The sequence below is a fragment of the Stenella coeruleoalba genome, assembly GCF_951394435.1.
Source record: "Stenella coeruleoalba genome assembly, chromosome: 3".
NCBI classification, from domain to species: domain Eukaryota; kingdom Metazoa; phylum Chordata; class Mammalia; order Artiodactyla; family Delphinidae; genus Stenella; species Stenella coeruleoalba.
In genome coordinates this window covers 167,467,370-167,580,669 of record NC_137148.1, presented here as the reverse complement: position 1 = coordinate 167,580,669, position 113,300 = coordinate 167,467,370, and the positions used below count along the sequence as shown (strand labels likewise).

The 113,300-nt window shown below is 50.1% G+C and overlaps 4 protein-coding genes across 8 annotated transcripts; 2 read left to right on the top strand and 2 right to left on the bottom strand.

Moving 5' to 3' along the window:
* Positions 1–13,104: 13,104 nt before the first annotated feature.
* FBXL12 (F-box and leucine rich repeat protein 12) lies at positions 13,105–25,135 on the bottom strand. 3 transcript variants are annotated; one of them, XM_079915609.1, is made up of 3 exons: positions 24,735–25,135; positions 19,699–19,847; positions 13,105–14,976 (listed from the first exon to the last, which is right to left on the bottom strand). In XM_079915609.1, exons 1-3 carry the CDS (start codon positions 24,778–24,780, stop codon positions 14,155–14,157), a joined length of 1,017 nt encoding a protein of 338 aa, XP_079771735.1. In that variant the 5' UTR covers positions 24,781–25,135; the 3' UTR covers positions 13,105–14,154. The 3 variants fall into 3 exon arrangements, with proteins under 3 accessions (XP_079771735.1, XP_079771736.1, XP_079771737.1); XM_079915610.1 differs by lacking the exons at positions 19,699–19,847; positions 24,735–25,135 and adding exons at positions 18,433–18,473; positions 19,513–19,577; XM_079915611.1 differs by lacking the exon at positions 24,735–25,135 and adding an exon at positions 19,513–19,585 and having other exon boundaries at positions 13,108–14,976; positions 19,699–19,843.
* Positions 25,136–25,302: 167 nt separating this feature from the next.
* UBL5 (ubiquitin like 5) lies at positions 25,303–26,960 on the top strand. 2 transcript variants are annotated; one of them, XM_079915647.1, is made up of 5 exons: positions 25,303–25,406; positions 25,778–25,844; positions 26,052–26,135; positions 26,297–26,334; positions 26,788–26,959. In XM_079915647.1, the coding sequence occupies exons 2-5, from the start codon at positions 25,789–25,791 to the stop codon at positions 26,829–26,831; spliced, it is 222 nt and encodes a 73-aa protein (XP_079771773.1). In that variant the 5' UTR covers positions 25,303–25,406; positions 25,778–25,788; the 3' UTR covers positions 26,832–26,959. The 2 variants fall into 2 exon arrangements, with proteins under 2 accessions (XP_079771773.1, XP_079771772.1); XM_079915646.1 differs by having other exon boundaries at positions 25,311–25,406; positions 25,729–25,844; positions 26,788–26,960.
* Positions 26,961–32,806: 5,846 nt separating this feature from the next.
* PIN1 (peptidylprolyl cis/trans isomerase, NIMA-interacting 1) lies at positions 32,807–45,286 on the top strand. The gene is made up of 4 exons (XM_079915649.1): positions 32,807–32,924; positions 34,908–35,120; positions 43,591–43,701; positions 44,634–45,286. The coding sequence occupies exons 1-4, from the start codon at positions 32,867–32,869 to the stop codon at positions 44,741–44,743; spliced, it is 492 nt and encodes a 163-aa protein (XP_079771775.1). The 5' UTR covers positions 32,807–32,866; the 3' UTR covers positions 44,744–45,286.
* A 3,493-nt stretch (positions 45,287–48,779) lies between these two features.
* Positions 48,780–111,790, bottom strand: OLFM2 (olfactomedin 2). 2 transcript variants are annotated; one of them, XM_079915585.1, is made up of 6 exons: positions 111,570–111,790; positions 54,233–54,382; positions 52,319–52,465; positions 51,847–52,066; positions 51,406–51,512; positions 48,780–49,904 (listed from the first exon to the last, which is right to left on the bottom strand). In XM_079915585.1, the coding sequence occupies exons 1-6, from the start codon at positions 111,654–111,656 to the stop codon at positions 49,227–49,229; spliced, it is 1,389 nt and encodes a 462-aa protein (XP_079771711.1). In that variant the 5' UTR covers positions 111,657–111,790; the 3' UTR covers positions 48,780–49,226. The 2 variants fall into 2 exon arrangements, with proteins under 2 accessions (XP_079771711.1, XP_079771710.1); XM_079915584.1 differs by lacking the exon at positions 111,570–111,790 and adding an exon at positions 96,393–96,699.
* Positions 111,791–113,300: the final 1,510 nt, after the last annotated feature.

The window sequence follows — 113,300 nt, the reverse complement described above, 5'->3', positions numbered from 1 at the left end:
TAAAGTTACTCAAGTTCAGTTAGAGCAACAAGCAAAATTTCAGCCAAGGAATAAAACCTCTCACTATTATGGTATGGATTTATGTGGTTAACACCAGGCTATGGTCATTGAAGTTTTAAGACCTTCCTTTATCTTGGGAACAATTAAATGATACTAAGGATAACCAGCCTAGTAACACCAGGAAGTTGGGCTGGGAGCCTTATGGACAGTGCCAACACATAATTTCCCTGAAAGATAAGGATTGGTACAGAACAGACTAAGTCAGATGACCTGGGAATATACTGGGCCGCACCTAATGGAAGTTCTTGGCTTAATTCTTACTTATGACTTTAATAATACTGCTAGCTATGTTATTTGTATTTTGCCTGTTTAACAGGATTATTGTTTCTTGTATTTCCAAATGTGTGACTGAGCCTCCAACAAAAATAATGATGACTAGGCAACTTGAAGCAGTTGATCAAGTATATAATTCTGTATGGGATCAATGATTGTAATAGTGTAACTCTAGATATGGGAAGATGCAATAAGAGGGATTTTTTTTCCCTTGGGACAGACTAGTAAGACAGGTGATCCAGAGACCTTTGGCTATTGTTAATAAGACCTAGTCCAGTAATAGCACATTGAGTGGCCTATCAGCAAAATCTTTGCCAAACTTAGGAATGAGCCTTCCTAGCACCGTGGGACAAAATGGTCATGAAATGCCTCCCAAAGCATGGTCGAATTTATGACCATGAGGGGGCCCTGTCAACTACAAATTGGCACTTGCCACCTACCTCTACAAGGATTAAATCATGAACTGCTGCAGCTGCTGACTTTCAACACCCCCTGAAATGAGGCACTCTATGCTCTGGGAAAAACTGGCAGAACAGGTCTTCAGATAGTTAGATATTTTCAGGAACCGATTTTATGAGCCCAGTTCTTATACCTCCTCATATCTAGAAAAGCACTAAAATCTTTCATAGTGACTCTGCTCCTCGTGACTAGCAGTAACCTTCACAAGATTAGCAGAAACCTTCTGCAAAAAAATATGTGCTTGATTGCATGTACTCCCCCTATACCAAAATCACATATATACTAACCTTCCCCCCCTACCTCTTTGGAGCAGTTACTCAGAGCTATCTGAGATGCTGTCTCTCGGGCCCCAAATAAAACTTAACTCACAACTCTCACGTTGTGCATTTTTTTTAAGTTGGCACATGTAAAATGCTAAAAATAAGTGAATCTACTACAAAGAACATTCCTTGTACTGGATGTTCACATTTTCTTGAGGTTTAAGATTTTACAAATATATATATATATGCGGAAAAAACACGCTTAGTACGAACACCCTGTCTATGGTTCCTCATTCTGGAACTAGTATCATAAAGCCTACGCCACATCTCCTGGAGGCTCGTTTTCACTCTGTGGGCATGTACAGCCCCAGGAAGCTCAGATGACGAGAAGACTAAGTACTCTTGCTTTTTATTAGAAGAAAGATCTGTGATCTACATACGTTTACATTTATATACAGAAATATGCCCACCCTTGACACCTGAGAAAGTATTTTATCTACCTCTATGTAATATTCAAAAATAAAGAACACGGGAAGACAAACCCAAATTCTCAGATGAAACATTCTTTTTCATACAAAAAGAACCGGCCTTTTAAACCAACTCTTCCCTAATACTCAGAACAACACGTTAGGATCGCCAGGTTCCTGACACCCGGAGGAGGTGGGAGCTGGAGCAACTGTTGACCAGAACAGCGGAAATTCTTTTCCTCGTGGAGGAAAGTCACAAAAAACAGAGTGGAGGCTTTAGAATAGGGAAACACAGTGAATGACAACACGCCGCAGAAGCGCCCTTACCGCAAGTCCCACCGGCTAAACGCAGTGGCTCAGGTCCCGGAGGACGCAAGCGGAGGGACCAGGTCTTTCTAAGGCAGCGCCGTGGTGGCCTAGTCCAAACCTGTCCTTTATCGCCCTCCTCGCATCCCAGAGCGCTCCCTTGACGCGAGCCTCACAAAGGACACGCTGAATCACACGACGACTACAACGACTTGCTGCACCAGGAACTCGGACACGGGGCAGAAGACTGACCGACCAGCGACGCTACTTCCGCTTCCTGCCTCGGCCGTAGGGGGCGGGGCCCCGGGACTCTGGCTGCCAATCAAGTTCAACCATTGCTGGCAGGGAATTGTAGTTGGTGCTGGAGGTCTTGAAGTTGGCTCAGCCTGGGTTCTGGAAGCAGAAACAGGCTCAACAAGCCAAACTTAGGCTAGAACTAGGCCTGTGGGCGGGGCTGTGAGGAGAGGGCGGTCCCATACCCAGAAGTGGTGCTGGTGCAGGAGGAGGCCCAGTGCTGGCTTAGGGATCAGAAAGGAGAGGTTGGGGTGGACACTCACCCACCAGGTCGCTCCTCAAAAGCTTATCTACCTGCCTGTCCTCAACATCCTGGAGCCTTTAGAATGAGTCTCCCATATTGATAAGGCTGCCAATCCATGAGATAGGCTATCTATGAAACTGAGCGGGAGGGCCTGGGTCATGGAGGTCTCTTTTTTGTCCCCCATTTCTTGTAGGCAAGACTCCAGACTCTATGACCTTCCCAAAAGCAGATTCAAACAGTTGCCAATCAAGGGAGGAGCAGCCAAGAAACCACCTGAGGCAAGATTAAAGGGACCAGAGAAGCTCATCAAGATTGGGAGACTACCTGAGCCCCTGCACACACCCTAATCTTGTCAGCAACCCCACCCTTGGGAAGTATTGTTATAAAACTCCTTATCAAATCCTCCTGGGAGGGGACACATAGTTTTTCAAGGCAGGAGCCCATTGTGTCCCCCTTTGCCTGGCAAAGCAATAAAACTATACTTTTCTATTGATACTTCACCCAAAACCCCTATCTCTGAGGTTTGATTCCGTACCTTTGTACAGAGAAGCTGAGCTTTCAGCATCATCTCCTCCATTCAATCAATCCTTTATTTAACCTTTATTTCTCCTTATTTTTTTAAAAATTTATATTGGTCACCGTACCAAACTCTTATCATTGATTTCTTTGTGTATTCAAAGTAGTGACATTTTTCTGTTACCTATGTGTTTTTCTTCCTTGAGTATTTATTCTGTTTTTTATTTTTCGCATGGCAGATACTCCAAGATGAAGAAAATAGCAGAAGTATAGGAGAGGCTGAACCCTGTGCAAATAAAAGATAAAGACCATGCTTGTGGGCAGCATACAGTTAACTTCTCCCATATTTCTCATTCTCAAGGTCAAGGAGACCTTCCCGACTGTACATGAGCAGAAAGTCTCCTTGGAGGTCAAAAAGGGAGTGATGTCAACCTATCCATAGGCCTCTTCACTGGAATCCATCTCAGCTAAGAGATGCCCTCGCACACATGGGAGGGCCCTAAGACAAACCAAATACGGACTCAGAACCAGGCAAAGCAAGATGATTGGCCAAAGGAAACTCAGAAGAAATGCCCCGTATACGTGATTCAAACTACCATGAGGGCACGACTCTCCGAGTCCGCCCGTGTGTCTATCCACACGTACTCTTTTTCCTCCTAATAAACACTTTATTTCTTTCACTACTCTTTGTCTCTTTGTGGAAATTTATTTCTACAAAGCTGATGGGCCAGGGCCTTATCACTGGCCATTGGTCTAGTGGCTAGGATTCAGTGCTCTCACTGCCACAGCCTGACTTCAATCTCTGGCCAGGGAACCAAAAATCCTGCTTCAAGCCGCTGCAGGCGGAGGCCATCTGAGATCAGGTAGTGAGGAGCTTTATAGTAATGGTTCAAAGAGGAGGGCGTGATCAGCTCGTGGACATTCTTCTGATTGGCTGGTGGTGAGGCAATCAATGCCGAAAGCTCTGCTTCTTTGTACACTGGTGCCGAATCGAACCTCAGAGACAGAGTTTTGGTGAAGTAGAAAAGGATAGCTTTACTGCTTTGCCAGGCAAAGGGGGACACAGCGGGTTCCTGCCTTGAAAAACTATGTGTCCCGACCCAGGAGGATTTGATGAGGAGTTTTTTTTTGTTGTTTTTTTGGTTTTGGGGGGTGTTTTTGATGAGGAGTTTTACAGCAATAGTTCAAGGGTGGGGTTGCTGACAAGATTAGGGTGTGTGCAGGTAGTTTGCCATCATCCATGCCCATGTCGTTTTGAAAGTTCTCATTTAAAGAAGCATTTTCTCATCCCACCATACCTTTGGGTTATAACATCTGCCTTGTGCTTGTGGACGGGAGGGTGGACAACAGTTTGAAAGATGAGAAAATAAAGGCCCAGCGTCACCTGAACGTAATTCCACTTCAGCTCTTCCTCCACCCAGTGGGTCGGGAAAAAAGCACTACTGGGGCAGGACTGAACCTACCCGGTGACCCTGACCCACCCTCCAACCCGGCAGTCCATACCTCTGCTGAGTGACCTTTACGCCCGCTGAGGCTGCAGGCGCTGATTCCCACTTCGCTTCCGGTTTTGTGAGCCGGAAAGGGGCGGGGCCCTAGGGAGGAGCCTAAAGAAGCCAGAGGGGCGGCCATGTTCCTGAAATCGCTCCAGCCTGGCGCCACTTACCGAGGTAAGTGGACGGAGCTAGAGAGGAGAAAGATTCTTGGAGGGCGTGGCCTGGGCAGAGATAAGGCCTGGGGGCGTGACCGGGGCTGAAGACCAATCCTAGAAGGCGAGGCTGGGCGTAAGTACAGGATCTGGTGGGCGGGGCTAAGCCGGGCTCCAGGCTCAGGGTCTGAGCTGGGGGAGGGTTTCAGGTGTGAGGGCGGGGCTTGGGCGGGGCCTCGCTTCTAGTTGGCCAGTCCTCAGGATATCCAATACAGGCTTTTCTTGCTCCTTTTCTCTACCATTCCGAGACCCTTATACAACAGAACACCAGGTTTAGGAAGGTATCTGTCCACAAAGGGATCATCCTCTGTTTACTCTGTTTCTTCTTTAGGGTGTTAAAGTTTAAATTTTTCTTCTTCAGTGGGTTGTATCTTTCTATTAGGTTAACTCCTAGACACTGTACATACATACATCTAAATTTTCGTTTCATTTCCCATTTGACTATTTTTGGGGAGTTCTGAGAGATGAGGGATGTGCTCTGGTTTAAATCATAGGTGTAAGTCAGAGTATCCTGCTGATAAAGTGGATATTCAACAAATACGAATTCCTTTCATTTTTCCCCTTATGAAGGGTGAAGAGGAATACAAATGTCAGCAGCTTCTCTTAATTCCTGTGTTACGAAGTTATAATATTTTTCAAATAAATTTATTTATTTTTGGCTGCGTTGGGTCTTCACTGCTGCTCACAGGCTTTCTCTAGTTGCGGAGAGCAGGGGCTACTCTTCTTTGCAGTGTGCAGGCTTCTCATTGCAGTGGCTTCTCGTTGCGGAGCATGGGCTCCAGGCACACGGGCTTCAATAGTTGTGGCACACAGGCTCAGTAGTTGTGGCTCACAGGCTCTAGAGCACAGGCTCAGTAGTTGTGGTGCGTGGGCTTAGTTGCTCCGCGGCATGTGGGATCTTTCCGGACCAGGACTGGAATCTGTGTCCCCTGCACTGGCAGGCGGATTCTTAACCAGTGTGCCACCAGGGAAGTCCCAAGAAGTTATAGTGAATAATTTACATGGCAAATTTGGTGATGTGCTGCCATCTGCTGGGAATCAAGGGTATTAGATTCTATCTCAACTGGCTACTTTTGAAATCAACCATAAAACTTCCCTTTCCGTATTGGAAAGTTCTCATTTTAAGAAAGCATTTTTCAAGACTGTACTTTCAGGGATCATTTCTATAGGTCGTTTCTAGAGAAGTTTCTCTGAATGTGTAGAGCACCTGAAACCACGAGGAGGAGGTGTGGTGTTCTGTCCTGAGCATGAAGCTGGTTATTGGTGTTGCTTCTGCAGCTGCCATTAGCCATTGATGATCGCTCTTCTCTTCCTTCGGGAGAGTGAGAGGGAGAGAATGCCATCTGAGTAAAAAAATAAATAAGAATAATAAAAATAATAAAAATTTTAAAATTAAAAAAAGAAAAGAAAAGAATAAACAAAAAGAGAAAAAAAACAAAAAAAGAGAAAAAAGATTTTTTTAAAAAAAGCATTTTTCCTTACCACTATACCTTTGGGTTCTAACAGTGTTTAGTGCTTGGGCTTGTAGCGGGGAAGAGCGACGGTTTGGCAAATGGGAAAACTAAGGCCCAGAGTTATCTAGACACAGTATTTCCACATTACCCCCAGCAATCAGGCTGAAGGAATTTGGGGACTGTGAGAATTTCTGGAGGAAGAATGAACAGCAAGTGCAAACGTCCTGAGGCAGGAAAAGTTTCGCCTCTTTGACCAACAACAGAAGCTCAATACCTAAAATGGTTGAAGTGAATTGTGAAGGTTGGAGACCAGCAGGAGATAAAAATCAGAGAAGTAACAGAGTCAGATCATATGAGGCCATCTGGGCAACTGTAAGAATTTTGGGTTTTACTCTGAGTGCGGTGGGGAGCCCCTGAAGGGTTTTGAGCTACATTATCTGATGTATATTTTTAAAAGATCTCTGTCTTGTGTGTGACTCCATGGAAGCAAATATAGAATTGGGGAGGACAATTAGAAAGTTAAGGAAATAATCCTGATGACAGATGAAGATGTCTGGACAAAGGTGGCAGGGGAGGATGGAAGGAGTGGGACAGTGCTCTGATGCTAGAAATAAGGCAGAGCCAATGACTGTCTGCTGATGGATTTGTTGTGTAGTTTGGGGGCAAGGAGTCAAGAATGACTCTGAGGGACTTCCCTGGTGGTGCAGTGGTTAAGACTCTGCAATCCCAATGCAGGGGGCCCAGGTTCAATCCCTGGTCAGAGAATTAGGTCCCACATGCATGCTGCAACTAAGAGTTCACATGCCACAACTAAGGAGCCCGCCTGCCACAACTAAGACCTAGCGCAACCAAATAATAAAAGAAATATATAGATACTTTTAAAAATGAGGATTTTTGTTTGTTTGTTCTGTATTGTCAAATAAAAATAATTCTGGACATTGGTAAGAGGAGACTTTATTCAAAATGGTTATTGCAAGAGAGAGAACACTCCGACGAGATCTGCAAGCATCTTAACGAGTTAGGCAGAAAAAGGCTCTTCTTTTGTTGGGGGAGTTTCTCCCCAAGAAGCTCAGGGATATCTTTGCATTTAAGGAGGTGCAGTGTACATGGCTGACATTAGCTTTTGATTGCTGAGGCATCTATTTCAAAGATATCCGTTTCAGATAAATCTATTACCAGTTGCATAACACAGTTACTAGCTAAACAACCAGATAGAAACAAGGCTGCCCCATCCACGAAGGTCCTCTTTTAGCGATCCCTGGGCAACCTAGATAACTGATTGTTTAAGTGATCGCATTTTTCTCTTCCTGCCCCCTAGTTCCTGCTCTTATGTTTTAAATTCACCAATACAGAATGAAACCTTAAAATACTTGTCACCCCACCCTCCACCCCAAGAAAGACAGAACCCAGGTCTGTGCTTCCTATCTCCTTCTATTTGAGACCTTAGGCATGCCCTCGTACCCTTTAGGACCTGTGACTAATAAACCTTGTTTTTTCAAGTTCCCTGTCGATTGTTGCTGAGGTGCTTCTTGAAATTCTCAGTGAAAAAAAAATTAGTAGCCAATCTAATAAAGAAATAGAGAATTTTATTCTAGCCAACCTGAGGATTATAACCTGGGAGACAGTCTTTCAGAAAGCTCTGAGGACTTTTCCACCAGCTACAGGTCAAAGCACAGTTATGTACATTTTTTTGAGAAAAAGGTTATACATCAAAGTGACATGCTGAGAGTTCACACAGTACAGATCTGCACGTACAAGGCGAATAGTTAGTCATTGTGACCTTTTACAAGATTAAGAAAGGAATGTTATCTCCCAAGGAGTTACCTTGCTGGTGCCAGGAGAAAATTGCTCTTTGCAATCGGGCAGGTATTCTTGTGTCTTCTGAGGAGGTCTGGTTAATGTATAATGCAGAAGCACGTTGTACACGAAGGAGAGGAGGTAGTGGCCCAAATGGGCAGAGAGAGAATCTATGTTTAATTTTTTCTTGTCCAGCCTTAAAATAAATTTATTTCATCACAATCATAATAAGAAACCATAGGGCCAGTCCAGCCACATAGCAGTGGCTCAGGTTGGGGAAATGTCTGTGGAGGCTCGCTGCATTTAGTCTGGGCCCAGGTGAGTGCTCCAGGCATCCCTAGCTGATAGCATCCTTGTCGATAGGCTGAGATAGACACAAAACAGGTATGGGGACTTCCCTGGTGGCGCAGTGGTTAAGAATCCACCTGCCAATGCAGGGGTCATGGGTTCGATCCCTGGTCCGGGAAGATTCCCCATGCCGTGGAGCAACTAAGCCCTCAAGCCACAACTACTGAGCCCATGTGCCACAACTACTGAAGCCCGCGCGCCTAGAGCCCGTGCTCCGCAACGACAGAAGCCACCGCAATGAGAAGCCCGCGCACCGCAACAAAGACTAGCCCCCGCTCGCCGCAACTAGAGAAAGCCAGCGTGCAAGCAACGAAGACCCAACACAGCCAAAAATATGTAAATAAATAAATTTATTTTTAAAAAATCAAAAACAAATTTTTAAACAGGTATGCATCACTTTAGTCTGAGTTAGGGCAGAAACTCCATTCCTCTGGCTCCCTGGGTCCGAGTGGGGGGAATTTCAGCTGAAGCAACAGTTCTGATCCCTCTCTGCACATACACGTGCACACACTTTATCTGAATAGTGGGTTTGGAAGAAGGAGCTGAGTCTGAATGGTTCACACCCTTTCTCTCTGCCTTTTGGAGTCTTCTGGGCCCCAGACAGAGGGTATTTTGATCAGGCTGGGGCCATGCAGTAAGCATCTACAGGAGCCTTGTGGTTGACCAGCTCTGCCATGCCCGAGTAGGTCTGGCAAATTTAGGGGTGAAATATCAGAAAACCCACCAGGCTGCATAGTGGAGCCACGTGTTTCAGTCCTGCTCTTATGGGCCATGAAGCTGATGTTTTCATTGCTGATTCCTGTGACTGGTCTCAAACTCAGGAGGGAAATGAAGAGATGCCCACGTTTTTTTTTTTGTCCAAAGTCACAATAATAGACTGCCAACTAAAAATTGTCACTTGCCTTCTGGTTCTACAGGAATGAAGTCACTAGCCACTGCAGTGGCTGACCTTCAACTCACCCTGCAAGGAGTTCAGGGTGGAGATCAGGAATGAGGCACTCTGTGCTCTGGGAAAAACTGGCAGAACAGGTCTTCCGATAGTTAGATTTTTCAGAAGATTTTATCAGTCTAGCTTCTTCCATCTTCTCATATTTAGAAAAGCACTAAAATTATTAACGGAGACATCTGCCCCTTGCGACTAGCAGCGACCTTCTACCAAATGTGTGCTTTGTTGCACGTATCCCCCTTCATTAAAGTCATACGTATACTGACCTCCTCCCCCACCTCTTGGGAGCAGTTCCTCAGAGCTATCTGAGAGGCTGTCTCCTGGGCTATAGTCCTCATTTTGTCCCTAATAAAACTTAACTCACAACTCTCACATGGTGCATTTTTTTTTCAGTCAACAAGACAAAGAAAATTTTAGAAGACGATAAGCCAAACTTACAATGATTCCCTGCGGGCCAGAGATTAGAAATAGATTCAATTTCTGTAATGTTAAAATTATTTACAAGCAGGTATTATTTTCAACATCAGGAAAATTTCTTGTTAACCAGAAATTATATGTTTTTTAAGGCTCTTTTTAAAAAAATTATTTATTTATTTGGCTGCACTGGGTCTTAGTTGCAGCATGCGGGATCTTTAGTTGTAGCATGTGAGATCTTTAGTTCCCTGACCAGGGATCGAATGCGGGCCCCCTGCATTGGGACTGCGGAGTCTTAACCACTGGACCACCAGGGAAGTCCCAAGGCTTATTTTATACTTTACTTTTTTAACTAAAGTATAGTTGATTTACAATGTTGTGTTCATTTCTTCTCAAGAATTATATGTTTAAACGCAAATAACCATCCATCAGTGAATGGATAACAAATTGTCTCTAGCCGTATGATGGAATACTGCTCAGGAACAAATTTTTTTTCTTAAGTTTTTTGGTTTTTATTTTTTTGGTCACGCTGCAGGGCATGCGGGATCTTAGTTCCCCCGACCACCAGGGATCAAACAGGGGCCCCCTACAGTGGAAGCATGGAGTCCTAACCACTAGACTGCCCGGGAATTCCTGGGAACAAATTTTTGATCCCTGCAACTGTCTGGATAAATCTCAAAATTATTACGCTGGGTGAAAGAAACAAGACCCCTCCCATACACACAGAGAAAATAACACACTATATGATTCCATTTATATAATATTCTAGGAAAAGCAAAATAATCTATAGTGACAGATCAGTGGTCCTGGGGACAAGAACGGAGGGAGGGTTATGAAGGGCCACAAGGAAACTTTTGGGGGTGATGGAAATGTTTGTTATTTTGATTGTAGTGGTGGTTTTATGAGTGCACACATGTCAAAAGTCATCAAATGACTTAAACATGTGGTTTGTTATACATTAATTATGCCTCAATAAACGAAAAAAATTTTTTTGTCTAATGGGGCACAGTTACTGGGCCATCCTTTCACATAATGTTCCATGTCAACAAAGCAAATTCACATAATGGTTAAGATCATGGAATAAGATTACTCAAGTTTTGCTACGTCATTAGCTGTGTGGCTTTGGGCAGCTTAACTTCTCTGTGCCTCAGTTTCCTCCTCTGTGCCTTTCTCACTGGGCTGCTGATAGGAGTCTGTACATGAAGGACTGAGCACAGTACCTGACATGCAATAAGCAAGCACTTGATAAATGATACCTTACCTTCATGGGATGGTGTATTTTTTGTTTGTTTTGTTTTGGGGGGTTATTTTTTGGTCACGCTGCGTGGCTTGTGGGATTTTAGTTCCCCGACCAGGGATTGAACCCCGGACCCTTGGCAGTGAGAGCTCGGATCCTAACCACTGGACAGCCAGGGAATTCCCATGGGAGGGTGTATTAATCATGTTTTTTATTTTCTACATTTTATGATGCTTTGACATCTTAGGTCTTGCAAACCTGGGGAAAGACCGCCCCTCCCAGGGTTAGCTAGTTCCTAGAGATAGCAAACCACATGCTTGGGAGCCCGCTTCTCATATGCAAACCAGCCAATCCGATCACCTCCTTTATCTAACCCTGGGACCCTACACCAATATTCCCTCTGCCCTAAATCATCCCAGGACCATGTAGCATGCAACTAGGGACCACCCCTAGAGCCTAGAACCCACTGAAATTATTTATTTATTTATTTAAATGCCTTTAAAAACATTTATTTATTTATATATATATTGATTTAATTGTTGGCTGCATTGGGTCTTAGTTGCAGCACGCAGGATCTTTCTTGCAGCATGCGGGATCTTTTGTTGTGGCACATGGTCTTCTCTCCCTAGTTTCAGCCTGCTGGCTCAGTTGTGATCCCACGGCATGTGGGATCTTAGTTCCCCGACCAGGGATCAAACCCACGTCCCCTGCATTGGAAGGCGGATTCTTAACCACTGGACCACCAGGGAAGTCCCCCACTGAAATTATTTAAACCATCCAATTCTTAGCTTGCTCTGCTGGCCTCCCCTGCCTCTCCCATTCCTTCCAGCAAAAACTATAACAGAGGCTCTGGCCCATGCTTTTCCCTCACTCCTGCTGACCCCGTGTGGCCGTGCTTGGCATGGCATGCCCCTGCTCTTGGGAATTGTAGTAATAAGCCCTTCTTTAAAGGACAGTTGGAGGATGGAGAGAATGAAGAGACCACCGAAATAAGAAATCATCTTGAGACCGAAAAACAAGGCAGGCAGCTCCATGTAATCAATGGATCAGTTTATTAGAGGGTAACTTGCTCACAGGGTGGGATCAATTGGACAGCGATCCGGAAGCATTCACAGCCTCACTCCACACCCCCGAGGGGCCATTTGGACAATTTATAGTTAACCTAGGGGATGGGGGAAGGTGCTTGGAAACAGGATGTGCGTTCCTAAGTCAAGATTTATAAATGGGTAACTAGTCTCATGGGTGCCGGGAATACATCAGCAGTGAAAGTTTTCATCATTGTTTGGGGCCTAACAGAGCATAGAGGCCACCTGAACCTAATGATTATGAAACAGTATTAACTACAAAGCCCTTGACGACAGAGAAGTCATTTACTGTACAGTACAGTCTTGCATAGGGTCAGTGGAAGGACAGGAGGAACAGGGCCCAAGATGGTGTCAGTTATGCTAATGGCCATACAACCGCTGTCTCCACATCTATCACCTTACTATACGTGATTAAAACAAGTTCCAGGTACATTCTGTCTTGTTTTATTTTTATTTTGGTGGGGGTGAATTAGAAAAAAAATAGCTTTTTTGCGTTGCCAGGCAAAGGGGGCCACAGCAGACTAATGTCCTCAAAACTGTATGTCCCGACCTGGAGTGGGGTAGTGAGGAGTTTTATAGTAATGGTTCAAAGAGGAGGGCGTGATCAGCTCGTGGACATTCTTCTGATTTGTTGGTTGTGAGGTAGGTGGGAGTCAGCATCATTAACCTTCTGGTTCTAACCGTTCTGGGGTCTAAATGCTTGTGGGCACCATACTGTTAGTTAACTTCTCCCACCTGGTGGAGGTTTCAGTATCTGCAAAACAGCTTGAAGATATTGTTATGTATATCCCTTGAGGGGGGGGGGGTACCAGGACCCTGCCCCAAGGCTGCACTATTGTCCAGGTACATTTTAAAACAGATGACAGGGACTTCCCTGGAGGTCCAGTGGTTGACACTCCACGCTTCCACTGCAGGGGACACGGGTTTGATCCCTGGCTGGGGAACTAAGATCCTGCATGCCGTGCGGCGTGGCCCAAAAAAAAAAAAAAAAAGTATATACATATGTATAACTGAGTCACGAGTCACTTTGCTGTACAGCAGAAATTAACACAACATTGTAAATCAACTATACTTCAAAAAAAAAATAACGCTCATTTCATGGGTGGGCACTTAGGATCACTGTCAGTCTGCCACCTGCATCTTTCAAGTGGTTCAGACTCAAAGGGCAGGAAAAGGAGTTGCTACCTTTTGAACCCCTAAAACCAAAGCCACCTGTGAGGCCCTTCTAACCTCTCCCCATCATCTCTGACTTCACTCTTGATTGCTCACCCCCTGTTCCCTCGGCCACTTGGACCTTCTTCCCATCCCTGGAAATTGCCAAGCTCACTCCCATCTCAAGTCTTTGCCTTTTCTGCCTTCCCCCGCGCTTCCCGGGGCTGGTTCCTCACCTCTCAGCTCTGGGCTCAGAGAGGCCCACCCTGCCCACTCAACCAAACACGTGTGCCCCCATCACGAGGCCCTGGTTTATTGTCTCAGAGTCTCTGAAACCGTTCCATGCGTGTGTTCACCTGTTTATCATCCTTCTTCCTTGTCTATTTTGTTCACTGCTGTGGTCCCAGTGCCTAGAACCATGCTTGCAAGAGAGCGGAGGCTGAAGGCACATTTGTTGAATGAATAAACCAAATGCTTTTTTGAAAAACGTGATTATCTTTCTTTAATAGCAAAATAATATATATTGCGCAAAACTTGGAAAATACAGAATACAAAATACTGAAAGGACAACTTAGAAACTTTATTAACATTTCGAACATCAAAGCATGAGCTGTATCCGCCCTTCTCTCCGTGTCTCCTGCGTGCATGTAGGACTATCAGTGGTGTGTCGGCGTGTCAGTGGTGTGTCGGCGTGTCAATGATGTGTCAGTGTGCTGGTGCACATGCGTTGACAGCCCTTCCAGGCTTCCTAAGGGGCCTTGACCCCTCAGGTCTCCCTAACTCCTAACCCACCCTTCCACATCTGTCCTGTTCCTGAGAATGGCTCTTCATCCAGGACCTTCTCGGGCCTCAGGGCTGGTAAAGAGTAAGGCTTTGCAACATAACCGAGAGGTAGCTATGGTCTTCCTCATTTCTGGAGGTGAGGACAGGGCCTCCGAGAGGCTGGCTGATGTCACAGAGGCCACACAGCTGGCAAACCATGATTCTAATGATCTGGAGGAGCCAAGGCTTAGGTTCTTTCTACCTGTGGCCTTCATAGCTCTCCAGCCGGATTACCTGCCCATGGTAAGGTGCTGCTCAGAGGGTCTGGGACTTATTAATAAAAGCTGAGAGGGGTCTCAGGCTCGGCTGGTGCAGTCACATCCACCAGTCCATGGACTCTTTGGGGCAGGCCCTGACAATGACCATACAGTGGGGTAGCCCCTTAGACAGGATCCTCTCTGCCTCCTGACCCTCCCAGCCCAGCCCCTGCAGCTCAAGGACCCTGAGCTTGGGCATGGTGAGGCAGGAGGAGAGGATTTCATGCGGGGAAGGCATTTCTGGGGTGATGAGCGGCCCCAGCAGGCACAGACTCTCCAGGGCCGGCATGCCCTCCAGGACCGACAGGCCAGGGGCCGAGAGGCCCCGCACGGTCAGCCGGATCTTCCGCACATCTCGGAGGTGGCGGCTGATGGCCAGGAGGGTGCTGTCGGCCGAGAGGGTGCAGCCCAGCACCTCCAGCCTCTGCAGGTAGCTCAGCTCCTGCAGGCCCATATCCAGCCCGGTCTCGGTCACCCGGTAGGTGCCGCCCAGCACCAGCGAGCGCAGCGCGCGGAAGCGCGTCAGGCCCTGCAGGTGCTCGTCGCGGAAGGCGGGGACACGGTCCAGCACGATGCACTCGAGCAGGGGCAGCACGGTGGGGTCCTGCTCCTTGAGGAGCCAGGCCATGGAGATCTCACAGCTGTGCAGCTCCAGGGTCCTCAGGGTGCAGGGGAGGCTGGTGATGGGCACCATGCTCAGGTTGGCCACGTGCAGGCAGAGGCGCTTGAGGTTGGGGCACTTCTGGCCCAGGGCCCTCATCAGGGCGGGGGACAGCTGGGGAGCCTGAGAGCCCGAGAACAGGTAGCCGCCCATCCGCAGGGAATGGAGCCGGGATGCCATGTACCGGCGAAGGAGGTGCCACATGACTTTAGGCCGCATCTGTAAGAACCAGAAACGGGGTGTCGGGGGGGGGCTGTGACTGGGGGAGAGATGTGGGGCATCTTCCAAGGCCCCCACCTGCCTGGAGACAGGCAGTCCCCAGCTGGGGCTCTGATGTTCCCTGGGAATTCTGTCCTTCCCTCACCAGCCTCACGCCACCAGATACCTCCCCAGGAGCAACAGGATGATTTAATCTGTGTTGACCTCTAGGTTGGAAAAAAAGCAATGGCGATAAGAGACCATAACAGATCTGTCTCTAGCAAGAGTTATCTTCTGCAGTAAGCAAGAAAGTAAATCCACCTGGCAATATTTTTATCCCTTTCTTAATGACTACCTCCTCATAGAAATAAGCAACATAAAATAAAACTGAAAAAGGCTAAAACTGCCCAGGGTAAATCAGATCTAGGTTAAAAGAAAAAAATAAAAATCACAGCTTGGTAATAGTGAAAGCTGCAAAAATTAACCCTGGGAAATTAGTAGAAAACAAACAAATGAACTATAACTAACTGGTACCCTGTGCATTTCATTATATGTACATTTTAGCTTCAAAAAAAAAAAGGACAGAAAAAAGAAATTGTAGGGACTTCCCTGGTGGCGCAGTGGTTAAGAATCCGCCTGCCAATGCAGGGGACAAGGGTTCGAGCCCTGGTCCGGGAAGATCCCACATGCCGCAGAGCAACTAAGCCCGTGCGCCACAACTACTGAGCCTACACTCTAGAGCCCACAAGCCACACTGAGCCTGCATGCCACAACTACTGAAGCCTGCGTGTCTAGAGCCCGTGCTCTGCAACAAGAGAAGCCACTGCAGTGAGAAGCCCGCACACTGCAACGAAGAGTAGCCCCCGCTCTCCACAACTACAACGAAGACCCAACGCAACCATAAATAAATAAAATTAAAAAGAAACTGTATACCATAAAATCTGTTGACGAGTTTTTTTTTTTTTTAAATATGACTTTTTTATTAGCAAAATCCACGACCAGGCAAGAGGATATTTTGCTGCCTCTCAGTTACACCTTTTCTGTTGGGTTCTTGGTATCCCTAATCCTTTTATTCCTAAATTCTTTTTTAAAATTTTTTATTGAAATATAGTTGATTTACTATCTTGGGTTAGTTTCAGTGTACAGCAAAGTGATTCAGAATATATATATATATATTCTTTTTTTACATTGTCTTCCATTTTAGGTTATTACAAGATTTTTAGTATAGTTCCCTGTGCTATACTGTAGGTCCTTGTTGGTTACCTATTTTATATACGGTAGTGTGTATATTTTAATCCCGAACTCCTAATTTATCCCTTCTCCCTGTTGACTACTCTTGACAGAGGAATCAAATCTTCCTGATAAAATCTGGACCTGCAAGTTTGGGCCGAGGGAAAGGGACTCACTAGAAATATTGCCCACTAAAAGGGAACTCACAAAAGTAGAAGCGACCGTTGGCAAAATTTTAAATGCCCACGAAGCCAGAGGTTGAATCCCTTTTACTTGTAAAAGGACAAAATTAGAAAATCCTTTAAGTTTCATAATATCAAACACTGGCCAGGATGTGGAGAAGCAGTTCTCAGGTCCTGCTGGTGGCATTTGGTCTGAATACTTTGGAATGCGATCTGGTGGGTTTTACTGAAATGTAAAATGTGGACACCCACTGGCATCTGTTTTGTTTTTAAGAATATGGGAGCAGGAATTCCCTGGCGGTCCAGTGGTTAGGACTCCGCACTTTCACTGCCGAGGGCCCGGGTTTGATCCCTGGTCAGGGAACTAAGATCCCACAAAAAAAAGGGGGTGGGGAGCATCTGCTGCTTCTCTGGGAAAGAACAAGATGACCTGGGTGACAGAAGTAGGGAGACCTTACTTTCCAATCTTTATTATTTTGTACCTTTTGAATCCTGTGTATATCTTTTTTTGCACCGCCCCCTTTATTATTTTTTTAAACTAATTTTTCAGTTTGTTTAAATGCACATACTGCCTGACCTAGTAAGACCTCTTTTGTGGAATTTACCCTACAGAAACATTAGTTTCTGACATCGTGGTTTTAACAGCAAAAACCAAATGTCCACTGATAAGATAACAGCCATGTAGGTAGTAACTAAGAACAAAGTAGATCCAGAGATATGAACCCTGGTAACTCCTCAAAATATGCAGGAAAGAGTGGCAAAATGATACTTTAAAGGTTAAAGAAAAAAGAAACAATACTATATATTTTATATGGGTACAATTATTCCAACCATAATGGCTAACCTGTATTGAGTACCTACTGTTTGCCAGGTGCAGTGATGAGCACTGAACTAGAAAGCTCACACAGTACCTGGTTGTGTAGCAGGTACCTCTGGAAAAATGCAGTGGCCAGAATCTTGTTGCAAGAGTACAGCTATGATTCAACACAGCCTGACTCCAAAGGCCAATCTTGCTCTTGTAATCACTTTCCTTTCCTTCCCTTATACAGGCCCAAGGATATAAAGGCACAGAAGATGGGATAGAAGGAAATATTCCACACTTATAATAGTGGTTACTCTGGGGAAGGGTTGAAGATACCAGGGGATGACTGTCAAAGGCTCTTAGCTTCATCTGTGGCAATACTTCAATGGTTTTTGTTTTTAGATATAATTGACATATTATATTAGTTTCAGGTGTACACACAATGGTTCGATATTTATATATCTTGTGAAATGATCACCACATAAGTCTAGTTAACATCCATCACCACACATAGTTATACTACTTCAACATTTTTACAAGAATTATTCATGACTTGTGTCATTTTTAAAAATTAAACCTCAAAAAGAGAAACGCAAAACAAATGTTCTAGTTACGTACGCTAAAGCATTTAGGGATGAAGTGGACTCTTGTCTGCAACTTATTTTGAAGTGTATTTAAAAAATAAAATGGATTGATGGATGGAAAGAGGGATGGATGGATCGGTCAACAGGGGATAAAACAAATGTAGTTAAATACTAATAGTGGGCAACTTCGTGCTCTCTGTACTATTCTTTCAACTTTTATATATGTTTGAAATTTCTCATAATAAAATGGCAGAAAAAATAACTAAGAACTACATTATTATGTAATGTGTTAGTTTTTTAGTACAGAAAAAATAACCATTTTTAAAGGTGATTTCAATAAAAATAATTTCTATACAAGGCCACAATTCCTTATCCAAAACTCCTGAAGACAGATGGGTTTCAGAATTCAGAATTAATGTGGTACAAATACCATATATAATACCATCAGAAGGGTCAAGGGCAGCACCTTGTTATCAGATTAATATTTTTCAGTATAACATGACTTTTATTCCAAGTGGGATAAGGAAAAGGACATTAATAGCCTCACACCAGTTCACATCAGGTGTTGCCACCAAATGAATTTGTGCCAAGCTTACAAAAAACCTTTTCACTTTTCTGGCTTTCTGATTTTGGAATTGCAGATGAAGAACTGAAAGTGAGAAAATATAAAGGATCCTACCTCTCAGAAATTGTACTTCTAGGTTTCAGAGTAACTGGTACCTGGATGCAAGAAGACAGACACAAGGACATTCTTGTGGAACAAGAAGCAACAGCATCAGTAACACCTTGAAAGTTGTCAGAAATTTGGAATCTGGGGCCCCCACTCCAGGCCACTGAATCAGAATCTGCATTTTAACAAGATCCCCATAGGTGATTCGTATGCACAGTAAAGTCTGAGACACTTATAAAGCTGTTCACAACAGTAGAAAGTTGGAAATAACCTAACCATCTGTCAACAGGAAAATAGATAAACAATTTGTGGTATATTCATTTAACAGCAGTTAAAAGGAATGAATTAGATTTACAAGTGCTGATTAGAATAAATCTCAAAAGCGATGTGTGAATAAAGCTGGTTATATAAGTAAAACAGCATTTAACGATCTAAAGAGTAGAGCAGCATTATCTAAATTTTAGAAATACGTTAACAATACTGTGTATTGCTTACGGGCACACACATAAGAAGTAAATAAAAACGCGAAGGGATACAAATCCACTTTATGATAGTGGTTACCTCTGAGGAGGGTTTCAAAAGTGCAAGAGATATACCTAAAACTGTTGTATGCAGATGTGTATATATAAACATTTGTATGTGTGTTTCACAAGATCAGCAGTAAATAAGGCCAAAGGTTAAAAAAGGTTAAATCTAGGTAGGGGGGGAAATAGTTTCAGATATTATCCTCTGTACATTTCTACATATATTTGAAATAGTTCATAATAAAAAGAAAAAAATAAAATGCAAATGGGAGAAAGTGGAAATGGTTTGCCTGCACCACTCAGGAGATTAATTCTGGAAATAAGTTGACTATGGAAAATGATTTCTCCATGAAAACTCATCAATAAGCCCTTTCCCTGCACGACTTTGGTAACACCCATTCTGGAGGTGGGGAAACTGAGGCCTGGACGTCACAGTGGAGCAAATAACTGACGCGGCTGGGATGCACCCGGAACAGCCTCGCTCGAAACACAGGGTTGGAGGCGTGGTCCTCGAGGTCGGGCCAGCCCGACCTTGGCCCAGACCTGCCCGGCCAGCCCCGCATACCGTGTAGAGCGTCAGGTCGACATGTCGCCACAGCCACCGGTCGTCCACTAGCCTCTTCCAGCGGTGACAGACCCTGGGGAAGGGGACCTGCCGTTAGAACGTCCCGGCCCCGCGGGGACCAGATGTCCATCTCCTGGTGCAACCCCCCCCCGCCCGGCCCTTCCCTCGCGCGGGGCGGGGCCGCACCTGGAGATGCGGATCCTGTCCCGAACCGGGAGGTAAGAGAAGATCTCCAACAGGACAGAGTCCGGCAAGTCCGCAAAAGTCGCCATGATCCCGCCGACACGCACTTCCGCTTCCGGCGAAAGGGACTCGTTGACTGGCCTTGGAAGCCCCTAAGAGACGGCAGGAAGTGAGGGTGCCGGCAGGGAGGTGGTCGTGGCTTCCGGTAGCCGGCAGAGTTCTGGCTTTCCTCTTGCGGGGACGTGGTTGGGCCCTGGAGCCAGACCAGCACGGGATCTGAACGCGGCACCGAAGGTGGGGTTAGGGACTAGGACCAAGCCCGGAAGGCGTGGCTAGGGCGATGACGATACCCGGGGGCGGGGTTAAGGGCGGGAACGAGACTCGGGGGCGTGCCTGGGGAACTAGGACCACGCCCTGAAGGCGTGGCTAGAGCGGTGACGAGGCCCGGGGGCGGGGTTAAGGGCGGGAACGAGACTGGGGGAAAGCGTGGCTGGGGCGGTCACGAGCCCTAAAGGGAAGGATTGAGGGCGGAACCAAGAGCGGAGGACAAGGCGGAGAGTTCGAGAATAAATTTGTAGAAGTGAAATAGCTTGTTAAAAGGCGTGTTGAATTTTTCGCTTTTATTGATGGCGCCAAATTGTTCTCCACAGAGCCTGAACTGACACTCCCTCCAGATATATATCACTTTTTTTCTAAATATATCACTCACTTTTAAAGTTGCAATTCATAAGGGCAGTGAAATTTATTCAAACATTCCCGTATTGATGAGTATTCACGTTGCTTCCAGTTCTATCACCGCAATATCGGCGCTAAACATTCTCTTTATATATGTATGTACATGCATACATATATATACACACACACATACATATGTAATATATACCTCCTATGTTTTTATTTCTATAGGATAAATAACCAGGAGTTGGGTTGATGGGTCAAAGGACATGTGAAGTTTAATTCTGAATAGGTTTTGCCAAATCACACTCCCAAGAGCCTATAATGGCAATACATGGTTTTGGGTTGTTTTTTTTGTTTGTTTTGGTTTGGTTTTGTTTTTGCCGCGCTGTGCGGCTTGCAGGATCTTAGTTCCTCGACCAGAGATTGAACCCGGCCAGGGCAGTGAAAGCACCGAGTCCTAACCACTGGACCGCCAGGAAATTCCCTGGCAATACATGTTTTTAATACACACACAGAGAAGAAATTGGAGACGTTGAAAACTGTTTTAGAAATAAATGCAAACTGGGACTTCCCTGGCGGTCCAGTGGTTAAGACTCTGTGCTTCCATTGCAGGGGGTGCAGGTTCGTTTTCTGGTGGGGGGATTAAGATCCCGCATGACGGGCAGCCCGGCGCCCCCCCTCAAAAGAAAGCAAACTCATTAAGATGTATATGTTAGGGCTTCCCTGGTGGCGCAGTGGTTGAGAGTCCGCCTGCCGATGCAGGGGGCATGGGTTCGTGCCCCGGAACGGGAAGATCCCACATGCCACGGAGCGGCTGGGCCCGTGAGCCATGGCCGCTGAGCCTACGCGTCCGGAGCCTGTGCTCCGCAACGGGAGAGGCCACAACAGTGAGAGGCCTGCGTACTGCAAAAAAAAAAAAAAAAAAAAAAAAAGTATATGTTAAATGTGTGCAATTTTGTATATCAACTATATCTGAATAAAGCTTAAAAATCTGTATGCTTTCACTTATCCATAAATAAATAAAAAGTAAAACACTGTGGTATTCACCTATCAGATTAAGATGAGGAAGCCAGAAAGTACCCACACTAGCCTTGGTGTGAGGAAGTAGACCTTCTCAACCACTGCAGATGGGGCAGAATTGATGCAAAATCTTTGAAGACAGTTTGGCAATATCAGATTGCAGCCCCTGTAGGGCCCAATAATTCCACTTCTAGGATCTCAAATTGTCAGAAAGAATGAGGTAGGTCTTTCTGTGCTGTTTGGAACAATCGCTAGGATATTGTTTTCTTTTAAAAGCAAACGGTGTAGAGAACAGTGTATATAGTTTGGTCTCGTTGGATATACATATTTGTTGTGTTTCATTTTATACATAAAGGCCTGTATGAAAACAAAGTCATTCATTTCTGCCCTTTGACACAACTTAAAATATTGTATATTACTTGAAAATACAAAGTCCCTATCTCCATTGAAACGCGTTATTGACATCTGAGAGGTTTCATCATTTTCTTGGGAGGCTCTGTATCACATGTTTGAAGACACAGAGATGAAATGAAAACTTTTAACTGTAATTGTCCCTGCGGAGGGCCTGGGGTCTGGAGGGTGAGGAAACTTTATGCTGCTGTATATAATACTTCTGTACTGCTTGAATTTTTACCATGTGCAAGAAAGTTCCAAATGTTTTATTAATAAATCCAACCCCTTTCATATTTTTCCTCAAACAAGAGCACAGAAAAAAAATGCTTCATGCTCTGGCAACCATTTTACGACTGTGGGAGAAAAGACCAAAAGAATCACATAGAGGTCAAGTCGCTTGCCAGGGCCACAAGCCCAGATTTTTCTGATGCCAGAGCGTGGGCCTCTATCACAGTGCTCTCCGATTCCCTCTGGAAAGCCCATGCCAGCACGCAGGGGCAATGACTCCTCTGCTCCCAGCGCCTTGGGCTTCCCCTTCACAGCACCTGTGTCACACTGTATTGCAAGGACCTCTTCACTTGTCTTCTTTACTTGTCTTCCTCCTGTATCAGACTGAATTCTGGGGTGGCAGGTCGGCCTTGGACACTGCTGCATCTCCAAGGCCTGCTGACAGGCTGAGATGTTGGGAGAAGGGACCTCCTGAGCAACTCTCTCCACCTCTAAGATTATTTCCCCTCTGGTGAACCTTTAAGTTCAGCGGAACGCAGGTGTCGCTGACCCCAGCTCAGTTACAGGGGTTTCCTAAGAACCATCTCCTCCCCATCAAGCATACAGGAGTGGAGGGATGGGAATCCCCAAGTATAAGCTCCTTCCTCTGGGTCAGAAACTAGGCAACAAGGGGCAGAGGGGCCCTGCCCAGCTTGCTCCTTGAGTTCTGACCCAGAACTCTCCCTCCTGGGAAGCATCTACCTCCTCACAAGAGCAGCTCTGACAGCAGGTCCTTCGGCTGCCTAGACAGGAGGATGGGACTGTCCTGGCCCCTCAATGGGCAGGCACTGAGGCCCTTCATGGGAAGCGCCGAATGATATTTACCAGGATGTGGAGAGAGGTCTCTAAGGTGAGGTGTCCTGTCTCCTGAGGCCTTTCCCCCTCCCACCTGGCTCTGGAGGAGGCAGTCCGTGCAGCAGTGGCAGCCTAGTCCTGGGACTTCCCATTGCCCATCCCCTCCACTTCCTCAGGATGCCTTAGCCCAGTTGGGGCTGGCGGCCCCCGACTAGATCCCCACTACTGCCCATGGAGCCCAAGCCCCCAACAATCCCAGACTTTATATTCCTCCCCTTTCAGCAGCACTCCTCACCCCTTTCCAATCTCCCCCAGCCCATAACTCAGCATCACCATCCTGTGCCTTAGCTCCCCTTTTTTTTTTTAATTTTTAAAAACATTTGGGGTTTTTTTTTTTTTGGCTGCACCACACAGCTTCTGGGATCTTAGTTCCCTGGGCACGGATTGAACCCAGGCCCTCGGCAGTGAGAGTGCAGAGTCCTAACCACTGGACCGCCAGGGAATTCCCTAGCTATCTTTGAATCAAACATCGAAAAAATAGAACTTCTTGTTTTAAAAAAATAACATTTACTTTTTCTTCTGATTACAAAAGTAACATATGTTCATTGTAGGTAATCTGGGAAAACACCAAAAGCACCAAAAAGAGGAACATGAGACACAGCAATTCCACCGTCTAGTGGTAAACACCATCAACATCTGGTGTGTCCTAGTATTTCTATGTGACTGCAAAAATGTGTTCCTTCCAAACTTTCTCGGGCACATTAGTCCCCTCAGGCTCACCCTTGACCTTCCCATCTCCCCCTCTTGCCCCATCTGTTCTTCTGCAAGAGGACTGTCAGGGGCTGGTCCAAGACCGATTCTTACTACAATCCTAGGGTGGGGATTGCTCTCCCCATTCATAGGTGAGGAAGATGAGAATCAGAGAGGGGAAGAGTTGAGATCACACAGCTTAATATTAAGGGGTTTTGACTCATCTGTCTGGATCCAAAGCCTGTGTCTCCAATCTGAATAAGCTTTCCGTTCAGATTCCCTGCCTTCTCAAGCCCACTCAGAGGGATTCTGCAGGGGTCGGAGAAATAACGGATCAAAGTCCTGAGGCAGGAAGGCCCCTGAGTCTAGTGTTTGAGGTGGGACTCCTTGGGCCAGTTCCCTAAGGCAGGACAGTCCCAACAGGATCACAGAGCATCCTCCCTTTCCCCAGGAAAGCATCTCATGTCTTCCACCTAATCTCATATCCTAGATTGAGAAGGCGGATTGGGTGAATCAGAAGTGGTGGCCCCGCGGCTTCCCTGGTGGCGCAGTGGTTGAGAATCTGCCTGCCAATGCAGGGGACACGGGTTCGAGCCTTGGTCCGGGAAGATCCGACACGCCGCGGAGCAGCTAAGCCTGTGCGCCACAACTACTGAGCCTGCGCTCTAGAGCCCGCGAGCCACAACTACTGAGCCCACGTGCCACAACTACTGAAGCCCGTGCACCTAGAGTCCCCGTGCTCCGCAAGAAGAGGAGCCACCACAATGAGAAGCCCACGCACCGCAATGAAGAGTAGCCCCTGCTCGGGGCAACTAGAGAAAGCCCACGCGCAGCAACGAAGACCCAACGCAGCCAAAAATAAATAAATAAAAATTAAAAAAAAAAAGAAGTGGTGGCCCCTTTTCAGAGTGAATCCTTTTAGGCTCACCAAACTAGGAGAATCCTGTCTGCTGAGAAGGAACAGTTCAAGAGTCAGTTCCATTGACAGGTTGGACTTAGGGAGGGGTGTTCTCTGTCCCACCAGCTCTGGGGAACCAGACCAGTTCAGGGGCTGCTTTGGCGCTGAAAGGCAAGGTTGGGAACTGGTACACAGTGCCCCCTGTAGGGCGGGAGCGACCTTCCTTGAAGATACAGACCTGGGAGATTTTGCAGTTGCAGGTAGGCGTGCAACGTGAACTCCATTCTGGTAAGTGCTGGTATCCAGGCCAGGATCAGGAGGCTCCTTCACTTATTGACTGCAGTCTGCACCCAAGATGTCCCTGGGGGCAGGCGAGATAAGCAGAGGGAAGGGGTGAGCAAAACGCTTCCGAGGCCCAGCCCTGAATGAAGGCAGGGGGGCGGACGGGATGCCCGCAGGACTTGACCCAGGCTCCCCAAAGCCCTAAAGCTGCAGTTAGAGGCTCCGTCAGGCTCAGGAACGAGAGGTCATCCCCGCCCACCGAGATGCCACACCAGATGGCGTCTCAGCACAGCGAAAAGCCTTCAACTAACTGCATCCAAACGGCTGGGCGCCGGTTCATGACCTCTGACTCTCCACGCCCCTCCCCCGCCCGGACCCTCATTCGTCTCCACGGTCCGTCCACATGTGTCCCTGTACTCAGGCTCGGGAGCCCAAAGCTGCTCCTGGGAACCGCAAGCCCACTTCCGGCCCGGAGGGGCGTACTCCGCGCGGTGTTGACGGGCACTGGGAGGAGCGGAGGGAGGAGCTTTCGGCTGCGCACTTCCGCTTCCGGTTCTTAGCGTCAGCGCTGGTCGGGGCTCTGCCTTCGAGCGAGCTTGTGGCGTCTGCTGGTGCCAGGAGATTCAAGGTGAGGTGGCCAGGTGGAGAGGCCCGGAGTAGCGGAAAGTTGATGGGACCCGGCCATCGAGGATCCGCCCGCCTGCGAGAGGCGAGGCTCGGCCTTCAGGCTACCTGAAATGGGACTGGGCCGGGCCGGGGGGGTGGGACGTGCGGCTGCCTGGGGTCTGCGGTCGCCGTGGGGTCCGAGGTCCTGGGACTTGGGGCCCAGGAAGACTGCGTTCTGGGGGATTGAGGGGGGCGTGAACATTAAGTCTCAATAACCGGGTGCCTTGGGGCCTGAGGGACCCCTGAAGTCCTGATTCTTTTGCTTCTGTCCCCGCTCTGTGTAGCTCCATCCTGAAGTCCTGATTCTTTTGCCTCTATCCCCGCCCTGTGCAGCTCCAGCCAGGATGATCGAGGTTGTTTGCAACGACCGTCTGGGGAAGAAGGTCCGCGTTAAATGCAAGTATCCACTGGCGGCCGAGAGGCGGTGGCTTCCGGAGGGTGCTTGACATGAATGAGGCAGGCAACTCAGTCTATGTTGTAGGGTGATTTTAGTTAAACCCGGGGGCAGGGGTGGGAATGGGGTCCTGGCAGAGTGCATTCACTACTGGAAATGTCCTCGTCGCGTTCTATCTCCCCCTTCCATTTTCCTTAATTCCTCTGCGCCCAGTACTGATGACACCATCGGGGACCTTAAGAAGCTGATTGCAGCCCAAACTGGCACCCGTTGGAACAAGATCGTATTGAAGAAGTGGTGAGTACAGGGGTAGAGCTGGGGGCTGGACAGGAGCAGGCCAGAAGTTTTTGGTTGGGGGAGGGCTGCAGCCAGCCCTTTGCTTAGGCAGAACTTCCTCAGCTTGCCTCCAGGCTGAAGGGCCTCCTTAGGCTTTTTCCTGAAAAGTTTTTATCCCACAGGTACACGATTTTTAAGGACCACGTATCTCTGGGGGACTGTATCCTTTGACTTCTTGAGGAAGGGTCTCCATACCCGGACTTAGTTCTCTTTGTTCAATACTGGAGTGTATATGAGATTATGCACATAATGTGTTTAACTTAATATGTGGCACATGCTAAGTATTTAGAAAATGGGAGCCATGTAATTATTTTGTTGGGGGAGGAGGGTGGTTGGTGAAATGTTTTGATTTGACTTGGCTTGTAAGACTTTGACATTTTTCAGTCAAAGTATTTATTACTGAGCTCCACTTGAGTTGGGTACGGGAGGTCAGAGTGGAGGGAGACTCGGGCATGTTTGTTGTGCAAAAGGAACATGAACTTTTTTAAAAGTTTGGATTCTTTTCAAATTAAAATGATCCAAACTAAAATGTGGCCACCCTGACCCAACTGTGACACATGGGAGGGGTGGGGATGGAGCCCACAGTGAGGATTCCTTAACGCCTGTACTTCAGATGAAATCCACGATGGGATGAACCTGGAGCTTTATTACCAATAGGGCAGAATTCCTTCTCCCTGTCCTTCTCTCTTCCCCCACCCTCGCCCCCCACACTAATATGGATGCTTGTGTTTGAAAACTCATGTTAATAAAAACTTAGAGGTTGCTTCATTCACTGTTGTCATCTTTGAGTGAGGGCTATCTCTTGAGGAGAGGGTTGGCATCTGGTCGTCACTATATTCTCAGTACCCAGCTGCTCAATAAGAGTTCAAGATTGGATCAATGAGGGAGCCAGTAGACTGGGAGCCTGAATGGAAGACCAGAGCTCTGGGGCTAGCCATGTGTCTCTGAAGGTCAACAGATCCTGGGATTATTGTCACCCTAATAGACCAAGGAACCTCTGGGTAAGGACAGTAGATGTAGTAGTTAGGAATACAGGTTTAGATTCAGAGAGACTGTGGGTGGAATCCCAGCTCTGCCACCAACTGTGACCCTGGGCAAGTTACTTAATCTCCGTTAACCTTCATTTCCTTATCCAAACTGGAACCGACAGTGTTTACTTCAGTGGTGTGTTGTGAAGTGGAGATGAGATAAAACATGATTAAGCAGCCACAGTTCTTAGCGCTTATGAAATCCTTGTGGACAGAGTGAAACAGTGTGGCATAGGCTATAAGAAGAACCCAGCCTCAACAGTCAGACCAACTGGGTTTGAATTTTGATCATTAGCAGTGGAATTTGGAGGAGTCAGACTCTCTGATCCTCAGTTTCTTCCTCTAAAAGGGGGAACCATGATGACAATCACGTTTCCATGAGATAATGATGAGATAATGGATAATGATGAGATAATGGAGTTAAAACAGCAGGATGGGGCTTCCCTGGTGGCGTAGTGGTTGAGAGTCCACCTGCCGATGCAGGGGACACAGGTTCCTGCCCCGGTCTGGGAAGATCCCACATGCCACGGAGCGGCTGGGCCCGTGAGCCATGGCCGCTGAGCCTGCGCGTCCGGAGCCTGTGCTCCGCAACGGGAGAGACCACAACAGTGAGAGGCCCACGTACCAAAAAAAACAAAAAAAACAGCAGGATGCCTGGCATTATTAGCTGTCTCCTGCCTTCTTCCCTCAGGTTTGAGTAGACAGGACCCCAAACACTCCATTTCTGTTCCCCTGGCCACAGACCTTGGGGTCAACCTTGGCCCTGTCCTTTCCCAGAGCCACATTCTGGAGCTGCTTTGAGAGTTTCACCTAGAACCTTGCTCCATCCCTTCTCCCCTCTCTGTGTATTGACTTGGCTGATCCTCCTCAGAACATAACCATGTTCAAGTCTAGCCCACTGCCCCACCCAGGCTCCTGCCTGCCTTTTGCCACCAAGCTTCTTGGGATGCAGACCTGCCGGCTCCCTGGGGTGATGGTCTCACCTTGGTCTCCATTGGCCACCTCCCTACCTGCTCCCTTGGCTTCCCTCCTGTCCCTAGGACTCCACTTCCTCCTGACAAGGTAGAAATCTGTTTTCTGGTAACCCTGCTCTTATAGGTCAGTATCCTCCTTACCTGTCTGCTTAAAAAACAAACCCCCCCAATTTTTTTTGATTTCATGACAACCTTGACAAGGTGAGTCCTTGTTTTCAAATCAGCATAGAAAAGTACAGGCCAAAAATAAGACCCCACTCCTGGCCCCATTCTCTCTCCTGAGGTCAGGCCTTTTTCAGTGCATTTATATAAACTTCAGTTTTATTTTTAAAAAGACTGTGCCAATAACTACTTGTAAAAAAAATCCAAATGTTTTGTGAAAAAATTGTTTCTTATTTTTATAATATCCCCACCGACAGTGGCAATAATTAACATTTGAGTGAATCCAGAAGTTTTCTGAAATACAACCTGTAGTTTTTATACAGTTGGAATAATTATATATTATGTAATATTTGCATACCATTCAGCGGTTTGCTTTTTTATGCTTCTTTCTATATAAATTATCTGTTTCATTCTTTTTCATTAGTATTTTTATTGATTTTTGTTTGCTTTTTTTTTTTCACATCAAAGGGCAGTATGCAGGGATTTTTGTGGTGATGGCTGGAACTGTAGTGGTGGATGCAGGACTCAGCATTTGCCAACCAGGACATAGGGAGAAAGATGGAATGCAGGCTGTCAAATAAATCTGCCTGTATTACAAATGAATCACATGTCCCCACCAAAGGGGTTAGGGGAGAAAGGAGCTGACCTAAATAACCTTGAAAAAGTAATTTGATTTAATACTGTAAGGATAAAGAAAAAAGAATTATACACAAACACTGTACTTTAGTTGGTAACTGTGTTCCTTACAGTGGTATAACTTAGCAAATCTGAAACTAGTTTTGTACATGTATACACACACAGGGTTGGATAATATATTGTATATAATTAGAGCCAGGTTTCTTGCTGCTGGAGAAAGAAGTTACAAATCAAACTAGGAGAGGGTACAGTGGAAGGGAGTGGGTAGAATGAACCCTGTGGGGCTGGATTAGAGTTGGGCGTTATCAGTGTGGACTCATGGTTTTTGTTTAATATGTTTACAGACACATGTAGAAATACAGACATGTGCATATATCCCTATATTTCCTTTACCCACTTAGAGGGACCAGAAGTCGTGACACCCCAGTATCAGTGAGCACACCCAGCAGCCAGATCTTGCTTTCTAAATAATATTCTCCAATAAAAGGAACCAGGGCTTCTGGGAGAAGTAATTTGGGGTGGGGGTGGGGGGGAGGAGAAGTAATTGATTCCAGAGCTAGGGCAGGGAAAATATAAGCTGAGCCCGTATTTTCCTGCTCTTATAGGTCAGTATCCTCCTTACCTGTCTGCTTAAAAAACAACCCCCCAAAATTTGTGTACCAGAAGGTAAGAAGTACTCAAATAAAAAGGATGGAAGCATGTTGAAAGGGCACAGAGGCCAACCTGTGAAAAAGCTCTCAGTGGCCAAATTTGGAACAACTTGAGCAACAAAATAACGATAGTATTGGATTATAACCCAAAGAATTAAATGTCCTTGAGCCCATGCTCATATAAATAAATAACTGAATATGTAAATGAGTGGGGGAGAAGGGACAACTCTTCATTACAAAAGGATTTCAGTTAGTTGTAGAAGGAAAGAGAGAAATAAGAAATCACCCACCCTTGCATCACCGTAGTAATAATTGCTGTAGGCAAGATGCATTAATAGATGCTAAAATTGGTGGGCAAAAGTTTAAGCAGAAGTAGGATATTTGCACAGTCTCAAAAGTATCTCTCCCAAAAGTAGTTATTCATTACAAAGGGGAAAATAGTTCAGATACTGCCCTAACCAAGTGATCAAAAACGTCACAACTGAGAGGCAGCTTCTAAGATGGCCCCTAGTGATCTCATGTATTCATACCCTTGTGTGATCCTCTCCTCTTGAGTATAGTGTAGATCAAACTTCTGACAAACAGAATATGGCATAAGTGATGGTATATCACATCTGAGATTGGGTTGTGAAGAGACTGGTTTCTATCTTGCTTGCTCTCTTGCTCATTGATGAAAGCCAGATGCCATGTGAGCTGCCTTACTGGCCCCCAGCCAGTAGCCAGTGAAGAACTTGTGGTCCTCAGTCCAGTATCCTCTTAGCAACTGAATCGTGCTAGCAACCATAGGAGGGAACTTGGAAGCAGATCCTATCCAGTTAAGCCTTCAGATAAGACCACAGACACCCTTGCTGACACCAGCTAAACTGTACTGGAAACTGAGATGGCAAATGTTAATCCACTAAATTGCGGGGTAATTTGTTATGCAGCAGTTGAAACTCTAATACTACCAGTAATACATTGCAACATCATTGATCACCCAGTATGATGCACTGAGAAGGGCATATGATCTCTGTGGTATCCCTCCCAATAATGCATAACCTCAGTCTAATCATGAAGAAATACCAGACAAACCCCATCATGACCAAACATCAGAATGAGAGACATTCTACTCTACAAAAGTATCAAGAGCATGAAAGACAAGGAAAGACCTAGAAATTGACATATATTGGAGGAGACTAAGGAGACATGACAATGTAGATCCTGGAACGTAAAAAGGATATTGGTGGGAAAACTGGGGAAATTCTTTTAAAGTCTAGTTTAGTTAATAGTATTGTACCAATGTTGATTTCTTAGTTTTGATCATTATTCTGTGGCAGAATTTCTCAAGTTTTGGCACTGTTGACATTTTGGGTGGATAATTCTTTGTGCATTGTAGGATGTTCAGTAACATACTCAGCCTCTACCCACTAAATGCGAGTAGCATCTCCTTTCTTCCATTTGTGACAATCAAAAATGTCTTAAAACATTGCCAAATGTCCCTTGGGAAACAAAATCACCCCTAGTTGAGAGCCTCTGTTCTATTATGTAAGATGCTAATATAAGGGAAGGCTGGGTGAAGGACACTGAAAACTATACTACTTTTGCAGCTCTGCCCTAAGTCTAAAATTATCTTTTAAAAAGTATTATTACTACTGTGCTCATATATGCTTGTAAAAAAGAATCAAAATGTTATGTTAGAACTTAAGTTCCCATTTCTTCCTTCACCTGAATCACCAGTGTTAGTCATTAACATATTTGAATAAATCCAGAAATTTTCTGTGATATAAAACTAGTTTTTACACAATTGAGATAATTGTACATACTGTAATAATACACATAATTAAATTATTTTTTGTTGATTTTTTTTGGTTTTGTTATGCTTTCATACATACTATAATTGCCACACTGTACTGTGACTTGCTTTTTTTTTTCACCCAGCAACACATATCCTTGCTATGGACCAGACATTGTTTTTGAGTGCTTTACATAGATTAACTCATTTAACCTTGACATCAAAGGTATTTATGAGATATGTATTTTTCTTACCCTCATTTTGCAGATGGAGAAGCTGAAGTGCACAAGTTAAGTAATTTGTTCAAGGTCATAGCAAATGGTAGAGCCAGGCTTTGAATCTAAAGCAATCTGGCTCCTGAGTGCTCTTAACCTTCAATTCCCATCCTGCCTCTATAATTTGTCATAGACATGTTTCCCTGTGTTTCATGTCATTACACCTCATTCTTTTTAACGGTTATGTAAGGGCCTGTGCTGTAGATGAACTGTAGTTGAACTCTTCCCTGTTGGTGTCTTGACTCCCATGTCTATCTCCAGCCCTAGGTCTCCAACCACCTCCTCAGTGTCCCACGAGTGCCACAGACTTAATTTTAAATTGACTCATTCAACTATACTTAAATAAAAAAATAAATTAAAAAAATAAATTGACTCAAACTGAGCTCATCATCCTTCCATCCGCGCCTCCCATCTGAATGGCAATGCCAACACCCACTAGTCACCCAGGACGGAGGCAGGAGCCAGACTGGGAGGAAATAGGTGAAGTAAAGTAGACTCCAACGGAAATGTAAGGTGCTTGGGTCATGGGTCAGTAGCATAGGGAAAGAGACTTGCACAAAAAATTAAAAGGAGGTGGGCTAGCTTTGGACATCTGGAGGAAACAGGTGGGAAGACGGAGGATGCAGGAGCCAAATTTAGGCTTCTGGGTTCCTAGCTGTTCATCACCAAGGTAACTGCGTTGCTATGGCAACAGCAAAGGCAGCACAGCCTCTGCCAAGAACCTTCTCTGCTGCAGTTACCTCCATACAAACCAGACACTTCCGCATGGGGAGCTGCGGCCCTCCGGGTACGGCTTAGGAAGGCGGGAATTGCTGCTGCAGTAGCCAATCGGATGAGCTCTGCGGCGAAGGACGCAAAGGAGAGGTGAGGACTTCTTTGAAGCTCGGCAAAGGGCGTTGACAAGGAGGGCTCGTGTCCCTTTCCCACCACTTAGGGGCCGAGGAAAGGAGGAGGGCGGGGCCTGGGTGAGGCCGACCGGGGGCGGGGCCCAGGTAAAACCGTGTGGGGTCCCGCCCACCCCCGCTTCTGCTCAATAGGAAGCCAGAGAGCCCGTCCGGACAGTTGGGGTGTCCAATGAGTGTCGTCGCTAGACCCCGGTGCGGGGAGGGCCCATCCAATCGGCAGCGGCGGTGGGCAGGCGCGGGCGGCAGAGGCGGTGCGGCGGAGGCGGAGCGGGCTCTGCGGCAGGAGGGAAGATGGCGGACGAGGAGAAGCTGCCGCCCGGCTGGGAGAAGCGCATGAGCCGCAGCTCAGGTGCCGTGGGGGTCGGGGCTGGGGCGGGGCCGCGAGGGCCCGCGGAAGCAGGGCTCGAGCTCGCCCCTCGGGCGCGGCGCCGCCCCTCGATTGCCGTGGGGTCTTGGCTCCTCCGCGTCGTCCCAGGGTGACGGCCCGGCTCACCCCGTGGGGGCTGCGAGCCTGAGGAGTGGGGAACCCTGAGGAAACTGAGGCAAGGAGCGGGGCCGGAGAGGCCCCTCGCACGGCCGGGGTGATAGGGGGACGGTGATCCCTCGGCACTCTCTCAGACGATGGCCCTGGCCCTGCCGATCTGACACCTTTCTTTCGGCCTAATGCACGTGACGTCCGGGGAGAAGGTCTTTGCACCCCGCTGGGCCCAGGGGGCACCCCTGGGGGAGGACACCCCAACCCCATGCTCAGGGCGGGGCCCCAGGGTTGCTCGGCCTCGGGTCCACAACCTCCTACTGCTAACATGCCTACTGCCATCCATACCTAATTCTGAGTTTGCGATATCCGCCCGGTGGTATTCTGCCTGAGAACATCCCCCCGTGCTCCGGGACCCGATTTAAGGCTTTTCCCCCAATAATAATGTCAATAATAGGGCACGTTTATCTCAGTGCCAAGCTAGGTGTTTTCTTTCTCTGATTGGCTGCAATTCTGGAAGGTAGGTAGTTATTACTCCCATTTTGCAGGTCAGGAAACTGAGGCCAGGAAACTGAAGGAACTCGCTCAAGGTCATTCATTTCGGGGGGTGGGGACTGGGTTAGAATCCAGTCAGTCTGACTCCACAGCCCCCTGCCCTTCTTACTGCAAACCACTGAGATACACTGAGGTCCAGTGTTTCACTCCGCTGGACCAGAGCTCACAGTAAATCACAGTCGCAGTAAGAATTCCGATTTATTGAACGCCAGGAGCTCTGGTGAGCACTTTGCATACATCATCATCGACTCTCCACATTAACCCCATGAGGTTTGATGTCCTTATTCTCTCACCTCACCCCCACTTTTCAGATGAGAAAACTGAGGTTCAGGGAGATGGAGCCCATTGCCAAGGTGTTAGAGGCAGTCAGTGGCTCAGCTGTCACGCACCCTGCTGCAGCCCTGGCTGTGACCTGCAGCATGAAGCTGATGCTCTGCTCAATTCAGGGCCCCCACTCCCTCCATTTCTTCCCAGTGCAACCCTAACAGTGTTCCCCATGGGTGACATCCGTCCCTTCACGTTGGTGGGCACAAGTCCTCCACGTAACCCAGGCAAACTCTCTGCCCCTGGGATGACAGCCTATCTCTACTGGGTCCTACTTCAAGCTTATTGTTTGCGGCCCTCACTCCATGCTCCTTAGTCTCTGGGTAACATCTGGCCCCAGTAATGCTGGCCCCCAGTTCTGCAGCAGAGTACACTGGGTAGGGGAAAAGAGCAGAGCTTTTGTGTCTGACGCACATGGGTACAGTTCCTGCCTCCCCCACATGTGCCTGGAGCAGAGTAAACACCCAGGAAATGTTGCTTAGTTTTGTGGTCTATAAAATGGACATAATAGTTGCTACCACACTCCTGATGTGTGCCAGGTGCTATCCTAAGGACGTTACAGATATGAACTCATACAGCCCTTACAGCAACCCTCCAGGCAGGTATTGCCGTTATCTCCATTTTACAGGTGAGAAAACCGAGGCCCAGGGAAGGTTGATCATACAGTGAGTGAGTGGCAGAGTGGCAGATTTGAACGGGCGGTCTGGCTGCTGAGTGCACGCTTGGAACCTTTCTTCCTCACCTGGGGTTACTTTCCCCCTTGAAGTTATGAATGACTGAAGTTATAACGTGGTCTTATTGCTTGTTTGGTGTCTGTCTGCCCCCACCTAGAATGTTAGCTCGCTAAGACCTGGTGGCACTGGTGGACAGCAGTGGGTTGGCTGAATGGAGGCATCTCACTGGCCAGTCCCTTATCACGGCCTTACGGTGGTGTCCTCTGAGCAGGTCCCAGCTGAATTCCACTCCCCCCTCTTCCAGGCCGGGTGTACTACTTCAATCACATCACTAACGCCAGCCAGTGGGAGCGGCCGAGTGGCAATAGCACTGGCGGCGGCAAAAATGGACAAGGGGAGCCTGCCAGGGTCCGCTGCTCACACCTGCTGGTCAAGCACAGCCAGTCGCGGCGGCCCTCGTCCTGGCGGCAGGAGAAGATCACCCGGACCAAGGAGGAGGCTCTGGAGCTGATCAATGGTGAGCAGAGGTGGAGACAGGGTCTGGGGGCCGGCGGGGGGCAGGTCCCTCTCCCCAGGGGCCAGACTGGGCCTTGCAGAAATCATGCCAGACCCTCTACCCCAGCTTGCTCAGCTGTCAGCTGTGGCCTTGACAGACCTGGAAGTGCCTCAAGCCTGCCTCCCACGGCTGCCTCTCCTTTTCCTCTCCAGCTGGTATTTGAGGGTGAGCCAGGGTAGGGGTGGAGGACCCAACCTTGGGGCTGGCAGACCTGGGTTCAGACGGTAGCCATGCCACTATAAGCTCCTTGACTTTGGGACATTCACGTTGCTTCCTTGAGACTCAGTTTTCACCTCTGTAAAATGGGCATCATCATATACCTGCCTCCAAGGGCCATCGTGAAAGCTCAGTGAGATGAGAGTGCGTGGCACACAGTGGGTCCGCATTCAGTGGGAGCTATCCTTGAGAGTAGTATCATCAAGCAGGGTCCTGGGGCACATGTATGGATGGGTCAGGAGGCAGGTTGGAAAGGTAGAGTCGGTGAATTAACTCTGCCCTGAAGGAGGAGGCTGTTCCTCGTTCTGTTCTGTGTTTCCTCCACAGTCTAGAGCAGCAGTCGATAGGCAAACTTTTTCTGAAAAGGCCAGATGGTAAATATTTTAGGTTTTGCGGGCCATACAGTCTCTGTCAGCTCTGCTTGGTAACTCCATAGCAGCCATAGATGATATGTAAACAGATGGGTGCGGCTGTGTGCCAATAAAACTTTATTTACAAAAACAGCAGGATTTGACCCGTGGGACATAGTTTGCAGCAGCCTGGGCTACAGCTGTCCAGCGTGGCCACCACCACCTACATGTGGTTATTTCCATTTAAATTAATTAAATTTGAGTCATATTAAAGATTGGGTCCTCAGTCACACTGGGCACACTGTTCAGTAGCCACATGTGGCTAGTGGCTGCCATCTCGGACAGCACAGATAGAGAAAGTTTCCATCCTTGCAGGAAGTTCTGTTGGACAGTGCTGGTCTGGATCACACGTGTGGTTTCACCATCCACTCAGCCTCTCTCACCAGAGATCCCAGACCCCTCCTGGGCCCTCCAACCCCACATAACCCGTCTCTCTCCCATGCCCAAATAGCCTGAGCGCCCATCCAGCTCTGCCAGGTCCTGGCTGTGTGACCTTGAGCATGTTACTTAACATCTCAGAGCCTCGATCTTTTCACTTGTAAAATGAGAGTTATGATAATAGGACCCACTGCATAGGGTACTTGAGAAGACTCTGACCTAATGCAGTAAAGCATGAATACCAGCCTTGGCATCTAGTAAATGTTCTGTAATTGCTGGTGGCGATTATGATGGTTGTTATTAGCACAGCCCTGGCATAATCAGTCCATATTGGCTGTTGTTTTGCTATGACATCACTGGTCTGGTACTTGGCCAGTGGGATTTTATTTTATTTATTTTTGTTATTTATTTATTCATTCCTGGTTGTGTTGGGTCTTCATTGCTGCGCATGGGCTTTCTCTAGTTGCAGCGAGCGGAGGCTACTCTTCGTTGCGGTGCGCAGGCTTCTCATTGTGGTGGCTTCTCTTGTTGCGGAGCACAGACTCTAGGTGCGCGGGCTTCAGTAGTTGTGGCACACGGGCTCAGTAGTTGTGGCGCGTGGGCTTAGTTGCTCTGTGGCGTGTGGGATCTTCCCGGACCAGGGATCAAACCTGTGTCCCCTGCCTTGGCAGGTGGATTCTTAACCACTGCGCCACCAGGAGAGTCCCTGGCCTGTGGGATATTCTTAAACACACCTCTGCCCACACCTACACCCCCCATACAGTGTCTGGCACCTGATAAATAGCACCTCTTAGCCTCCTACCTCCCAGCCTGGTAGAGCAGAGCCAAGCTCTTGCACAGAATCTTGAAGGCAGATTCAAAGAGCTCACCTCCTGAGCTCCGTGAGGGCAGGGACTGGATCTGTCTCTTTCCCCACTGTATTCCTGCCACCCAACACAAAGCCTGGCCCACGGCATTGCTCACAGCCTGGTTTCCTGAATCAGGAGGAAGCGAGAAGGATCCCTGGCAGAGGAAGTGGCAGAAATGAAGGCCTGTGGCTGGGCTGTAGGTAGGACTCAGGGGAAGGCTGTGCAGGGGACTGAAGAGGGATGAGACCCCTCAAGGGCAGGTCCCAGCCAGGTGGAGGACGGCTCAGAGTGAGGCCAAGAGTTTGGGTCCTTTCCCAGAGACCGCAGGAAACACATGGCCACGTGTGACTGGGAGGGGGGCCCTGTGGCGCTGGCTTTTAGGAAAGAGCCGTGTGGCTGGAGGGTGACGGACCAAGAAAGCCAGAAGGCCCAGGGCCCAGGCTGGCTGGACCAGCGGTGAGCTGTGAGCAATGAGTGGGGTCTGGCGGCCCCAGGGGAAGAGGACGTGGCAGGAAACCCGGAGGAATCACGAGATGACCTCTTGGGTCCTCCTAGCTCCTAGAGGGGTCCCTGTTCTGAGGCTTCCGAACCACATGAGAGTGAGCAAGAGGTGATGGGCACTTGGAGGTTGAGCAGAGGAGGTGCCATCACTGGTTGAGGGGGTTGGGAAGAGGCACAGTCTGGGGAGGGACTCACTAAATCTGAGGGTCTGAGGAAGAGACGTTGGCAAGGCAACCGTGAGAGGACCTGGATTCAGCAGAGCAGCAGGCCAGAGACAGAAGCCCTTGCGACAGTCCTGGCCAGAGATGGCAGGTGGACATGGGGATATCTGAGCATCACGTGGAAGGAAAGCTGTTGGGCCCTGGGGACTGCCTGGGAGTGGCAGATGAGGATGCCCCCCAACCCATCTCTAGAATGGACAGGGGTGTGTCTGGTGGGGCTCACACTGCAGTGGGAGCCTGGCGGTGCTGAGGTCAGCCGGGGTCTTGGGAAGGGGTGTCTGGGGGTGTGCCCAGTGAGCAGCTGGGCCCTGGGGCCTAGCCTTAAGTCAGCGCACACTCGGGAGTGTTAGCAGGGGTCCGACATGCCTGCCTGTGCCAGAGGGCCTGGTGGAAGCTGTGGGAGGAATTTCAACTAGAAACACTGTGACTTGAACTTGGGGCAGGTACGAAGCAGGTAGAGTAGATTCTAGAGAGATTTAGGAGGCAGAATCGGGAGGATAGGGTGATGGATTAGAGGGGCAGGGGTGGGGTAAGGTCAGAACCAGTGTGGCCCAGCCCTGGAGTCACACAGAGATGGATCTCGGTGCCAGCGGTGTAGCTTCAAGAAAGTGTCTTTACTCTCGGAGCCTCAGTTGCCTCATCTGTAGGATGGGGACAGGGTGGCCATGAAGATCCAGGGGCCAGCCAGCAGCTGAATGCTCAGCAGAGCAATGGGCTCAGTGTCGGACGCTTCCTGTCTACACAGCAGAGCCTCGACCCCAGTCATTTAGGAGTGTGCGGTGGGCACCATGGTCTGGACAAGGCTTCCGCCTACCAAGAGCTCCCCGCTGCTTCCCCATGGCCCATGGGTGGAGCTCTGGGCCAGGACGTGGGAGGCCTGGTGGGTTTAGCGTGCAGACCCTCCAGTGACCTTGGCCTGAGGCAGGCCCCCTCGAGGGTCATTACAAGGGAGCAGTGAGATGGCCCGGGCCATGGTGCACTCGGTAACCAAACACTTGTGTGGCACATCAGCAAGCTCTGGGCGCCTGGGCTTGGTTTTCTGTTTCGTGAGAGTGGATGTTGTCCCCCCTCCCCTGTTCTCGTCATGGGCTTGTTCCAGGTGATAAAGAGACCAGGATTTGGGCGGCACACTCTGCAGCTGGCAGCCTGGGTCTGTCAGTTCGATTTTAGGTCCTGTGCTCCCCAGTTGCCCCGAGGGGACAGGCTGCCGGCAGTGTGTCCACATTTTCTGCTGAGGCTCCTTTTCCCAGTACTGGCTCCTCTGCAGCTGCTGGGCTGCGGCCACAGGCTTGTCAGGGATCTGGGGACCGGCTGCCTGTCATTGCCAGTGTCCTTGTGTAAGGAAGCCAGGCCATGGAGAAGCCCTCCCTGCCTACTCCCATCCCTCCATCCCCACATGCCCAGGGCCTGAGGGTCCCAGGGAGGCCCTGATGTGAGCAGCAGCCCCCCCCTACATGTAACTGTGCCCAGGGCCTGAGGGTCGGTGAGCACCTTTGGCCCAGTGTCCCCACCCAAGGTGGGTGGCTCCCTTCTAGCCTGCTGGTTTCAGGCTGGGTGTCTGGCCTCTCTAGGCACCCCCTGCTGGGATTTGGGCCTTGAAGGAAGGCAGACCTAACCCTGTCACCTTTTTCCCTGTCCAGGCCCCTTCCCTAGTTTGTCTCTAAACCTTTTTATTTTTTCTGGCCGTGCTGTGCAGCATGTGGGATCTTAGTTCCCCGACCAGGGGTAGAACCCACGCACCCTGCATTGGAAGCTCAGAGTCTTAACCACTGAACCTCCAGGGAGGTCCCATCTAAACCTTTTTAGAGTCAGAGACCAGTCCGTTTGTTCACTCACTTTCCCTGAAATAATTATGGTGCAGCTCAGGCTGCTATGACAGACTACCAGAGGCTGGGTGACATTTATTTCTCACAGTTCTGGAGGCTGGAAGTCCAAGATCAAGGTATCGACAGGTTTGTTTTCTTCTGAGGCCTCTCTCCTTGGCTTGCAGACAGCCACCTTTTGTGTGCTCACAAGGCCTTACCTCAGTGCATGCAGTGGGGAAAGAGAGAGAGAGCTTTTTGGTGTCTCTTCTTAAAAGGACACTAATCCTGTCAGATCAGGGCCCCTCCCTTACCACTCAACCTTAATTACTTCAGCAAAGGCCCTATGTCCAAATATCACATTGGATGGTTAGGGTTTCAATATATGAATTCTGGAGGGACATAAACACTCAACCTGTATTATTTATGGACTGACAGCTAGTAATTGTCAGGGGCTCACTCTGCACCAGGCACTGTTCTGGCAGTAATTCCTTTACCCTTCACAGCAGCCCTCCAAGGTCAGAGCTGATAATTAGCCCATTTTACAGACCAGGCAAGTGAAGCTCCAAGAGACGAAGTCACGTACCAGGGTTGCAGAGCTCAGGATCGGTAGAGCTGGGATCCGAACACAGTAGTTGGGGTCCACAATCTACCCTGCTCTGCCTCAGCTGCCCCGTTGGGTGAGGGTTAGATGGACGCTGTCTGGGTAGGGGGTGTTGCCGGTCAGGTGAGGCAGGGCATTGCTGAGAACAGCCCAGGGTGTCTGGTTTGCACTTCCTTTCTTGCCTCCTCTGTAGCATTTGAGCCTGAGGTTCACAGAAAAAAGGCATGAGATTCCAGCATTTCCATCTACAGAACCCAGTGGTGGATCCCTCTCTCTCCTTCCCCATGACCTGTTTCTGTCTCATTTATTCACGAATTCCTTCAACATTAGTGAACACCTGTTCAGTGCACAGCACGGGGAGCTGGGGACACAGCAGTGAGCAAGGCCGACCTGGTCCCTGTCCTCCCCGTGTGAGGCGGCAACAGACGCACAAACAGGAAAGGGGTAAATGCAGGGCCCAGGGAGGCACCTCGCCTAGTGAGGCCTTAGGGAGACTCCTGGGTGAGACCAGAGGACAGCAGATGAGCTTCGGGTGGGAAGAGACGATTAAACAAAGGTTAAGCAAAGGCTGAGAGGTGGGGGGCGGGGGTGGGCAAGACTGGGCGGGACACCATGGGGGGTGTAAGACTGAGCTGAGGGGACACAGGGAGTTCTGAATGTAGCCTTGCATCCTGACTTATGGCCAGACCCCTGAAGGTCAGCTTTTGAAAGGAAAGCTCAGGAAGGAAGCGTTGTTTCTTTAAACAAAATCATTTCAGGCTCCTATCCAAGCAGAATATTTTCTGAGACAGTTGGCTGCTCAGAGGAAGTTTTGGGTGCTATGAACTATGGGGGACATGGGAATTCTTTGGCATTTCAGTGGTTAGGACTCCGCTTTCACTGCTAAGGACCCAGTGAACTAAGATCCCACAAGCCATGCGGCTGGCCAGATAAACCCCCAAAAAACAAACAAACAGGGCTTCCCTGGTGGCGCAGTGGTTGAGAGTCCGCCTGCCGATGCAGGGGACACGGGTTCATGCCCCGGTCCGGGAAGATCCCACATGCCGCGGAGCAGCTGGGCCCGTGAGCCATGGCCGCTGAGCCTGCGCGTCTGGAGCCTGTGCTCCGCAACGGGAGAGGCCACAACAGTGAGAGGGCCGCGTACCGCAAAAACAAAAACAAAAACAAAAAACTATTGGGGGGCAAACGCTTGGCTTTTATCAGTCTTTAGGCTGCTGTTGCTTGCACACATGCACTGTGTGCACACCTTGGCCGGGCCACCTACTCTCAGGGGTTCCCTGCCACTGTGCCCACAGCTCCAGCTGCTGGAGGATGCAGCAGGGGGTGCTTGTGCAGGGCTCAGGGCTGGGCCCGACTCCCCAAGTGCTGGGCATGTGCAGCAGTGCCCGCCAAGGTACCTGGAGGCGGGCAGGTGCACTGGGGAGCACTGTGCACTCAGGATTCCCTGGCTGGTGTTACTGAGGTCCGGACAGAAGAGAGAGGAGATATCCTGGTGCTGCCCGGGTGAGGCTGAGGGCACAACCAGAATCCAGGGAGAGGAGGAGGTAGAGGAGGGGTATCCTAGTGACATCCGGTTCAGATCGCAGTCACCTGTGAATGCGTCTGGCACAGGGGGATCACCTACCTGGCAGCCCCAGGGCGGTGTAGAGAGCACAGCAGAGCATTACGGCAGAAGCCACTGCAGCATGCGTGCAGTCCACAGAGGGTGGGGCTTGTGTCGCATCCGACGGAGAGCCTGCCTGACCAGGCGGCGCGCCACGGTGACGGCCAGCGCAGACTGCGAGGTGCGGGCAAGGAGGACCAGGGATGGGCAGGTCAGAGAGAAGTAGGGGCAGCCTCATCAGCGGCTGGCACAGCCCACACGGAAGAGGGAACAGGATGGTGACAGCAAGGGCCATTTGTCAAGGCGTCTGTCTGTGCCGGGCACTGTGCTGCGGGGCACTGTGGCCTGCTGGCAAATGGCTGACAGTTGAGGCTCAGAAGCAAAGGGACGGTGAGGACAGAGCGAGAGTGACAGGGCCACGGGGGAGGCAGGGGTTACCGGGACAGCCGTGGAAGCAGCCGTGCAGATCAGATGCCGGGACACGCAGTTGCTGCTGTGACATGCAGTGAGACGGGGGTGGGTGGGGAGTGATAGGTGTGCTGTCACCGTCGTTCCAGGGAGATAGATGGATACCAGTGATGTTGAGGTCGGACAGGAGTCGGAGGCCCATGGGCCGAGGTGAAGTTTGCACCAGCCGCTCATAAGGCAGATGGCCTGGCTGCGTGTCTGGGCCTCAGAGCACCAGGTAGATTAATCCGCGGTGTCACTGTGGTGCTCAGACAGGTACCAGGCGTGTCACAGCCTCGTTTAGGTCAGACAGGAGCAACGGGCAGAGGTGTCACCATGGAGTTCAGAAACCCACCGGTGGGTGTGACAGGGTGCCTCTCACATCCAGCGTGGGCTGGTGTCCCGTCGCTAAGCTGGGGGTGGTGCGTGGTCCCAGGTCCCCCCAGGGGCCTCAGGGATAATGCCCCCCAGGAGAGTGGCTGTCAGGGAAGCCAACGTAGGCCTAGCTCGAGGCAAGGGGCTGTCCGGTGGTGGTCTGGGGAGGACAGGATGGGTTCTTGCTCCAAAGGCTCCTGACTGGACTCAGGAGAGTGGCTGGCGGCCCTTTCCTACCCCCGCACACGCAGGGTCTGGGAGAGTCACACAGGTGCTCGGTGCTGCCCCCTGGCGCCCTCTGCTGGGAGCCCTTCGCCTCAGTCATCCTTTTCCTTCCCTCCCATCAGCCCGGCCTCCCTGTCCCTCCGGGGAGAATCGGTACCCAATGGGGACAGTTTGGGCTGCACAGAGGGTGAATCTGGTGCACTACCAACACACCCTGCTGTCTCTGGGGCGCAGTCTGTGGGAATGACGCGTGTCCCTTCCCGAGCCCCGGCTAGGCCGCCGCTGGGTCTCTTCACGATGCCCCAGTAAGCGGCCCTGGCCTTCCTCACACTTTGGACAGATGAGACAGCTGAGGACCCAGCCGTCTCCTGTGGCAGAGTTGGGCTGGCGCCCTGGCCTCCTGCCTTTCTCCTAGAAGCCTCTAGAAAACTCTCCACTGGGGCTTCCACCACTGCCCTGGGGCTCTTGGGGGACCCCTGGGTCCCAGTGTCCCTTTGTAACTTCTGTCTTCTGCTGTCCTCCCCAGAAGGGCCTGGGGGGTAGATTTTCTCAGAGTATGTGTGAGGGTAGGAAGAGGCCATGCTCTGTTCATTGTATGTTGCTGAGTGTATGTGTGGTGGGGAGTGACACAGCGGGCGGTATTGGGATGGGACGTGAGACCAGCTGGCTGTTGCGGTCACCACAGGGTCACGGTGTGCATGCATGTGAAAGGCACTTTCTGAGCGGAGTGCCGCCCTCCCTGGAGCCCTCTGCCCCGCCCCACCCCTGACGGGGAGGTCTCCCTGTGTGTCCCCCTTGCAGGCTACATCCAGAAGATTAAGTCGGGAGAAGAGGACTTTGAATCTCTGGCCTCACAGTTCAGTGACTGCAGCTCCGCCAAGGCCAGGGGAGACCTGGGTGCCTTCAGCAGAGGTGCGCGAGGAATGGGCACCACCAAACCCCGGCAGGACCCTCTGACCCACCAGCGCCCGCCCACCACCTAGAGATCGGGAGGGGTAACGCCTGTCGCATGGGCCTTTGGAGTCCACCAGGTGGCAGCAAAGTCCCTCCCTCAGGCTTCAGAGGCCGCCCTGCTGGGGGTCGTGGCCGCAGAGCCTTCTCCCCGGTGACATTCTCTCTTGCGGTGGGGAGTCCATCCGTGTGTCTCTCTGCTCAGTTGTCCCCATCACGGGCCCACCAAGGTGGGTACTTGCTGCCATTTTCCTCTCCTCCTGTTGGAGGTGTAAGGCTGGGGCCCCTTAGAGCCCCAGGGCATGTCCCCCAGCATCCCCTGCCCCGCCCTCATGGGTGGGGAAACCAGGGGTGAGGGGAGGAGGGGGTCAGATCAGCAACCCCGAGTTCAGGCATCTCCAGCTGGGGCTGTGGAAAGGGAGGGGCGGAGGGAACCAGGCCTCCGCCTCCTTCCCACTCCATCCCTGGGGTCTACAGAGCATCGGGGAGGGGCCCAGGATGGGGCGAGGGGTGTCGGGGAGCCAGCAAGGGTCTGTGGACCGCCTGCCCGCCCCAGGAGGCAAGGGAGACAGACAGTGTGGCAGGGGCTGGGGACCGGCACAGGGAGACCAGTTCATCCCTAGAACGCGTCTCTACATGCGCGGCAGAGACCGCAGCTCTGCCCTCATCCCTCACTTGCTGTCCTCAGCCTTCCCGGGGCCTCCCTAATTGCCCTGCTGCCCTCAGCTGGGCCCCACTCGCCACTGTGACCGGGCCCTAAAGCACGTGACAGATGAGTCCAAATGAGCGCCCGGGGGTGCAGGCGGGAGCCCCATCTGCCTGCCCTGCCTGGTCCTGGCCTGCAGCCCGGGTCTTGACCCCCCACCTGCCATCCCTCATGCTTCCTTCCCCAGGTCAGATGCAGAAGCCGTTTGAAGACGCCTCCTTTGCACTGCGGACAGGGGAGATGAGCGGGCCCGTGTTCACGGATTCCGGCATCCACATCATCCTGCGCACGGAGTGAGGGGCGTGGACGGCCCAGGCCCGCCGCACACACACCCCGCCCCCGCCCGGGTGGGTGCGGGGCAGGGTGGCCGGGTGCGCAGACTCCGCTCCCTGCTGCCGCTGACCAGCGGGCACCCCTCCCTGCTCGTGTCACACAGTATTTATTGATCCCAAAATGGCTGGGAGGGGGGCTCTTCACCACCGGGGGCTCCCTGCCAGACTCGCCTCCCCTTTAGGAATTGACTTCAGAAGGGCGCGGGGTGGAGAGGCTCGCCGGGCTTCCACATCCAAGGGCTGGGGGTGACCTGTCCCAAAGAGAAGGCCTGGCTAGCTGAGCCGCCCCCTGTGTCCCCCCAGGTCCGGGACGGGGGCGGGGGGGGGCAGGAGGGCCTTGAGTTATTTCTGGTTTTGCCACCTCCCTCTATTCGGTTGCAAAAAGCAAACGCTCCGCCTGGGGCCCGGGCTGCCTGCTGCTTGGGGGCCCTCTCTAAGCAGCAGTGCAGCACCTTCCCCAGCCTCCATTAAACCTGGAACCGGTGTTCTGCTGTCCCTGTCTCTCATTTCCTCCCTGCGGAGGTGAGTGGGGCTCGATTGGAGGAGCGATCATCTCCCACCATCCCTGGCGTCCAGGTGTCCAGGCCGCCTTTCCTCCCTGAGCAGCCTCTCCTCTTCCTGGGCTTGGGGGCATCCTAGCGGCAGCTGGACTCTCGGGGAATTGGAGCATTGCTCAGCGCCAGCGCTCCTCACACTCGGGTGTTCAAGGGCCCTGACCCCCCAGCTCTGGATTCAGCAGGTCGGGTGGAGCAGGGCATCCTCGGGGAGCCAGATTGAAGCCCCCGTGCCCTGGGTGCTCTCGCCGCCCCCCTCCCACCAACTCCCTCCACGCACGTGGGCCACTTGAGTTAGAATGAACTACGCCCAGCACCCTGAGGCCTGCTTCCCTGTCGCCACAAGCGCTCTGGAAGATTGTGCTTGGGTCCTGCGCCCTCTGCAGGCGCCGTTACCATGGCAGCAGGGGGCCAGGCGGGTGGGGGTTCCTGCCGGGCGCCTCTGAGAGCAGGGATCCTGCCCCGCCCTCTGGGGGAGGGGCCTCCGTGGAGCAGAGGGAATCGCTGTGGCACATGGGGGTGGGGGTGGAGGGGACTCTTCCTCCTCTTCAGATTGGGGGCTGGGGTGCGGCCCACCTCTTGTGCATCACCTCCTCGGAGCTGCCCCGGGGCCAGGGCCTGGGCTGGGGGCTCAGGTCAGTCAGGAGGTTTGCGGCGCTGCTGAGAGGCGGTTAGGCCTGGTCTGCCCACCTGCTTCACGGGGACCAGCCCGGGGCGGAGGCGGGGGGCAGGTGGCGGGCTAGCGGGGCTTGGGCACCTGAGGAAAATAAAGCCCTTCCTGGCCTGACACCAGGGAACACCCCGCCCCCCGCCCCCCGTCCCCGACGAAGCTGAGTCTCTGATAAAAGCCCCGAGAATCAAACAGCCACCTGGGCCGACTCCCATCTGGCCAGCTTCTGGAGCCATCGCTCTCTGCCTGCCGCCTGCCAGAGCGTTTGTCATTAGGAAGGTTTAATGAATTTCCTCTCAGCTCTGGTGGGCTGGGGAGAGCCGGATGGTTGGCTGCGCCTCCAGGCAGAATCCTCTCCCACCGCCCGTGGCGGCCACAAGGCAGGCAGCAGCCCTGCTGTCTGCGCCAACCGTTCTGTGGTGTCGGGGGAGCCACTGCACCCCTCCAGGTCCAGAGGAGCCTCTGGGAAGGATTGGAAATGAGTACTTGGGGGCGGAAGGGTTTTCAGGGTCCTGCTCCAAGGCACCGCCTGAGGGTGGGCCTGTGCCTTGCTCTCAGCACCAAAGGCCTGGGGAAGGTCTCCCTGGGCTCCCAGGCATCTGAGATGCTGCCGGGGAAGGGAGGGTGCGGGGTGTGTGTGTGTGTGTGTGTGTGTGTGTGTGTGCGCGCCCAAGCCTGCATGTGCCCATGTGACTAGTTGGCCTTAGGTGTGTGTCTGTCCTGTGTGACCCGGGGGTCCCTCCGTCTGGGCGTGACCACCTGCCTCCATGGACCTCCCTCTTCCTTTGTCTAGCTGTGCAGCGGCCAAAACCCAACACAAAAGAACGTTGCTCTTTGGTAAACATGCCCCCAGAGCCCACTCAGCACGCGTGATTCACGAGCTGTGGCTTGTGTCACCTGCTCCACACCCCTCCTGCCCAGAAGTGAGGCCCTAAATCGCAGGCCTTCAGCGTGGTGAGAGTATACTCTTTGTCACTGGTCTGGCATCTCCTGGCCCACTCGACCCAGGGGGCTGGTTTCCACTCTTGCCGTTTTCACCAGCTCAGGCTTCTGTGGCCGCAGAGCAGGGCTAGAGCCAGTTACTTCAACTCGGGGTAACATGGGTACTGCCACGGGATGGGCTACAAAGCTTCCCCGATGTAGACAGACACACCTCCACAAAAGGGGAAGCAGGGGAAGCAGTAGGCAGCCTAGGACACACGCAGATGACACGCAACCCTCGCCTGGGTCGAGGGGCAGGGAGTTAATTACTCCTTGCCTGCCTTGGTTGGAACAAAAGCCACCAACCCCAAAGTATAAGGAGGGCTGGGCCTGCCTCTCTGTGTGTGTGTGTGAAAGAGAGAAGGGGCGCCTGTGGGCATCTGTCTGATGCCCAATACAAATCGGAGGGATGGGGCGCAGATGTTCTAGGTGCCCTCGCCCTGTGCCTGTTTTTTGTTTGTGTGTTTGTTTTTTAAAAGCAGATACAGAGCGAAGTGCCTCTCAAGGTGCTTATCCAGGAATCGATTCTCTTCAATGTCGAACTTGTTAATTTAAATGGAAATTAATTGCTTTTCTTGAAGATTTCTTTAAAAATTGGTTTTAAATGAGTGCATTAGGCAGTCGCATTTATTATTCATTGGTTTCATCGGCAGTACGGCCCCAGTGTCCCGAGTTCCCGGAGATGCCATCACGGAGCGGAGATGATTTAATCAGGCCATTAATTAGAGACGGGGAGACAGGGAGGGAGGGTTCCTCCCAGAGGAGAAGCTTGGCCTCCGTGGCCTCAGCAGGGCCGGGCGGGGGGGGTGTTGTCTGGGCCGGTGGGCTGTTTGCACAATGTTTCTGCTGGAGATTTCGGGGGGGCCGTGTGTTGGGGCGTACGCGGGGGTGGGGAGTGGTCAGCACTACCTTTGTTCCCGGCCACAGCTTCAGAGGCGACTGTCTCCCCCATCTCCTTGCAGTCTGTCACCCAGGCTACCAAAGATCTGGCTAAAATAAAGCCTTCATTTTGTTTTTCCCCTTCTATGACCCCCTCCCACCCCACCTTAGTCACACTGCCGAGGTTCCTGAGGACTTGGCCTTTGCTTACTTCAGTCTTCCCCACGCGCTCACACACCCCTTCCCTTCCTGTCTCTGATACTTGCTAGCTTTGCCCGTCCTTCCCCTCCAGGAGCTCCAGTCCCCATGTAGGTCCCCATGTCAGGGACTGTCCCTGCCCAAGCCCGGGCACGGGGCGTGGGTGTGTCCAGCGGAAGGGCCCCCATGCACTTTCAGACTTGCTGTCTTTTCTTAATCAGCTAACTCAGAACAGGTGCAACCATACAAAATGATTTTGATGTTACAAAGAAAAAAGAGAAGAAAAAGGAAAAATTCTGTGTGCTACCCTCTCATATCCATATTCTTAAAAGCAGCCAACTTGTTAAAAACCCATTTTAAAAGCTGCCAGATGGGTTACTGATGCACCTGTGTGATCAGCGAGTGAAAAAAAAAAAACAGTGACAAAGAATATTCATTTGAGGCCAGTCTTCATTGTGATAGAGTTCTTGGTTATCTGGATCATGTTGTTTGAAACAAGTTTGGATCGGGTATCCTCTCCTCTCTTCCCAAAGGGCTCTGCCAGGGCCCTCAGCCACCCCCCCCCCCCAGGCTGGGCTTACCTGCCCCTGTTCACAAAGCTTGTGGCCTGGGACAAGGGGACCCAGCTGGGGTGGGCCTCCAGGTTCACCCTCCACCTGGCCTCTTCTGCCCCTTCCAGACACACAGAGCCGCTGAAGCATGAAATGTCAAAGGTCCCGTTTATTCCAGCAACCCGGAAAGAAAAGGTGTAAATAAAATGAACATCCATGCACTCAACTCCTTGGGTCGGGAGGAGGGGACGTGAAGCCAGGAGGAGGAGGACTGAGTGGGACGCAAAGAGGGAAGGGAGGGAGGGAGAGAGACAGGCAGAGATAGCTGGAGAGTCACATCGAATAAAAGATAGAGAGGCCTCAATAAACAGAAAGCGAAGTATCAAAATCAGAGATCAATAAAGAAGAGACAATACTGAGAAAACGCACTGACAACAGAAGCAGAGAATGAAAGCTGGGCGCAAAGGTGGAGGGAGAAAAAACAGTACAGGAGGGGAGAGGGAGAGAGAGAGAGAGGGCAGGACACAGACAGAAAGATAAATTTGGAAGGACACAGGCGGAGTAGAAAGGGCTCCCGTGGCCCTCACGTGGCTGCGTGAGCGACGACGGCAGCCCCTAGGGGCCCCCAGCGGTGCTGATGACGTGGAAGAGGGTGACATTGTAGAGCACCTGGTGGCCATTGTTCCAGGTGTAGAGGGCCCGCTCGCGGGGGTTGTAATCCAGCATGGAGATGTGGGAGTACTGGTTGTGGAAGGGCACGTCTGTGTACTCGTAGCTGGACGTGTTGGTGAAGTAGGCGAAGTAGACCTTGGCCCCGGCCAGGTGGGAGTTGGTCACGTAGAGCACGCCACAGATCATGAAGGCCTCGCCGGCGCTGCGCTTGGGGTAGCCGGTGTCCCAGGACCGCACGACCTCGAGGGTGTGCGGGTCCAGCCGGCTGACCACGATGTTGCCTGCGTTCTGGTTGGTGGTGTACACGGCCCAGAGCCCACTCTCGTCCACCATGAAGTCCATGTCCGAGAAGCCACCCCAGGAGTAGGGGAAGGTGTTATTGTAGCCGGCCCCAGGGAGGCTCCTCTGCACCAGCACGGAACGCGAGCGGAAGTGGTACTTGACCACCACGTTGCTCTGGTACTTGTTGTAGAACAGGGAGCCATTGTACACCACGTGGCCCGTGCCTGCCCACGGCTGGGGCAGTAGGTGCTGGATAAAGTTCTGGCCTTTGATGAAGTCTCCCAGAGTACGGAACTCCAGGACCCGCCGGCCCTTGTAATAGCCATCCATGTACCAGACCTACGAGAGAGCCGCTGGTCACTGGTGGACCACCACCAATGACCCAAAGGTCCCAGCAGCCACTAAGGAATCATATGGTCATTAGGGATCAACAGTCACTAAGTTGTCATTACTCAGTCATGGGATGTCCTTTCATGACCAGGCAGCATCCCAGTGACTGGGATCATTTGGTCAGGGAGTGCTATTGGTCTCAGACGCTCAGAGGACAGTGCTTGATCCCCAAGAATCGGGGAAACTGCAGTCCCTGGCGACTCACTGGGCCTAAGAGTTCACTGGTCATTGGATATGGGATGGTTAGTGGTCATTAGGCTGCCCTTGGGTGGTAAGAGGTCACGTGAATCCATCGCCCGTGGGTAATTCCTGTACGTCAGCATCCTCTCCGTCAACGTCTTTCGCTGTCACCATGGTATTAGCGTTTGTGAGTGCCCTTACTTATGCTGGTTATTGGGCTAAGCAACCTAAAAACTGTAACGCTGATGTTATCATAACCATTTTTAAGATAAGGAAAATTGAGGCTCAGAGACATTAAGGAACCTCCCCAAGTTTCCCAGCTAAGAATTGGTGGAAGCGGGATATAACTCCAAGTCTGATTTCTTTTTTTTTTTTTGGTGCCTCGTGGCTTGTGGGATCTTAGTTCCCCGACGAGGGACTGAACCCATGCCCCAGCAGTGGAAGCACCAATCCTAACCACTGGACCACCGGGCAGTTCCCCCCAAACCCAAGCTCGTAACCCCTTGGTTGAACCACCATGATGCCTGGGAGGCCAACGATCACAGTGGGGCAGTGGCTATTTGCTGCCTCTAATCTATGACGCTCTATGGCTGCCCAGTGACCAACATCCATCACTAGGATAGTCACTAGGCAGTTAACAGATGGTTCCTGTGGATCAGAGGTGATAGGCAATCGTGACCATGGTGGCCACCGGAAGTTTAAAGGTCATTGAGGGCTTCCCTGGTGGCGCAGCGGTTGAGAGTCCGCCTGCCGTTGCAGGGGACACGGGTTCATGCCCTGGTCCGGGAGGATCCCACATGCCGCGGAGCAGCTGGGCCCGTGAGCCATGGCCGCTGAGCCTGCGCGTCCGGAGCCTGTGCTCCGCAACGGGAGAAGCCACAACAGTGAGAGGCCCGCGTACCGCAAAAAAAAAAAAAAAAAAAATCATTGAGTGGTGCTGGTAGGTCCTAGTCCTTGGGAAGGCAGTGGTCACTGGTGGTTACTTTGAGGTCAGTGGTCACTAGAAGCTGGTCATTAGTACTAGGAACCATTAGTCTCTATACAGTCATTGGAGGTCAGCTGACTTACAGATTCACAGGGCTGGAAAGTTCTTGGTCACTTGGTGGTCGCTAGACAGTCAGGGGGAGGTCCAAGGGCCCTGGAGACCCTAGGACACTTTGGCTTACAAGATAATCATTGATGTGGAATTGCTTGGCGCCTAGGGGCAGCCACAGGCTATGTCTCCTCCTCAGTATAGGTTCTGACCCCTGGTGTGGGCCCAGTCACTCACCCGGCTATCCGCACTGGGGGCCATCGTGTCAGTCATCCAGGAGCCGAAGCGGGACCCCATGGCCCGAATGGTGATGGGGTTACTGACCCCCGTCAGCTTCCCACAGCCTGGGAGGCAGGAACAGGGGGGATGAGGGTGGAGAATGGGAAGAGCGCAAGGGAGGCAGGGCAAGGATGAGGTAGTGTGATCAAACTGAAGAGCTGGGAACAGGGGTGAGGAAGGATCCAGAAATCTGGTCCCAAGCTGGAGTGAGGTTGGGGGTGAGGGACTGGAAGTGTAGGGTCAGGAGCATTTCCAGCTTCTGGGTCTATTTTTGGCCTTGGGTAGGGAGGTCAAGGGTCAAAGTTTCGAAGTTAGAGGTCAAAACCATGCCCTGGGCACACAGAGGGTTTTGGGGTTGGGTGTGGAGGCCAGGGGTCAAGGTCAAGCATCAAGGCATACCCAGCTTCTGGGCACAGGCGTGGAGCCGGGCCTCCAGTGCCATCACCCGCTGCTGCAGGTCCCCGTAGCCGTAGGCGCCCATCTCCTCCTGGATGGCTGCAAGGCTGCCGGAGAGATTCCTCACCTCCTCCCGCAGGCGCACAATGGTCCTCATGTCTGCCTTGTACTGCTCCAGGACCGAGCTCAGGGGCAACAGCTCCGTCATCCTGTCCTTCATCTCCTGCTCCCAAGGTGGAACCATTGCTGATCCCAACCCCTGACCAGTGGCCCAGACCTGAGCCCAGCCTTCAACCCACAACTTCACCCCTTATCTCTGATGCACACCTGGCCCTTGGCATTCAGCCCACACTGGACCCTAGATCTGGGCCAGCCAACACTCGGTCCTTCCCAGATGTGACCCCCACTCTGGAAACTAATGGGCACCGATCCCAATGCTTCTCTTGACCTCTGACCTGAACCCAGAAGGACCCACCTGGAAGCTCTTGGCCGAAAGGGACCCATCGGCCGCCCGGAGCCTCGCATCCAGGCTCCGCATGAGGGTCTCCATGCTTCGCACGTACTGGAGGTCACGGTACGTCCGCAACTCAAGGACCTCCATGGACTGGGAGACGTTCTGAACCTAGGAACTTGGAGGGTTAGGAAGAGCCACACTCCTGTCCCCGTCCCCGGGATGCCACAGACAAGACCTGGCGGGGCCAGAGGCCAAACACCCAACCAACCTTCTCCTCCCAACCTTACCAGCAACCTGACCTCCCAATGGCAGGCCCAATCCATCCACTGGCTACTAGTCTGGCCACCACCACCTCCCACCTCTTCCCTCTTCCCTGCTCTCCCTGCCACCACTCTCGTCCCCAGCAGTCAAGTCTCCACAGAGCAGCCAGACAGAGGTTTTTCTTTTTTCTTCTTTTGGCCACACTGCGAGGCGTGTGGGATCTTAGTTCCCCAACCAGGGATCGAACCCAGGCCTCCTGCAGTGGAAGCACGGAGTCTTAACCGCTGGACCACCGGGGAAGTCCCGAGAGGGAGTTTTTCAAAAGGAAGATTGGATCACCTTCCCCTGCAGACCCTGCGAGCTGGTCCTGCCCCTTTGCCTGCCTACTCGCCGTGTTCATCCACTGCAACCACCAGCCCAACTTCGCTCACATAGATTTGAAGCTTCTTCCGTCCTCAGGGCCTTTGCACTTGCTGATCCCTCTACCTGGAGCGCTGTTCCCTTTGTCTTCGTCGCTGGCTTCGCCTCATCCTTCATGTCTCAACTCCAGCATCACCTCCTCAGAGTGGCCTTCCCTGATCACCCTGCCTTAAGCAGCCACTCACCCTCTCCCCCTTACGTGGTTATTTTCTTTCCAGCTATGACTACTACCTGGAACATTCTTATTCATCTGTCTCCTTTAGGTGGGATCCTCAGAGGCAGACCCAGTGTCTGGCTTGTCCACAGCTGAATGCTCAGTAAATACTAGATGCTCAATAAATACCTTTAGGCTAAATGAGGGAACTGAACTTCCCCTTGCCCTGACCTCTCCTAATCCAGACCGAGGGCCCCCTAGCTCCCACCTCCACTTGGCTAAGTTGAGTTCCTCCCGGCCAAGGTGAACTCAGAGGCAACACTGGATGCTTGTTGAAATATACAGACTTTCCGGAACCATCGTTCACGTGACACTTGGAAGTTCTCAGAAAGTCAAGAGCCTGATACCCATCCTGGATGCCACAAAACATTTTTATGGTCATGGTCAGCAATCAGGGGACACCACATGGCCATTCTGCACTGTTGGGGAAAGCAGTTCCGGTGTCACGGGCAGGGCAGGATCCTACAGAGTTAATGAGTGGAAGACTCCAGTGCCAACAAGGGTCCCTTCTGTCCTCAGCTTCCTCCTCTACAGGATGGCGGTGGGAAGTTGCTAGTCCCTTTCAACACCGACATCAGAGGTGACTAATGGGCCGTTCAGCTGGGTAGTGGCAAGAGACAGCAGTCGGCCTCTAAAGGGCACCGAAATATCCTTGGGAATGTACTGAATGGGGACCAGTTTATATCACCCACAATCAGAAGGGGAAGGCATCTTTATGTAAGTCTCTTGGGATGGAGGGTGAGAAAGGGTCTTAGCAGGTGAGTCTGGCTGAGTGCGTGGTGGGGCCAGAGCTCATGCACCGAAGACTCAGATGCTGCCACTGGGGTTCTCCTTCCCTGTCCCCATACAGCGCTCAGCTTCTCCTCCAAAGAAAGCACTAAACAGATATTGACCGGAATATCCACCTGGAGGGGAGCCAGGTCATCCACCAGTTCTGAATAATCTGCTTGGCTAGATCTGGCCCCGGCTGATCTGGATGGGGGCAGAGGGCAGGGTGGGAATTGGGAGATTTTTCACAAGGGAACCTGGAAGGTTCTTACCTTCTCCATCATCTGCCGCAGCTCCCGGCTTCGGCCATCGCGGGAGCAGGTGCTCTGCGCGGGGATCACGGCCGTGCAGATGCATTTTCCGTCGGGAGCCTGGGCCGAGGTGTACAGCTGCCAGCCTTCCTCTGGGCTTTGGAAGAGGGTCTGCGGGGAGGTCGGAGTCAGAGAGTGGGAACCCAATGGGGGAATCACCCCATCGCTCCTGGGAGAGAAAAGGGGCCCCGGAGAGATGACAGAAGTCTTTTGCTGGACCCTTGGAATGTGCCAGACAGTGTGCTAAGTGCCAGACGTGTGTGATCTCAATCCCTCCTCAGGGAGCCCCATTTTACAGATGATAAGACTGAGGTATGAGGGGCGAAGGAACATGGCAAGGAATTGTGGGATGTGAGCCCTTCCAAAGAGTGGAATTCATTCTCTCAAACACATTTGCACACGCATGCAACAATGCCTCCATAACCACCATTAGAACATAGACTCAGACTCCTACCAACCCTCACACCTGAACATTCCTCTCTGCTTCTCAACCCACAGTGACAGACAGGTTCTGGATATATCTTGGGGGCCACTAAGCATAACTCTACTATTGTCATTCCCCCTTGCACCAACCCCTGTTCCTGAGAAGAGGCAGGGTGATGGCCAAAGGGTGACCGACTCCTCACAGAGACCTCCAAGCCCTTGACTAGAAGGCGTCACTTTTAGACTCCTCCTAAACTAAACTTCAAGTCAGTTGATGCTGCTCAGATAATTCAGGGATCAATTATGGCTGTGCTTCCCAAACCATGCTCCTTGGAATCCTGGCAATCTTAGCAGGCATGCTGGGAAGACGGTACTCTGAGGTCAAATATGTTTGTGCATTGCTGAGTGAAACGAGTTTCTTTCTGTCTTTTTTTTTTTTTTTTTTGGCCATGCTGCACGGCTTGAGGGCTTAGTTCCCCGATCAGGGATCAAACCCGGGCCCTCAGCAGTGAAAGCACAGAGCTCCAACCACTGGACCACCAGGGAATTCCTGAAACGAGTTTCTTTAATGCAGGACTTATCAGAACCTTTGAAATGCTCATCTTCATCGGGGAACTGATGTTGGTTGTTCAGGTTTTTAAGGGATGCATGTGTCCTATGGCTCATGTTCATCAGAGCCATATTTTTCCAAAATTATTAGAAAATATCTAGTGAATGCCTATTCTATGCCAGGCATGGGTCTGGGATAGGGTCTAGGAAGAGAGAGACGAAGAAAGCATATCGATTGCTGCCCATAGATGTGCAGGAGACAGACATGAATTATGGAATCCTACCATTACTTCTAGAACTATATGCTGCAGTGAATGCTACAAAGAAAGTACAGAGAGTAACAGACCCTCCCAGGCTGAGGGTCTCAGAGGAGGTGCCCCAGGGAAGGGACAAGTAAGCTGAACTTGAGGGATGAGTGAGCCAGGAGAAGGGGAGAGAGGAAGGGACACTTCTGGCACACAAATTCTGACCAATACCTGGAGGGATTGGAGAAACATTGCTCAAAAAGCATTGAATCCTCACTGGATGGAACGTGTTGGGCCCCCAGATCAGGCCCCCTTGAGCTTCCCCAGAACGTACTGGAGTCAGTCACAAGTCCCAGTCTTTTCGTTTTTAATCAGGGCATGGTGGTCTCATTTGTTCAACAAATATTTGTTAAGCTCCTGCTGTGTGTCAGGCTTTGTTCTGGACATTGAAAACATAGTAAACAAACACAAAAGCTCCTCTAGGAGTTACTTTAAAGTGGAGAGCAACAGAAATAAATAAGTTAACACCAAGTATTTAAAGGGTTTTGAGTGCCATAGAGAGAAGTAAAGCAGGGAAGAAATGATGGAGGATGCTAGGGTTGGGGGGTGGTTAGGGTTGCAATTTTAGGGGCCCTGGGAAGGGCTTAATGAGAAGATGTCATTTGAGTAAAGACCTGAAGGAGGTGAGGGAGGAGCCATGAGGATATCTGGGGAAGGATGCTCCAGGCAGAGAGACCAGCAAGTGCAAAGGCCCTGAGGCCGGACCATGCCTGGTATGGTTGGGAAACATGGAGGAGGCTAGTTCAGCTAGAACAGAGTCACCGAGGGAGAGATTGTGCGCGGGGTGGGGGAGATGAGGACAGAGATGGGACAGGACAGCATGTGCAGGGCCTTGTGGACCATGGGGAGGACACATTTTTGCTCTGAGTGAGGTAGGAGCCAAGGAGGGTTCTGTGCAGAGGATGGACAGGACCTGACTCAGGTGTTCACAAGCGCCCCCTGGCTGCTGTGGGGGGGAACAGACTGTGGGTGTGAGGTGGCAAGGGTGGGAAACCAGGGCAGAGGTGACTGCAAGGGTCCAGGCAAGCGGTGATGGGTGGAAACCGAGGAGATGGGAAGTAGAAGATGCTGGTCCTATCCAGAATGCATTCCTAAGACAGGGAAGAAAGTCTGATAAAACCCCAAGTGTTTTACAGAGAAACAAAGCTTCACCATCATGGATCATTTGCACAGCCGCTACTTATCACCCCGCAGAAGCTGTTCCCATGAGCTGTAGCAGAGATAAGCCAGGCTGTGAGCAATGGGCAATGAGCAATCCCAGAGACTCCAGCTGTTAGCCCACTTTTTCTCTCCCACTCAATAAAGCCTTTTTTTTTTAGGTTATTGGAATGTGAGCAAGTGATATCACTGTTCAGATGAGCTTGACTCGTCCGCTAATTTATAAGAAAAAAAGAAAACATTCATAGATGCCATCTGAAACTATTGTCATTAGTCATTCTTTGAGCCTTACGTACTCACTTCAGAGGTTGAGGGAACTCCCTCTTTACAAGTCCATGTTTCCCCGGCGGAGGAATGAAGTCACTCACCTTCCTAGGCTCCCTTGCATGTAGGCATGGTCCAGGTGGAGCCCACACTCCAGCCTTACTGCAGAGCGCCTCACTGCCAAGGGCTTCCTCGGGTGGTCCGAGCCCACCCTGCCTTTGCACTGGGCAGGCAGAAGCACCTCCCACCCGGAAGTCCCCACGGAGTTCGTGATAAATACCAGCCCTGTCGCCTCTCCAGTGGGAGAACGCTGGGGTGCCTGCTGCCTGCAGTTTCCCAGAGGATCCCATGGGGATCTGTGCTCCAGGTGCCCACAGTGGGACCATTAGATTGCCCTGCCTGGGTTTCCTTCATTTCCCATCTCCCTTTCGCCACTGGTTCCTCCTGGGATCGCCTCCCAGCTAAGTATTTGCACTCAACTCCTCTCATCCAGCTCTGCTCCTGAAGAAGCCCGACCCAAACCGAGAAGGATGGCCTAAGACAAAAAGGGTGACCCAGAGGGGAAGGGATAAATTAGGAGGCTGGGATTAACATACACATACTACTCTATATAAAATAGATAATCAGGGCTTCCCCGGTGGCGCAGTGGTTAAGAATCTGCCTGCCGATGCAGGGGATGCAGGTTCGAGCCCTGGTCCGGGGAGATCCCACATCTTCCCGGAGCGGAGCGGCTGGGCCCGTGAGCCATGGCCGCTGAGCCTGCGCGTCCGGAGCCTGTGCTCCGCAACGGGAGAGGCCACAACAGTGAGAGGCCCGCGTACCGCAAAAAAAAAAAAAAAAAAAAAAAAAAAAGATAATAAGATCTGACTGTATAGCACAGGGAACTCTACTCAATATTCTGTAATAACCTGTATGGGAAAAGAATCTGAAAAAGAATAGATATATGTATCACTTTGCTGTACACCTGAAACTAACACCACATTGTAAATCAACTAAACCCCAGTAAAAGATAAAAATTTAAAAAAAGAAAAGAAAAGTGATTCAGGAATGCCTTCCCCTTTGGTTCTAGGAGAATGCAGAACTAGCTTCACCTTTTTTCATGACAAATACTGTTCTTAAAAAACAAAGACCAAAAAAACAAAACCATGAACTTGAGTCCAAACATCTCCATCTGTGCTCCCCTGGCTCTGATCCCCAAGCAATTTGGATAGAACCCCCCGAAGATTCTCATTTGTGCAGAGACAAAGCAGCCCGGTTCAACATAATTAACATCCCCTTCCTACATTCTGTAGCGTGTGCTTTGAAGCAAACAAGCCATTTTCTCTCAACACACGAAATATTGAATTGTAAAAGAGAAGCATGATTTAAGCGGCGCAGAGAGAAGGCCTCCACGGCTTTCCTAAAATAATTGTCTGCGTTGGACGCACCTCGCTGGAGTGTTCTCTGCAGCAGCGTAATTAAATGCGCGGGGTTTGGCTGCCAAATCTCAGCACGGCAAAGAGCCTGAGTTTCACCCATCGGGTTCAAGTTCAAACACACAGTCAATTCATGTCCTTGGGAACCCACTGGAATGTCCCGGGAGGCTCCGTGTTTGACAGTCCAAAGGCCAGCTCTCCCAGACTGGGTTTAGCTTCAAACCAAAGTCACAGATTCTCAGAGGTCACACTCCTAGGGATAGAGAATGCCTATAACTAAGGGAAATGTTTATAACAGCAGGTGTGAGAGCCGCAGACTTCTCCCGGTACAGACACTTCTGATCTGGTGGCCTGTCTCACCTCACATGTATATGTGTCCATGCCACCCTCTCACTCTGTCCCAGCTTACCGTTCCCCCTCCCCGTGTCCTCAAGTCCATTCTCTAGTAGGTCTGTGTCTTTATTCCCATCTTGCCCTTAGGTTCTTCAGGACCTTTTTTTCTTAGATTCCATATATATGTGTTAGCATACGGTATTTGTTTTTCTCTTTCTGACTTACTTCACTCCATATGACAGACTCTAGGTCCATCCACCTCACTGCAAATAACTCGATTTCGTTTCTTTTTATGGCTGAGTAATATTCCATTGTATATATGTGCCACATCTTCTTTATCCATTCATCTGTCAGTGGACACTTAGGTTGCTTCCATGTCCTGGCTATTGTACATAGAGCTGCAGTGAACATTTTGGTACATGACTCTTTTTGAATTACGGTTTTCTCAGGGCATATGCCCAGTAGTGGGATTGCTGGGTCGTATGGTAATTCTATTTTTAGTTTTTTAAGGAAACTCCATACTGTTCTCCACAGTGGCTGGGATTTTTCAAATGCTTTCACCTAGGCTGCTGCCCCAATTAAGCAGCCGTCTATGTAACAGGTCCAGGATTGACTGAGTACAGGACACGCAGGAAAAGTTTTTCTAGCTCTCGCGTCCGGGATCATCAGCTCAGCCTACAGCTCCGTCACCTACGTCTTGGTTCAAAAAACAATTCTTGGTTCTTCCGGGGGCCGAGGGATTGCTACAGGATCCCAGGGGCAGCCAACCATTGAGCACCGGCTACTGGGGATGAGCAAACAGGACTAGAGCAAGCAGCTGCCTCTTGATAAGTCAAGGATATTATTGCGTTTGAGGCTGGATAATTTAGTCGGGAAGCAGAAGTGGCTTGGGGCTCGTACATTTATTTGTTGGCTGCCTTGTTCCAGAGAAGACTGCAAATGGTTTACAAGGATATGTAAAATACCACACGATAGCTCCAATTAAATAGGAGAGCAGGAATTAGATATTTCTGGAGGGCCGTCTGCCAATCCAAAGCCTTAAGGTTTCTGCATTTGTATTTAACCCTAATCTGAGTCTAAGAATTTAGCCCAGGGAAACCATGTGACAAGTACTCAATTGCTACAAGAATGCTCATTAAAGTGTTGTCTAAAATTGGACAACTGGAAATTTTTCCCCTCCAGTCGTTTGCCAGTAGGGGCATTGATTTTAAAACTCTACACGAGGGAATACTATGCAGCCATTAAAATCGGGGACGAGTAGGGATTTTTATTCCCATCTTCAAATTTACCTTCTAAGTTTTCTACAATAGACACGTATTGTTCTTGTGAAGTTTTTTCTCAGTCCGTTTAAAGTTTTGCGGGTTTCTTTTTTTTTTTTTGCAAGGAAGAGAGAGAAAAAGTGGGGACATAGAGCCAGAAGTGAGGCTAAGAAAAACCCATCCCTTAAAAACTTGAACAACCAGCATATGGTTGGGCCATAAATTTGGCTTCAAGCTCCTTAGCAGCCAACTCAAAAAGGGAAAGCTGGTCATTTATGCGGCTCCCAGTGTCCTGAAACAAAAACACGCCAGATGCTCAGGAGAAAACTTAACTATTTTTAGTACCAAGAACAGGCAAGGATCTCTCCCACGGTCCTCCCAAAAAGGAGTCCGTGTGATGTCACCAGCATCTTTCCAGACAACATCCTTACAATGGAAATGACTCGTTTCTTCTGGATGTCCCTTCTTCCTACTCAGCTGGTAGAGTAGAGACAGGTGGTTAAGAGCAGGGTCTGAGGGTCAGGCTGCCTGGGCTGATGTCCTGGCTTGGCCACTCACCTGCTGTGTGAGTTGTTTAACCTCCCTGTGCCTCCTTGCCCTCATCTGTAAATTGGACACGATAATCTGTACCTACCTCACAGCGTTGCTGGGAAGCTTGAACGAGTCAATACCATACATGTGAGAGGGGACTTCCCTGGTGGTCAAGTGGTTAAGATGCCACGTTCCCAATGCAGCAGGCACGGGTTCAATCCCTGGGTGGGGAATTAAGATCCTGCATACCGTGTGGCGTGGCCAAAAAAAAAAAAATACTATACTTGTGAGCAATTAGAACAGTCATCAGCATGTAGTAAGTGCTACAGAAACGTTTGCTATTATTGTTATAATCCCCATGATGCTCTAAAGCCAATTTGGTAACTTCCTGAAGTCAAAATGGTTGGAATCTGATGCGGGCACTGAACTGAGATGATCTGGAAGAATGGGTGAAAGTCCATTGGATTTGGGGCTGAGAATGCAAGATGATGAGAAGTCACAGCCGGATGGCAGTGAGAGAGAGAAAGAGATACAGGGAGAGAGAGGGTGTCGAGTCCTACCAAAGACAGACAGAGACACGGCTCCATCCTATTCGCCACGTGACTCGGCCAGTTCAGTTTCTGGTCCTCGTTACATCTCCCTGATGTAATTTGGTGGAGGGGAGTCCTGTTTCAGTGTAACAGGCAATCAGCAAAGCTCATGGGACTTCCCTGGTGGTCCAGTGGTTAAGACTCCTCACTTCCACTGCAGGGGGCACGGGTTCAATCCTGTAGGGGAACTAAGACCCCACGTGCCATGCGGTCCAGCCAAAACAAAACAAAACAAAAAAGAACAACAACAAAAAAGACAACAACGAAACCCCAAGGCTCACACGGCCGTGTTCTCTGTGGCCCATCCTCTAGGCAACCTCCTCTTCCTGGATCACACCATGCTTTCTCCCACCTTCAGGTCTTTGCACTGGCTGGTCCCTGAGCCATCAAAACTCTTGCCCCATCTCATGGCTGGGCTAACTCTTCCCCATTTCTAGGACTCAAGCATAAACGTCTCTTCCGAAAGCAGCCTCCGCTGTCCCTTCCCCATGTTACCCACTTCTCAAGGCACCCTGTGCTTTTTTCCCCTAATACTTGTATTTCTTACTGTATGTCAAGCCTTGTTCTAAGCACTTTGCACGCTTTAACTGGTGGAGCTCTCACCATGGCACTAGGAGACAGGCACTGTCATTATCCACCTTTGAGAGGTGAAGAAAACAAGGGGAGAGAGGGCTCAAATCTCTTGCCCAGAGCTTCACAATCTATAAGTGGTGGAGCTGGGATTTGAACACAGGCCACATGGCTCCACAGTCTACACCACCATGCTGCACCTCCCCTGTTCTCCTTCAAGCCCTGATCACAATGGCCATTGGGACCTCTTGGGTGTGACCACTGGCTCAAAGCCTGCCTCCGCCCCGCGACGGGAAAGAGGATGGGAAAGGGGAGTTCTGTCTGCTTTGCTCATTGCTGAATCCCCCAGGCCTGGCATGATGAATGTTTGTTGAATAATTAGATGCTGATGGGCAAACAGCCCATCACGGATTCACCATGCGTTTCCTCTCCACCACCAAATCGGTTTCCGCCTGTCCCAGGGAGGGACTGTCTGAGATCAAGTTGCAGATCATCTGTGGCAGGCACAGAGGCGGCGGCGGCTCCCCTCTGACCGCAGGGACGGCAGAAAGGCCGTGATGAATGATCAGGGACATACCTATCTGCCACGTCTCAGCCGTGATGGGGCCTGAGTCCCTTTGGAGGGCTTGAGATGATAGCAGGCTGCTCCGGTCAGACCTAGCGGTATTGGGCAAATCCCTGCTGAGTGATAAGCTTGACAGCCTTTAAAGAAGATATCAGCTCACCCGTGCCGAGATGGAGAACCAGAGCCTCCCTCAGTCTGAGTAGCTGGGGCTTGGCCTGTGAGAGCCTGTGGCCGGGGGAGGGGCTGGGATGGGATGGGGGGGGGCGACTGTGAGTTCATTCATTCATGCATTCTTTTTTTTGGCCGCGTCCTGCGGCTTGCAGGATCCTAGTTCCCCCACCAGGGATTGAACCCAAGCCCTCGACAGTGAAAGCAGAGTCCCAACCACTGGACCGCCAGGGAATTCCCGATTCATTTGTTCATTCGTTCCCTTCCAATGCAGATAACCCATCTTGCCCTGAGAGGCTATTCAGGCTGGCACACACCACCTCTCACCCTCTGAAGCCAGCCAAGCCATGGCAGAAGACCCCCATTGCCCCTTGGGCCCCGGTCCAGACATACATTCCTGGATGTCTTAGGCTCTGCCATTACAGTGCCGACGTGGACCAAAATGAATGAAATAGACTTCCTTGGGAAAGGTGGGAAGAGACACAGGTCTCTGAGTTTGACTGACTGCCCTCCCTGGGGTCCTTCTCCCTGGAGGAGGCTTGCCTTGTGTAAGAATTTACAAACACAGTCCATTCCCTTGCAGTGTGGCCCAGACTGTCGGAAACACCGTGGATGCCCGCACGCAGATAGCCCTAAGGGTTGGGCTGATGGACAGAGGTCTGCATCCAGGCTACAACACGAGGGCCACTCCAGTCGTCAGACCAGTTTGCTTTGAGAAAGGACAAGTTCCTGCCCGTCCCCAGCACTCAATAACACCCCATTTGAGGAGACCCCTCAGGGAAGAAACAAACCCTCACTCGAGTCTCCTGAATCTCACCAGCCTACATTCAGATTCTCAATGACTCCTGAGCTCTTTATCACCCCAGGGCCTTTGAACATGCTGTTCACCCCCACAGTCATCCAGGTGAGCCATGATGAGGGCTTGCACCAGGGTAGATGGAATGGGGACAGCAAATGGGTAGATTCCTATGTTTTAAAGGCAGAGCCCGGGACTTCCCTGGCGGTCCAGTGATTAAGACTCCGCGCTGCCACTGCAGGGGGCACAGGTTTGATCCTTGGTTGGGGAACTAAGATCCCATATGTCTCACGACACAGCTAAATAAATAAATAAGTATAAAGGCAGAGCCCACAGGATTTGCGGGACTAGATGTGGGGCAGAAGGGAAAGAGGGGAGTTGAGGATGAGTCCAACTTTTGGGGCCCAAGCAATGGAGTGCATGGATGGGGGGGTACCATTTACTGAGCTGAAAAAGGCTGGAGGAGGAGCCCATGTGGAGTGGGGCGGGGAGGAAAATTAGAGGGGGAGGAAAATCAAGAGTCCAGCCTGAAGACATGTCCCATTTATGCTGCTTGTGACCACCTCCAAGTGGAAATATCAAGTAGGTAGCTGGGGAGAGGAGGAGAGAGGGTTTGGCTAGAGATACATATTTGGGTGCCCTCAGCAGAGAGATGGGATTAAAAGCCATGAGAAGCCTCTCCTACTGGTTTTTAATTTAAAAAAATTTTTTTTTTTTTTTTTGCGGTATGCGGGCCTCTCACTGTTGTGGCCTCTCCCGTTGCAGAGCACAGGCTCTGGACGCGCAGGCTCAGCAGCCATGGCTCATGGGCCCAGCCGCTCCGTGGCATGTGGGATCTTCCCGGACCGGGGCACGAACCCGTGTCCCCTGCATCGGCAGGCGGACTCTCAACCACTGTGCCACCAGGGAAGCCCTGGGTTTTTACTTTATTTAACACTTATAGAGTGCTCTTTGCTATAGACTCTTTCTGTCTCCCCAGAATTCATATGTTGAAAACTAATCCACAGTGTGATGGTATTTTGGGGTGGGGTCTTTGGGAGTCGGATTAGTGCCCTTATAAGACTCCCCAGGGAGCTCCCTGAACCCTTCTGGCACGTGAGAACACAGCGAAAAGACATCGTCTATGAACAAGGAATCTGGTTCTCACTGGGTACTGAATCTGCCAGCACCTTGATCTTGGACTTCCCAGCCTCCAGAACTGTGAGAAATAAATGTTGTTGTTTAAGCCACCCCGTCTACAGTATTTTTGTTATAGCAGCCTAAACGAACTAAGATGCTCTTCTAAGCTGCTTTACAAATTTTAAATCCTTGTAACCTCCCCTCCACCAATGAGGTACGTACTAACATTAGCTCCACTTTACAGATGGAAAAACTGAGGCAGAGAGAGGAAAGTTAGTTGCCCAAACTCACAGAGCAAGTGTCTGAGCTGGAATTTGGACCCCAGCCTGTGAGACTCTCAAGTCCTCACTCTTAGCCGCTATGCTTATGGGAGAAGACTCTCTCTCTCTCTCCATGGAAGCTTGGCTTCAAGCCTTGCATCCACTGATCCATTCTCCCCAGAGAAGCCAGAGCCAGCTTTCAAAGTGTCACTCCCGGGCTTCCCTGGTGGCGCAGTGGTTAAGAATCCGCCTGCCAATGCAGGGGACACGGGTTCGAGTCCTGGTCTGGGAAGATCCCACATGCCGCGGAGCAACTAAGCCTGCGCGCCACAACTACGGAGCTCACACGCTGCAACTACTGAAGCCCGCGCGCCTAGAGCCCGTGCTCCACAACAAGAGAAGCCACCGCGCACCACAACGAAGAGCAGACCCCGCTCGCCGCAACTAGAGAAAGCAGCGCACAGCAACGAAGACCCAAAGCAGCCAAAAATAAATAAGTTTACAAAGTGTCACCCCCCACACTGGACCCTTCATGGCCCCCAGTGCCCTCAGTATAAAGCCCAAATGCCACCTGGACGCACTCACCAGTCCTGCCCACTGGGCTACGGCTGAATTCTCAGCCTCACCGCTTACTTGTCTTCACCCACATACAGCTGTTTCAGTTCCCCTTGCTGCCTCTGAATCTTTGTCCGCGCAGTGTTCTTTGCTTAGGACACTCTCCCTCTCCTCCTTCACATGGGGAAAATCTGCTCAGGTCTCAGCAGAGTGAGGTGTTCTGGTTCCAGGATGGACCCCTCTCTTAAATGGTCCCCACCTCCACCCCACCCCCCCACACACACATACACACACAGAGTCCTGTGACAGTGGGATACAGCAGTTCTATGCAAAGGAAGGTCCTTTAGCATCATAAAAATGACAGTAGTTGTAATAATAATTATTATTATCCTCCTCATCATCAATAACAACTAACATTTATGGAGCATATCCTGTAAGCCAGGCTCTATTCTAAGGGCTTTGCAGCTCATTTCTCACCAATCCTCAGAAGAACCCTACGAGGTTGAACCCATAATACATGTCCAAATCCTGGATCTGCCACTTCCTCTTTGTGAGTTTCTAAGCAGATCCCTTTGCCTCTTTCATTTGTAAAATGAGAACCAAAACCATCCCATCCCCTTCCTGCCTAGCCCCCCCATGCACACACACACTTAAGTGTAAGCTGCCTGATGGCTGAATTTTCATCCTTTCCTTCCCCTGCTCTGCTGCATACGGTTGGGAACTACAGCTCTCACACTCCTTTGCTTTCAGAAAGGTTCAGCCAATGGGAGGCACTCATGGAGGATATGAGGGCAGGACAAAGGGAGAAGCAGCGGTATTTCCCTGCTTTCTCTGCCTCCTGTGCTCCAGCATTGGTTCCGTGGCTTCAGCTCCCCCTGGTAATCCCAGGCCTGGGCTCTGTTTATACCACCTCTTCTATCCAACACCCCATCACCACCCATCCTAGGGGAATAAATGCTCTCAGCTGTTGCTAATTTCTGGTTTTCGTTTCCCTCTCTGTTTAGTTTTTCATCTCTTCCATCATCTTTGTAACCAATCCCCTGAACTAAAATCGCCGAAAGCCCTAGAAGAGTTGTTTCCCTGGTCAGCCTCTGAAGGGTATAGTAACTGCTCAGTAAATACTGTGCATGAACAGCCAGCTGTAGATCTTATCACACAGGCTGCTTCAGTCCAAATTCTGATCTACTCCTTCCTGTGTGACCTTGGGCAAGTAGCTTAACCCCTCTGTGCCTTTCTTAACCTCTCCATTTCCTCATCTAAAAGTTGGGATAATAACGGCCAGGCTTCACAGGGTTCTTGTGAAAATGATGAAATTGGTACATGTCAAGAGTCAGTCACGGAGTCTGGTACATTGTGACTGCCCAGTCAGTGGGAGCTTTTATGTCAATTCACGGAACCAGCACGGTTCTAGAACCGTTCCATGTCCCCTGCTAACTTTTTTTTTTAATAAACTTTTTATATTGGAAGTATTTTATTTTTTACCTTTTTAATTATTATTTTTTAATGGATCATTTTTAATTTTATTTTTTGGCTGCACTGTGGGGCAGGCGGGATCTTAGTTCCCCGAACAGCTTCCCCTGCGGTGGAAGCGTGGAGTCCTAACCACTGGACCACCAGGGAAGTCCCAGAAGGATTTTAGATGTACAGGAAAATTGTAAAGACAGGACAGAGAGCTTCCATACGCCCCTCACCCGATTTCCCTTGTTGTTAACATCTTATATATCCATGGCATATTTGTCATAACTAAGAAACCAGCATTGGTTCATCACTCTTACTAAACTCCAGACTTTATTGAGATTCCTCCAGTTTTTCCACTCATGTCTTTTCTGGTCCAGAATCCCACCTAGGATTGCACATTGCATTTAGTTGTCACATCTCCTTAATCTCCTCTGGTCTGTAATAGTTCCTTCATCTTTCCTTGCTTTTCATGACCTTGGCAGTTTTGAGGACTACAGGTCAGAGACTTTGTAGAATGCCCCACCAGCTTTGAAGGGCGGGAAGCAGGTCCTAATTTCTCCCTGAGGTTTCCCTGGCTCACAGCCCAATACCTGGCATGCAGTAGCTGCTTCACAGACACTTCCTGAATGAATGAATGAATGAATACAAGAACGGCAGTCATTTATTTCTTTATCCTCTCGCACTCCATGTTCTGCAGGCATCCCTGCCAGAGGCCACATCTAGAAAGGTTCACAGCGAAATAAAAGCTCTTCTCCTTTCAGAAAGTTTCGTTTTTGATCCTTTCTTTGTAGACATCAAGGATTCATTTCTTTAATATTTAGGGGCTTTTGTACCAAAGGGAAGCAGCTACATTTGCATCAGACGTCTCATTTTTCAAGGCAAGTGAGAGAGATTTTTTCTAGCAAGACGGGGATTCTTCCTTCCCAGAGCTATCATTTGATTTCTGTTTTTTCCTTCCCGGCCTTCGGGCAGGCGGCAGAGTAGGGGTGAGGGGCTACGGAATTATCCACATTTAAAACGAAATCTTTTGGTCTCGCTGTGTGACATGTGGGATCTTAGTTCCCTGACCTGGGATCGAACCTGCAACGCCTTCAGTGGAAATGCGGAGTCTTAACCACTGGACCACCAGGGTAGTCCCATCCCATTATCCACATTTTTATGTCCTCTTTGTCATAGCACAGGGAAGATTAATTAGAACCTTGTAAAGTTGCCGGGACTGAATCGGCCTCAGGACCTGGTGCAGGAAGTGGCCTGGCTGTCACGTGATTCCCATCCCTCTGAATGGCTCAGTATTTGCCACAGGGACCAAGAGACTTGCCTTTGGGTACACAGAGCTTGCCCCTTTTGAACATTAGCTGGTCAGAAATGGGAATTCCCTTTAACCACACAGGCCTGTGGGTCCGGTTGCTTTTTATTTCTCAGCTCTGGGAGGCCAAGGTGAAGCCAGGGAATGTAAGAAAAATACCCACGTCAAGGTCATTTCCCCGCCACCACAGTCCCTGCTGCTGGAAGACACCGGCCCAGGTTTAATCTCTCTCCTGACGTTTGTCAGAAGTAAAAATGAGCCTGGATGAGGTTTTCTGACAATTCTCTCGACCTATAGGAATTCAATTTCTGGCTTGGGCATAAATTTGCAGCCATCAGTGCCTGCGGTAGGGGATGGGCCCATTCTGGAGTTGGATTTCTGAAATCAATCCATCGGTGCACGGAAAAGGTCGTCATGGTGGAAGCTGACCTTCTTTGGCTGGCTCAGGAATCTCACGCTGGGTGCCAGGGAAGCCCCTGCACAAAATGAAGGTGTTTGCTATGAGGCTCCCACGTGGGGGAGGGAGGGAGGGAGGCCTTGAAGGCTGGACAGTGTGACCAGGAGGTGACAGGAGCCCAATCTGCTGGCTAATAACTCACAGAGACAGCCAGGCATAAGCACTGCCTGAAAACTGACTTCCGTGGGCTCTGTGTGAGCCACTGGGGGTGGCAAGTTAATTTGGGGTCCAAACCTTTTATCGTTTGGCTACACCTTGGACTCACATTCAGGATTTCAAAGACAGGCATTCAATTCCCCCAGCCAAGGTGAGGCAACAGAGCATGGTCATTGAGGGCACCGAATCTGGAGCCAGGTCGCCTGGGTTCCAATCTCAGCTCTGCTGTGTGACCTTGGGCGAGTGACTTAGCCACCCTCGGCCTCCGTTTCCCCACTAGTGATATGGAGCTAAGAATAGCAGTGATGTCATTGAGGTTGTTGTTAGTGTATTCGAATAGCTTAACATCGGCAATGTAATATACACGTGAGTGCAATAAAATTGATTATGGCATGAAAATAAGCAAACAGAGGGAATTCCCTGGTGGCCCAGTGATTAGAACTCAGTGCTTTCACTGCCAGGATCAGGGTTCAATCCCTGGTCGGGAAACTAAGATCCCGCAAGCTGTGCAGCGCAGCCAAAAAAAAAAAAAAAAAGGCAAATAGTTGCTGACAGGGAAACCAAAAAGGCAGCCCAGTATCTGGGGCTCAGACAGTCTGCATTTAAATCCTGGCTCTGGGTTACCTTGGGCGAGTTACTCTCTCTGCGCCTCAATTTCCTCAAAGCGGAGAAGAGTGATGACAGTGCTGGTGTTTTGAGGATTAAGGGAGCTAAGATATTTGAGAGACAAAGAGGCGATTATAAAACAGCGCGACAAAGCCGTGATGGAGCCAGCACAAGTAAGAGCAGAGGATGGCTACGGAGCCTGGTTACACGGGTTCCAGGCAAAGGGAACAGCATGGGCAAAGGCATCCCACAAATACTGATTGAGCACCTACTCTGTGCCGGGTACTGGAGACACAGCAGCAAACAAGACAGGCACAGATCCCTGTTCTCGCCAAGATTCTACTCCAGCAGGGAGAAGATGGTGCAGAATTTGAAGCTCAAATCGGGAGGCCAGGAGATGAGCTGGGTATTTTGTTTGCCCCTCCAGGTCCTCTCTCCCCACTTCTCCATCGGCTCTGTGCTCCGGGAGGCTGACCCCTGCAGCCTCCACCTCCCAGAAGCCCCCGCCCTCCAGCTTCCAGCAACGTCTGGCCGGTGAGTGTGACCACAGGAGACTGGGGTGGGGGGCGGACAGAGGAAAGAGTCTGGCGTATTGAATCCCCTGGTTCCCTTCCTGCCAAGCAATGGTTTCACGGTGGCAACGTTCCTCTCCTGACACTGGTGGCTCCTCTGGGCATCTCCCCAGGATGTCAAGCCCAGGATGACCGGAAGCAAGTGTAAAAGCAGTGGTGATGTAGCTGGTACTGTACTGTACTTTTCAAGGTACTGTACTATACGATTAAAAATGTTTTCTTTATTTTTCGTGTTTGTTTGTTTTTTATGTGTTATTTGTGTGAAAAGTATTATACACCTATTACAGTACAGTACTATATAGCCGATTGTGTTAGTTGGGTACCTAGGCTAACTTTGTTGGACTTACGAACATGATCTCAGAACAGAACTCATTTGTATAGAGGGGACTTAACTGTACAGTCATATTCTGAGGTCCTGAGGGTGCGGACTTCAACTTATGAATTTGTGGGGTGGGGTGTGGGGGGACATCGTTCAGCCCATAACCACGTGTGAGCAGAGAAAAGACCTGGTCAGGAAGATCATTGAGGGTGGGCTGGTTAGAGCAAGACAGAGAGGCAGAGAAATCCACCAGCAAGGTTCAGGTGAGCACATTGCGGGTCTGACTCGGCCCATCCTTTGAAGTTTGCCAGAGCTTTCAAAGAAATGGATCTCAAAGAAAACAGCTCCGGCTGCGAGGCACATCCTCCGCTCGGAGGGCAGGAGGCAGTGATGGCCACCTGGGTCACCGGAGCCCTTTGTTAGTGTGAATGGCCCGCTTGAAGGGAAATCGATCCTGGCTAAGCACAGAGCAGCTGCTCCCAGCCAAAGCTGCTGTAGAGAGGCCCTTTGCCCTCTCTCCACCAGGGCTGGGACAGGAGCCAGCAGGAGCCCGAGGATTGTTCTACCAGGTCATGGATCCCAGAAGGACCTTCAGTCAGCATGCATTGTGACTGCCGGCTCCTGCACTGGTCCAAGGTGGAGTTTCAGCATCACCTCCAGTCTTGGCACTCAGCAGAGACCAGCTCTACATGTAATGATGATCATTATCACCAGCCTTGCCGAGTGCCGTCCGTGTGCCAGGTCCTATGCAGGCATGTGCGTGCGTGAGGGACTTCCTAGTGCCACCTCCCAGCCATGTGACCTTGGGCAAGGGCCGTGAACCTCACTGTGCCTCGGTTTCCTGTATATAAAACAGGGCCGGGACTCCCCTGGTGGCACAGTGGATAAGAATCCGCCTGCCAATGCTATGCAGGGGACACGGGTTCGATCCCTGGTCCGGGAAGATCCCACATGCCGCGGAGCAACTAAGCCCGTGTGCCACAACTACTGAGCCTGCGCTCTAGAGCCCGCACGTCACATCTACTGAGCCTGTGAGCCACAACTACTGAAGCCCGCACACCTAGAGACCGTGCTCTGCGACAAGAGAAGCCACCACAATGAGAAGCCCTTGCACCACAACGAAGAGTAGCACCCACTTGCCACAACCAGAGAAAGCCCGTGCGCAGCAACGAAGACAAAACAAACAAACAAAACAACAGGGCTAACAGCAGCACCCACCTCTTAGGGTTGTGGTGGAGGTAAATGAGTGCCTGAGCACATAGAGCTTCAAACCATACGTCGTAAGAACTGTGGAGGGTCAGCTCCTGATAGGATCACCTCCATTCACCTCCCGACAGTTGTGGGATGTAGGGGGCGTCCTAAGGTGAAGGTCAGGGAGGAAAGGCAGGGGGCAGAGCCTACCATGCCATCAGTCTGTTGAGGGACAGAAGCTATGCTAGATGGTTCCATGGAGGGAATTTAATATGGGGAGTGTGGTGCCAAGGAGCCAGAAGGGCTGGATGGGGTAGGTGCGGAAGGTGAAGTGATCAAAAGAATAGCAACTGTAAGAAGCTGCAGGGTTGGGAGCTTCCCTGGCGGTCCAGCGCTTAAGACTCTGTGCTTCCACTGCAGGGGGCACGGGTTCCATCCCTCGTCGGGAACTAAGATCCCATATGCCACGCGTCGTGACCAAAAAAAAAAAAAGAAGAAGAAGAAGAAGAAACTGCTGCAGGGTGGCAGGGCAAAGGGGGTTAGTGGAGCTGGACCCAAGGAGGGGACAACAAGGCCACTGCCTGCAGCAAATAAACAGGGGTAGAAATCCCCTGACTTCTCTCTTCCTCCCGCCTCTAACTCCCGTCACGGCTTCCCATTGGCCAAGTCTAACAGGAAGCCAGTGAGCAAGGGAACCTGGGAAATGTAGTTTTCAGGGGTCAACACCCCTCTGATACCAAAAACAAGGGGAGGGCAAGGAATGAATCTGAGGGACACCATGTAAATGACCAGCCCACAGGACTCAGGGCCCAGCCTGCCTCTCTCTAAAGTTGTCTTAACTACGAAGCTACACACTTAGGGAGGATCTGTTTCAGTCAACTGTCCCATTTCATGCCTCACAATAATAAGTCTTTGAAGGAACAGTGATAATGCTGGATCTTTCTTATCCATAGTTAAGAGTCACCTAAGTTTATGAGAATTCCCTGGTGGTCCAGTGGTTAGGACTTGGCGTTTTCACTGCAGGGGCCTGGGTTCGATCCCTGGTCGGGGAACTAGGATCCCGAAAGCCATGCAGCATGGCCAAAAAAAAAAAAAAAAAAAAAAAAAAAAAAGAAGAAGAAGAAGAAAGAAAGAAAGAAAAGAAAAAGTCACCTAAGTTTAAAAGTCACCTCCTCAAGAAGCCTCCCCTGATTACCTCTTTAAAGAAGATCTTCTCAGTCCCCATCTCCCTGCCTGGTACTTGTCGTGGAAGAAATCATACTATATACATTTGTTAGCTGGGGTAGTGTATGAGAAGTGTACAAATACAAGGACCTTATATCTTGGTCACTACCATGTTCCCAATGCCTAGAACAGCACTTGGCACATAGTAGGTGTTCAATAAATATTTGTACAATATTTTTTAAACCCTGACGTGGTGCTGCTTGCTCTGTATATTAAATAGTAGAGCTAGAATTACAAACCCAGTTCCGTGGCGCTGTAGAGATGCTGGTGTTTCTACTCTGCCATCCTCCTGCCAACTACCCCAGGGCTGTCCAAACTCTCTGCATCCTTCAGGGTTCAGAGTAAACATTACCACCTCTGAAAAGCCTCCCCCATCCCCGCAGACAGGTCAGAATCCCCTCTGTGTGTGTCTCCAAAATCCCTACCCCTTCCCTCTTACAAGGTTCTTATATCTGATACATTTTCTTGCCTGGATGAGTGTCTGCGTGCCCTATCAGACCTTGAGCTCCAAAAGGGTGGAGTTGGGTGCTCGTTCCCGCTGAGGTCCCAACACCAGCACATGCTGGACAGAGTAGGCAGGCATCACCAGGACATGAAGGAGTAAATGAATGAACGAACAAATGAATGAATGAATGAGTGCCTCCTGCCCACTCCAAGTCCTCCAGGTGACCTCTTTCTCCCCCATCCTTCACATATTCTCTGTTCTATTCTCTCAGGGTTTCCTCCCTTCTTCCCACTCCTCTCAGGGTGGATACAGGGGCTTTGGGTTTTGAAGGGGGCATGGGGTCTAAGGCAGTTGAATGTAGCTCAGAAGCACATAGACCCCAGATCCTAACGACTTGAGTTCAAATCCTGGCTCCTCTGGTTTCTAGCTGTGTGACCTTGGCAAGTGATTTAACTTCTCTGTGCATCCATTTCCACATCTGCAAAATGGGCATGACGGCAGTGCCTTCCTACAGGACCATGGGAGAATGAAATGAGCTACTCGGATCTGTTTCAGGGCTGCATCTCTTCCTCACAGCTCCCTTCTGCAATTCCCAGGCAAGTCTGGGCAGTGGAGAGCTGAGTCTCGAGCAGTTAATGAATCCGGAAAGGATCTCAGCTGTGTGAGGGGAGCCCCAGTGCCAAGTTGGCCTGATTTTCATCCTGAGAGAGCTGAGAACAGGTTCTGGTGTCAGACATCTGCGCTGTGATTGGCATAAATGCCTGGTGCTCCCATGACCCTCTTTGTTGGAGCCTGGGGGTGTAGGCAATGCTCTTGGGGCTCTGCCTAAATCTTCTTATAATGGGGCACACACACCGCACAGCTGCTGAGAGTGGGGGCTCACAGCTAGCACTGGTGACCTTTTCTGGAGACCTGCCCTTGGCTCTGGGGAGCTACCACACACTGGAGATGCCTCGGAGGCATCCCTCACCCCCAGGAGCAGCCAATGATTGATTGACGCACGGGTCCAAAAGCCCATCCCTCTGCGGTACAATTTACGTTCCAGAGCTCCCCCCATCCCTGTGGATCAGGCCAAGCCTGGAATGTACCCGAGTCCCCTTCCCTGGTCCCACTTCCCTTACCCTCCACTCACAATTAGTCATGTGCTCCAAATCCCTGTCTTGGGTTCTGCTTCTCAGGAACCCAACCTAAGATGGGGGAAAACAATGAACATTCAACAGAAGAGGGTATTTATGTGGGTGTCCCTTCAAAGCTCATCTTCACACCCAGGCACCAGGTTCTGTCATTTCCACCTACATACGCCATCTATCAACCAATCCTGATAACAGCTCTCGTGTCAAAATGTATCCCCAGTTCTGCCCAGTCCACCCAACCTACAATGTGCAGCCCCTATCACTCCCCAAGGCTCGCCCCTCTGCTGCGTTTTATTGCATAAAATGTACTGCCCCTTGACCCTGCATTAAAATTTATCTTGCTTTCTCTGTCTGCCCCGCGATGCTGTCAACATTCCAAGGGCAGCACCCAAGGGATGTTTACTGCTTTGCTCATTGCTGTGTCCTCAAGCCAGAATGGTGCCTGGCACCCAGTAGGTGCTCAATAAACATTTCTGGAAATAAAGAATGAATCCTTTAAATGCATTCATTTGGAGACAGCTTTAACTGTCTCTTTGTCTTACCTCTTTACAGTCGGAATCTATGCACTTTTCCCGCTCTGGATGGGCATCTTCCTGGTGCAGTCGTCTCTGCCCTGGTACCCTGAATCCCACCCTCGCCGCCCACAGTATGTTCCCCCTGCAGCAGCCAGAGGGCGCCTGTGAGCACAAGTCAGATCATATTCTTCCTCTGCTCAGAAGCCTCTATGACTCCCACCTCACTTGTAAAAGCCAAAGTCCTCCTGCAGCCCACAAGGCTCTGCACAGTCGGTCCCTGTCCCATCCCTGCCCTCGCCTCCTCCATGCTCCCCCTCACTCACTGCTCCAGCCACACAGGCCTCCTCTCTGTTCCTACAACACCCCGAGCACACTTCTATATGAGGTTTTGCACCCGTTATTCCCCTTGCCGGGAATGTCCTTCCAACTCCTTTATTTAATGTCATTGTTTCAAAAGGCCTCCTTGACGCCCCTTCTGCTCCAGTCAGAACTACGAATGTCTCAGCACCACCCGTTGCCTTCTTTTCTTTATCAGCTTCCAACACACTACATCATTTACGCATTAATGTTTTGTTCCCCTCCAGAATGTCAGGCAGGGATCTTCATCTGTTTTTATTCACTGCTGTTTCACCAGTACCTAGAATAGTACCTTGACCACAACAGGTATCCATTTTTTACTTTAAAAAATTCTCACAACTCCCGGGACTTCTGTGGTGGCGCAGTGGTTAAGAATCCACCTGCCAATGCAGGAGACACGGGTTTGATCCCTGGTCTGGGAAGATCCCACATGCTGCAGAGCAACTAAGCCCGTGTGCTACAATTACTGAGCCCATGCACCACAACTACTGAAGCCCAGTGCCTAGAGCCTGTGCTCTGCAATGAGAGGAGCCACCGCAATGAGAATCCCGCGCACCTCAACGATGGGTAGCCCCAGCTAGACGCAACTAGAGAAAGCCCGCGTGCAGCAACAAAGACCCAACGCAGCCAAAAATAAATAAATTAATTTAATTTAAAAAATTTCTCACAACTCCCTATGAGGCAGGGACTCTGAGTGTCCCCCTACACAGATAAGGACACCGAGGCCCACTGAGGGGAGACGCCATGCTTGGCTTGTGGTTAAGGGAGTGGTCCACAGGCATCTCTTTGGGTGTGTGTGATCGTGTGCGACTTTGTGCTGTGTGTGCGGGTCTGAGCCTAAATGCCTGTATCTGTCTGAACGTGGACACAGGAAGAGGCCGCCTGGACATGTTCAGGCCGATTTTGCAAGTGCGTGTCTCTGTGTGGAAAGGAGGCAATGGGCTAGATCCCAGGCAGGTGCGAATGTGTGTCTGTGTGCTCAGCTGTGTGGGAATGTGTGTGTGCGTGTGTGTGTGTGTGTGTGTGTGTGTGACAGTGCACTAGACGATGCGGATTCACGTATCCACAGCCAAGCTGTGTGTGGCGGAGGGGGGGAGTGAGAAGGGGTAGCTCTAGGAGGCTTGGATGGGGCTGGACCTGAAGTCGAAGGAATGTGGTGGGTGAGGGAAGAGCCCGTCAGGCACGGGCCTGATTATTTATAGACGGATCCTGGTTCATAGATTCCCAATTTTTTTTTTTAATCTCCTTCACTGTCAGGCCCTTATAAATATTCATGAGTTTCCTGCCTTGGAATATTTAAGTAGTCAGAGGAGGAGTGGGGCGGGCCGTGAGAGGGGAAGGAGAGGGTCCTGGTGGCGATGGGAGGACACGTGGATGGAGAGGACTGGGGTCTCTCTGGAATCGCCTTCTCCCCTCGGGGTTCCTTTTCCAAGCTGCAGTTGGCAAGATGGGGAAGGTTCTCGGCCAATACGGAGATCCCCCAATGCCTATTATTCTTCTTCCCCAGGGGGAAGAGAAGGTATGTATGCTGTTTTCTCAGCTCTGACTGTAGCATGGGCTTGGAAACTTGTTACCCTGAGACTCCGCAGCTCAGGAGGGAGCAGAAGACCCCTCAGATGTGCCATGAAACAATGGAGCTCTGGAGGCAAACTATGGGCAGGGCATGTGTGGCCTGCTGCCTCGTCCCATGGAGGAGAACAGGTGCCCCATATTTTATTTATGGGGAAAAATAAAATGTGCACGTATGGGCCTGCCTCTGTGAATGTCTAACTCTTTGAATGTGTAAGAGACTGTGGCAGCTGATAGAACTGTTCACACAATTTCCAGTTCTCTCTTGGGCACAAGATAGGACTGTACTTCTCCAGTGTGGCCCTGGGACCTCCTTTAGCCAACGCCATGTGAATGGAAGTGACCTCCGGCTAAGAGCTCTAACATCCAGCATGTGATTTGCCACGTTCTTGCCTCAGGAATTGCGGAACTGTGTGTTGATGAGAAGCCTCCAGCAGGTGGCCACACAAGGCAGAGACCCCTGCCAGCCCTCATGTAGCATGAGCAATCGCTCATTGGGTCATGCTAATCCCCCGAGACTTGGGGACTGTGTGTTACGCAGCACAGCCTCGCCTACGCTGACTAGCACAGAGCCTGAGAGTGCGTGAGATGGACGAGTGGCACGTCTGTGTCCGTGTGGCCAAGAACACATGTGAGTCTGTAGCCATGTACAGGCTTAAGTGTGAAAGCATCAGCAACTGTATGCAACTGCACACATCAGTGTATAAAACAGGGACTAAGTCTGTGCAAGACTCTGCAGGTGGGTAAGAAAATGTGAATGTGAATGGCGAGGGACTGCACGCACAACTCCTGGGGGCACTGTTCTCAGAGAACACCACGTCCCCTAGAGTAGTGCCACTGTTGTACATATGAAAGTGTTATGACTACGGTGTGGGAGGCTATGTCTGAATGCACTGCCTTGGCTGGCTGGTAGTGTATTTGTGATGCGGTCTGTGCTTCTGTGTGTGTGTGTGTGTGTGTGTGTGTGTGTGAGGATTTGTATATGGCAGCTGTATCAATGTGCGTATTTGTGCAAAGCGTGTTGCTGTGTGTTTGAGGCACATGCATGGGGTTGTGTGCTGTGTGTGTGTATCTGTTGCAGTGTGACTGCATGAGCCCCTGTGTGTGATGAGCCTGTGTGAAGTGTAAGCGTCACTGTAGTCTCCATCAGCGTGGTCACAGTCAATACGGAAGGAGGGGAATTCCCTGGCAGTTCAGTGGTTACGACTCCAGTGGTTTCACTACCGGGGCCCAGGTTTGATCCCTGGCCAGGGAACTAAGATCCTGCAAGATGTGTGGCACGACCAAAAAACCCCGAAAAACAAAAACAAACAAACAAACAAAAAAGCAAAAATGAGAACAAACAAAACACAGGGAGGGAGGGGAGGCTTGGCTACCCTGGGCATTCCCAAGCTGTCAGCTCTGCTGAACGTGTTTCTAGGCCTATGGGCCTGAGCTGGCTCTGACTTGGGTCCTAGGATGACCTGGCATCGGCAAATAAAATTCACTCCCCCTCATTAGTCCTGGGATATGCCGTGTCATTTACAATGGACATTAATCAAAGAGGTACTCACCAGTTAGAGCAAAGTGGCTCAACAGGTGGGGAGATCCCCCGAGGGCAAGCCTGCTCTCTCCAGCTTTCCCAAGAGAAGCCCATTTTCTGTCTGTATCTTCGTAAGCTCTGCTCTGGTCTCTCTAAGGATATGGGTTCAGCACTGGACCATCTCAGGACTCAGGTTCAACTCTTGTCTATCCCAGGACCAGGGTTTGGCCTTGTCTCTCTCAAACTCATATTGTAGCCCTGACTCACCCAGGACTTGGATTCATTCCTCGGCTCCTGTCTCAGGGTCAACCACGGAGTATCTTAAGACCTCAGGGGTGTATCTCTGCTCTGCCCCAGGACTTGAAATCATCTCCAGTCTCAGGACCTGAGCTGAGCCTGATCTATCTCAGAACCCAGCTTCCCCCAGATCTATCTTAGTATCTGAGCCCACCTTGCCCTAGCTCAGCTTTCAACAATAGGTGGGAAATCAACAGCTGAAGTTTCCTCTTCCTGGGCGTCTCCCCACTCATGGATCGCTTCCCCCACAAGTGCTCAGGCCTCTTGAATGAATGTCCACTGCAAATGATTGGTGTGTTCCAGGATTAACAAGGGTAGGGGGATTTTATTTTTCCAATGCCATTATCTAAAATTCACTAGAGTGGATTTTACGGGTCTTTCAAGGATTATTACAAGGCTTTCTTGATAAGTTATTCCAAACAGCATTAATCTTCAAGAGTTGGGGACTTTACGAGAACCCATCACGAGTCTTACCTCATAAATATTGGAGTTGGACACCCCACTCCCCATCTGATCTCTCTCTAGGCTCATATGCCAAACCTCAGGACAGGAGTTCAGTAAGAGACGTGGAAGAGGGCTTTCTTCGTGGGTGTGTACCATGGGGAAGGCCTGCACACCATCACGGGCAATTCCAGCTACACTGGAAGGCTCAAAACATTCTCCGTTCCCCTCCAACGTTCCCTGATCTCCCAGGGAAAATAAGAGCCATAAAATGGAACCCCCTCTTCTCCCCTGACATAATTTACAAACCTTTGCCCCATCCCAGCCCCTCCCTCCTGTTACAGTGGAGGAGCTGCCCTTCATCGTGTAAGGATCACGCAGCTTTTCTCGCCTTGGTCCTCTTCTGCCTTCTTATACAATGTATTGCATTTATCTGTCTCTTGTCTATACTTATCTATCTATCATATTACTTGTCTTTATCTTACATATTTAATCTCTCCCTCTCAAGTGAACTTTCTCTTTTTTTTCCAAGGCATTTTATTTTATTTTATTTTATTTATTTTTGGCTGTGTTGGGTCCTTGTTGCCGCACACGGGCTTTCTCTAGTTGCGGCGGGCAGGGCCTACTCTTCGTTGTGGTGCACAGGCTTCTCATTGCGGTGGCTTCTCTTGTTGCTAAACACGGGCTCTAGGTGCTCAGGCTTCAGTAATTATGGCACGTGAGCTCAGTAGTTGTGGCACATGGGTTCAGTAGTTGTGGCTCGTGGGCTCAGTAGTTGTGGCACGTGGGCTCATTAGTTGTGGCTCGCGGGCTCTAGAGTGCAGGCTCAGTAGTTATGGCGCACGGGCTTAGTTGCTCCGCGGCATCCCGGACCAGAGCTCGAACCTGTGTCCCCTGCATTGACAGGCGGATTCTTAACCACTGCGCCACCAGGGAAGCCCTCTCATTGGATTTTAAATAAACTCAAGTCTCTCCTATGAAAAAACAAAACGCCTTACTTGACTCCTCCTTCCATCTGTCTACTGCTCCTCTTCTTAGTTGCCTACACTAACTGCCTCCATTTCCTCACTTCCTGAACTCGCACCTCCACTGCTCCTATCTAGTTTCTGACCCCATCATACAACCAACATAGTTGTTGCAAAGTCCACCCATGGCTTCTACGTTTCTAAATCCAGTGGTTGCTTTTCAGCCCACCATCTCTCTTGACCTCTCAGCAGGGTTCAACTCTGTTGACTCTTCTCTCTTTCTTGATATATTTCCTTCTCTTGGCTGCCATCACATATGTTTGCATGGTTCCTTCCTACCCCAGTGCATCTGTTTTGCAGGCTCATCTTCCTCTACCTGGTCATTAAATGTTACTCTAGACCAGGGTAACTCAACCTAAGCACGATGGACATTTTGGCCAGATAACAATTCTGTGCATTGTAGGATGTTGAGCAGCGTTTCTGGCTTCTACCCGCTAGACACCGCTAGTATCCCCTCTCAGTTGTGACAACAAAATGTCTCCAGACATTGCCAAATATCCCCCTGGGTGCAAAATCATCTCTGGGTTGATAACCACTGCTCTAGACTCAGCCTTAGGCTCGCTCTTTACGTCAATCTTTCTCTAAGGATGCTTCCTCTAACCAAATCTTATATCATCACTTGTGTGCATTAACGTCCTTAGAACTCCAAATCCATATATACATCTGACTCCTTGATCCCCTCCTCCCAACACCTTTGGACATGTCAAAAGCACCTCAGTTTCAACATTCTCAAAATGAAATGCAAGATCTTCTCTCTTGAGCCCAGTTCTCATTCAATACTCCCTATGTCACCTTCTCCATCCCCCCAGGCCAGTGGTTCAGATACCCAGGCATTATCCCCAGCCCCATTTCCACTCCCTCACTAAGTCTGGTTGACTTTAACTCCTAGATATTTTTACAACTCAGGCAGGGTTCTCCACTCTCTATCATCACTCAATGGTCCAAGCCACCCTCACAATTCAGAAAGTCTATCTGGTCTACCTTGCTCTACGCTTCCTCTTACCAGTCCACTGCACACATGGGAGCCTCAGGGAACTTTTTTTTCTCGTATTTCTTTCCATTATGGTTTATTACAGGATATTGAATATTGTTCCCTGTGCTATACAGTAGGACACTGTTGTTTATCCATTCTATACATAAGTTTGCATCTGCTAAGCCCAAACTCCCAATCCATCCCTCCCCAACCCCCTCCTCCTTGGCAACCACAAGTCTGTTCTCTGTATCTGTGAGGCTGTTTCTGTTTCATAGATAAGTTCATTTGTGTCATATTTTAGATTCCACATGTAAGTGATACCATATGATATTTGTCCTTCTCTGTTGGACTTACTTCACTTAGTATGATAATCTTTGGGTCCATCCATGTTGCTGCAAGCGGCATTATTTCATCCTTTTTTATGGCTGAGAAGTATTCAATTGTATACATATACCACATCTTCTTTATCCATTCATCTGTTGATGGACATTTAGGTTGTTTTCATGTCTTGGCTATTGTAAACAGTGCTGCTATGAACATACGGGTGTATTATCTTTTTGAAGTATAGTTTTGTCCAGACAAATATATCCAGATATATGTCTTAGGAGTGTGATTGCTGGATCATATGGAAACTCTATCTTTAGTTTAGTTTTGTTTTTTTTTAACATCTTTATTGGAGTATAGTTGCTTTACAATGGTGTGTTAGTTTCTACTTTACAACAAAATGAATCAGTTATATACATACATATGTTCCCATATCTCTTCCCTCTTGCGTCTCCCTCCCTCCCACCCTCCCTATCCCACCCCTCCAGGCGGTCACAAAGCACCGAGCTGATCTCCCTGTGCTATGCGGCTGCTTCCCACTAGCTATCTACCTTACGTTTGGTAGTGTATATATGTCCATGCCTCTCTCTCGCTTTGTCACAGTTTACCCTTCCCCCTCCCCATATCCTCAAGCCCATTCTCTAGTAGGTCTGTGTCTTTATTCCTGTCTTACCCCTAGGTTCTTCATGACATTTTTTTCCCTTAAATTCCATATATATGTGTTAGCATACGGTATTTGTCTCTCTCTTTCTGACTTACTTCACTCTGTATGACAGACTCTAGGTACCCTGAGAAAACCATAATATCTTTAGTTTGTTTTTATTTTTGTGGTACGCGGGCCTCTCACTGTTGTGGCCTCTCCCGTTGTGGAGCACAGGCTCCGGACGCGCAGGCTCAGCGGCCATGGCTCACGGGCCCAGCCGCTCCGCGGCATGTGGGATCCTCCCGGACCGGGGCGCGAACCTGTGTCCCCTGCATCAGCAGGCGGACTCTCAGCCACTGTGCCACCAGGGAAGCCCTATCTTTAGTTTTTTTGAGGAACCTCCATACTGTTTTCCATAGTGGCTGCACCAACTTACATTCCCAGCAATAGTGTAGGAGGGTAGGGAAATTTTATAAGGCACATCTGATGATATCATTCTCCCAACCAAAACCTCGTTGGTAGACACCTTTTATTCTTAGGATACAGATAAAACTCCTTAACAAAGTCACAAGGCCCTGCAGGTCTGCCCTTTATTTACCTCTCTGCTTTCATCCTACACTGTCTTTCCCCTCCAAAGCCTTCTTTGCTCTGTTATACTGCCTACACTTTCCCTCACCTCAGAGCCTTTGCATGAGCAATTCTCTCTGCCTGGAATACCCTTTGTTCTCTGCTTCAGATCTCAGCTCTTACTTCCTCTGACCTTCCAGATTAGATCAAATCCCCTTATTAGAATCTCCTATAACACCAAGAATCTTTTCCTCAAGCTGTTATCACAGTTGCAATTTATATTTCTCTGTGAATATCTGATCGTTACCTGTCTCCCTGTTTCAAAGGAGGCTCCGTGCACTGCTTGGCTCATCATCTTATCTCCCAGCAAGGGCACACAGTAGGTCCTCAAAAGTACTTGTTGAATAAATTAATGATTGCATAAATGGCCCCAATGCTTTCAGGATTAAGTTTAGGTGACTTGCCCTGGCATTTGAGGTTCTCCATGACCTCAAGGACTGAGCTCTCAGTCCAGGTAAAGGTCAGAGCAGAGACCAAAAGACACAAGACACCAAGTGAAGAATAATAATTGCATAGAAGCAGGAAGTCAGAGGCAGGGATGACCAAGAGAATATAGGCCCTCCAGGGGGTGGGGGAATCTTGGGGAATAAATGGCCTTCCATGGATCTTAGAAGGGGATTCAGGCCATTATATCTTCCTGGTTATTAGGAGGCAGAGTGACCCAGCTGGTATCTGGTCTGCTCTGGTCCCCCCGCGGTCTTTTAGAAATGCTTCCTAGGTCTCTGGTTCTCTGTAAACATCACCCCATTTCTCGGTTCCTCACTTTCTCTTACCCCTAACATCTGATCCATCAGCAAGTCCTGATGGCTCTACTTTAAGACATGTGCCAAATCTGCCCACTGTTCACCATTCCGGATGCTTCAATCCCGGCCCAGCCACCACCGGCTTTTGCTTGGACCATTGCAGTCACCTCCTCCTTGATCTCCCTGCTTCCATGCTCACTCCCTGGAATCCATTCCCCCGTCACAGAAGTTAGAGGGAGCTTTACACAATGTGAATCAGATCATGGCTCCCCTCTCCACTGCAACTTGTCAAGTGGCTTCTCACTGTATTTAGAATAAAACCCAACAACTCACTTTGGCCTGTGAGGCCCTGCATGCGGTGTCTCCTGCCAAGCTATAAGACCTTATCCTCTCCTCCTCTAGATCCACCTGGTCCTCTTTCCAGAAGGCAAGAAGCTCCTTCCCATGTCAGAGCATTTGCACTGTGGTTCCCTCTCCCAGAATGCTCTTCTCCCAGAATGCTCTTCCCTCTCCCAGAATGCTCTTCTCCCAGTCATTTCTCTCTCCCAGAATGCTCTTCTCCCAGTTATTTCCCTCTCCCAGAATGCTCTCCTCCCAGAATCTTCTTCTCTCTCCCAGAATGCTCTTCCCTCTCCCAGAATGCTCCTCTCCCAGTTCTTTCCACCACTGACTCCTTCTCATCTGTGTTCACATGTCACCTCTTCAAACTTCTAACTATAAGATGGATAAGTTCTGGGGATATTATGTATAGCATGGTGACTCTAGTTACCAACACTGCATTATATACTTGAAAGTTGCTAAGAGAGAAATCTTAAATGTTCTCACCTCACACACACAAAAATGGTAATTATGTGAGGTGATAGAGGGGTTAACTAACCCTACGGTGATAATTATTTTGTGATACATACATGTATCAGAACATCTTGTTGTACACCTTAAAGTTACACAATGTTATATGTCAATTATATCTCGATAAAGCTGGGAAAAAAGCCACCTCCCCAGAGAGGCTACCCCAGTGTCCTGACAAAATGAGGTTCCCCAGTCACATTACTTTACTCTTGTTATTTTTATTACAGCACTTATCTATCCAACATGAACTTGTTTACGTATTTGCTCTCCCAAGTGCCCAAGGTGTCTGGCATATTGGACAACAAGTGGATTCCTGATACAAGTTGAAAGAGACAAATCCTCCAGTCCAGGGAAATGGAATTGGAACATGGAGGTCAAAGCAATGAAAAGGTATGGAGCCAGGGGGGCCCTGGAGCTGAAGATGCATGGGGGATTGGGGGCTGCAGAAACCAGAGCCATGGGCAGGCTGAAGTGAGGGATGCAGAAATGAAGGGCCCCCAGAGTGGAGGGGAGGACAGGAAAGTGGGGATTTTCTCCTGAATCCAGAGTAGCCCCACCTCCACCACATCCCTCACCCTGGTTTAAGTCTGCACAGAGCTCTTACTGGGTGATACGTTCTCGTTGTGTGTTACTGGTCTCTTCCCACTAAAATGTCAGCTCCACGAGAGCAAGCACCCTGTCTATCTTGTCCACCTGGTTCCTAGTAGGTGGGTAATAAATATTTGCTAACTGAATTGCTAAATGAGTGCGTGAATGACGGCCTTCCGAGTCCCTAAAGCCCCACCTATTGGGTTTTCTGAGACTCCCTCCATTCTTTATCTAAAGCTCCTATTTCACCAGCCCATTTTAGGGGGCTCTATATTCCAAACAGACTCTCTAACACCCCCCCCCACCCCCAGGCAGACAGACTGGAACTGTGATGCTTGGAGGCAAATGAGAATGAAGAGAGATGTCAGGGAAGAGTGCACAGTGGGAGAGGAAACCACGGCTTTAATGGACTGACTGACTCTCTCCAACGAGAGCAGGAGAGAAACAGATGAAGCTGAAACGCTGGTGGGACACTGCGGTGGATGCCAGGACGGAAATGCAGAGGACCAGGATCTCTCTGCATTTCAAGGAGAATATTCACAATGGTAGTAACATTTCTACTCAGTGGTAATGATGCTCCTTAACATGCTGGGCGCTACTGTAAGCCACTTCTGAGCATTGGCTGCCGTAATTGGCCCTTATGCAAGGTGGATGTCAAACAGGTGAGAATCTCAGCTAAGACAGCCTGTGAGAGGCTGGCTCAGGGCTCTGTGTTCCTGGATGGCGTTGCCGGGTCACCCAGGCACTCGTGTGACTTGAGACATCCCTTCCGTGGTCCTCCAAAAAGGGTCTGGGGGCAGTTCTAAGGTCACTCTTGTTGCTCTGAGATCTCACTTTGCCAGGAATCTGGGGAATTTGCGAGGGAGTTGGTCATTTGCATCCCCAAATAGTGGCATGTGGGTACTGGGGTACACAGGGGGCTCTGTGACTGTCTGTGGGCATCCATGTTTATCCACAGGCACCTGTGAACATCTACATTCCGGACACATACGGAACATCTGGATACATAGTGACTAGCTATGTGCATAGGTGCACGTTTGTGTAAATTCAAGCGAATGCCGGTGTGCATCAGTGAGCAAATGCCAGTATACATGCCTCTTGCACTGTTGTCCATAGCCGTGTACATCTCCTTCATTTAGACGTGTTCACAAGCATTCTATTCCCATATATTCTGTGCACAATTTGTGAGCCCACGAGTCAGTCTGCATGAGGACTCTTTATATAAAGAGTAGCCACCTATGTAAACGCACATTGCCTAAACCCACAAACAGCTCTGCCACAGTGTGCCCATCACACAGGGGAATGCCCCCCTCTACATACCCACAACCCTCTGTGTGCTATTCTGGACAGCCACGTACATATGTGTAGGTCTATCCAGAAGCCACAAACATGTTACGCAACTGTGTCCCTTCAAGAACCCCCGCACCCTTCCATGTATAATCCTCCAGGTCCATTCGTGTCCATCCTGTAGCCTTGAACATTCCTACACTCTTCTCAGTAGGAACTGACATCTGTATACATTCTGTCAGTTGCACTCTTAGGTCTCCCCGACTAACTCATTAGCACTGCAGTCAGTCCTGAAATATTCCTGAAGAATTTATGCGTTACTAATAAGCCTGGTGTTCTGCTGAGGTCACATGACACTTACAAGGGCTAATGGAGCCAGCTTCGGCCAACAGGTCTGGGGAATCCTTGTTTCCTGGAATAGCAAGAGAATGTATTCACCAGAATGAGCAAATTTCTCTTCCTTCTCACTGCACCAAATGTCCCAGCCAGTGCCTGTCTGCAGAACTGAAGTCAGATTTCAAGATAGTTTATGGCCCCGACACTACCCCGGCATCACACTAAGGACTGTATCTCCAGATTTGTCATTATATCTTAGGCTGCATCACTCTGATGGGAGCTACACTGAGGGTTGCATCAACAGACTGTGTGGGGTGGGAAGGTGCAGGCAGAGGTGAGAAGTAATCCCAAGGAACCTGGTAGGACTGTAGCAATGGGGGAAATGGGGACCCTGATGCCATGCACTGGTGGAGGGAAACTACAGAGGACAGAGGAGCAAATAGTGCATCGAGAGTTAGAACTCGGGGACTCCCTGGCTGTCCAGTGGTTAGGACTCCACGCTTCCACTGCAGGGGACACGGGTTCGATCCCTGGTCAGGGAACTAAGATCCCACATCACACGCGGTGCAGCAAAAAAAGAAAAAAAAGAGCTGGAACTCAACTCTCCTGACCCACCAGCGCTGAAGGGGATGTGGAAACTCAGAGTGCAACAGCTGCAGGGGTGGCAGCGGGTGGGGGTGACCAGTTCCTCCTGGAAGTTGTAGATATTGTTATGGCTCTGTTATCCCTGCCAGGGGGGTTCTGCAAGACATAGTTTGCCTTGCACTTGAGGATAAATGCTTAACCTGCAAGTGCAGACCTTCACTGCATGGCATAGGAGCCATCCTGTGCCCTGTGCCCTGCCACGTGCCACATCCTCTGTTGGGGTCCTCATGCTCAGGCGTCCCCCACATGAGAGACATGCTCTGACCTGCTCCAACATGTCCCGTGTGCTCAGATATGCCTGGTGGCCATCGGACTCTCCTTACACGAAGGGACATGTTCGCCATGAAGACATACCCCAACATGTTCAAACATGCCACAACATGCCCTGACATGCAGGGAAGGCTCCAACATATGCACACATGCCTTGGCATGCTCTGGGGGACCAGCAGGTCTCCAGCCTCTGCCTGAGTCTACGCGCCTGAGGCCACCTTGCCATTCCCGATGGATTGTAGGGCAGCAAGGAGAAGGCTGTTATAAATTAAACATTGAGACGCTACCTGAGCACCAGACTGTCATCCAGTCATTGGCTGGTTTTCTCCCAGGAGACGGCGGGACCTCAGGGTTGGGGAGAGGGCAGGGGAAGTGACTCGCTTAATTCATTAGTCCTAATTGAGATATCTTTGTAAATATCCCTTTATGGAAGGACACGATCCCATCATTTCCTGGGAATTTGCCATCTCTGTTTGTCTCCAACCCCTGAGTATCGCAGAAATGCCAACAAAAGAAAGAGCAGTCCGAAGGGCTGCTGGAGACTTAGCCATGCTTCTGATAATGAAGACAACACCGAGGGGCAGGCGAGGAGGCTCAGAGATACACAGAGATCCAGGCGGCGTGGCAGCCAGAGAGACAGGGAGATGGGGAAACTGAAATACAGGGCAGAAGGTGTCACAATAAGAAACACAGGCAGAGTCAGAGATGCAGGCTCTGAAACACAGCCAGAGGGAGAGACAGCCAGAGACAGGCAGAAAAGCTTCACACGAGGGAGGACCAGAAGTGGGGACAGATGGGCCACGCGTGGGCCAACAGACCTCCCTCTGCCTTTTTCTGCCTCACCCAGTCTCCCATCTCCTGGGCACACTACCCGCTGCAGCAGCAGCAACAATCAAGCCTGATTCCTCTTTGGCCCTTGCAACCCTCCCCTTCTCTCACCCTCCCCCACTCACTCCTGCAATCATCTCCCTTGTTCAAAATGAGCTTCTGCAGCTGCAGCCCAGACAGCTGTTCCGTCTTGGAGCCAGCGCTGGGGCCTGGCGGCTGGGTCCTAGAGGGATGCCCTCCTGGGCAGCAGAGGGGAGTGGGAATGGTGGGGGAGGGCACAGGGTCACCTGGAGCTTGGGCACCCACCCACCCTTTACCCTGGGCTGAAATCAAAGCTCAGCCTCCATTCCCAGCATCTCCAGGGGTACAAACATCTCCTCCCTTGTCCCCCCAGGGCCTTCAAGGGCTGATGCTGGTCTGGCTCATCCTGTCCCACTCACTGAATCCTGCCCAACACCCAACATACATTCTGGCCCTGTCCTGTCTCAGGAGCTCTCTTAGGTCTGAGAATTTGAGTCTCTCCCCCACTCCCTGTCAGGGTCCTGGACCGTGATACAGTAACTATGGCGACATGGAAACAGAATTCTAGAGAGAGAGAAACAGAATCCTGACAGACAGACATAGACTGAGAGACAGAGATGGAAGAGATATAGTGACAGAGACACAAAGAGGCAGAGATGGCAGAACCAGAGACAAAAGAGACACATAGAGATAGAGACACACAGAAAGGATGACACAGACTTAGAGACAGAGATAGAGACAAGACAGAGATGGAGAGAAAACAGAGAGCAGGATAGAGACAAAGAGACGCAGACATGAGACACAGGCAGAGAGAGAGAACAAAAGTCTATCATATGTTGTAGATACATCGTGAAGACAGAGAGGAATAAAGACAACTAATGAGACAGAGATATGTGAGAGAGACACACACACAGAGACAGACTCAAAATACAAAGTTTAAAAATAGAGAAGCCTCAAGGCTGAGACAGAGAGAGACAAGGACTGAGAACCAGCTTGGTCCCTCAGATCTCCCAGTGGCAACTTCTTCACTCCCACACACAAACACACCCAACGCCACATCAGACTCTCTCAAAACGCCTGAGCCTCCCCCAGAAGCCTGCTTTTTCCTCGCCCAGCTTTGCGGTTGCTCCTCTCTTGGAGTTTCACAAAGAGGCGTCAGCCGCCCAGGGCAGGAGGTGAGAAGGATGCTGGGGGCACGAAGACACCAAGACGCAGAAACCAGAGCTTCCCTCTGGAAGAGGAGGAAGCCAGTTTTAACTACACTCAAGCAGCCCCAAAGCCCAGACCACCTCCCTTGGTAGCTGTCCATGGTGCTGTTGTTGGCAAAGGCAACATCTCAAGCCATTTCTATGTGTTGCATCAAGCTTGGGGTCTAGAGTGGCAGTCAGGTATCTGCCTATCTCGCCAGATCCTCACACGCCACCTGCCATCCCATCCCAACACCTTCACACACCCTGTTCTCTTGGCCTCTCTCCCTCCACGTTACCAGCTCTGTCTTTGCCCAACTCTTACTCATCCTTCATGTCTCAGGGCAAACATCACCTCCTCAGGGAAGCCTTCCTTGATTAACCCTTCCCAAATTTCTGCCCTCACGGCCCCCACCAATCTTTAATTATATAGCCATCTGCACAATTCCAAGTTCACTGTGTCTCCCTATGAAGCTTTGTGAGGAAAGAGATCAAGTTTCTCTTGTTCACTGCTGTATCCCCAGCCCCCAACACAGGACTTGGCACACAGAAGAGCTCAGTGATTGCTAGTCAGGGATGACTCTGCTCTCTGGTGGCAAGATCTATGTCTGACAGACAGACATAGACCGAGAGACAGAGATGGAGAAAGTGACAATGTGCACATTTGTTGGAAGGGTTGAGAAACAAAGACACGATAAAAAAAAACTATAAGCAGCAGACACTTCTGAGCAATGGGAGAAGACTAAGTGGTCACAGAAATACTCATCAAGGCTCAGAAGTTTCACCGGGAGGACAAAGGGGCAGTGGTCTCATGGGGCAGAACTGAGACCATTCAGGAAATACCTATGGCCCCAAATGAGAAAATCCCAGTGATAACAAGACGGACAAAGTTTTCACTCAGATAGCACTTCTGTTCTGTTGGTGGTAAACAATTACCAAGATGATTTCAGATCATTATGAGTACTGAGAAGATAATAGAACAGGTTCAAATAATAAAGTGGGGACACTGTAGCTGGGGTGGTCAGGGGAGCTGTCTCTGAGCAGGTGACATTTGAGCTGGAACAGGAGGGGTGAGAAGGAGCTGGCTAGAGGGAGGACTGGAGGAAGGATGTTCCCAGAGGATGGGAACAAGTGAAAAGTTCCAGAGGCAGGAAAAGCAGCAAGGGATGGAAGAGTGATCCAAGATCTGAGACTCAGGCAGGGGTCTAGCGATAATAATAATAGCAAACCTTATAGGCACCTTCCACATGCCAGGCACATGGCTGAACACAATGCTATATGGTACAATCTACTATTATCCCCATTTTATGGATGAAGAAACTGAGGCTTACCAAGTTGGGCCAGGGTAAGGAGTTTAGATTTGGTGCAAGTGAGACAGGAAAATGTTAAAATGAGATAAATTTCATACTCACAATCTAGAAGGATTTTCTAACAATCAGCTCTTTTGAAAAATGCAACTGACAGCCTCATATTCTTTTCCTGCTCCAAACCCCTTCAAGTTTCCCATCCTTTGACATTCAGAATGAAGTACAGACACCTCAGTCCAAATCCCTTTGTGACATGGACCCCTCTGGCCACTCAGGCCACTTCCACACTCTTCCCAACCTGGCACATTGTCTTCAGCAACTCCGAACAGCTTGCAGTGTCCGTCCTCAACAGGATGTTCCTCACTTCTGAGCCTTTGTCCGTGCTATTCTTTCTGTCTGGAATGCCGTTGCTCTGTTTTCACCTGGCCAGTTCCTTCTCCACTTTTAAGACTCAGTTGGACATCACCACCTCCAAGAAACTTCCATTGCAACCTGGCTGATTTCAGTGCCCCACTTCTGTGCCCCAACAGCATTCCAGAAATATCTCTGTCTCTACACATGCCATGTCGTGTCACAAGTACTGTTGATGAGACAGCGATCTGATTGAAGCCGGGGCATTATTCATCTCTATATTCCATAGTCTAGGACCCTTCCCAGTACAAAGTAGGCGCTCAATAAATATTTCCTGACATATTGAGGTGTTTGAGCAAAAGCCATTAAGTCCACAGTTAGGAACAGGTGAATAGGCAGGTGTGGGTCAAATCCACAATAGGCCTACTTTTCTCTACCTCCTTGGTCCCTACCCTGGTCCAGCCCCCATCATCACTCACCTAGACCAGTGCTGTGGCCGCCTCCCCAGTCTCCCAGCTCTCACCCTCACCTCCTACAGTCTGTCCTCCCCACAGGGGCCAGAGAAAAACTGTGAACACCTGAGTTAAGTCTCATCCCTCCTTTGCTTAGCACCCTCCCTGGCATCCCATTTATTCACTTAACAAGTATTTATTGAACACCAACTATGTGCTAGACCCAGTGCCAGGCACTGGAACTATAACTGTCAACATAAATGGATTTTTAAAAAAATCTCTGCCCTCATGGAGCTGACATTACAGTGGGGAGAATCAGACAACAAAATAAATATCAACTACACAGTGAATGTTAGAAGGTTAAAAGTGCATGTTGAAAAGGAAAGCGTGAAATGAGGAGAGGGAATGCATGAGAAGTTGCAAGTTGAATCTAAAATCCCTGCAAGTCCCTCTCCCCCGAACATGATGTGGCTCCCACCACCTCCCTGCCCTCATCTCTTCTCACTTTCCCACCTCACTCGCTCTGCTTCAGCCACACTGGTTTCCTCACTGACTCTCCAAAATTTCAGGCATATTCCCACCTCAGGGCCTTTGCACTTGCTGTTCCCTCTGCTTACTTCCTTCAGATCTCTGCTCAAATGTCACCTACTCAATCTAAAATAGTCCCCCCCAGCACTCTCCACTCCCCTTATATTGCTCTATGCTTCTTCATAGTACAGGTATCACCATGTATTATAAATTTATCTGTATACTTATTTATTTCTCCCCTACCCTGCCCTAGAATGTCAGCTCCACAAAGACAAGGATTTCTGTCTGTTTTGTTCACTGTCATATCCCTGGCACTTAGAATAGCGCCTGGCACATAGTAGGTGCTCAATAAATATTTGTTGAATAAATGAATGAGTGAATGAATGAATGGAGAGACCCTCCAAGAGAATTCTTGTTGTAGAATAAGAGGAAGAGGGATCAGTAGTGTATTTAGGGCTGTTCATAAATATTTGGCCGCTCTTCTCTGTCCAGGTCATAGTAGGACCACACTTCTCACCCTCTTTGAGGTTAAGCATGCCATGTGACTTGTGCTGGCCAATGAAATGTGAGCAGAAGTAACGTGTCACTTCTAGGGAAGAGCTTTAGGAGCCAGTGGGGGCTACGCTGTACCTTCCTTTCCCTGCTTCAGTGATCATGTCACCATAGAGCCTGCATCATTCTAGGTCCATGACGACCATGGACAGAGCTCTCCAGCCAACATGGATACAGAGTTCAAGCACAAAATAAACCTGTGCAGTATTAAACCACCGAGATATGAGGCCACGTGTTATGGCAGTGTTACCTTGCCTCTCTTGACTGATACTGAGTATTGGGGTCCTTCCCCCCTGCACAGAAAACTGTCAAGAAAACACATAGATTCTGAACTTTGGTTTTTACTGGGAAGTCCTCAAACAGCCTCTTGCTGATAGCTGCTCAGACCCTCCCTGTTCCTCCCATGAGGAAAAGGGTCCTCCCCAAACAGAATATCCCTCCTCCATCTCCCCTTCCTTCCCTCCATCCCTCAAGGAGGAGGGGATGGACAAGGGCATAACATATAGGATGCAGGTAACTCACTTCAGGCCCCGTAATGACGGCAGCTGCTGGCCATGGGGCTGACAATTCTTAGTCTGGTTCTGAATTTATGACCCCCCAGGTGAGAAGCCATTCCACTGAAGGCTCCATCTCACAGGGATGGTTTATGGCTGGGAGTTGGCCAAAGGGAGTAGCAGTGGCAGCTTCTCCCTCCCCGCCCCACTTTCAGGGATGATCTGTAACACCATCTCTCAGAATCTCTTAGCATGCTAAACTGTTTCTCTGGATCAGATCCGGGAGGGGAAACCAGAGACAAGAATGGCCTGAGGGTCTGGGCTCACCCTTACCTCACAGAGATCGTTTTTAAAGTCCAGACCAGCATCCAACTGTCTGCCTCATGACTGGGAATTCTCACTACCTGGGTTCCGGAACCCCTCAGCTTACCCACGTCGGTGCCCTGTAGCTTCGCACAACTCCTCCTTACTGAGCACCGACCCTGTGCCTCCTCACTTCCATTTGTTCTCCCCAATCCTTAGGAAGGTGCATTATTGATTTAGACACTTGACAAATATTTATTCCATGCCTATTACGTGCTTGGCTACAAACTCTCCTTACTGAACACCTACTATGCACCCAGCTATCTTTCCATTTGAAGATGGAATCCTTATGAGGATGCGATTGTTGATTCAGCCACTTGACAAATATCTATTGTAGGGCTCCTCTGCATCAGGGCTTAGGGTTCAATAGTGAGTAAAACACAGATGTTCTCATGGATCCTGTGGCTTAATGGGGACTCTGAACTCCCCTTGACTAATGAGGTTATTGGAGTTTAGAGAGATTAAATAATTTCCCCAAGGTCATACCACTGGTAAATTGCAGGACCAGAATTCAAACCCAGATTCATCTCAGAGTCCTGTCACTAACTGAGCATTTACTGTGTCAGGCACTGAGCTGGGATTTTCAAGCATATACACATTTGACATAGAGGAGGTACTCAATTATTTTGTTGAATAAACAAAATGGGTGGATGGATAGAGAGATGGATGGATGGAAGGATGGATGCGTGGAAGAATCAATGGAGAGAGAGATGATGGATAATGGGTGGATGGAAAGATAGATGGGTGGAGAGCTGGATGGAGAGATGGATGGAAAGATGGAGAGATGGATGGATGGGCAAATGGATGGATAGGTGAGTGGACGGATGGATGGGTGGATGAAAGGATGAGTGTAAAGATGGATGGATGGAGAGATAGATGGAAGGATGGATGGATGAAGGGCTGGATGGTAGACCTCTTACAACAGTTCTGTGAGGTAGGAACTATCATTCTCATTTCATAGATGGGAAACCGCACCTCAGAACGGTGATGTCACTGGGCCAGAGTGCAAGTCGTGGAGCAAGTTAAGGGAAAGTCTGGATTTCAACCTATGTCTCTCAGACTCCCAAGGCACTTTCCTGAGCACCCTCATGTCACAGTCCCCTCCCAGGTGCTACCCTGAGTTACCTGGCATCTCACTCCATAGAGCTCTTCTGGCAAGGCTTAGTGAGACTGAGGGATGGGGTGGGGTTCAGGAATGCGAGAACTATTAGCTTTCAGCAGGTGATTTCATGGAAGCATTGAATCAAGGTCCAGCTACAGATGGGCTAGAGTGAAGACCAGGTCAGTTGGGGTACACACACACGCTCACACTTACAGAAAAATCATGAAACACAGGAATCCACCCACATGCATACAAACCAGGCACACACACCATTCATAGACCACTCACAGATACACACTTGAACATATATGCACACACTTCTAAAGACATACATGTCCACATTTATATGCACAAAACATGTACTTGTACATATTTGCAAAGACACATATACACACACAAAATCATAACTCAGAGACATGCTCTTATACACTATGTACATGTTCCCCAGACATACATGCTCTCATTTACACATATGCTCTACATAATACATGAACACATTTACACTGACTCAAACTTTTTAGATGGTAGGGGAGGGGAATCTGACTTCTGATTTCAATGAGACACCATCTCTCTCCCCCCTCAGAAGGCAATAGCAAGAAGTCTGTCTCAGACTCATGTATATAAACTTATATGCACACATGCAATTACATACATGCAAACCCATAGTCAGGGACATACAACTGCAGACACATCCACACCGAGATACAGCGAGTACTCAGGGACACACCCACACTCGTTCTGGGTTGCACCCTCATGTACAGGCAGACACACTTGTGCCCTCATGCTAGCAAAGCACATACACTTTCTCACACCCTCCACTCACACACACACCCATACACACACCATGCATAGATAGATACACCAGGACATATTCAAATATCGCTTGATGTGACAGATAAACACTGTTTCACACCTTGGCTTCAATTCTGAGGATTTAAACTGCAAGCCCTCACCTGGGCCAAGCCCAGGGACAATTCCCTCCAGGAGCTGGACAAAGCCTGAGCACAGGGCACCCCCCTCTCCACTTGCCCACAACGCTTGGGAGCAAAGACCTCTTAGCTTTCAGTGTGGTGGCAGTTGGAGGCTAAACAGGGGGGCTGATGAAGTTGGCAGAACATCAAGCAAGAGGGGGAGCCCCCATGAATCCCAGTTCCAGGTATTGGGAGGAGTCCCGAAACCAGATTGAAGAGGGTAAGGAATGGGAGGGAAGGGGCGTATCTGGAGGAGGCTGAGGGAAGTTTGCAGTGGAGGATGTCTCCTCCCCTCTCCCCAGGACCCCAGGACCACTATTATTAACCCCGAAGGAGTGCCCCCTTGCCCCCCTTCACCCCCCAGCCAAACTCTGTGGCTTGGGAAGCTGGAGGATGAAGGTGATAGAAGAGGATAGGATGGGACGGGGGAGTGGGCAATCCTGCAGTTTCTGGGGGCAGCATGAGCCCCAACCCCGGCTCCCACCCCAGTACGAGACCGGGCCTCCTACGGAGGGTCAGTTATGGGAATAAATATTCAGCACGTGGTGAGGCAGGTAATGAGGAGGGAGATGCAGGGGGTGGGGTGTTGTGCAGGGGAGAGAAAAGGAGAGACAGAAAAAAAAAAGATACAAACTCGGAGACAGCGCGACAGAGACAGACAGAGAGGAAAATAGAGACGCAAACCAGAGGAAAAAGAATAGAGTGAGACAGAGAGAGACAGAAAGAGAGAGACATAGAGACAGAGACAGAGAGAAGAGAGGGAGAGAGAGAGACAGACAAGGGGCTACTCAGAGACACCGAGACACAAACAGGGAGAGATGCTGAAGGTGGAGACCCTCGGAGACCCGGAGACTTCCCTATTCGGAGGCAGGGTTCCAACCAGCCGCCCGAATCTACCCTCCAGCTCCGCCCCACTCAGCCGGGACCAGGCTGAATTCCGCAGCCCTTCCGCCTGCGCCCCGGGGCCAGAGCGAGCCTAGTACATTGTTGCCGCTCGGACATTGCACACTAATAATAAGAAATAATAATAATAACAATAATAAAAGGCGCGGAGGTGGCTGCGGGTCCTAGGGCTCCTCCGCCTCCGCGTCCAGTCCCCAGCCCCAGGAGGGCGCTCCCCGGCCGGGCGCGCCGGGAAGCTGGGGGGCGGGGGCCCCCGGGGGCTGCTGCTGCGGCGGCGCGAGCACCACGCCCCCCGGGAGCGCCCCCTGCGCGGCGGCCACTCACGATTTTCTCGGAGGCGCCCGCGCGGGACACGGTGCCGTTGAGCCCCACGAGCGAGGGCAGCGTCTGCGACATCCAGTTGGTGACCATGGCCATGGTGCTCAGCACGGCCCCGATCTTGAGCAGCGGCACCGACATCGCGCCCCCGCCTCATGCCCCGCGGCCGCCCGCCGCCTGGTGCTCGGTCCCTTGCCACCCAGCCGCCCAGGGGACGCGAGCGCGAGCTGGGGGGCCGGGGCCGGGGCCGGCCGGGGGGGCTCGGGGACGCGGGCTGCGGCTCGGCGCGCCCGGCGGGCTCCGCTTATAAAGCGCCGCCTCGGCCCCCCCCCCCCCCCCCTCCCGCGCCTCCCACAGCCTCCGCGCCGGGCACTTCCAGCCGCTGTGACGTCACGGCTCCGGCCCGGAGCCCGGCGGGGGGCGGGCGGCGCCCCGGCTGTCCCCACCCCTCTCCCCCGGCCTTTCAACCCCTCTGTCCGGGATCGCCCCACCCCGCAAGGGGCCCCCTCCGGCGGTATTCCCCACCTGCCCCCCACCCCCCGCCGCGGCATTCCCAGCCCCGCCCCCAGCGGTGTTCCCGCCCCTGCCCCCCGAAGCGAGGTATTCCCGGGCCACCCTCCGCTCACAGCCCCTTTCAGAGCCCCAGGCGCTCGGCCTGCGTTTAAATGGGCAGCCGCCCCACCCCGTGCACCCAAAGCTGGCAGGGGGCCGGAGTCGCAAGTCCCCACCCACCTACTGTTAGGACACCGACCCCGGCTCACTAAAACCCGGGAGAGCAGGTATGGGGCGGTGGGCTCCAGTGCGCTCCCTTGAATCGGGTGGCCAAGTGTTTCCTTTTCCCTTGGGGAAGGGGCTTCCCTGGTACCAGGACCACTTTGGGGACCGCTTGGTTGTTTCCGAACGAGGGAAGCGCAGAGTGGCAGGTCCGAAAGCAACAGGCGATTACTGGGATATGGGGAGTGGGGTCACTTCTGCAGCAGGAGGACCCCCATGACTCCAGGGGGCGGCATTACAACCCCGGACGGCCGACACGGGAGCTAGCCTTTTGCCGGCAAGTCCCAGCTGGGTCTCCACTCACAACTTGGACTTGGGGTGGGGGCGGGGAACTGATACTTCGGACCTTCCTCCAGACCCCAGGGAGCAGCTCCGGGGCCCGCCCTTTCGAAGGAAGGGGGAGTGCAGTGCCCCAGCTTTGCACCCACGCACCAGCCGGCGGCGGGGCGGCGAGGCCGCCAGGAGGAGAGCCCGGCTGGTTTAATTTCCTCTGTTTTCCCTGCACTCACGCCCTCTCGTGGCGTCCCCGCATCACCTCGCGCTGCCGCCGCGGCCGCTGCAGTCGCCTTCAGTTCGCGGCCGCCGCCGCCGTATGGAGGCGGCGATGACTCAGGCCTTTCCCTGGGCCGTGGCAGCTCACCGAGGGCTCGTCTCGGGAGAAGCGCTGAACATGGGGGTAGGGATGGTGGGGGTCTTGAAGTATCCTTTTTTTTTTTTAGCTTAACAGCAGGGAGAGGCAGGTTCTGCCCCTATGGGACTTCCAGCAATGACCTCTCTCTGCCTCAGTTTCCTCATCTGCAAAGTGGGTGGTTTAAGGACCCATGGACCTAATACGTGTAAATGGCTCCTGTGTCCTGAGAATCAAGTGAAAGCTTTATTGAACATCTACTATGTCCCAAACACTGTAAACAACAGATTTAAAAAATGCCTGCCTGGGACTTCCCTGGTGGCACAGTGGTTGGGAATCTGCCTGCCAATGCAGGGGACACAGGTTGGAGCTCTGGTCCGCGATGATCCCACATGCCGTGGAGCAACTAAGCCCCAGTGTGGCAGCTACTGAGCCCGTGCTCTGGAGCCAGCGAGCCACAATTGCTGAGCCTCTACACCAGAACTACCGAAGCCCACGCACCTAGAGCCCGTGCTCCACAACGAGAGGCCACCGCAATGAGAAGTCGGTGCACCACAACGAAGAGTAGCCCCTGCTCGCCGCAACTAGAGAAAGCCTGCACGCAACAAAGACCGAGTGCAGCCAAAAAATAATTAACTAATTAATTATTTTTAAAAATGCCTGCCTATGTGGAGATGAACATTCTATGGAATAAGTCAGACAACAAGTGGGGGTGGGGTGGGGAGTAAAATACCTAGGGTATCGGGAGGAAGGGGCATATGGACTAGGTAGGGGAGTAAAACTTTAATCGAGGTGGTTGGGGAATGTGACATTTGAGCAGAGACCTGAAGAAGGTGAGGGAGGGAGCCATTTGGATATCTGAAGGAAGAGTTCCAGGCACCAAGAACAGCAAGTGCAAAGGCCCTGGGGCAGGAGGATAAGTGTTCAAGGAACAGGAACGAGGCCAGTGTGGTTGCAGCAGAGTGAACTGGGGCAGACTGGGGAGAGATGGTGCTTGTAAAGCACTTTGCCTGGTGTCTGGAACATGGTGTTTCATAAATAGTAGCTGACATTGTAATTATTTGCAGCTGATAATGAGCTTTAAAAAATGAGATACCTCCTTGCCTACTTGTACTGCAGCTTGCATTTATGAGTACTGAACACTTTGCAAACACACTTGCTGAGTACTGGATGCAACCTCCCATGAACAGTACAGCAACTTCTCTATTTACAAGAGAGGAAACTAGGCTCAGAGAGGAGAGGGGACCAGCTCAAGGTGACCCAGCACATAAATGGGAGCCCAGGATTCGGACCTAGGTGGGTCTGATTTCAGACCTGGGCTCCAAGCCCTTCCTGTTTAGATAATCTGGAACCCAATGAGACTCTCTCACTCTCTCACCATTGGTGATGCAGGAAACTGCCCTGCCTCCTCCCAGCCAAACTCCTCCAAGGAGTGGTCTACACTCACATCTGCACTTGCTCTCTCTGCTTCCTTACCTCCCACCTCCTGTATGCTTCCAAAACTCCTCTCACTAACGGCACCGGTGACCTTACGATTTGCTGGTCCCACAGTCTCACACAAGCCCTCATTTAGTCACTCTCACAGGTAAGTCTTCATGAATCGTTCCCTCCTTCTTGAAAGTCATTTGTCCCTTGACTTAAAGGCTGCACTATCACTGTCTCCTGCCTTATCCCTAAATGTCTCCCACGGCTTTGCCCTAGGTCCCTAGCCACTGTCATTCTGTATACTGTGCCTGGACCATCCATCACACTCACATGTAGGGTTTAGGTTCCATTTGGCACACTCCCACCTCAGGACCTTTGCACTTGCTGTCTGCTCTACCCAGAGCACTATTACCACAGATACACATGCGGATTGTTCCTTTACTTCATTTATATTTCTGCGCTATCATTGTGCAAGTCAGAGCAATGCCCTACCCTTCTCCAGAAAACTACACTTCCCAGGGTCCCTGGCACACTGGCTTCCTATTAGTCTCACCCAATGAGAGGCACTGGAGGGAGACTGGAGAGTGGGGAGGAAGGGAGAGGCCAGGGTATTTCTTCTCTCTCTTTCTGCTTAGGGTGGGGGTGTGTATTCTGACGGCGGCCATACTTACTCCATGATCCCATGATCCCAGCTCCCACACAAGAAACTTTTCTTCATCACACTTCATCACACCCTTTTGTCATGTGCCTCCAGTAGCTCTGTGCTGTGGTTTATTCCTGATCATCCCATCAGTCTGGCTTCTCAACTCTTCCATCTCACACTTAACCAATTCTCTATATTAAATTTCCTCTCTTTGAAACACCTAGACTGGTTTGTTTCCCTGATGGGTCTCTGAGCGATTTGGCTACCGTATCCTGAAAGACATCCCCTGGCCACCACATCTACAACAGCAACCCCTCTGCCCCCGTCCCCTCCTCTGCTCTATCTTGTTGAACAACATTTATCACCATGTGACATTATATTGTACTTCTATTTGTTTATGGTTTGTCTCTTCCACTAGACTTTCAGTTCCGCAAGGGCTCCTACATGGCTGTGTTTTTTACAGCCTCATCCCTAGGGCTTAGCACAGTGACTGGCACATAGTAGGTGCTCAAGAAATTGTTTATTGACTGACTAAATGAATCTACAGCTGAGGCTCCCAAAAGCATTTCTGCAGCCCAGATCTCCATCTAGAGCTCAAACCCCTATGCCCATCTGCTTCTTGGACATCTCCACTTGTGTGTTTCACAGGACTAATAGCACATGACACCCACCAGAACAACCTCAATCAAAAGGCAAGGGCTTCCCTGGTGGCGCAGTGGATGAGAGTCCGCCTGCCTATGCAGGGCACACGGGTTCGTGCCCCGGTCCGGGAAGATCCCACATGCCGCGGAGCGGCTGGGCCCGTGAGCCATGGCCGCTGAGCCTGCGCGTCCGGAGCCTGTGCTCCGCAACGGGAGAGGCCACAACAGTGAGAGGCCCACGTACCGCAAAAAAAAAAAAAAAAAGACAGGCAGTACCAAGTATCGGTGATGAAGTGGAGAAACTTAAACCGCTTTCTAGTGGGAACATAAAATGCTGCAACTACTTTAAGAAAAAATTTAGCAGTTTCTTAAAATGTAAACTGAAATTTACCATAAGACGCAACAATTCCATCTACCCAAGAGAAATGAAAGCCTATGTCCATGGAAAGACTTGCATGTGAATATTCATAACAGCATTGTTCCCAATGAATGAAACAATTCACATGGTCATCAACTGGTGAATGGATAAACAAACTGCGGTACATGCATACAATGGAATGTCGTTCAACGATAAAAAGGAACGAACTACTGATACATGCTACAGCATGGATGGACCTCAAAAATATTTTCCTAAGTGAAAGAAGTCAGACACAAAAGGCCACACTTTGGATGAGTAGTTTACACAAAATGTCCAGAGAAAGCAAATATATAGAGACAGAAATTAGATTAGTGATTGCCTGGAACTGGGGATGGGGTGGGGATGGCATGAGGGATTTTTTTTTTTTTTTTTTTTTTTTTTTGCGGTACGCGGGCCTCTCACTGTTGTGGCCTCTTCCGTTGCGGAGCACAGGCTCCGGACGCGCAGGCTCAGCGGCCATGGCTCACGGGCCCAGCCGCTCCGCGGCACGTGGGATCTTCCCGGACCGGGGCACGAACCCGTATCCCCTGCAGGCGGACTCTCAACCACTGCGCCACCAGGGAAGCCCCCGGCATGAGGGATCTTTTGCGAGTGATGGAAATGTTCTAAAACTGGATTGGGGTGATGTTTGTACAACTCTGCAAATTTACTAAAAGTCATTGAGTAGCACACTTAAACAGGTGGATTTAATGGTATATAAATTATATCTCAATAAAACTGTTTAAAAGGAGGAATATACCTAAACTTTCCCTGCAAGTTCCCGCCCCCCAGGAGCCCTGCACTGACATGAGAATGAGTCCTTCCTTAAATTTTGCACCCTAGATTTCTTGCTTGCCTCACCCTGGTCCTGGACCAAATGTACCCACAGTTAGAAACTACAGATAGTGCCCCTCTCACCTTCCTTCTCTTTCCCTACTCCATTCAAATTATCACCAATGCCAGCTGAAACTGATATAGAAATATCTCCAGAAAGAATCCCTTTCTCACTGTCACCATCATTACTCTAAACATCGTGTTGGGGAGTGCTACAGATTGAATGCCTGTATCCCTCCCCAAATTCATATGTTGAAAGCTAATCCCCAATGTGATAGTATTTGGAGATGAAGTCTCTGGGAGGTGATTAGTTCAAGAGGGTGGAGCCCTCATGTATGGGATTAGTGCCCTTATACAGAGACCCCCCCCCAGAGAGCTCCCTCTCCCTTCCATCATATGAGAAGACACCAAGAAACTGGTCCTCACCAGACACCAAACCTGACAGCACTTTCACTTTGGTCCTGGACTTCCCTAAATCCAGAACTGTGAGAAATAGATTTCTGTTGTTTATAAGTCACCTGGTCTATGGTATTCTATTATAGCAACCTGAACACACTAAGGCCAGGTGCCATGAAAAGAAATTTTTTTTCCCTGACCTGAAAATGATCAGGAGGAAAAAAGTTCATAACTCTCAGAAACAATAACAATAGTTGCTAAGGTTTATTGAGTACTTATGAGCTCGGCACCATCTGCAACAATGTACATGTAATAACTCATTTAACCCTCAGAATACCACTGTGAAGTAGATTGGGTTAAATTCCATTTTTTTTTAATGAGGAAATAGTGGCTATTAGAGTGGTTTCTTAGAGATGCTAAGAAACTTTTCCCAGCCCCCAGGAATCTATCCCAGACAGACAGGCTCCAGAGTCTGGAGGCTGTTCCTGGGTCATTTGGCCCTATTCAAAGGGGAAAGAATAAATGTTGATCCCTACCTCAAGCCACATACAAAAATCAATTCCATGTAGATCTTACATCAAATGTGAGAGATAATAAATCTTTTAGAAGTAAATATAGAAGAATATCTTCATTACTCTGAGGTAGGCAAAGATTTCTAAAACAGGACACTAACAAGCATTAACCCTGAAGGAAAAACAGTTATTATTTAAACTACATTCAAGTTAAGAAATTCTATTTATCAAAGACATCACTAAGAGAATGAAAAGACAAGCTACATAGTAGGAGAAGATATTTGCAATCCTATGTCCAACAAATAACCGATATCCTCATTTTTAATTTATGTAAAAGAGAGAGAAACACAGATATAAAATTTGGATGTATAAAAACACGTGTTCTTACAAATTAATAAGAAAAAGGCAGACAACCTAATAGAGAAATGGGCAAAAGACTTGAGCAGGCATTTCACAAAAGGGGATACTCAAGTGGTCAATAAGCGTGTGAAAAGGTATTTAAATATTAGTCATCAGGAAATGTAAATTAAATACAAAATGTGATCGCACTAAACACCCATCAGAATGTCTAAAGTGAAACATAAAGACAACACCAAGTGTTGGTGATGATGCAGAGCAACTCGAATGCCCAGACACTACTAGTGAGAGAGTAAATTGGTAAACTCTTTGAAGAGTCTTTGGAACTTTCGAAGGCTGTTCAGCAGTTATCTCCTGAAGTTCAATATATTCCTCCCCTATGACTCAGCAATTCGACTCCTCGGTATATACACTTGAGTCTCACTATTTGTGGGTTCCATAGTGTCAAACTCGCCTACACACTGCAATTTATTTGTAACCCCCGAGTCAATTCTCACGGGGCTTTTGTGGTGATTCACGGACATCCACAGGGTAGCAAAAACTTGAGTCACTGACACACAGGTTCCCAATGGAGATCCACCACAGCCATGCTCTGGCCTTTTTGTTTTAGCTCTCATAACTGTAATCAAGTGTCTTTTTCACAGTCTACTTAGTGCCAACATTTTCACATTCTCGTGCTTTTTATTGGTGATCTCGCTCTTTTAAGTGGCCCCATGCACAGCGCTAGGTTCTGTCTAGTGCGCTAGGCGCAAGAAGGTTGTAACATGTCTTCCAGAGAAAATACAACTTGTCGATAAGTTTCACTCAAGCATGAGTTATAGTGCCTTTGGCAGTGAGTTTGCTGCCAATGAATCAACAATGTATATGAAATAAGGTGTTTTTAAACAGAAACATTCATAAAAGAAGGTTGCATATTCTTTGGTCAACAAAAATGTCGTGACCAGAAGCTTGCAAGAATCTAACCCCACGATGATTCAGTATTCACTAATTCAGTATTCACTAATTCTTTATAGAACATAATTACTGCGAATAGAGAATCTACTGTACACATATACCAAACAGAAGTGTGAACAAGCATTTACTAAAGACACGTGTCAGAGTGTTTATTTCAGCACAGTTTGTGTCAGCCACAAACTTCACCAGCCCAAATGCCAAGCAACAGTAGAATGGATATACCACATGCGATATATCCACACAACGGAACACCATAAAGCAACAAAAACAGAGAATCAATCACAAAACAATAATACGGAGGAATCTTACAAACATTATGTGGAGCAAAAGAAGCTGGGCACAAAAACTACATGCTTAATGACTTCATTAAGTTACAAAGCAGGTCAAACCAGTGCAGAGTGAGAGACATTAGCTTAGCTGTTACTCTTGAGGGGGCAGGTGGCAACTAGAAGGAGGATGAGGGGGTTTCTGGATTCTTGCAAAGTTCTGTTTCTTGACCTCGTACATTATGTCACTTCAAGACAATTTATCAAGCTGCACCTTTATGATTTGCATACTTCTTTGTAGCTATGTTTTATGTCAAGAAGGAAGTTTACTCAAAAATATGAATTAAGGTATCAAGTATAAAACATAAGGGTCATTTCTGTTTGATGTGCAGCAGGTAAAAATGCTAGAAGTTCCAGTAGAAAAGCTAGAAAACGTAAACCAAGCAAAACACTGTCCTTTGTAAGAAGCCAAGTGGTCTCTGTCAACCAACTCTGCCTTCTTGGTCTCCACAGTATTTCATTCACACAGAGGAAAGGCATGAATTTACGTCTGCACATACACAGCTTTGCACCCCTTGGAACACAAATGGTGTTAATCTTCTAGCCTATGCCTGCTTTTAGTTTTTTGCTCGGTTACAGCAAATGTTTGGAAATGGTGTTGAATTCTCCCTGGAATTCTCTCTCTTGCCATCTCTGCTTTCCTGCCTGCTTCAGAATTCCAAGAGGAGATTCCAAAGGAGACAGTAGTCCTGGCTGAGGACCTTGGACACCAGACAATGAGAGGTGCATTCCCCCTGTCCTCCCCCAAATATCAGTCCTACTATGCCTCTGGCTGTCACCAACTTGCCTCAGGTCTTGTTAGCTCCTGAAATAATTCTGTCTTCACACCTTTACTGTCCCTACTCTAGTTTCAGTCAAAGGATCTGTCCCTCACACAAATCCAACCATGTCTCATTCCTGGCTTTAAAACCTTCTATTTAAACAACAAAAAAGCAAACATCCCAGTTTTGAAAAGGAACAAAGGACTTGACTAGACATTTCTCCAGAGAAGATACACAAATGGCCAATAAACACATGAAAAGATGCTCAGCATCGCTAACTCTTAATAAAATGCAAATCAAAGCCACGATGAAGAACCACCTTACACCCCTTAGGATGAGCTAGGATCAAAAAGTCAAATACTAACAAGTGTTAGTGAGGATGTGGAGAAAATGGAACCCTTGTGCACTGTCGGTGGGAGCGGAAAACGGTCCAGACACTATGGAAAATGGTATGCATATTCCTCAGGAAGTTAAACACATTATTATCATACAATCCAGAAGACCCACCTCTGGGTATACACCCAAGAGTTAGAAGCAAGGTCTTGAAGAGAGATTAGCACACTCATGCTCATAGCAGCATTATTCACAATAGCCAAAGGTGGAAGCAGCCTAAATGTCTATTGAAGGATAAATGGATAAACGAAATGTGTTCCAACCATACAATGAAACAGTATTCAGCCTTAAAAAGGAAGGAAATTCTGACATCTGCTACAACGTGGATGAACCTAGAGGACATTATCCTCAGTGAAATAAACCAAAAAGACAAACACTGCATGATTCCACCCATGTGAGGTCCCTAGAGGAGTCAAATTCATAGAGACAGAAAGTAGAATGAAGATTGCCAGGGGCTGGGGGTAGAGGATGGGGAGTTGTTGTTTAGTGGGTAGAATTTCAGTTTCGCAAGATGAAAAGAGTTCTGGAGACGGATGGTGGTAATGCTTGCACCACAACGCAAAGGTACTTAATGCTACTGAATTGTACACTTAAAAATGGTTAAGATGGTAAATTTTATATTCTGTGTATTTTGACACAATTTAAAAAACGCTTTTATTTAAACACACACACACACACACACACACACAACACACACACACCCTTACTTGGCCCTGAGAACGATTCCACAGTGGGCTGTGTCGCACCCCTCCACTTCCCCAGTACCTCGCTCGGTGTCATTCACATAGGAATTACTAGAGAAATTAGGACTAGAAAGAATCTGGCTCATCATGTGCTCCCCGTGTATTTTTCTTGGGAACAACCAGGATCCTCTCAGCACCTAAAAGGTAAGAAGCTATCTGCCATCTCACTCAATCGCTTCAACCGCCTTTGCCTCTTGGTTTCTTTCTTCTCACGCTGAGACACCCTGTCTTCTCATCTGTTAAGCAGGGCTTAGATGCTAACAGGCACTGAGACCCTCCTGGGTTTCCCAGAAGCAACACAAGTCAGTTTCTGCACACAGACTTCATGGAACCTATTCTGACTCCTCTCTGTTCCTCTGGCTTCTCCTTGATTTGTGGCTGAGCTCTGCATGGATGAGGTTGTGAGATATACCAGGCTTCCGCTCTGGGAGTAAAGATATGTCAGTGTTCTTGGACAAGAGTTCCTGAAAAATGGGAACAAAATCTCCTGCCCTTGTCACAACTCCCTTCTCCCCAGCACAGCCAGGCTCAACTTTAGAGAAGTTAAATCTTCCATCCCAGTCCTTGAGAGCTCCAGCAGCCACCCAGCCTTGGTGTCCAGTATAAGGTTCAAAACACAGAAGGCTCACAATGGACGCTTTCTAAATGAATACGTGAATGCATGAATAAATGAAAAGAGCAAGTTACTGCCTCCCAGGCACTGACACTGAATTCTGGGGACACGGAGTCATTGCCAACAACAACTGCTGGGATTATGAGAAATCCACACACGCCCACATGGTCAACCTGTATGGACACAGAGTCACTGTGCCCACACACCCACAAACATGTCCCTAAACATACACACACCCCCCCATGGACACTACGGACACACTCCTATAGGGCCAGAGTTACAGTGAGGTGAGTCATGCAAGAGCAGAGGTGGCTCCTGCCTTTATTTAAATTTTGATATTTTGTTCATCATGGATCTTTTGCATTAATTTTGAGTTTCTTAAAATATTGCATTAAAATAGTATTTATCTTGGCCTCTGAGGCTTTGGGCGCTCCCTTCAATCTTGCACCCAAGGCAAGTGCCCCGTTTGCTTCACACCCTGATCAGGACCCTGGCTGACACACACACCCAGGGGCATCTGCCCACACGTCTTCCCCAGAGTCCCAGGGACGTACACAGTCTCTGAACAAACCTCATTCTACCACTAGGTGTCGCCCCAGCTCCTTCATCTTCGGCTCAGCATCGACACCACCATTCCTTAGGAAGAAAATGTCCAGTTCACTTATTATCTGGGAGTCCTCAAGATTTCCTTTTACTTCCATCTACCTGGGACATTTACATTTTCTAAATGCGCCCTGGGAGAAACAGCATCTTAACCCCAAATAGTGGTGCCCTGCAATGGTGGAATTTTAGGCACAGATTAAGAAGATGGGTTTTCCTGATGCCTCTGATCCAGGAGCTGTGGTTGACTTGAAATGGGTATGGGATAGCCCAAGGGGAGAGTTGTTCCCCCGACCCTCCCTTGACACAAGAGTTCCACTGTTTGAGAAAGAAAGAGATTCTGTGGGAGGAGGAGGGGGATTCATCCATTCATTCAACAGATATTTGTTGAGAACCTACTATGTGCCAGGCTCTGCTGTAGGCATTGAGGATACAACAGAGACCACTGGACCCTGATGAGCTGCCCCTCTAAGGGAAGACAGACAATAGGTGAAGAAACAAATCCTGGAAATGTAGTGACAAAGCCTATGAAGAAAAATAACACAGAGTAAGAGCTCAGAAAGTGGCAGTGGGAGGTTATTTTTGATGGCCTCTCAGAGGAGGTGACATTTAAGCAGAAAGAGAGAGAGGAAGTTGAGTAGTTACCTGGGGGATCAGTGTCCCAGGCAGAGGAAATGCAAAGTGCAAGGGTCCTGAGGCATGCATTGTAAACTGAGCTACTCCTCTTGTCCCATCCTGTGGGGACCCCAGGAAAGAGGTGACCCCAAACCCAGATAGTACCAAAGATGTAGCTAGATCTTTTTGTTGTTGTTGTAAATGTATTTATTTTATTTATTTATTTTTGGCTGCATTGGGTCTTCGTTGCTAAGCGTGGGCTTTCTCTAGTTGTGGCGAGCGGGGCTTCGTTGCAGTGCACGGGCTTCTCATTGCGGTGGCTTCTCTTGTTGCGGAGCACGGGCGCTAGGCTCACAGGCTTCAGTAGTTGTGGTGTGCAAGCTCAGTAGTTGTGGCTTGCGGGCTGCAGAGTGCAGGTTCAGTAGATGTGGCGCACAGGCTTAGTTGCTCCGCGGCATGTGGGATCTTCCCGGACCAGGGCTCGAACCTGTGTCCCGTGCATTGGCAGGCGGATTCTCAACCACTGTGCCACCAGGGAAGCCCTGTAGCTAGATCTTAAGGAGGACTCCCCAGTGGTCAGGAAGGGACCATCTTTCCCACGGGTAAGATGGTGGGCCTTGGACCTGTCAAGCTCTCTGGTAGTTCCAGACCCTGGAGGGATGGACAACTTCTCTGACAGGTCCCACTCCCCTGTTCTCAGGGTCAAATCCAAACTGCTGTCCACGGCCCACAAGTTCCCACTTGGTCGGTCCCTCCTGGTTTCCCTGGCCTCATCTCCCCCCAACTCCCCCTTCACTCACACCTATCCAGCCACACCAGCCTCTCTGCTGCTCCCCAAACATACCATGCTTGTTCCCACTTTCAGGGCCTTTGCACTTGCTATTTCTGCTTTGAATTCTCTTCGCCTGGATACAGAAGGCATCCTTCTCTCACTTCCTTCAAGTGTCGCCTCAAATACCACCTTCTTAGAGACACCGCCTCTACCACACCTGCTAAAATAGCCCCCCACTGCACCACCATCACACTTTAATCCCCTTTGCCCTGTTTATTATTCTTCAGGCCACTTGCATTGTATTATATATTGATTTAGCTGTTGACATTGTATTATATATTTATTCGATTCTTGTCTGTCTCTCCTGCAACAAGGTCAGCTCCAGGAGGGCAGGGATTTGATGACTTGGCTCATGGCTATATCTCCAGTGCTTCGTCATATCTGCTGAATGAATGGACAAATGAATGATTTCTAGAAAGGACCCCTGGTGGAGACCAGGGCCCATCAAGGACCGAGGAGGGGGTTCTGGGAAGTGATGGAGGGGACGGAGATGGGACAGAGCATCCATTCTCCAGACCTCTTCCTTCCCTGGGGCGCCAGGCTGGGTGGGCAAGCTGGGGCACGCAACACTGTAGTGCCCATGGCCACCTGGAGGCACTGTAGTTGGTGGCAGGACCCTACCAGTCTCACCCCAACTGATTACTCCAGCTTAGCTCCGCCCCACCGGCCATTTAGCCCCACCTCCACTGAACCCAGTTTAGTCCCGCCCCCTAAAGAGCCTGGTATGGCTCTCATGCATCTTCATGTTAGCCCTGCCCCCAAGCATCTCCCACCCTCCTCTGGGGTCACGCAACATCACCTCTCACTGCACTCTCCCACACCCTTAGGCAATCTTGGAGAACGAACAGGATATCTAGAGTTTCCTAGGGGCTGGCAGGGGTGGAGGAAAATCCCCAGGTAGTGGCTTCAAGGATCCTCCTTGGAGACCCAATTCAACTTCACTCCTGGTGCACCTTTATGCACCATTCTCTCAAGTGGATACCTCTTTCGGTCTCTCGTCTCTCGCTCAGCTGACTCTCTTTACTTCTTTGGGGCTCACATATCAGTTGAGCACCCAGTGTGTGTGGCCTGATGCTTGGCCTCTGAGCACACTTCCCATCCCAGCCAGTATGTGGGTCCTGAGATAGGGAAACAGAGGAGTGAGGGAGGGGACCTCACGAGGTCTCCTTGTAGCCTGGAAATCTTTCTATCTAGAGTCTGATCTCCATCCCTCCCAATAGCCCCCCTCAGGGTGGGTACAAGGTTCTGATTCTTCTCTTGGCCAGGAAAGAGAAGGTGCCAGGACTGTTTTTCCTCTGAGCTTCTACCCAGAAACCCTCCTAGTGTTTACGCAGGCACTGTTCACACCCGTGGAGTGGACTGTTTAACAAGAGGGTAAATGTGTGGGCTAAGGAGCCGGACTGCCTTGGTTCAATCCTAGCTCTGCCACTCCCAAGCTGTCTGAGCTTAAGCAAGTGACCTAACTTTTCTGTGTCTCAGCCCCCACCATCTGTAAAATGAAGGTAAGCCGCTCAGAGGATTAAACGTCTTAGTTCATTCGGTGTGCTTGAAAGAGTGCCCAGCATATAATAAGCACTTAATAAGTGTTAGCTGTTATTATAATTATTTTATTATTTTGGAGAACTTAGGGGGCTCCCACCCCCAAGATGGGGGAGGAAGGAGGTTTCCAATAGCATTAGAAAGCTGGGACCACCCCCCCGCATTTTGAAAAGCCCCCATCTCTTGCCCAAGAGATGAGGTACCATGGAGAGGGAGACGTGCTCCTGTGAAAGCATGTAGTGTGCAAGGCACCAACACACACACACGGATGTGCACGTTCGCACACACAGCCCTTGCCCCGCAATCCGCTTTCAGAGTGACTTAGGCACAGAATGACACATGGTTACCCAAAGCTCCCACACACCTGGTCACCCACATTTTGTACAACACCCGGGCAGATGGGCCAGGGTCATGGGGACACTGACACACACCGTCCTTTATACACGGCCACAGCTGCCCACATACCGCTGGGATTAATACAGTCCTCACTTGCTGTCACACAGCCGGTCACACACAGATACACAACTCCCGGTCTCAGGCTCACAAGCCTTCCTCAGCGGCCCTCCAAGTCACAACCTCCCACTGTCACATACAGACTCTGCCTCAGGTACAAACACCCTCCCCCAATCATGCCCCAGGTCATGCACGGTTGGGCACACCTGCACAGCCACACACGCAAACTCTCAGTCACACCCAGCTGTGACACACAGGCACACACGTTTACCCAGCACCCTCCAGCACTTCACACACGTCCCCGTCAGTCACTCACACGTGAGTCCCGCCCCCTTGCCCACCTTGGGGGTGCGGGCGAGGAGTGGGGGGCTATAAAAGCCGGGCACCTCCTGCCATGATGGGGGACGTGAAGGATAAGCGACACACAAGGCCCCCTGAAGTCCCCCCACGACCCCACTTAGCTCGAGCGAGATGGCGGGTGTGGGCTCCGGGTCACCGAGAGGTTGAGAACCCCAAAGCTGGGATCAGGTTGTCTCCCAAACCATCCCACTTCTGAGGCTGGATCTGAAGCTCCCCTTCCCATTCCCAAAGCCAGGGTGGACGTCCCAGCCCCTCCCTCGCCGCGACGCCCCCTCCCTCGCAGCCGCGGGGGGCTCATGGAGCCCCCAGTCCCGTTTCTGCGGGGCCCCCTGAGCCCCCGCCCCTTCTGGAGCCCTCGGCGCCCGCACCTGCCTGCCGGGCCCCTACCTGTCCGGCGAGGCCTGAACACAGCAGCAGCAGCAGCGGCAGCGGCAGCGGCGGCGGCGGCGGCGGCGGGACCGTGAGCGGCCACATGACGTGCCCCCGGCCCGGCGTCCCGTTCCCCGCCCGCCCTAGCGACGCCTCGGCACGGGGACCGCCACCAGGCGCTACCCCGCCCGCCGGGCCGGGCGACCCTATGCCGCCGCCTCCCCGGCCTCGCGGGCGGCTGGGATTCCGCCCCACCCCCGCCCCTCGCTCGCTCCGAGTCTTTGTTGCGGGCTCCGCCCCCCGCCCCGCCCCCAGCTCGTCTTAGGGCGCCGAAGGAGCGGGGTCTGGGGTCGGCGAAGCGGGGCGGGGGGGAAGCCGGCACCCGAGAGGGTAGCTGGGATTGCGACCCAGAACCCCAAGGCCAATCTGGGGGTGGCTCATGGAGATGGGGACGGTGAGGGGGTTCCTTCACGTGGTAGTCAATTTCACCCTCCCTGGACATTTCCCACGTTATAAATGGGGCTGGGAGAGGGATCAAGGGGCAGGGGGCGTAGGAGGAAGGCCTGGTAGCAAAGAAGAGAAATTGAGAGGCCTCCTCTTTAAAAAGCTCAGGAGTCAACAGAGAAACTGAGACAGAGTCTGTGAAATTGGGCTTCGAGGGACGGATCACTGCAGGGACGGGGGCGGAGATGGAGACAGAAAGTGAGAGACAGATACAGGGGGCGGGAGATCTCCAGACTAGGCCAAAGGGGATGGCCAGCTGGTGGACATCTTCCTTCCCCCATCACACCTGGGACAGTCTCTGTTTCCCATTGCAATGGCCCAAGACAAGAGACCAGATCCTGAGAGAATCAAAATATTAAGGCCACCTCCACACGAAGCTATTTGCATATGAAGGACGTCCTCGTCCAGCCTCCGGACTTTCTCTGCCTGTCCCCCCTCATCGGTCTCCCCAGATATCTTCCCTCACCAAAGTTCCTCTATGGTTTTTTGGGTGAGGGAGCAAGCAAGTCAGGTTATAGAGAAATCAGCCATAAAATATTGGGAGTGGGGAAGCCTGGCATTTTTCTTACCCTACTGTGTGCCCTGTAGATAAGTTATGGTTTTGTCAAAGCAAGGAGAAAGAGCTTCTTATCCAATAAGACCTGGGTTCGACCCTGGTTCTGTCACTTCTTGGCCATGTGACCCCAGGCAAAGAGCTTTCCTTCTCTTAGGAGACCTGTTTCCTCTTGAGGTGCTGGGGACTTCTGTGACTTATGAGTGAATAGAGCACCTAACCAGCGCCCAATCCCCAGAGGGCATTACTACAATGAAGCGTGGGGTTGAGGACACTGGCCATGGGATGTGGGACACAAAACAGAATCTGAGCCAGGAAATGCATCTCGTCATCCCTCTCCCTCTTTTTCCCAGATGGGAGATGATCTTTTTGCTGACTCCTCAGGCCAAGCCTGCATTAGGCATGGGATAGGAGAGGGGTATTGGTTGTTGGAACCCACGAGCTCTTGACGAAGAGTGGGCTGTGGTCAACTCGGGTGGAGGAGGGCCCTACTCGTCCCTGTCCCTTTCCTTGCCCTTGTTAGTGCTGTGTTTCAGAACCACGGACAATGTTCTCCTTGGGATTGGTCACGGAGGAGGTCATTGTATGGTCAAGCTATGGCCTGTGTTGTGTGGTTGACATGGGTCAATAGGCCCTTAGGTCCATTCCTCACCCTTCCCCTGCTCTGTTTCAGGAGAGATGGCCCCTGAAAA

What these genes read in the sequence shown, in the direction of transcription:
- FBXL12 (XM_079915609.1), bottom strand. Translation starts at nt 24,780, where the DNA reads ATGGAGTTCACGTTGCACGCCTACCTGCAACTGCAAAATCTCCCAG. An exon ending in GCAACTGCAAAATCTCCCAG is followed by an intron (nt 19,848 to 24,734) that starts GTCTGTATCTTC and finishes GCCGTCTCTTAG; the next exon opens with GGGCTTCCAAGGCCAGTCAA. An exon ending in GACAGGATCCGCATCTCCAG is followed by an intron (nt 14,977 to 19,698) that starts GTGCGGCCCCGC and finishes TGGTTCTTACAG; the next exon opens with ATGCGGCCTAAAGTCATGTG.
- UBL5 (XM_079915646.1), top strand. Translation starts at nt 25,789, where the DNA reads ATGATCGAGGTTGTTTGCAACGACCGTCTGGGGAAGAAGGTCCGCGTT. An exon ending in AAGGTCCGCGTTAAATGCAA is followed by an intron (nt 25,845 to 26,051) that starts GTATCCACTGGC and finishes CTCTGCGCCCAG; the next exon opens with TACTGATGACACCATCGGGG. An exon ending in AAGATCGTATTGAAGAAGTG is followed by an intron (nt 26,136 to 26,296) that starts GTGAGTACAGGG and finishes TTTATCCCACAG; the next exon opens with GTACACGATTTTTAAGGACC.
- PIN1 (XM_079915649.1), top strand. Translation starts at nt 32,867, where the DNA reads ATGGCGGACGAGGAGAAGCTGCCGCCCGGCTGGGAGAAGCGCATGAGC. An exon ending in GGCTCTGGAGCTGATCAATG is followed by an intron (nt 35,121 to 43,590) that starts GTGAGCAGAGGT and finishes TCCCCCTTGCAG; the next exon opens with GCTACATCCAGAAGATTAAG. An exon ending in CCTGGGTGCCTTCAGCAGAG is followed by an intron (nt 43,702 to 44,633) that starts GTGCGCGAGGAA and finishes TTCCTTCCCCAG; the next exon opens with GTCAGATGCAGAAGCCGTTT.
- OLFM2 (XM_079915584.1), bottom strand. Translation starts at nt 96,527, where the DNA reads ATGTCGGTGCCGCTGCTCAAGATCGGGGCCGTGCTGAGCACCATGGCC. An exon ending in CGGGCGCCTCCGAGAAAATC is followed by an intron (nt 54,383 to 96,392) that starts GTGAGTGGCCGC and finishes ACCTCCCCGCAG; the next exon opens with ACCCTCTTCCAAAGCCCAGA. An exon ending in TGCGGCAGATGATGGAGAAG is followed by an intron (nt 52,466 to 54,232) that starts GTAAGAACCTTC and finishes CCAAGTTCCTAG; the next exon opens with GTTCAGAACGTCTCCCAGTC.